Genomic DNA, 144179 nt, shown 5'->3' on the forward strand with positions numbered 1-144179 from the left:
GTGTCACGCAGGATGTCCCTTCCAAAAAACCCTCCCCAAACAGCACATGACGCAAAGAAAAAAAGAGGCGCAATGAGGTAGCTGTGTGAGTAAGATAAGCGACCCTAGTGGCCGACACAAACACCTGGCCCATCTAGGAGTGGCACTGCAGTGTCACGCAGGATGGCCCTTCCAAAAAACCCTCCCCAAACAGCACATGACGCAAAGAAAAAAAGAGGCGCAATGAGGTAGCTGTGTGAGTAAGATAAGCGACCCTAGTGGCCGACACAAACACCGGGCCCATCTAGGAGTGGCACTGCAGTGTCACGCAGGATGTCCCTTCCAAAAAACCCTCCCCAAACAGCACATGACGCAAAGAAAAAAAGAGGCGCAATGAGGTAGCTGTGTGAGTAAGATAAGCGACCCTAGTGGCCGACACAAACACCGGGCCCATCTAGGAGTGGCACTGCAGTGTCACGCAGGATGTCCCTTCCAAAAAACCCTCCCCAAACAGCACATGACGCAAAGAAAAAAAGGCGCAATGAGGTAGCTGTGTGAGTAAGATAAGCAACCCTAGTGGCCGACACAAACACCGGGCCCATCTAGGAGTGGCACTGCAGTGTCACGCAGGATGTCCCTTCCAAAAAACCCTCCCCAAACAGCACATGACGCAAAGAAAAAAAGAGGCGCAATGAGGTAGCTGTGTGAGTAAGATAAGCGACCCTAGTGGCCGACACAAACACCTGGCCCATCTAGGAGTGGCACTGCAGTGTCACGCAGGATGGCCCTTCCAAAAAACCCTCCCCAAACAGCACATGACGCAAAGAAAAAAAGAGGCGCAATGAGGTAGCTGTGTGAGTAAGATAAGCGACCCTAGTGGCCGACACAAACACCGGGCCCATCTAGGAGTGGCACTGCAGTGTCACGCAGGATGTCCCTTCCAAAAAACCCTCCCCAAACAGCACATGACGCAAAGAAAAAAAGAGGCGCAATGAGGTAGCTGTGTGAGTAAGATAAGCGACCCTAGTGGCCGACACAAACACCGGGCCCATCTAGGAGTGGCACTGCAGTGTCACGCAGGATGTCCCTTCCAAAAAACCCTCCCCAAACAGCACATGACGCAAAGAAAAAAAGAGGCGCAATGAGGTAGCTGTGTGAGTAAGATAAGCGACCCTAGTGGCCGACACAAACACCGGGCCCATCTAGGAGTGGCACTGCAGTGTCACGCAGGATGTCCCTTCCAAAAATCCCTCCCCAAACAGCACATGACGCAAAGAAAAAAAGAGGCGCAATGAGGTAGCTGTGTGAGTAAGATAAGCGACCCTAGTGGCCGACACAAACACCGGGCCCATCTAGGAGTGGCACTGCAGTGTCACGCAGGATGTCCCTTCCAAAAAACCCTCCCCAAACAGCACATGACGCAAAGAAAAAAAGAGGCGCAATGAGGTAGCTGTGTGAGTAAGATAAGCGACCCTAGTGGCCGACACAAACACCGGGCCCATCTAGGAGTGGCACTGCAGTGTCACGCAGGATGTCCCTTCCAAAAAACCCTCCCCAAACAGCACATGACGCAAAGAAAAAAAGAGGCGCAATGAGGTAGCTGTGTGAGTAAGATAAGCGACCCTAGTGGCCGACACAAACACCTGGCCCATCTAGGAGTGGCACTGCAGTGTCACGCAGGATGGCCCTTCCAAAAAACCCTCCCCAAACAGCACATGACGCAAAGAAAAAAAGAGGCGCAATGAGGTAGCTGTGTGAGTAAGATAAGCGACCCTAGTGGCCGACACAAACACCGGGCCCATCTAGGAGTGGCACTGCAGTGTCACGCAGGATGGCCCTTCCAAAAAACCCTCCCCAAACAGCACATGACGCAAAGAAAAAAAGAGGCGCAATGAGGTAGCTGTGTGAGTAAGATAAGCGACCCTAGTGGCCGACACAAACACCGGGCCCATCTAGGAGTGGCACTGCAGTGTCACGCAGGATGTCCCTTCCAAAAAACCCTCCCCAAACAGCACATGACGCAAAGAAAAAAAGAGGCGCAATGAGGTAGCTGTGTGAGTAAGATAAGCGACCCTAGTGGCCGACACAAACACCTGGCCCATCTAGGAGTGGCACTGCAGTGTCACGCAGGATGGCCCTTCCAAAAAACCCTCCCCAAACAGCACATGACGCAAAGAAAAAAAGAGGCGCAATGAGGTAGCTGTGTGAGTAAGATAAGCGACCCTAGTGGCCGACACAAACACCTGGCCCATCTAGGAGTGGCACTGCAGTGTCACGCAGGATGGCCCTTCCAAAAAACCCTCCCCAAACAGCACATGACGCAAAGAAAAAAAGAGGCGCAATGAGGTAGCTGTGTGAGTAAGATAAGCGACCCTAGTGGCCGACACAAACACCGGGCCCATCTAGGAGTGGCACTGCAGTGTCACGCAGGATGTCCCTTCCAAAAAACCCTCCCCAAACAGCACATGACGCAAAGAAAAAAAGAGGCGCAATGAGGTAGCTGTGTGAGTAAGATAAGCGACCCTAGTGGCCGACACAAACACCGGGCCTATCTAGGAGTGGCACTGCAGTGTCACGCAGGATGTCCCTTCCAAAAAACCCTCCCCAAACAGCACATGACGCAAAGAAAAAAAGAGGCGCAATGAGGTAGCTGTGTGAGTAAGATAAGCGACCCTAGTGGCCGACACAAACACCTGGCCCATCTAGGAGTGGCACTGCAGTGTCACGCAGGATGTCCCTTCCAAAAAACCCTCCCCAAACAGCACATGACGCAAAGAAAAAAAGAGGCGCAATGAGGTAGCTGTGTGAGTAAGATAAGCGACCCTAGTGGCCGACACAAACACCTGGCCCATCTAGGAGTGGCACTGCAGTGTCACGCAGGATGGCCCTTCCAAAAAACCCTCCCCAAACAGCACATGACGCAAAGAAAAAAAGAGGCGCAATGAGGTAGCTGTGTGAGTAAGATAAGCGACCCTAGTGGCCGACACAAACACCGGGCCCATCTAGGAGTGGCACTGCAGTGTCACGCAGGATGTCCCTTCCAAAAAACCCTCCCCAAACAGCACATGACGCAAAGAAAAAAAGAGGCGCAATGAGGTAGCTGTGTGAGTAAGATAAGCGACCCTAGTGGCCGACACAAACACCGGGCCCATCTAGGAGTGGCACTGCAGTGTCACGCAGGATGTCCCTTCCAAAAAACCCTCCCCAAACAGCACATGACGCAAAGAAAAAAAGGCGCAATGAGGTAGCTGTGTGAGTAAGATAAGCGACCCTAGTGGCCGACACAAACACCGGGCCCATCTAGGAGTGGCACTGCAGTGTCACGCAGGATGTCCCTTCCAAAAAACCCTCCCCAAACAGCACATGACGCAAAGAAAAAAAGAGGCGCAATGAGGTAGCTGTGTGAGTAAGATAAGCGACCCTAGTGGCCGACACAAACACCTGGCCCATCTAGGAGTGGCACTGCAGTGTCACGCAGGATGGCCCTTCCAAAAAACCCTCCCCAAACAGCACATGACGCAAAGAAAAAAAGAGGCGCAATGAGGTAGCTGTGTGAGTAAGATAAGCGACCCTAGTGGCCGACACAAACACCGGGCCCATCTAGGAGTGGCACTGCAGTGTCACGCAGGATGTCCCTTCCAAAAAACCCTCCCCAAACAGCACATGACGCAAAGAAAAAAAGAGGCGCAATGAGGTAGCTGTGTGAGTAAGATAAGCGACCCTAGTGGCCGACACAAACACCGGGCCCATCTAGGAGTGGCACTGCAGTGTCACGCAGGATGTCCCTTCCAAAAAACCCTCCCCAAACAGCACATGACGCAAAGAAAAAAAGAGGCGCAATGAGGTAGCTGTGTGAGTAAGATAAGCGACCCTAGTGGCCGACACAAACACCGGGCCCATCTAGGAGTGGCACTGCAGTGTCACGCAGGATGTCCCTTCCAAAAATCCCTCCCCAAACAGCACATGACGCAAAGAAAAAAAGAGGCGCAATGAGGTAGCTGTGTGAGTAAGATAAGCGACCCTAGTGGCCGACACAAACACCGGGCCCATCTAGGAGTGGCACTGCAGTGTCACGCAGGATGTCCCTTCCAAAAAACCCTCCCCAAACAGCACATGACGCAAAGAAAAAAAGAGGCGCAATGAGGTAGCTGTGTGAGTAAGATAAGCGACCCTAGTGGCCGACACAAACACCGGGCCCATCTAGGAGTGGCACTGCAGTGTCACGCAGGATGTCCCTTCCAAAAAACCCTCCCCAAACAGCACATGACGCAAAGAAAAAAAGAGGCGCAATGAGGTAGCTGTGTGAGTAAGATAAGCGACCCTAGTGGCCGACACAAACACCTGGCCCATCTAGGAGTGGCACTGCAGTGTCACGCAGGATGGCCCTTCCAAAAAACCCTCCCCAAACAGCACATGACGCAAAGAAAAAAAGAGGCGCAATGAGGTAGCTGTGTGAGTAAGATAAGCGACCCTAGTGGCCGACACAAACACCGGGCCCATCTAGGAGTGGCACTGCAGTGTCACGCAGGATGGCCCTTCCAAAAAACCCTCCCCAAACAGCACATGACGCAAAGAAAAAAAGAGGCGCAATGAGGTAGCTGTGTGAGTAAGATAAGCGACCCTAGTGGCCGACACAAACACCGGGCCCATCTAGGAGTGGCACTGCAGTGTCACGCAGGATGTCCCTTCCAAAAAACCCTCCCCAAACAGCACATGACGCAAAGAAAAAAAGAGGCGCAATGAGGTAGCTGTGTGAGTAAGATAAGCGACCCTAGTGGCCGACACAAACACCTGGCCCATCTAGGAGTGGCACTGCAGTGTCACGCAGGATGGCCCTTCCAAAAAACCCTCCCCAAACAGCACATGACGCAAAGAAAAAAAGAGGCGCAATGAGGTAGCTGTGTGAGTAAGATAAGCGACCCTAGTGGCCGACACAAACACCGGGCCCATCTAGGAGTGGCACTGCAGTGTCACGCAGGATGGCCCTTCCAAAAAATACTCCCCAAACAGCACATGACGCAAAGAAAAATTAAAGAAAAAAGAGGTGCAAGATGGAATTGTCCTTGGGCCCTCCCACCCACCCTTATGTTGTATAAACAGGACATGCACACTTTAACCAACCCATCATTTCAGTGACAGGGTCTGCCACACGACTGTGACTGAAATGACGGGTTGGTTTGGACCCCCACCTAAAAAGAAGCAATTAATCTCTCCTTGCACAAACTGGCTCTACAGAGGCAAGATGTCCACCTCATCATCATCCTCCGATATATCACCGTGTACATCCCCCTCCTCACAGATTATCAATTCGTCCCCACTGGAATCCACCATCTCAGCTCCCTGTGTACTTTGTGGAGGCAATTGCTGCTGGTCAATGTCTCCACGGAGGAATTGATTATAATTCATTTTAATGAACATCATCTTCTCCACATTTTCTGGATGTAACCTCGTACGCCGATTGCTGACAAGGTGAGCGGCGGCACTAAACACTCTTTCGGAGTACACACTTGTGGGAGGGCAACTTAGGTAGAATAAAGCCAGTTTGTGCAAGGGCCTCCAAATTGCCTCTTTTTCCTGCCAGTATAAGTACGGACTGTGTGACGTGCCTACTTGGATGCGGTCACTCATATAATCCTCCACCATTCTTTCAATGGTGAGAGAATCATATGCAGTGACAGTAGACGACATGTCCGTAATCGTTGTCAGGTCCTTCAGTCCGGACCAGATGTCAGCATCAGCAGTCGCTCCAGACTGCCCTGCATCACCGCCAGCGGGTGGGCTCGGAATTCTGAGCCTTTTCCTCGCACCCCCAGTTGCGGGAGAATGTGAAGGAGGAGATGTTGACAGGTCGCGTTCCGCTTGACTTGACAATTTTCTCACCAGCAGGTCTTTGAACCCCAGCAGACTTGTGTCTGCCGGAAAGAGAGATCCAAGGTAGGCTTTAAATCTAGGATCGAGCATGGTGGCCAAAATGTAGTGCTCTGATTTCAACAGATTGACCACCCATGAATCCTTGTTAAGCGAATTAAGGGCTCCATCCACAAGTCCCACATGCCTAGCGGAATCGCTCTGTGTTAGCTCCTCCTTCAATGTCTCCAGCTTCTTCTGCAAAAGCCTGATGAGGGGAATGACCTGACTCAGGCTGGCAGTGTCTGAACTGACTTCACGTGTGGCAAGTTCAAAGGGCATCAGAACCTTGCACAATGTTGAAATCATTCTCCACTGCGCTTGAGACAGGTGCATTCCACCTCCTATATCGTGCTGAATTGTATAGGCTTGAATGGCCTTTTGCTGCTCCTCCAACCTCTGAAGCATATAGAGGGTTGAATTCCACCTCGTTACCACTTCTTGCTTCAGATGATGGCAGGGCAGGTTCAGTTGTTTTTGGTGGTGCTCCAGTCTTCTGTACGTGGTGCCTGTACGCCGAAAGTGTCCCGCAATTCTTCTGGCCACCGACAGCATCTCTTGCACACCCCTGTCGTTTTTTAAAAAATTCTGCACCACCAAATTCAAGGTATGTGCAAAACATGGGACGTGCTGGAATTTGCCCATATTTAATGCACACACAATATTGCTGGCGTTGTCCGATGCCACAAATCCACAAGAGAGTCCAATTGGGGTAAGCCATTCCGCGATGATCTTCCTCAGTTGCCGTAAGAGGTTTTCAGCTGTGTGCGTATTCTGGAAAGCGGTGATACAAAGCGTAGCCTGCCTAGGAAAGAGTTGGCGTTTGCGAGATGCTGCTACTGGTGCCGCCGCTGCTGTTCTTGCGGCGGGAGTCCATACATCTACCCAGTGGGCTGTCACAGTCATATAGTCCTGACCCTGCCCTGCTCCACTTGTCCACATGTCCGTGGTTAAGTGGACATTGGGTACAACTGCATTTTTTAGGACACTGGTGAGTCTTTTTCTGACGTCCGTGTACATTCTCGTTATCGCCTGCCTAGAGAAGTGGAACCTAGATGGTATTTGGTAACGGGGGCACACTGCCTCAATAAATTGTCTAGTTCCCTGTGAACTAACGGCGGATACCGGACGCACGTCTAACACCAACATAGTTGTCAAGGCCTCAGTTATCCGCTTTGCAGCAGGATGACTGCTGTGATATTTCATCTTCCTCGCAAAGGACTGTTGGACAGTCAATTGCTTACTGGAAGTAGTACAAGTGGGCTTACGACTTCCCCTCTGGGATGACGATCGACTCCCAGCAGCAACAACAGCAGCGCCAGCAGCAGTAGGCATTACACTCAAGGATGCATCGGAGGAATCCCAGGCAGGAGAGGACTCGTCAGAATTGCCAGTGACATGGCCTGCAGGACTATTGGCATTCCTGGGTAAGGAGGAAATTGACACTGAGGGAGTTGGTGGGGTGGTTTGCGTGAGCTTGGTTACAAGAGGAAGGGATTTACTGGTCAGTGGACTGCTTCCGCTGTCACCCAAAGTTTTTGAACTTGTCACTGACTTATTATGAAAGCGCTGCAGGTGACGTATAAGGGAGGATGTTCCGAGGTGGTTAACGTCCTTACCCCTACTTATTACAGCTTGACAAAGGCAACACACGGCTTGACACCTGTTGTCCGCATTTCTGTTGAAATACTTCCACACCGAAGAGCTGATTTTTTTGGTATTTTCACCAGGCATGTCAATGGCCATATTCCTCCCACGGACAACAGGTGTCTCCCCGGGTGCCTGACTTAAACAAACCACCTCACCATCATAATCCTCCTGGTCAATTTCCTCCCCAGCGCCAGCAACACCCATATCCTCCTCATCCTGGTGTACTTCAACACTGACATCTTCAATCTGACTATCAGGAACTGGACTGCGGGTGCTCCTTCCAGCACTTGCAGGGGGCGTGCAAATGGTGGAAGGCGCATGCTCTTCACGTCCAGTGTTGGGAAGGTCAGGCATCGCAACCGACACAATTGGACTCTCCTTGTGGATTTGGGATTTCGAAGAACGCACAGTTCTTTGCTGTGCTTTTGCCAGCTTGAGTCTTTTCAGTTTTCTAGCGAGAGGCTGAGTGCTTCCATCCTCATGTGAAGCTGAACCACTAGCCATGAACATAGGCCAGGGCCTCAGCCGTTCCTTGCCACTCCGTGTGGTAAATGGCATATTGGCAAGTTTACGCTTCTCCTCCGACAATTTTATTTTAGGTTTTGGAGTCCTTTTTTTACTGATATTTGGTGTTTTGGATTTGACATGCTCTGTACTATGACATTGGGCATCGGCCTTGGCAGACGACGTTGCTGGCATTTCATCGTCTCGGCCATGACTAGTGGCAGCAGCTTCAGCACGAGGTGGAAGTGGATCTTGATCTTTCCCTAATTTTGGAACCTCAACATTTTTGTTCTCCATATTTTAATAGGCACAACTAAAAGGCACCTCAGGTAAACAATGGAGATGGATGGATACTAGTATACTTATGGATGGACTGCCGAGTGCCGACACAGAGGTAGCTACAGCCGTGGACTACCGTACTGTGTCTGCTGCTAATATAGACTGGATGATAATGAGATGAAATCAATTTATATGTATATATAATATCACTAGTACTGCAGCCGGACAGGTATATATTATATATTTATTATGTAATGACTGATGACGGACCTGCTGGACACTGTCAGCTCAGCAGCACCGCAGACTGCTACAGTAAGCTACTATAGTAGTATGTATAAAGAAGAAAGAAAAAAAAAACAACCACGGGTAGGTGGTATACAATTATGGATGGACTGCCGAGTGCCGACACAGAGGTAGCTACAGCCGTGGACTACCGTACTGTGTCTGCTGCTAATATAGACTGGATGATAATGAGATGAAATCAATATATATATATATATAATATCACTAGTACTGCAGCCGGACAGGTATATATTATATATTTATTATGTAATGACTGATGACGGACCTGCTGGACACTGTCAGCTCAGCAGCACCGCAGACTGCTACAGTAAGCTACTATAGTAGTATGTATAAAGAAGAAAGAAAAAAAAAACAACCACGGGTAGGTGGTATACAATTATGGATGGACTGCCGAGTGCCGACACAGAGGTAGCTACAGCCGTGGACTAACGTACTGTGTCTGCTGATAATATAGACTGGATGATAATGAGATGAAATCAATATATATGTATATATAATATCACTAGTACTGCAGCCGGACAGGTATATATTATATATTTATTATGTAATGACTGATGACGGACCTGCTGGACACTGTCAGCTCAGCAGCACCGCAGACTGCTACAGTATGCTACTATAGTAGTATGTATAAAGAAGAAAGAAAAAAAAAACAACCACGGGTAGGTGGTATACAATTATGGATGGACTGCCGAGTGCCGACACAGAATTTGCTACAGCCGTGGACTAACGTACTGTGTCTGCTGATAATATAGACTGGATGATAATGAGATGAAATCAATATATATGTATATATAATATCACTAGTACTGCAGCCGGACAGGTATATATTATATATTTATTATGTAATGACTGATGACGGACCTGCTGGACACTGTCAGCTTAGCAGCACCGCAGACTGCTACAGTAAGCTACTATAGTAGTATGTATAAAGAAGAAAGAAAAAAAAACAACCACGGGTAGGTGGTATACAATTATGGATGGACTGCCGAGTGCCGACACAGAGGTAGCTACAGCCGTGGACTAACGTACTGTGTCTGCTGATAATATAGACTGGATGATAATGAGATGAAATCAATATATATGTATATATAATATCACTAGTACTGCAGCCGGACAGGTATATATTATATATTTATTATGTAATGACTGATGACGGACCTGCTGGACACTGTCAGCTCAGCAGCACCGCAGACTGCTACAGTAAGCTACTATAGTAGTATGTATAAAGAAGAAAGAAAAAAAAAACAACCACGGGTAGGTGGTATACAATTATGGATGGACTGCCGAGTGCCGACACAGAGGTAGCTACAGCCGTGGACTAACGTACTGTGTCTGCTGATAATATAGACTGGATGATAATGAGATGAAATCAATATATATGTATATATAATATCACTAGTACTGCAGCCGGACAGGTATATATTATATATTTATTATGTAATGACTGATGACGGACTTGCTGGACACTGTCAGCTCAGCAGCACCGCAGACTGCTACAGTAAGCTACTATAGTAGTATGTATAAAGAAGAAAGAAAAAAAAAAAAACACGGGTAGGTGCTAGGTGGTATACAATATTATATATATATTATATACAATTATATATATATATATAATATATATTAAACTCATAAACTGGTGGTGATTATTAAACTGGTGGTCAGGTCACTGGTCACACTATCAGCAACTTGCAAGTAGAGATGAGCGCCTGAAATTTTTCGGGTTTTGGTTTTGGGTTCGGTTCCGCGGCCGTGTTTTGGGTTCGACCGCGTTTTGGCAAAACCTCACCGAATTTTTTTTGTCGGATTCGGGTGTGTTTTGGATTCGGGTGTTTTTTTCAAAAAACCCTAAAAAACAGCTTAAATCATAGAATTTGGGGGTCATTTTGATCCCATATTATTATTAACCTCAAAAACCATAATTTCCACTCATTTTCAGTCTATTCTGAATACCTCACACCTCACAATATTATTTTTAGTCCTAAAATTTGCACCGAGGTCGCTGGATGACTAAGCTAAGCGACCCTAGTGGCCGACACAAACACCTGGCCCATCTAGGAGTGGCACTGCAGTGTCACGCAGGATGTCCCTTCCAAAAAACCCTCCCCAAACAGCACATGACGCAAAGAAAAAAAGAGGCGCAATGAGGTAGCTGTGTGAGTAAGATTAGCGACCCTAGTGGCCGACACAAACACCGGGCCCATTTAGGAGTGGCACTGCAGTGTCACGCAGGATGTCCCTTCCAAAAAACCCTCCCCAAACAGCACATGACGCAAAGAAAAAAAGAGGCGCAATGAGGTAGCTGTGTGAGTAAGATTAGCGACCCTAGTGGCCGACACAAACACCGGGCCCATCTAGGAGTGGCACTGCAGTGTCACGCAGGATGGCCCTTCCAAAAAACACTCCCCAAACAGCACATGACGCAAAGAAAAAAAGAGGCGCAATGAGGTAGCTGACTGTGTGAGTAAGATAAGCGACCCTAGTGGCCGACACAAACACCGGGCCCATTTAGGAGTGGCACTGCAGTGTCACGCAGGATGTCCCTTCCAAAAAACCCTCCCCAAACAGCACATGACGCAAAGAAAAAAAGAGGCGCAATGAGGTAGCTGTGTGAGTAAGATTAGCGACCCTAGTGGCCGACACAAACACCGGGCCCATTTAGGAGTGGCACTGCAGTGTCACGCAGGATGTCCCTTCCAAAAAACCCTCCCCAAACAGCACATGACGCAAAGAAAAATAAAAAAAAAAAGAGGTGCAAGATGGAATTGTCCTTGGGCCCTCCCACCCACCCTTATGTTGTATAAACAAAACAGGACATGCACACTTTAACCAACCCATCATTTCAGTGACAGGGTCTGCCACACGACTGTGACTGATATGACGGGTTGGTTTGGACCCCCCCCAAAAAAAGAAGCAATTAATCTCTCCTTGCACAAACTGGCTCTACAGAGGCAAGATGTCCACCTCATCATCATCCTCCGATATATCACCGTGTACATCCCCCTCCTCACAGATTATCAATTCGTCCCCACTGGAATCCACCATCTCAGCTCCCTGTGTACTTTGTGGAGGCAATTGCTGCTGGTCAATGTCTCCGCGGAGGAATTGATTATAATTCATTTTAATGAACATCATCTTCTCCACATTTTCTGGATGTAACCTCGTACGCCGATTGCTGACAAGGTGAGCGGCGGCACTAAACACTCTTTCGGAGTACACACTTGTGGGAGGGCAACTTAGGTTGAATAAAGCCAGTTTGTGCAATGGCCTCCAAATTGCCTCTTTTTCCTGCCAGTATAAGTATGGACTGTGTGACGTGCCTACTTGGATGCGGTCACTCATATAATCCTCCACCATTCTTTCAATGGTGAGAGAATCATATGCAGTGACAGTAGACGACATGTCCGTAATCGTTGTCAGGTCCTTCAGTCCGGACCAGATGTCAGCATCAGCAGTCGCTCCAGACTGCCCTGCATCACCGCCAGCGGGTGGGCTCGGAATTCTGAGCCTTTTCCTCGCACCCCCAGTTGCGGGAGAATGTGAAGGAGGAGATGTTGACAGGTCGCGTTCCGCTTGACTTGACAATTTTCTCACCAGCAGGTCTTTCAACCCCAGCAGACTTGTGTCTGCCGGAAAGAGAGATCCAAGGTAGGCTTTAAATCTAGGATCGAGCATGGTGGCCAAAATGTAGTGCTCTGATTTCAACAGATTGACCACCCGTGAATCCTTGTTAAGCGAATTAAGGGCTCCATCCACAAGTCCCACATGCCTAGCGGAATCGCTCCGTGTTAGCTCCTCCTTCAATGTCTCCAGCTTCTTCTGCAAAAGCCTGATGAGGGGAATGACCTGACTCAGGCTGGCAGTGTCTGAACTGACTTCACGTGTGGCAAGTTCAAAGGGCAGCAGAACCTTGCACAACGTTGAAATCATTCTCCACTGCGCTTGAGACAGGTGCATTCCACCTCCTATATCGTGCTCAGTTGTATAGGCTTGAATGGCCTTTTGCTGCTCCTCCAACCTCTGAAGCATATAGAGGGTTGAATTCCACCTCGTTACCACTTCTTGCTTCAGATGATGGCAGGGCAGGTTCAGTAGTTTTTGGTGGTGCTCCAGTCTTCTGTACGTGGTGCCTGTACGCCGAAAGTGTCCCGCAATTCTTCTGGCCACCGACAGCATCTCTTGCACGCCCCTGTCGTTTTTTAAATAATTCTGCACCACCAAATTCAAGGTATGTGCAAAACATGGGACGTGCTGGAATTTGCCCATATTTAATGCACACACAATATTGCTGGCGTTGTCCGATGCCACAAATCCACAGGAGAGTCCAATTGGGGTAAGCCATTCCGCGATGATCTTCCTCAGTTGCCGTAAGAGGTTTTCAGCTGTGTGCGTATTCTGGAAGGCGGTGATACAAAGCGTAGCCTGCCTAGGAAAGAGTTGGCGTTTGCGAGATGCTGCTACTGGTGCCGCCGCTGCTGTTCTTGCGGCGGGAGTCCATACATCTACCCAGTGGGCTGTCACAGTCATATAGTCCTGACCCTGCCCTGCTCCACTTGTCCACATGTCCGTGGTTAAGTGGACATTGGGTACAGCTGCATTTTGTAGGACACTGGTGACTCTTTTTCTGAGGTCTGTGTAAATTTTCGGTATCGCCTGCCTAGAGAAATGGAACCTAGATGGTATTTGGTACCGGGGACACAGTACCTCCAACAAGTCTCTAGTTGGCTCTGCAGTAATGATGGATACCGGAACCACGTTTCTCACCACCCAGGATGCCAAGGCCTCAGTTATCCGCTTTGCAGTAGGATGACTGCTGTGATATTTCATCTTCCTCGCAAAGGACTGTTGGACAGTCAATTGCTTGGTGGAAGTAGTAAAAGTGGTCTTACGACTTCCCCTCTGGGATGACCATCGACTCCCAGCAGCAACAACAGCAGCGCCAGCAGCAGCAGGCGTTACACGCAAGGATGCATCGGAGGAATCCCAGGCAGGAGAGGACTCGTCAGAATTGCCAGTGACATGGCCTGCAGGACTATTGGCATTCCTGGGGAAGGAGGAAATTGACACTGAGGGAGTTGGTGGGGTGGTTTGCGTGAGCTTGGTTACAAGAGGAAGGGATTTACTGGTCAGTGGACTGCTTCCGCTGTCACCCAAAGTTTTTGAACTTGTCACTGACTTATTATGAATGCGCTGCAGGTGACGTATAAGGGAGGATGTTCCGAGGTGGTTAACGTCCTTACCCCTACTTATTACAGCTTGACAAAGGGAACACACGGCTTGACACCTGTTGTCCGCATTTCTGTTGAAATACTTCCACACCGAAGAGCTGATTTTTTGGGTATTTTCACCAGGCATGTCAACGGCCATATTCCTCCCATGGACAACAGGTGTCTCCCCGGGTGCCTGACTTAAACAAACCACCTCACCATCAGAATCCTCCTGGTCAATTTCCTCCCCAGCGCCAGCAACACCCATATCCTCCTCATCCTGGTGTACTTCAACACTGACATCTTCAATCTGACTATCAGGAACTGGACTGCGGGTGCTCCTTCCAGCACTTGCAGGGGGCGTGCAAATGGTGGAAGGCGCATGCTCTTCACGTCCAGTGTTGGGAAGGTCAGGCATCGCAACCGACACAATTGGACTCTCCTTGTGGATTTGGGATTTCGAAGAACGCACAGTTCTTTGCGGTGCTACTGCTTTTGCCAGCTTGAGTCTTTTCATTTTTCTAGCGAGAGGCTGAGTGCCTCCATCCTCATGTGAAGCTGAACCACTAGCCATGAACATAGGCCAGGGCCTCAGCCGTTCCTTGCCACTCCGTGTGGTAAATGGCATATTGGCAAGTTTACGCTTCTCCTCCGACAATTTTATTTTAGGTTTTGGAGTCCTTTTTTTACTGATATTTGGTGTTTTGGATTTGACATGCTCTGTACTATGACATTGGGCATCGGCCTTGGCAGACGACGTTGCTGGCATTTCATCGTCTCGGCCATGACTAGTGGCAGCAGCTTCAGCACGAGGTGGAAGTGGATCTTGATCTTTCCCTAATTTTGGAACCTCAACATTTTTGTTCTCCATATTTTAATAGGCACAACTAAAAGGCACCTCAGGTAAACAATGGAGATGGATGGATACTAGTATACAATTATGGACGGACTGCCGAGTGCCGACACAGAGGTAGCTACAGCCGTGGACTACCGTACTGTACTGTGTCTGCTGCTAATATAGACTGGTTGATAAAGAGATGTAGTAGTATGTATAAGTATAAAGAAGAAAGAAAAAAAAACCACGGGTAGGTGGTATACAATTATGGACGGACTGCCGAGTGCCGACACAGAGGTAGCTACAGCCGTGGACTACCGTACTGTACTGTGTCTGCTGCTAATATAGACTGGTTGATAAAGAGATGTAGTAGTATGTATAAGTATAAAGAAGAAAGAAAAAAAAACCACGGGTAGGTGGTATACAATTATGGACGGACTGCCGAGTGCCGACACAGAGGTAGCTACAGCCGTCGACTACCGTACTGTACTGTGTCTGCTGCTAATATAGACTGGTTGATAAAGAGATGTAGTAGTATGTATGTATAAAGAAGAAAGAAAAAAAAACCTCGGGTAGGTGGTATACAATTATGGACGGACTGCCGAGTGCCGACACAGAGGTAGCTACAGCCGTGAACTACCGTACTGTACTGTGTCTGCTGCTAATATAGACTGGTTGATAAAGAGATGTAGTAGTATGTATGTATAAAGAAGAAAGAAAAAAAAACCTCGGGTAGGTGGTATACAATTATGGACGGACTGCCGAGTGCCGACACAGAGGTAGCTACAGCCGTGAACTACCGTACTGTACTGTGTCTGCTGCTAATATAGACTGGTTGATAAAGAGATGTAGTAGTATGTATGTATAAAGAAGAAAGAAAAAAAAACCTCGGGTAGGTGGTATACAATTATGGACGGACTGCCGAGTGCCGACACAGAGGTAGCTACAGCCGTGAACTACCGTACTGTACTGTGTCTGCTGCTAATATAGACTGGTTGATAAAGAGATGTAGTAGTATGTATGTATAAAGAAGAAAGAAAAAAAAACCTCGGGTAGGTGGTATACAATTATGGACGGACTGCCGAGTGCCGACACAGAGGTAGCTACAGCCGTGAACTACCGTACTGTACTGTGTCTGCTGCTAATATAGACTGGTTGATAAAGAGATGTAGTAGTATGTATGTATAAAGAAGAAAGAAAAAAAAACCACGGGTAGGTGGTATACAATTATGGACGGACTGCCGAGTGCCGACACAGAGGTAGCTACAGCCGTGGACTACCGTACTGTACTGTGTCTGCTGCTAATATAGACTGGTTGATAAAGAGATGTAGTAGTATGTATGTATGTATAAAGAAGAAAGAAAAAAAAACCACGGGTAGGTGGTATACAATTATGGATGGACTGCCGAGTGCCGACACAGAGGTAGCTACAGCCGTGAACTACCGTACTGTGTCTGCTGCGACTGGATGATAAATAATGATATAAAAAATATATATATATCACTACTGCAGCCGGACAGGTATATATTATATAATGACGGACCTGCTGGACACTGTCTGTCAGCAGAATGAGTTTTTTATAGAATAAAAAAAAAAACACCACACAAGTGAAGTCACACGACGAGTGTTTAACTTTTTCAGGCAATCACAATATAGTATACTACTAACTATACTGGTGGTCAGTGTGGTCAGGTCACTGGTCAGTCACACTGGCAGTGGCACTCCTGCAGCAAAAGTGTGCACTGTTTAATTTTAATATAATATGTACTCCTGGCTCCTGCTATAACCTATAACTGGCACTGCAGTGCTCCCCAGTCTCCCCCACAATTATAAGCTGTGTGAGCTGAGCACAGTCAGATATATATACATAGATGATGCAGCACACTGGGCTGAGCAGTGCACACAGATATGGTATGTGACTGAGTCACTGTGTGTATCGTTTTTTTCAGGCAGAGAACGGATATATTAAATAAAACTGCACTGTCTGGTGGTCACTGTGGTCAGTCACTAGTAAACTCTGCACTCTCTACACTTCTACAGTACTCCTAAGCTCCAGTAAATCAGGTCAATCTCTCTCTCTCTCTCTCTTCTAATCTAAATGGAGAGGACGCCAGCCACGTCCTCTCCCTATCAATCTCAATGCACGTGTGAAAATGGCGGCGACGCGCGGCTCCTTATATAGAATCCGAGTCTCGCGAGAATCCGACAGCGTCATGATGACGTTCGGGCGCGCTCGGGTTAACCGAGCAAGGCGGGAGGATCCGAGTCTGCTCGGACCCGTGAAAAAAACCATGAAGTTCGGGCGGGTTCGGATTCAGAGAAACCGAACCCGCTCATCTCTACTTGCAAGTAGTACTCCTGAGTCCTAAGCAGACAATCACAATATATATTATACTGGTGGTCAGTGTGGTCACAAACAATGGCAGTGTGGCTGGCACTCTGGCAGCAAAAGTGTGCACTGTACGTTATATGTACTCCTGAGTCCTGAGTCCTGCTCTCAGACTCTAACTGCTCCCCACTGTCAGTGTCTCCCCCACAAGTCAGATAATACAGTCACACTATCTCTCTCTATCCCTTCAGCAAGTACTAGTAGTAGTAGTACTCCTCCTAATGCTCCCCAAATTACTACTGTGTCTCTCTCTGTCTCACTCTCTTCTCGAATCTCTATAAACGGAGAGGACGCCAGCCACGTCCTCTCCCTATGATTCTCAATGCACGTGTGAAAAATGGCGGCGACGCGCGGCTCCTTATATAGAATCCGAGTCTCGCGATAGAATCCGAGCCTCGCGAGAATCCGACAGCGTGATGATGACGTCCGGGCGCGCTCGGGTTAACCGAGCAAGGCGGGAAGATCCGAGTCGCTCGGACCCGTGTAAAAAAAACTGAAGTTCGGGCGGGTTCGGATTCCGAGGAACCGAACCCGCTCATCTCTAGTATATATAGGGAAGGATAGGCCATTTTGTTTCTCTCTGTTGGTGAAATTGCCTTGTGCTGGGTGAGTGCTGCAGTGCAGAGCTCCCCATATTGTTTGTGCAGTTAAGATTAGGATTTTACCAGCCCTCCCTTAATTGTATTATTTTGGCTTCCCGCCCTCGCCGTTCCGCCGGGACCCCAGCTCGATACCGCACTTCTGGCGGTGGAGCTGGGCCGGGGGAAGGGATGGCAGGCCTGGGGGACGGGGCTCCGTCCCCTGTGGCCTCCACGGGCGCGGGCAGGAGCGCTGCTCGACGGGTCAGATCGGCCTCGCCGCTGGGGGCAGGGCCGGCTTTGCCGGGCGGGCGCGGGCGCGGGCGGCGGGGTAGGCCAGAGAGTCAGCCAGGCTCGGAGGTAGGCCTCCTGGAGCGCTTGGCGAAGTGGCGGTGTCCGGGGCCTGCGGTCGCTCGGCGGCTGCTGCACAGGCGGCCCCTGTCTCTCCCTCCTTGCCGCGGCCGGAGCTGAGTGCCGGGCGGGGGGTAGAGGCCGGACGGGGGTCGGTGGCTCGCCGCGCGGGGCTTGTGTCAGGGCCTCGCACGGCGGGTAGGAGCAGTGCGGCGGGCGGAGGAGCTGTGTCGGAGACCAGTGGGACGCGCGCACGAGGTGCGCATGCGCCCACTACTGCCTCCGGCGGCGCCGGCCGCGCGGGTGTGCGCGCAGCGGCGCTGCCAGCCCTGTTGTCCCCCTGCTCATTGCTAGTAACTCCCCGGCAGCCGGAGTCCGTCGGGGTCCGGGGAGAAAGGCGAGGGGGGACATTCTTGGTGGGCAGGCAGGAGGCACAAGTGGGGGTGCGCTATGAGCACCGGAGTGCAATTGCACGAGGTTACCGGGCACGCGCGCGGGAGGCGCGCGAGCCCGTGCCCAATGTCAGCGGCGCAGTGCGCGCGCTGCTGCGCCGCGTGTTTCTCGGTCTCCCCTAAATACTCCCCAGGCGCCGGAAGACAGCGCCCCGCGGGGGAGGAGGGGGGACAGGGAATGCATCAGCGGCCGCAGGGCGGCGGCGCGGGCGGATTATGCTCGGGGCGTCTCCCCCCTAGCGGCGGGAGATAGTTCCGGATCGCAGGGGGAGGTGGCGTTCTCGGAGGTGGAGAGCGAGGGCGCCGACAGGGGCGCCCCCGTCTTCCCGCCGGGGCAGCGGGCGTTGGGTGCCCGGTTGCCGCCGGTCGGGCGGCGGGCGCGTGGTCGCGCGCGGGACCCGGTGGGAGGTTCCTCGGGGCCCGAGGTCTCGTTTTGGGGGGTCGCGACCCCTCCGGAGCGCTGGCGTCGGCCCTGGCCACTGTGGTGGAGGCTTTAGGGCCGTTTGCGGTGGCTGGCTCCCCAAGGACTACTGCTAGTTCCGGCGATCCTGCGGCGGCAGGCGGGGCCGGTGGTCGGAGGGCTGCTGCAGCGCAGCGAGTGGCACGCGCCTGCCGGGAGCTCGGGGCGGCCGCTGCAGAATTGGAGCGGGGTTCGGGGCAAGAAGCGCAGGGGTGATCGGCGGCAACCCCCCCCTCACGGAGGGCGCGGCATGCGCCGCAAGTGCGGGCTGGGCCCCCCGTTTCTTTCTCTGTTACAGGGGACCTCGGGGAAGTGGAGATGGCCGAATACGAAGAGGAAGACGGAGGTTTGGCCACGCCGGAGGATACCATGTCGGGGTCGGCGGCATCAGGTGAGGTGGTGCAGTCGGTATCAGGTACCTCCACGAGCGCTAGTTCTCGCAGCTCTTCCTCTTCCTCCTCTTCGTCTTCTCTATCGTCGCAAGTGTCCGCAGTCAGTAGCACGAATAGGGCAAGGAAGCGGGCGACGAAATTCGCCAAGAGGGCAGCGGGCCAGCAGAAGAGGCGGAAGAGGCACAAGCGGCTTAGCAAGGAAGCTCGTAGGGCCAAGAAGCGCCGCGATTTGCCCGGGGTCGTGCGCTGCGAATATACTGCCATTATGCGGGGGCTTCGAGATAGCTGCCGCAAGAAGATTTGCAGAGGGGACTTCGTTGATGTGTTCGTCCTGACGAAGGACGCGAAAAGGGAATATAAGGCGGCGGCCGCGAAGAAGGGTATCGGGACGGAGGCATTCCGTACCTTCGATAATTGGCTGGCTGGGTTTTGGGTCTTCGCGGCGTGTTACCTGGAGGACAGGCCAAGCGAGCACATGAACATAATCCGGTACCTGCATCTCGTGCACGACATGCAGCGCATGTCGGCGGGATCGGAGTGGCGTAGATACGACCAGGAATTCCGGGAGAAGCAGGACGGATTGCAGGTCATGGACTTTGGGTTCAAGGACGTTGAGGTCTGGCTCAAGGTCACTCGGGCTTCGCAACAGACGGAGGAGCCCCGGAAGCCGGGGGCGGACGGGCACCGCGCAGGGTTGTCCACCCAAGGGTCCAGCGCGGAAGGCGGATTGGCCAAGCCAGGTAGGTCGGCCGTCCGCACAGGGGGGGCGTGCCGCCACAAAAGGAAAATGTTTCGCATTTAATAACGCGGCGTGTTCCTTCGGCAAGCAGTGTCGTTTTCGACACTCGTGCCTGCAATGCAGCGGGTCCCACCCAGCGTCCTCCTGTTTCAAAGGCAGTCGGCAGGGTGCCCGGGGTAAACAAACTTACCCCAGACAAGCCGCGGGTGGGAGCGCTTTGCAGAGCGCCAACACCAATTAAATTGGAGACGATGGGCTGGTGGTTGGACTTGTATCCGAATAGGGAGGATGCACAATTTTTGTTTTCCAGTTTTCAGTTTGGGTTTCGCTTGCCTGTTGCGAGCGAGGTGTCCGTGCGTGCCCAGCGGAACCTCCAGTCTGCCCGAGCCTTGCCGTTAGTCCTGAGGGAGAAAGTGGATAAGGAGGTCAGGTTGGGCAGGATGGAGGGGCCGTTTCCATCGCCCCCGGTGGATGACTTGGTCATCTCTCCAGTGGGGGTGGTTCCCAAGAAGACTCCAGGCGCCTTCCGGCTCATTCAGCATCTTTCTTACCCGTTGGGGGCGTCGGTCAACGACGCAATACCGCCGGCTCATTGCTCGGTGGTGTATCAGTCGTTTGATGAAGCGTTGGAGATGGTCCGCGGTTACGGGACCGGGGCCCTTATGGCTAAGATTGATGTTGAGTCCGCTTTTCGGTTGCTGCCATTACACCCGGACTCATTCCGTTTTATGGGTTTCCGGATTGGAGCGGAGTATTTCATCGACAAATGTTTGCCGATGGGATGCTCCGTTTTATGCTAATTTTTCGAGCGTTTCAGCACTTTTTTACATTGGTGCGTGGAGTCTTCATCAGGGGGTCACGGGGTCGCACATTACCTCGATGACTTCCTGTGCGCGGGCCAGGCGAATTCACCACGGTGCGGCGACTTGCTTTTCAGCATCCGAGCGCTGTTTTTCCACTTCGGCGTTCCTGTGGCCGAGGATAAAACAGAGGGCCCGTTCTCCTGCTTGTCTTTTTTGGGGATTGAGATTGACACGGTAGCAGGAGCGTATCGGCTTCCTCGGTACAAAGTGGTGAAGCTCCGCGACGCCATTTGCCGGTTTATAGGGTCGCGTAAGGTCACACTACGGCAGGCACAGTCCTTGCTGGGCATGTTGAACTTTGCTTGTCGGCTAATCCCGATGGGCAGGGTTTTCTGCCGGAAGCTGGAAAGGGCGACTGCGGGGTGTGCCAGACCACACCATTTCGTGCGTTTGTCCTCAGAGATTAAGAGGGATTTGGCAATATGGGCCTCGTTCCTCGGGGACTTCAACGGGGTGTGTATATGGCAGGCCCCAATGGTGGACAGCGCTAGGTTGCAGTTGTTTCACCGACGCAGAGGGTGCCCCTGGATTCGGTTGCTATCTGGAGGGATCTTGGTGCGCGGCCTCGTGGCCGGCAGAATGGCATCGCAAAGGTTTGACAAAGGACCTTTTGCTTCTGGAGCTTTTCCCCATTATGGTGGCGATGAAGGTATGGGGCGATCGGCTGGCTCATTGCAGCATCTTGTTTAGATGTGATAATCTGGGTGTGGTGCATGCGATTAACAACCAGAGGGCGAAGTCGCTGGTCGTTCTGCGGGTGCTAGGGCAGTTGCTGTTGACGTGCCTACGTCGGAACGTCTGGTTCCGCGCGCAGCACGTGCCTGGGCTAGAGAACGGAATTGCTGATGCGTTATCGCGAGGGCAGTGGGAAAGATTTTGTTTGTTGGCACCCGAGGCCGACGAGCATGGTTTTCATTGTCCCGGTTATGTTTGGCAGGTGATCGGGCCAGACTGGAGGGTCTAGCGTTGCGGTCAGTCGCGCCAACTACACTTACGGCTTACAGGCGAGCCTGGAGCGAGTGGGAGGAGTTTGTTCAAGGACGGAATTCACAAGGTAAGAGCGGGCATCGGATGATGCTTTCTTTTATTTGGCAGCTGTATGTTACGGGTAGGTCCAGAGCGGTGGTTGCCCGGTACTTGGCAGGGATTTCGTTTTTCAGCAAAATAAAGGGCGTCCCCGATGTGACGAAAAGTGGGATTCTGCTGAAGGCAATGAAGGGATGGGCGCGAGTCGCGCCGACGCCGCCTGACAGGAGGCGGCCCATTGATGCGGCCTTGTTGCCGGCTGTCATCAGGGCGGTAGGAGGTGTCGCATCGTCCATGTTTGAGTCGCTGTTGTTCAGATTGGCGTTCTCAATGGCTTACCACGGGGCCTTTAGGGTTTCGGAATTGGTGGCGCCTTCTAAGCGAGCAGATTCGCGCATGCTGGTCGGGGACGTGGTGGTGGGTGAGAGGTCCTTGCTTTGCAGATTGCGTCGCTCTAAGACGGACCAAGTGGGGAGAGGTCGCTGGGTCACGTTGGTTCCGGCACTGGATGAGAGCATTTGCCCAGTAAGTTTGGCAGTACAGTATGCGGCAGTACGGCCCGGCGGTCGGGGGTCATGGCTGCTGCATTATGACGGGCTGCCGGTGACGAAGTATCAATTTCATTGGATGCTGGGTCGCTGTCTTGCGAGCTTGGGCCTTTCACCCGCTGCGTTCGGGACGCATTCCTTCCGCATAGGGGCTGCGACGTCGGCTGCGGCGGCGGGATTTTCCATGGCTGAGATCCAGGCGGTGGGGCGATGGAAGTCGTCAAGTTACAGACGGTATATTCACCCCGTTGCGTGAGATGTTGGCTCGCGCGTAGTTTGTTGGGTTTTAATTACAGTTGTTCAGTCATGTTGTACAGTTCAGTACGTTATGGTGTTGTGCGTTTGTTTGTCTTCCCCCTTTTTATCCTACTCAGGGATTAGCTACTCGCTGTTGCTGGCATGAGCCAGCAGCGGGGGTCTGGAGTTATTTTGCGATTTTTTGCCTGACTTGACGGACTGAATTCTAATCCTCAATTCGGCTGATCTGTTCTAATCAGAGTCCCTCAGCAGGTCTTTACGCTTTCACCTCCAGCTGAGTTCTTACATGTTTTACCCCTTTTTTACCCTCCCCCCCACACTTTTTATTTTCTTAAATTTTGTTTCAATTTCCCCATTTGTGTGTTCATGTTATGCTTCAAATTGGCTCGAAGCTCGTGCAGATCGGCTAGGCCGAGATTTCTGCAATATTCGGAAACAAAATTTTTCTTTTTGGCAGATCCTTCAGGTTAATGCACTTACTGAATTATGGTTTAGATATTTAGTAACCAATTTTACCCCCTTTTCCTCCTCTTCAGGTTGGTTTGCTGATAACTTGACCGTTTGGGTGGTGGACCACTCATATGTTTTTTGGGCCGCAAAGTTTTTAGCCTCGGCTGGGGCTCAGCGGTTTCCTAGGGCTCAGGGAGTTAGATGGCTTGGTTGGCGAGGAATGATGTGGAAAGATCTGAGGAGTAGACTAGTCAGTCAGGCCAGCAAGCATGGAGTTCCTAGAGTATTGGTTGTCCATCTGGGTGGCAACGACCTGGGGAAGAGGACGTCTTTGGAGTTGCGGTGGGCCATGATACAGGATCTGGCAAGTGTGGCCGCGGCATGGACCAATTGCATATTGGTGTTCTCATTGATGGTGCCAAGATTGAGTTGGTGAGGTGTGGCGGACGGACGCGTAATTGATGAGGCCAGAAAGAAGGTGAATGGGGCGGTGGCGAAGTGGGTGCTGTCCCACGGAGGCAAGGTAGTTCGCCACCCTAGGATTCGGTTCCGAGACAGTCACCTTTTTCGGCCTGATGGTGCGCACCTATCCAATGAGGGGATGATGTTTTTCCTGGAGGATCTGGTCCTAGTGTTGCAGGAGTTAGGGTAAGGTTATGGTGGCGGTGCGAAGACTCTGGGGAGGAGTCTTTCGCTGTTGGTGGAAAAGAACGGTAGTTTGTAGTTGTATGGTAAGCTGTAGTGATTTACAGTTGTATTTGGTTTAGGTGCACTCACCTCCATCGACTTATTTGCCGCTCGACCACCCGACCGGGATGGCAGCGGAATGGGGCACCCCTCCGGGTGGGAAGTCATTGTGGGGGTGGAGCTAGCACCTATTACCGTTTTTGATAGTTTGTAGTTAAATTAAGATAGTTTTGATTTTAGCAGTTTTTTAAGGTTAGCGTCAGTTTAATAGAGCCGTTCTTTTTTCTGCCACCATATGCCGGCTGATTCGGCATCTTAACCAAAGATTTTCATTACAGGTGTGCTATGGTTAGGGTCAAATAAATAGCTAGCAATTTTCTGCCAAATTCAAGTCTCCGTGTCTTTATTTATGGGTATAAGAGGTAACGAATGCTTACTTAGAACGAAGGGGTCCTCCAAATGTCACTAGGATGTTTAACGAATACACCAAATCATATTTTAATAAGTGCGCTCCACAGAGACATTTCTTTTGGTTTCTATTTAATTTTAGTCTCCTTCGACAGGGGATTGTCTCTGTGTGGAAGCTTGCCTATTGATAAAGGTGTAAAGAAATTGTTTCAAAATATACTAACTGATTTTGAATAAAATAAATTTGAAGTTCTAATTTTTGAGCGCATCAGGGGTTCAGTGTGTTTCTTATATATATATATATATATATATATATATATGGGATATGCCAGAATCCCAACACACAATGGAATGCCGAACCGGAATCACAAAAGGGGCCAGGACATGACGCTGTATCCCGACTGTCGACACAGTGGGGTGGGTAGGTATTACACCGGGGATGGAGGGGGGGGGGGTTAGGTTTAGTTGACCCCCAGAGGACTTAGAGTTAGGGTGAGGGGGGCTGGGGGGGTTTGGTTTAGGGTTTGGGGAGGGGGGGTTAGGGTTAGGCACCACCGTGGGTGTTAGGCTCCGGGGGGAGACTGTTTAGGGTGTGCGGGGAGGGTGAGTTAGGTTTATGTGCCACCCTGGGGAAGGCGGGGTTAGGGTTAGGCTGTGGTGAGGGGGAGGGTTAGGCACTTAAAAGTGAGGGTTAGGTAGGGTAAGGGGAGGGTTAGACCAGGACTTTTCAAATAATTGATACTGTAAACCGCAGGTTTATACATGTACATATCAGGTACGTAGTATAGCTGTATTCACAAACTGTAAAAAAATAAAAGATACATGCTCACATCTGCCTTCCTGCCACCATTGCCGAGGTGCTGCAGCTCCTCCACTGATGGTGACTGCCTCCGTTCGCTGCTTCCAGGGAGCTTTGATGTGCTGACTCCTGCATCTCTGCCGCAGACAGTGACTGCCTCCGCCCGCCGCTGACTGTGACTCTGACAGGCCGCACTGTGTGCACCTCGGAGGGAGCTGCTATGGCTGACCATGCGCAGCCAGCAGCTCCCCCCCACCCCTCCCGTGACACTCTCTATGCTGTCTCCATCTCAAAAATAAAAATGGTGGCTCATCAGGGGGGTTTCCAGGTACTCGGAAACCCCCCCTGCGTGCACCACTGCTGCACCAGGCAAGATCAGCCACAATTTTTGCTACACAAGAGGCTGGAAGTGGTCATCACTGACGTCAGAGGCCCTCCTTAAAAACGCCTGGGTACGCCTGTATTTTTTCAGACACATCCAGAAAATGGTGGGTTTCTACCCAGAAACGCCTGCTTCCTGTCAGTTAGACGGAGGCTGTATTGTGATCACAGTGTGTATGCATTTTCTGTTGATGTTTTGCTGGCGCTTGACAGTGTCGGACGGGGGCATGTAGGGCCCACCGGGTGAATGCAGTGATAGGGGCCCACATTTAGGGGTGTGGCCAGTCTCTAGGGGGGAGTGGGGGGGGGGTGCCCAGCAGCCACATTGGTTTGCATAACCATTTTGCAAGTGTTGGTCCCCTAGAAAAATATATACAGTAAATTCTGTAATGCATGCATGATAATGTACTAGATTAGTAATAGCACAGTCTGGAACCTGATCCCTAGAGGAGGGGGTGGGCCCACAGGCAGTAGAGCCCACACGTGGTTTCCTCTGTACCCCTGTGGGCCAGTCCAAGCCTGGCGCTTGCGCAAAGTGAACGCTGCGCATGCGCAGTTGTTCGATAATCGGGCAGATTGCGATTCACATATTTAGCAATCCTTACTGAATGAGGTCCATAGTGCAGCATCATTATCGCCTGCCTATTACAGATATACAGCATCTATGTGTATGTACACACACACCTCAGCATGACAAAGCCCCAGCTCCCAGCAGCAGCAGGAGTTCCAGAAACCCGGCAGCTCCTGTGTGAGTAGTGACCGCCGCCCCTATAATCCATCCCTGGTGTCCATCATTTTGACAGGCCTTTTACTAGTCATACATAATTAGAAGATACATTAATAATGACATGCAGAAATACATATGTGCATTTCTCCATAAACACATGACTCCTGCGTACAGAACACCAGGAGGGGAAATGAGCAGCTTTCTAAATATACAGTAAAGAGAAAAATACTTACACGCTAATAAAATGCTATTAGGAGAGAGGAATGGAGCCCTGGCCTGCACGCCAGAGGAACTGCTTGCTGTAAATGTATGGGTCAGTACTTTCACTGTGACTAAGCCAAAGGTTCCCAAACGCGGTCCTCAAGACACCCCAACGATCCTGGTTTTAAATGTATCCATGCTTGGCCACAGGTGACTTAATTAGCACTTTAATCAATTTGATTTAACCATCTATGCTGAGCCATGGATATACCTAAAACCTGGACTGTCGCGGTTGCCTTGAGGACCGCGTTTGAGAACCTCTGGACTAAGCATTCCAACTTTCTCTATGTCATACTTTCCTACCTGACCCTCTCCATGAGGTAGAAAATGCTCTGTTCCTGGACTTTCCTGGTAATGTATGATTGCCATCACCTGTGGTGAAACACCTTTCTTATCAATTAACTAGCTCACCACAGGTGATGGCAATCATACATTACCAGGAAAGTCCAGGAACAGAGCATTTTCTCCCTCATGGAGAGGGTCAGGTAGGAAAGTATGCTCTATGTACAGATGGAGCCTTGCTTATCTAGCCCTCTCTGCTGCACCATGGTGCACCAAGGTTTATTTCATGAGCCTTTCATCTATTGTTCTCATCTGCAATACAATACAGAGAGAACAATACAGCAGGGGATTAAGGGGGTCACTCCGAGTTGATCGCTCGCTAGCTACTTTTAGCAGCCGTGCAAACGCATAGTCACCGCCCACGGGAGGAGTGTATTTTCGCTCTGCAAGTGGGCGAACGCCTGTGCAGCCGAGCGGTGCAAAAACATTTTGTGCAGTTTCTGAGTAGGTCTGGACTAACTCAGCCGCTGCCATCACTTCAGCCTGTTCGTGTCCGTAATTGGCGTCAGACACCCGCCCTGCAAATGCTTGGACACGCCTGTGTTTTTCCAAACACTCCCAGACACCCACAAACGCCTTCTTCCTGTCAATGTCCTTGCGATCGGCTGTGTGAATGGATTCTTCGTTAAATCCATCGCTCAGCAACGATCGCTTTGTACCCGTACGACGCGCTTATGCATCGCGGTGCATACGCATGCGCAGTAGTGACCTGATCGCTGCGCTACAAAAAACGGCAGCGTGCGGTCAGGTCGGAAAGACCCCCTGAATCATTGCAGCAGGGGATTAAGTCCGACAGCACTGGCTCATTAATCCTATTAAAGGGATAGATGAGGAGGGCTCCATCTGTATATAAATCCTTTATGGAAAAGCTGTACTGTATTGTGGCACAAACACTCTCTGGACACATTTGCCACGTTATACGGCAGTTGTTACAGAAACCAGCAGCTGCCATATCACACTGTATGTAGTCATATATTTACTCACTCTACCAGAGTTTCCTAAAGGCTCCCACATTAAGGGGAATGTCTCCAGGTTAGCGGACATCTCTCACCCGTGAAGTGGGTGGGTGTTATAACTGTGTCATTGCCACCCAACTCCGTGACATTTTGTGGCGATTCGCGGCATTATGGCATGACAGCTTGTGGTCATATTCCACACCCCTCCGACCTGGAGCTCTAGGCAGCTGGCATCGTCACGCTGCCATGATAATAAGCCTATTTTTATGGGAAAGCCAAGATCTGTTGCTCCATCGGCCCCATTGTTAATCTGGCCCTGCTGCCCCCTCCCCCCTTGTATTGACCTCACACCTCTGCCAGCTGTCGCAGTGGCTGCAGGCTTCACCGCTATTACCCCTTTTCCATTACAATGCGGGTCGCAGCTGGGAGCCTGACATGGGTGCTACCCGGCTGTGACCCACATCGATGGCCCCTTTCCCATCAGCAGTCACCATCCCGGCATATTGCCGGGTTGGTGATGCTGCTAGTGATGCGGCAGGGGCGGCGCTGGGAGATCACATGCACCGCCCTTCCATACAGTGTAAACGGGAGCCGTGTCCAGGGCCGTCTTTTCATACGGGCTCAATGGACTCTTGCCCAAGGGCCCCAGGAGTATAAAGGCCCTAGGCCAGGCCTGGCCAACCTGTGGCTCTCCAGATGTAGTGAAACTACACATCCCAGCATGCCCTGCCACAGTTTTAGCATTCCCTAATAGCAAAACTGTGGCAAGGCATGATGGGACTTGTAGTTTCACAACAGCTGGAGAGCCACAGGTTGGCCAGGCCAGCCCTAGGCTGATAGCTGAGGGTCCCCTCTTTCCAGGGATACAAAATTGTTGAAAATCGGCCCAGGGGAACCAGAGATATCTGACTTGAAGCAGTGGTCCCATCCGAGCCTGTTAATTGCTCTTCCCAGCCAGATATCTCGGGTTCTGTCTAATTTAGAGTTTTTCTGAGGGTATATTCCAAAAGCTGGGACTCTTCCCTTTTGGTGGACACTGGCACCTTGTCTCTACTATGCCCAGAACCAGAGATATCAGCCTCCAGCAGCTGGTCCCTGCTCCAGCTCCACACACCTGGTATGCAGTTTTATATTTTCGTCGTTGAATTGCTATGACTCCTGAACTCTGATCCCCAAGTCCCCAGAACCTCCTGACAGGTGGGACTCTCTAGTTTTTTATCACATCAAATCTAAGAAATATATTTCTCTGACGTCCTAAGTGGATGCTGGGGACTCCATCAGGACCATGGGGGGATTAGCGGCTCCGCAGGAGACAGGGCACAAAAATAAAAGCTTTAGGACTAGGTGGTGTGCACTGGCTCCTCCCCCTATGACCCTCCTCCAAGCCTCAGTTAGGTTTTTGTGCCCGGCCGAGAAGGGTGCAATCTAGGTAGCTCTCCTGAGCTGCTTAGAATAAAAGTTAGACTTAGGTTTTTTTTTTTATTTTCAGTGAGTCCTGCTGGCAACAGGCTCACTGCATCGAGGGACTAAGGGGAGAAGAAGCGAACTCACCTGCGTGCAGAGTGGATTGGGCTTCTTGGCTACTGGACATTAGCTCCAGAGGGACGATCACAGGCCCAGCCATGGATGGGTCCCGGAGCCGCGCCGCCGGCCCCCTTACAGAGCCAGAAGAGTGAAGAGGTCCAGAAATCGGCGGCAGAAGACGTCCTGTCTTCAAGAAAGGTAGCACACAGCACTGCAGCTGTGCGCCATTGCTCTCAGCACACTTCACACTCCGGTCACTGAGGGTGCAGGGCGCTGGGGGGGGGCACCCTGAGACGCAATGAAAACACCATATATGGCTAAAAATACATCAAATATAGCTCCTAGGCTATATGGATGTATTTAACCCCTGCCATTTTACCTCATAAAAAGCGGGAGAAAGGCCGCCGTGAAGGGGGCGGAGCCTATCTCCTCAGCACACAAGCGCCATTTTCCCTCACAGCTCCGCTGGAAGGACGTCTCCCTGACTCTCCCCTGCAGTCCTGCACTACAGAAACAGGGTAAAAAAGAGAGGGGGGGGGCACTAATTTGGCATATAAACATATATAGCAGCTATAAGGGAGAAACACTTATTTATAAGGTTGTCCCTATACATATATAGCGCTCTGGTGTGTGCTGGCAAACTCTCCCTCTGTCTCCCCAAAGGGCTAGTGGGGTCCTGTCCTCTATCAGAGCATTCCCTGTGTGTGTGCTGTGTGTCGGTACGCGTGTGTCGACATGTATGAGGAGGAAAATGGTGTGGAGGCGGAGCAATTGCCTGTATTAGTGATGTCACCCCCTAGGGAGTCGACACCTGACTGGATGGTCTTATTTAAGGAATTACGTGATAGTGTCAGCACTTTACAAAAAACTGTTGATGACATGAGACAGCCGGCAAATCAGTTAGTACCTGTCCAGGCGTCTCAAACACCGTCAGGGGCTCTAAAGCGCCCATTACCTCAGTCGGTCGACACAGACACAGACACGGACACTGACTCCAGTGTCGACGGTGAAGAAACAAACGTATTTTCCAGTAGGGCCACACGTTACATGATCACGGCAATGAAGGAGGCTTTGCATATTTCTGATACTACAAGTACCACAAAAAAGGGTATTATGTGGGGTGTGAAGAAACTACCCGTAGTTTTTCCTGAATCAGATGAATTAAATGAAGTGTGTGATGATGCGTGGGTTTCCCCCGATAAAAAATTGCTGATATCAAAGAAATTATTGGCATTATACCCTTTCCCGCCAGAAGTTAGGGCGCGCTGGGAAACACCCCCTAGGGTGGATAAGGCGCTCACACGCTTATCAAAACAAGTGGCGTTACCATCTCTGGATACGGCCGCCCTCAAGGAGCAAGCTGATAGGAAGCTGGAAAATGTCCTAAAAAGTATATACACACATACTGGTGTTATACTGCGACCAGCAATTGCCTCAGCCTGGATGTGCAGTGCTGGGGTGGCTTGGTCGGATTCCCTGACTGAAAATATTGATACCCTTGACAGGGACAGTATTTTATTGACTATAGAGCGTTTAAAGGATGCGTTTCTATATATGCGTGATGCACAGAGGGATATTTGCACTCTGGCATCAAGAGTAAGTGCGATGTCCATTTCTGCCAGAAGATGTTTATGGACACGACAGTGGTCAGGTGATGCGGATTCCAAACGGCACATGGAAGTATTGCCGTATAAAGGGGAGGAGTTATTTGGGGTCGGTCTTTCGGACCTGGTGGCCACGGCAACAGCTGGAAAATCCACCTTTTTACCCCAACTCACCTCTCAGCAGAAAAAGACACCGTCTTTTCAGCCTCAGTCCTTTCGTCCCCATAAGGGCAAGCGGGCAAAAGGCCAGTCATATCTGCCCCGGGGTAGAGGAAAGGGAAAAAGACTGCAGCAGGCAGCCCCTTCCCAGGAACAGAAGCCCTCCACCGCTTCTGCCAAGTCCTCAGCATGACGCTGGGGCCTTACGAGCGGACTCAGGTGCGGTGGGGGGTCGTCTCAAGAGTTTCAGCGCGCAGTGGGCTCACTCGCAAGTGGACCCCTGGATCCTACAGGTAGTATCCCTGGGGTACAGATTGGAATTCGAGACGTCTCCCCCTCGCAGGTTCCTGAAGTCTGCTTTACCAATGTCTCCCTCCGACAGGGAGGCAGTATTGGAAGCAATTCACAAGCTGTATTCCCAGCAGGTGATAATAAGAGTACCCCTCCTACAACAAGGGAAGGGGTATTATTCCACACTATTTGTGGTACCGAAGCCAGACGGCTCGGTGAGACCTATTTTAAATCTGAAATCTTTGAACCCTTACATACAAAGGTTCAAATTCAAGATGGAGTCACTCAGAGCAGTGATAGCGAACCTGGAAGAAGGGGACTATATGGTGTCCCTGGACATCAAGGATGCTTACCTCCATGTCCCAATTTGCCCTTCTCACCAAGGGTACCTCAGGTTCTTAGTACAGAACTGTCACTATCAGTTTCAGACGCTGCCGTTTGGATTGTCCACGGCACCCCGGGTCTTTACCAAGGTAATGGCCGAAATGATGATTCTTCTTCGAAGAAAAGGCGTCTTAATTATCCCTTACTTGGACGATCTCCTGATAAGGGCAAAGTCCAGGGAACAGTTGGAGGTCAGAGTAGCACTATCTCGGATACTGCTACAACAGCACGGGTGGATTCTAAATATTCCAAAATCGCAGCTGATCCCGACGACACGTCTGCTGTTCCTAGGGATGGTTCTGGACACAGTCCAGAAAAAGGTGTTTCTCCCGGAGGAGAAAGCCAGGGAGTTATCCGAGCTAGTCAGGAACCTCCTAAAACCAGGAAAAGTGTCAGTGCATTATTGCACAAGGGTCCTGGGAAAAATGGTGGCTTCCTACGAAGCGATTCCATTCGGCAGATTTCACGCAAGAATTTTTCAGTGGGATCTGCTGGACAAATGGTCCGGATCGCATCTTCAGATGCATCAGCGGATAACCCTGTCTCCAAAGACAAGGGTGTCTCTTCTGTGGTGGCTGCAGAGTGCTCATCTACTAGAGGGCCGCAGATTCGGCATTCAGGACTGGGTCCTGGTGACCACAGATGCCAGCCTGAGGGGCTGGGGAGCAGTCACACAGGGAAGAAATTTTCAGGGAGTGTGGTCAAGTCTGGAAACTTCACTTCACATAAACATACTGGAGTTAAGGGCAATTTACAATGCTCTAAGCCTAGCAAGACCTCTGCTTCAAGGTCAACCGGTGCTGATCCAGTCGGACAACATCACGGCAGTCGCCCACGTAAACAGACAGGGCGGCACAAGAAGCAGGAGGGCAATGGCAGAAGCTGCAAGGATTCTCCGCTGGGCGGAAAATCATGTGATAGCACTGTCAGCAGTGTTCATTCCGAGAGTGGACAACTGGGAAGCAGACTTCCTCAGCAGGCACGATCTCCACCCGGGAGAGTGGGGACTTCATCCGGAAGTCTTCCACATGATTGTGAACCGTTGGGAAAGACCAAAGGTGGACATGATGGCGTCCCGCCTCAACAAAAAACTGGACAGGCATTGCGCCAGGTCAAGGGACCCTCAGGCAATAGCTGTGGATGCTCTGGTAACACCGTGGGTGTACCAGTCAGTGTATGTGTTCCCTCCTCTTCCTCTCATAACCAAGGTACTGAGAATTATAAGACGGAGAGGAGTAAGAACTATACTCGTGGCTCCGGATTGGCCAAGGAGGACTTGGTACCCGGAACTTCAAGAGATGCTCACAGAGGACCCATGGCCTCTGCCGCTAAGAAGGGACTTGCTTCAGCAAGGACCCTGTCTGTTCCAAGACTTACCGCGGCTGCGTTTGACGGCATGGCGGTTGAACGCCGGATCCTAAGGGAAAAAGGCATTCCGGAAGAGGTCATACCTACCCTGGTCAAAGCCAGGAAGGAGGTGACCGCACAACATTATCACCGCATTTGGCGAAAATATGTTGCGTGGTGTGAGGCCAGGAAGGCCCCCACGGAGGAATTTCAACTCGGTCGATTCCTGCATTTCCTGCAAACAGGAGTGTCTATGGGCCTCAAATTGGGGTCCATTAAGGTTCAAATTTCGGCCCTGTCGATTTTCTTCCAGAAAGAATTGGCTTCAGTTCCTGAAGTCCAGACATTCGTCAAGGGAGTACTGCATATACAACCCCCTTTTGTGCCTCCAGTGGCACCGTGGGATCTCAACGTAGTTCTGGGATTCCTCAAATCACATTGGTTTGAACCGCTCAAATCTGTGGATTTGAAATATCTCACATGGAAAGTGACCATGCTGTTGGCCCTGGCCTCGGCCAGGCGAGTGTCAGAATTGGCGGCTTTGTCTCACAAAAGCCCATATCTGATTTTCCATTCGGACAGGGCAGAACTGCGGACTCGTCCCCAGTTTCTCCCTAAGGTGGTGTCAGCGTTTCACCTGAACCAACCTATTGTGGTGCCTGCGGCTACTAGGGACTTGGAGGACTCCAAGTTGCTAGACGTTGTCAGGGCCCTGAAAATATATGTTTCCAGGACGGCTGGAGTCAGGAAAACTGAGTCGCTGTTTATCCTGTATGCGCCCAACAAGCTGGGTGCTCCTGCTTCTAAGCAAACGATTGCTCGTTGGATTTGTAGTACAATTCAGCTTGCACATTCTGTGGCAGGCCTGCCACAGCCAAAATCTGTAAATGCCCATTCCACAAGGAAGGTGGGCTCATCTTGGGCGGCATTCCACAAGGAGGGGTCTCGGCTTTACAACTTTGCCGAGCTGCTACTTGGTCAGGGGCAAACACGTTTGCAAAATTCTACAAATTTTATACCCTGGCTGAGGAGGACCTGGAGTTCTCTCATTCGGTGCTGCAGAGTCATCCGCACTCTCCCGCCCGTTTGGGAGCTTTGGTATAATCCCCATGGTCCTGACGGAGTCCCCAGCATCCACTTAGGACGTCAGAGAAAATAAGAATTTACTTACCGATAATTATATTTCTCGTAGTCCGTCGTGGATGCTGGGCGCCCATCCCAAGTGCGGATTGTCTGCAATACTTCTACATAGTTATTGTTACAAAAATCGGGTTATAATTGTTGTGAGCCATCTTTTCAGAGGCTCCTTCTGTTATCATGCTGTTAACTGGGTTCAGATCACAAGTTGTACAGTGTGATTGGTGTGGCTGGTATGAGTCTTACCCGGGATTCAAAATCTTTCCTTATTGTGTACGCTCGTCCGGGCACAGTATCCTAACTGAGGCTTGGAGGAGGGTCATAGGGGGAGGAGCCAGTGCACACCACCTAGTCCTAAAGCTTTTATTTTTGTGCCCTGTCTCCTGCGGAGCCGCTAATCCCCCCATGGTCCTGACGGAGTCCCCAGCATCCACTACGGACTACGAGAAATAGAATTATCGGTAAGTAAATTCTTATTTTTCAGGATATTGAGATATCTGCAGTCAAGCAAGCTGCCCTCCAACCGGAAAATGATAAATATTAATCCCACTCCACTATCCACCCCTCACGTGCATATTAAACACCCCCTACCACCCTGGAAGTCATGTACCAGGTCTTCTTCATTCAGCACAATGCCCCCTTCTACAGTTTAGCCCCATCTGTGTAGTAAAGAAGTAATTAGCAGAAATTACTGTTCCAGGTCCTACATGCTGAGCGGAAGATAGAACACCTCCTACCGCCTGCGGGACATCAAAGCTGCCACTGGTAGCACCCCTACCGCTGGAGCAGGGCCGGTGCTAGGGTGTTCGGCGCACTCCTGCAAACTATACATTTGCGCCCTCCCATATTTCACAAAGGGTCAGCGCACGCCTTTGGCACTCTGGTAAAAGGGGTGTGGTCTCACAATAGTACCCCCATTTAAAATTACGACACACAGTAGCACAATCTCTTTCACCTTATATGTAATGCCCCACGTAATGACTCCCCCAGTAGTAGTCGCGTCCTTATACGTAATTCCCCCCAGTAGTAGTAGCGTCCTTATACGTAATGCCGCCCCAGTAGTAGTAGCATCCTTATATGTAATGTCCCCCCCAGTAGTAGTAGCGTCCTTATACGTAATGCCCCCCAGTAGTAGTAGCATCCTTATATGTAATTACCCCCCAGTAGTAGTAGCGACATTATACTAATGCCCCCTTCAGTAGTAGTAGCGTCCTTATATGTAATGTCCCTCCCAGTAGTAATAGCGTCCTTATACGTAATGCCCCCCAGTAGTAGTAGTAGGGTCCTTATATGTAATGCCCCCCCAGTAGTAGTAGGGTCCTTATATGTAATGTCCCCCCAGTAGTAGTAGCTTCCTTATACGTAATGCCCCCCCCCCCAGTAGTAGTAGTGTCCTTATATGTAATGCCGCCCCAGTAGTAGTAGTAGTAGGGTCCTTATATGTAATGCCCCCCCAGTAGTAGTAGCTACCTTATATGTAATGCCCCCCCAGTGGTAGTAGCGTCCTTATACGTAATGCCGCCCCAGTAGTAGTAGCGTCCTTATATGTAATTACCCCCCAGTAGTAGTAGCGACCTTATACTAATGCCCCCTTCAGTAGTAGTAGCGGTCTATATGTAATGTCCCTCCCAGTAGTAATAGCGTCCTTATACGTAATGCTCCCCAGTAGTACCGGTAGTAGTAGGGTCCTTATATGTAATGCCCCCCCTAGTAGTAGTAGTAGGGTCCTTATATGTAATGCCCCCCCCCCAGTAGTAGTAGTAGGGTCCTTATATGTAATGCCCCCCCAGTAGTAGTAGTAGGGTCCTTATATGTAATGCCCCCCCCCAGTAGTAGTAGTGTCCTTATAAGTAATTCCCCCCAGTAGTAGTAGCATCCTTATACGTAATGCCCCCCCAGTAGTAGTAGCGTCCTTATACATAATGCCCCCCCCCAGTAGTAGTAGCTTCCTTATACATAATGCCCCCCCAGCAGTAGTAGCGTCCTTATACATAATGCCCCCCCCAGTAGTAGTAGCATCCTTATACATAATGCCGCCCCAGTAGTAGTAGCGTCCTTATACATAATGCCCCCCCAGTAGTAGTAGCATCCTTATATGTAATGCTCCCCCCAGTAGTAGTAGCATCCTTATACATAATGCCGCCCCAGTAGTAGTAGCGTCCTTATACATAATGCCCCCCAGTAGTAGTAGCGTCCTTATACGTAATGCACCCCCAGTAGTAGTAGCATCCTTATATGTAATGCTCCCCCCAGTAGTAGTAGTAGTGTCCTTATACATAATGCCGCCCAGTAGTAGTAGCATCCTTATATGTAATGATCCCCCCAGTAGTAGTAGCGTCCTTATACATAATGCCCCCCCCAGTAGTAGTAGCATCCTTATATGTAATGCTCCCCCCAGTAGTAGTAGCGTCCTTATACATAATGCCGCCCAGTAGTAGTAGCATCCTTATATGTAATGCTCCCCCCAGTAGTAGTAGTGTCCTTATACATAATGCCGCCCAGTAGTAGTAGCATCCTTATATGTAATGCTCCCCCCAGTAGTAGTAGCGTCCTTATACATAATGCCCCCCCCCAGTAGTAGTAGCATCCTTATACATAATGCCGCCCCAGTAGTAGTAGCATCCTTATACATAATGCCCCCCAGTAGTAGTAGCGTCCTTATACATAATGCCGCCCAGTAGTAGTAGCATCCTTATATGTAATGCTCCCCCCAGTAGTAGTAGTGTCCTTATACATAATGCCGCCCAGTAGTAGTAGCATCCTTATACGTAATGCCGCCCCAGTAGTAGTAGCATCCTTATATGTAATGTCCCCCCCCAGTAGTAGTAGCGTCCTTATATGTAATGCCCCACCCAGTAGTAGTAGTGTCCTTATACATAATGCCGCCCAAGTAGTAGTAGTATCCTTATACATAATGCCGCCCCAGTAGTAGTAGTATCCTTATACATAATGCCGCCCCCAGTAGTAGTAGTGTCCTTATACATAATGCCGCCCCAGTAGTAGTAGCATCCTTATATGTAATACACCACAGTAGTAGCGTCCTTATACATAATGCCGCCCCAGTAGTAGTAGCGTCCTTATACATAATGCCCCCCCAGTAGTAGTAGCATCCTTATATGTAATGCTCCCCCAGTAGTAGTAGCATCCTTATACATAATGCCCCCCAGTAGTAGTAGCGTCCTTATACGTAATGCCCCCCCAGTAGTAGTAGCATCCTTATATGTAATGCTCCCCCCAGTAGTAGTAGTGTCCTTATACATAATGCCGCCCAGTAGTAGTAGCATCCTTATATGTAATGCTCCCCCCAGTAGTAGTAGCGTCCTTATACATAATGCCCCCCCCCCCAGTAGTAGTAGCATCCTTATATGTAATGCTCCCCCCAGTAGTAGTAGCGTCCTTATACATAATGCCGCCCAGTAGTAGTAGCATCCTTATATGTAATGCCCCCCAGTAGTAGTAGCGTCCTTATACATAATGCCGCCCAGTAGTAGTAGCATCCTTATATGTAATGCTCCCCCCAGTAGTAGTAGTGTCCTTATACATAATGCCGCCCAGTAGTAGTAGCATCCTTATATGTAATGCTCCCCCCAGTAGTAGTAGTGTCCTTATACATAATGCCCCCCCCAGTAGTAGTAGCATCCTTATATGTAATGCTCCCCCCAGTAGTAGTAGCGTCCTTATACATAATGCCCCCCAGTAGTAGTAGCATCCTTATATGTAATGTCCCCCCCCAGTAGTAGTAGCGTCCTTATATGTAATGCCGCCCCAGTAGTAGTAGCATCCTTATATGTAATGCCGCCCCAGTAGTAGTAGCATCCTTATATGTAATGCTCCCCCCAGTAGTAGTAGCGTCCTTATACATAATGCCCCCCAGTAGTAGTAGCATCCTTATATGTAATGTCCCCACCCAGTAGTAGTAGTGTCCTTATACATAATGCCGCCCAAGTAGTAGTAGTATCCTTATACATAATGCCGCCCCAGTAGTAGTAGTATCCTAATACATAATGCCGCCCCCAGTAGTAGTAGTATCCTTATACATAATGCCGCCCCCAGTAGTAGTAGTGTCCTTATACATAATGCCGCCCAAGTAGTAGTAGTATCCTTATACATAATGCCGCCCCAGTAGTAGTAGTATCCTTATACATAATGCCGCCCCCAGTTGTAGTAGTATCCTTATACATAATGCCGCCCCCAGTAGTAGTAGTATCCTTATACATAATGCCGCCCCCAGTAGTAGTAGTATCCTTATACATAATGCCGCCCAAGTAGTAGTAGTATCCTTATACATAATGCCGCCCCAGTAGTAGTAGTATCCTTATACATAATGCCGCCCCCAGTAGTAGTAGTGTCCTTATACATAATGCCGCCCCAGTAGTATTAGCTTCCTTATATGTAATACACCACAGTAGTAGCGTCCTTATACATAATGCCGCCGCCCCAGTAGTAGTAGTGTCATATGTAATGACCCCCCAGTAGTAGCGCCCATAATGCGTGTGCACACAGACACACCTCACACACACATACACACACACCCACTATACACACACACACATACACACATTTCTCTCTCACCCTCCACTTAGCTAAGTCTGGCTGGCTGCCATTGTAATTACTCTTCCTCTGTACAGCTACAGGATCCTGGTCCGTGTAGCCCCGCCTCCTATTCAGATCTGCAGTGCACACAGCTGCTGTCAATCAGGTGAGGGGGGGAGGGGAGGAGACTTTTCATGCTGTCGGCGCCGCTGCCTGTCATACAGTGACAGGAACAGCAGCTGACAGCAGGGGGGACAGAGTGGTGCAGCAGCGGTAAAGGGATGCAGAGCAGGGAGAGCGCCTCTCCTTCCAGCCGCCTCCCTGCACTGCATCCCTTGCTGAGCGGGTAGCGCCGGGCCTGCGCTGGAGGATGGGTTGGGGGCCCAGTGCATTGCTGTGCCCAGGGGCCCACACTGCTGTTAAGACGGTCCTGTCCGTGTCACATCGACACAGCTTCCGTTTACAGTTACACTACAACTTTACCCGGATCATTCCCGTGTCCTACCCAGGTAGCTACCCGGGTAGGATTCCCAGGTCACTTGATCCGGGGTTTTTGCACAGGAACTCTTTTCCACTAGCAAAAAACACGGGTAAATGCGCGTCCCCATGCATTTACCTGTGTTTTTTGAGCTAGTGGAAAAGGGGTATAAGTCAGAGTACTGTACAGCACAGCTGAGGCTGCTACATTGTCACTATGCAGTGATGCTTACCATAAGATTAATAGGTAACTCATCATCAAACAGGCGTGGGGCAACTCTCAGGTTAATACGGTCACCATGTGCTCACCTGCTGCAACCACTGACCTGTGAAGGGAGATTAATAGGGAGAGCAACTGGAAAACACAGTAATGTGCTGCCAGATGTAAAAATGTCTCTATGCTGCCATCTGCTGGATCCCATCCTGCCGTGCAACTACAGTGCAAAGCATCGTGTATTGTACATCTGCCTGAACATTTGCACAAGAATTAGGAACTTGTTAATAAAGCGCCATTACAAAATAAAAATAAAAGTTATTGTGGCAGCATATTAATATCTTCTTGTTCTGCAGGTGGGATTTATTTCTCAGGAGCAGTTCCTGTTCCATATGGACTACTGCATGCCTGTACAGTATATGTGGACAAATGCACCGTGAGCCTGACCCAGAGACGTACACAGTGCTGTTTACAGAGCTGAGCCGTTATCAGCCAACCGGCAGCTGATGTGTCACGGTCACCTAATGCTGGGCATACACGCTACCATTATCTGGCTGCATCGGCCCAATTTCAGCGGATCTGTCAGATAATTGCGGCGTGTATGTGGCCGACTGACCCAAAAATATTGACGCAGGGCATACACTGGAATATATATGACAGTGTATGTCCCGGACAACATCAGGGTCAGATAAAATTCCTATCTGTCTGACAGGCATTTTATCTGACATTGTATGCCCAGTATTAGTGGTGTCACACACAGTTAGGACATAGGGCATAATTCAGACCTGATCGCAACAGCAATAGAAATGTTTAATGGGCAAAACCAGGGCCCTCATTCCGAGTCGTTCGCTCGGTATATTTCATCGCATCGCAGTGAAATTCCGCTTAGTACGCATGCGCAATATTCGCACTGCGACTGCGCCAAGTAATTTAACAATGAAGATAGTATTTTTACTCACGGCTTTTTCTTCGCTCCGGCGATCGTAATGTGATTGACAGGAAATGGGTGTTACTGGGCGGAAACACGGCGTTTCATGGGCGTGTGGTTAAAAACGCTACCGTTTCCGGAAAAAACGCAGGAGTGGCCGGAGAAACGGAGGAGTGTCTGGGCGAACGCTGGGTGTGTTTATGACGTCAAACCAGGAACGACAAGCACTGAACTGATCGCAGATGCCGAGTAAGTCTGGAGCTACTCTGAAACTGCTAAGTAGTTTGTAATCGCAATATTGCGAATACATCGGTCGCAATTTTAAGAAGCTAAGATTCACTCCCAGTAGGCGGCGGCTTAGCGTGTGTAACTCTGCTAAAATCGCCTTGCGAGCGATCAACTCGGAATGAGGGCCCATGTGCAGTGCAGGTGGGGCAGATGTAACATGTGCAGAGAGAGTTAGATTTGGGTGGGGTGTGTTCAAACTGAAATTTAAATTGCAGTGTAAAAATAAAGCAGCCAGTATTTACCCTGCTCAGAAACAATATAACCCACTCAAATCTAACTCTCTCTGCACATGTTACATCTGCCCCACCTGCACTGCACATGGGGGGTAATTCGAATTGATCGCAGCAGCAATTTTGTTGGCAGTTGGGCAAAACCATGTGCACTGCAGGTGTGGCAGATATAACATGTGCAGAGAGAGTCAGATTTGGGTGGGTTATATTCAGCAGTGGAAGTGGGCGGGTACGGGTGGGTATGGCGTACCCTTAAGAATTTAGCCGTGGGTGCCCCGTACCCACCGCCGACGGGCCGACGCTCCCTCCCTCCGTTGCTGCTCACCACCGCTGCTTGAGGGGAGAAGAGCACAACGTGCGCCTTTCCTCCCCTCAGTGTTTACCTTCAATTCAGCGCCGGCCCGTGAGCCAATCAGAGCTCACGGTCCGGCAGCCAAGGCTCCTGATAGGCTGCCAGACCGCAAGCTTTGATTGACTCACGGATTGGCGCTGAATTGAAGGTAGACCCCCGCACCCCCGCCGGAGACTGAGGGGCAGGAGAGGCGCACGCTGCGTTCTCCTCCCCTCACACACAGGATCAAGACAGAAGCAGCGGTGAGCAGCAGGGGAAGGGGGGGGGGGGAGTGTACCTGGCACTGGGGTCATATCCGGCACTGTGGGGGGGGGGGGGGGGGGGCATGTGTATCTGGCACTAGTGCATATCTGGCACTGGGAGCATATCTGGCACTGTGGGACATTTCTGTAACTGGCACTGGGGGGACATGTGTATCTGGCACTGTGGGCATTTCTGGCACTGGGGGCATATATGGCACTGGGAGCATATTTGGCACTGTGGGGGTATTTCTGTATCTGGCACGGGGGGGGGGGGGGGCATGTGTATCTGGCACTGGGGGCATATCTGGCACTAGGAGCATATCTGGCACTGAGGGGGCATTTCTGTATCTGGCACTGGGGGCATATCTGGCACTGGGGGCATATCTGGCACTGTGGGGGCATTTCCGTATCTGGCACTGGGGGCATATCTGGCACTGGGAGCATATCTGGCACTGTGGGGGCATTTCTGTATCTGGCAGCGGGGGCATATCTGGCACTGTAGGGGCATTTCTGTATCTGGCACTGGGGCATATCTGGCACTGGGGGCATATCTGGCACTGGGGGCATATCTGGCACTGGGGGGACATGTGTATCTGGCACTGGGGGCATATCTGGCACTGCGGGGACATGTGTATCTGGCACTGTGGGGGCATTTTATCTGGCACTGGGAGCATATCTGGCACTGTGGGGGCATTCCTGTATCTGTCACTGGGGGCATATCTGGCACTGGGGGCACATGTGTATCTGGCACTGGGGGGGTAATGTATATGTGACACAGTGGGGGGCATTTGTGTATCTGGCACTGTGAGGCAATGTATATCTGGCACTCTGGGGGCATTTGTGTATCTGGCACTGTGGGGCAATGTATATCTGGCACTGTGAGGCAATGTATATCTGGCACTCTGGGGGCATTTGTGCATCTGGCACTGTGGGGCAATGTGTATCTGGCACTGTGGGGCAATGTGTATCTGGCACTATGAGGCAATGTATATCTGGCACTCTGGGGGCATTTGTGTATCTGGCACTGTGGGGCAATGTGTATCTGGCACTGTGGGGCAATGAGTATCTGGCACTGTGGGGCAATGTGTATCTGGCACTGTGAGGCAATGTATATCTGGCACTCTGGGGGCATTTGTGTATCTGGCACTGTGGGGCAATGTATATCTGGCACTGTGAGGCAATGTATATCTGGCACTCTGGGGGCATTTGTGCATCTGGCACTGTGGGGCAATGTGTATCTGGCACTATGGGGCAATGAGTATCTGGCACTGTGGGGCAATGTGTATCTGGCACTATGAGGCAATGTATATATGGCACTATGAGGCAATGTATATATGGCACTCTGGGGGCATTTGTGTATCTGGCACTGTGGGGCAATGTGTATCTGGCACTGTGGGGCAATGAGTATCTGGCACTGTGAGGCAATGTATATCTGGCACTCTGGGGGCATTTGTGTATCTGGCACTGTGGGGCAATGTGTATCTGGCACTGTGAGGCAATGTATATCTGGCACTGTGAGGCAATGTATATCTGGCACTCTGGGGGCATTTGTGTATCTGGCACTGTGGGGCAATGTGTATCTGGCACTGTGGGGCAATGAGTATCTGGTACCGTGGGGTAATGTGTATCTGGCACTGTGGGGCAATGTGTATCTGGCACTGTGAGGCAATGTATATCTGGCACTCTGGGGGCATTTGTGTATCTGACACAGTGAGGCAATGTATATCTGGCACTGTGGGGCAACGTTTATCTGGCACTATTGGGGTCATATCTGTATCTGCCCCTCCCTCATGTGTATCAAGCCCCCATTTTCATTGGCCACGCCCCATGTGACATTTGGCCACACCCATTTTTGGCACGCACGCACACAGTACCTATAAGACATTTTTTCTACTTGCACCACTGGTTATATTGTTTCTGTGCAGGGTAAATACTTGCTGCTTTATTTTTACACTGCAATTTAGATTTCAGTTTGAACACACCCCACTCAAATCTAACTCTCTCTGCACATGTTATATCTGCCCCACCTGCAGTGCACATGGTTTTGCCCAACTGCTAACAAATTTGCTGTTGCGATCAACTCTGAATTAGACCCCTGGTTTTGCCCATTAGAGAAAGATTTTGCTTTTGCTATCAGGTCTGAATTAGGCCCATATTGACCTACTTTACAATTCGAGACGCTGCAGGGAACTTCAAGGGACGGGGCGGGGCTGAGCTCTGACATCATCAAGCCCCACAGCCACCTCAGCAAAATGCAGCGTTTTGTGGATCCGTGGGAAGGGTGCGGGGCAAAAAAAATTATGCTATTTGCAACATTTTAGTCCCTTCCCACGGACATGGGAATGCCACTGATTATCTCTGCAGTATGCCCACTTTACTAGGGTGTAGGCGGGATGTGGGAGATCTGCCTGCTCTTCTGGGGGTACGGGGGGCTTCCCTAAAAATCCTGCAACTTCCAGAAGAGTAGGCAAGTATGAGTTACAGTAGGATTCATTCGCAAAGTGATTGACAGTAAGAGACCACCAATCAGGGAGGTAAGGGAAGTGGTGGCAGAAACGCAGGCATTTCATGTTTTCAGTCTCAGCCTACAACTGCGATCCCACCCACACAAATCATGGCGCCAGCGTATCAATTCCCGCAGCCTGTGGCTACTTAGGGTGTTGACTATGAAAAGATCTGCGAACACGTAATTGTACACACTTGGATCTGCAAAGCCACCAATGGGAGACTTAGTAATAATAATAATAATAATTTTATTTCTATAGCGCTCTTTCTCCAATAGGACTTATGGCGCTTAACAGATACATAGCATAATATAGTACAGAAAATAATGACGTACAGAACAGATTTTCATAAAATACAGAAGCCTGGAGATACTAAAGGGACAATTATGGGAATGCTTGAGTAAAAAGGAAAGTCTTGAGTCTACTTTTGAAGGATTCTATAGTTGGGGCCTCTCGCACTGTGCGGGGAAGTGAGTTCCATAGAGTCGGAGCCGCATGGCTAAAAGCACGACCCCCAGATGAATTACAGGAGATTCTAGGTACTGCTAAAAGTCCTTCATCAACAGATCACAGTAATCGAGTGGGGCAGTATGGGGTCAGAAGCTGTTTTAGGTACCTTGGGCCCTGGTCATGTAATGCTTTGAAACTCAGTAAGCCAATCTCAAAGATGATTCGCCATTTTACAGGCAGCCAATAAATGGAGTAGAGGATGGGTGTTATGTGGCTAGAACCGGGCTGGTTGGTTAACAGCCTGGCAGCTGTGTTTTGCACCAGCTGTAAGCGCTGCAATTCTTTTGCTGGGAGACCATGGTAGAGGGCATTGCAGTAGTCTAATCGAGATGATACAAATGCATGGATGACTTTTGGCTGATCATCTGAGGGAATTAAGTGCTTGATTCTGGCTATGTTCCTCAGGTAAAAGAATGAGGATTTGATTGTGGCTGATATCTGATGTTTAAGTGTCAAGCCACCATCCAGGACAACGCCAAGATTCCGCACACGATCAGTGGTTTGTAATTCTGAATCCCCGAGTGTAAGTCCAGTTGGTTGGCTATGCTGCAGTCTTGTCCTTTGATGTTGCGGTCCTATCATAAGGACCTCTGTTTTATCCGGGTTCATTCGCAGCCAACTAGCACTCATCCACTCCTGGAGTTCAGCTAGACAGCCATTTAGGGTTGCTATTGGGTTATCAGTGCCCGGAGCAAAGGACAAGTACAGTTGTGTATCATAGTAGAAATTCAGGCATCTGAATCATTTGCAGACGTGCTCCATGCGGGATCGCAGTTGTGAATGCATTAGAGTACATCTATTTATTTTTATTATTTATTAACAGTTTCTTATATAGCGCAGCATATTGCGCTTTACAATTAGAACAACAGTAATAGAACAAAACTAGGTAAAAACAGACAGACATAGAGGTAGGAAGGTTCTGCTCGCAAGCTTACAATCTGAGGAGAAAGAGGTAGGAAGGTCCTGCTCGCAAGCTTACAATCTGAGGAGAAAGAAGTAGGAAGGTCCTGCTCGCAAGCTTACAATCTGAGGAGAAAGAGGTAGGAAGGTCCTGCTCGCAAGCTTACGATCTGAGGAGAAAGAGGTAGGAAGGTCCTGCTCGCAAGCTTACAATCTGAGGAGAAAGAGGTAGGAAGGTCCTGCTCGCAAGCTTACAATCTGAGGAGAAAGAGGTAGGAAGGTCCTGCTCGCAAGCTTACAATCTGAGGAGGAGATGATGTTAACAGGCAAGTACTTATGGGCAGGAGGAAGCCCCACACCCCATAGTGTGGGACCCGGATGGCGGAGTAAGCCCATCTGGTTATGCTGGGCCCACCATAGACGATATTGTGGATTTGTTGTTTTGAGCCAAATTGGAATGACAAATCATCTATCAACATGTTTAAGGAAAATATAGTCTTGTATCGAAGATACATAGACGATATCACTATCATTTGGAAAGGAGGATAAACCCTATTCTTGGATTTTATGAGCTACATTGCAGCAATTGAATATAATCTCTCATTCACCTACAAAATCCATGAAAAGGAAATTGAGTGTCTGGATTTGGTATTGTCAGTGGAAGACGGTAAAATTACCACAAGAAACTTTATCAAAGAAGTAGACAAGAACAGCTACCTTCATTTCAAGAGTGGCCATCAAAACAAGTGGAAAACTAACATACCATATTCGCAATTCTGCAGATTAAAAAGAAATTGTAAAAAAGAAGATTTTCAACAACAAATGGAAGTGTATGCCAACAGATTTATAGACAGAGGCTACCCGACATCTGTCATAGAGGTAGCAAAAGTAAAAACGTGTGAGTTTAAGAGGGAAAATCTTCTTACTTCTCACTTACAAGAAGAAAGGAGATATGAGAAATCAGAACTTTAATTTTAGAACTACTTTTAATGCTGGGGAAGGAGCTCTTAAGAAAGCCCTATATGTACTGAGAATACAGATAATTGGATGAAAATAAAGGGCTTTTATAAGTGTAACCACTGCTGCATATGCAAATATACGCATAAGGACAGTAAACAATTTCATAATACAGATCTGTCAAAATCCTACAAAATTGGAGAAATGATGAACTGTTCAACAACATATGTAATATACAGTATATTCTTGAATGCACGTGGTTATAAGTATATAGGAAAAATGAAGAGACCAATCCGTTTAAGGATACAGGAGCACATCAGAGCCATCAAGAATAAGATGGAGACTCATTCAGTACCCCGCCATTTCAATAAATATCACAATGCCAATCTAGATGACATAACCTTTAAAGCAATAGAACATGTAACTTTGGGCGATAGAGGAGGAGATCGCGATAATAAATTAGGAAGAAGAGAGATGTACTGGATTCACCAGCTGAATACTCTAACCCCTATAGGTCTCAATGAATATTACGAGTTAGCACCTTTTTTGCAAATTAAAATAAGAATTTACCTACCGATAATTCTATTTCTCATAGTCCGTAGTGGATGCTGGGGACTCCGAAAGGACCATGGGGAATAGCGGCTCCGCAGGAGACTGGGCACAAAAGTAAAAAGCTTTAGGACTACCTGGTGTGCACTAGAGATGAGCGGGTTCGGTTTCTTTGAATCCGAACCCGCACGAACTTCACTTTTTTTTTCACGGGTCCGAGCGACTCGGATCTTCCCGCCTTGCTCGGTTAACCCGAGCGCGCCCGAACGTCATCATGACGCTGTCGGATTCTCGCGAGACTCGGATTCTATATAAGGAGCCGCGCGTCGCCGCCATTTTCACACGTGCATTGAGATTGATAGGGAGAGGACGTGGCTGGCGTCCTCTCTATTAGAATAGATTAGAAGAGAGAGAGAGAGAGAGAGATTGTGCAGACAGAGTTTACCACAGTGACCAGTGCAGTTGTTGTTAAGTTAACTTTTATTTAATATATCCGTTCTCTGCTATATCCGTTCTCTGCCTGAAAAAAACGATACACAGCAGTCACACAGTGTGACTCAGTCTGTGTGCACTCAGCTCAGCCCAGTGTGCTGCACATCAATGTATAAAAGCTTATAATAATTGTGGGGGAGACTGGGGAGCACTGCAGGTTGTTATAGCAGGAGCCAGGAGTACATAATATTATATTAATTTAAAATTAAACAGTGCACACTTTTGCTGCAGGAGTGCCACTGCCAGTGTGACTAGTGGTGACCAGTGCCTGACCACCAGTATAGTAGTATATTGTTGTATACTATCTCTTTATCAACCAGTCTATATTAGCAGCAGACACAGTACAGTGCGGTAGTTCACGGCTGTGGCTACCTCTGTGTCGGCAGTCGGCACTCGGCAGGCAGTCCGTCCATCCATAATTGTATAATTATATACCACCTAACCGTGGTATTTTTTTTTCTTTCTTTATACCGTCGTCATAGTCATACTAGTTGTTACGAGTATACTACTATCTCTTTATCAACCAGTGTACAGTGCGGTAGTTCACGGCTGTGGCTACCTCTGTGTCGGCAGTCGGCAGGCAGTCCGTCCATCCATAATTGTATTATTATAATATATACCACCTAACCGTGGTTTTTTTTTCATTCTTTATACCGTCATAGTGTCATACTAGTTGTTACGAGTATACTACTATCTCTTTATCAACCAGTGTACAGTGCGGTAGTTCACGGCTGTGGCTACCTCTGTGTCGGCAGTCGGCAGGCAGTCCGTCCATCCATAATTGTATTATAATATATACCACCTAACCGTGGTTTTTTTTTCATTCTTTATACCGTCATAGTGTCATACTAGTTGTTACGAGTATACTACTATCTCTTTATCAACCAGTGTACAGTGCGGTAGTTCACGGCTGTGGCTACCTCTGTGTCGGCAGTCGGCAGGCAGTCCGTCCATCCATAATTGTATTATAATATATACCACCTAACCGTGGTTTTTTTTTCATTCTTTATACCGTCATAGTCAGTCATACTAGTTGTTACGAGTATACTACTATCTCTTTATCAACCAGTGTACAGTGCGGTAGTTCACGGCTGTGGCTACCTCTGTGTCGGCACTCGGCAGGCAGTCCGTCCATCCATAATTGTATTATAATATATACCACCTAACCGTGGTTTTTTTTTCATTCTTTATACCGTCATAGTGTCATACTAGTTGTTACGAGTATACTACTATCTCTTTATCAACCAGTGTACAGTGCGGTAGTTCACGGCTGTGGCTACCTCTGTGTCGGCAGTCGGCAGGCAGTCCGTCCATCCATAATTGTATTATAATATATACCACCTAACCGTGGTTTTTTTTTCATTCTTTATACCGTCATAGTGTCATACTAGTTGTTACGAGTATACTACTATCTCTTTATCAACCAGTGTACAGTGCGGTAGTTCACGGCTGTGGCTACCTCTGTGTCGGCAGTCGGCAGGCAGTCCGTCCATCCATAATTGTATTATAATATATACCACCTAACCGTGGTTTTTTTTTCATTCTTTATACCGTCATAGTCAGTCATACTAGTTGTTACGAGTATACTACTATCTCTTTATCAACCAGTGTACAGTGCGGTAGTTCACGGCTGTGGCTACCTCTGTGTCGGAACTCGGCAGGCAGTCCGTCCATCCATAATTGTATTACAATATATACCACCTAACCGTGGTTTTTTTTTCATTCTTTATACCGTCATAGTCAGTCATACTAGTTGTTACGAGTATACTACTATCTCTTTATCAACCAGTGTACAGTGCGGTAGTTCACGGCTGTGGCTACCTCTGTGTCGGCACTCGGCAGGCAGTCCGTCCATCCATAATTGTATTACAATATATACCACCTAACCGTGGTTTTTTTATACCACCTAACCGTGGCAGTCCGTCCATAATTGTATACTAGTATCCAATCCATCCATCTCCATTGTTTACCTGAGGTGCCTTTTAGTTCTGCCTATAAAATATGGAGAACAAAAAAGTTGAGGTTCCAAAATTAGGGAAAGATCAAGATCCACTTCCACCTCGTGCTGAAGCTGCTGCCACTAGTCATGGCCGAGACGATGAAATGCCAGCAACGTCGTCTGCCAAGGCCGATGCCCAATGTCATAGTACAGAGCATGTCAAATCCAAAACACCAAATATCAGTAAAAAGCCTCTTTTTTTCTTTGCGTCATGTGCTGTTTGGGGAGGGTTTTTTGGAAGGGACATCCTGCGTGACACTGCAGTGCCTCTCCTAGATGGGCCCGGTGTTTGTGTCGGCCACTAGGGTCGCTAATCTTACTCACACAGCTACCTCATTGCGCCTCTTTTTTTCTTTGCGTCATGTGCTGTTTGGGGAGGGTTTTTTGGAAGGGACATCCTGCGTGACACTGCAGTGCCACTCCTAGATGGGCCCGGTGTTTGTGTCGGCCACTAGGGTCGCTTATCTTACTCACACAGCGACCTCGGTGCAAATTTTAGGACTAAAAATAATATTGTGAGGTGTGAGGTATTCAGAATAGACTGAAAATGAGTGTAAATTATGGTTTTTGAGGTTAATAATACTTTGGGATCAAAATGACCCCCAAATTCTATGATTTAAGCTGTTTTTTAGTGTTTTTGGAAAAAAACACCCGAATCCAAAACACACCCGAATCCGACAAAAATAATTCGGTGAGGTTTTGCCAAAACGCGTTCGAACCCAAAACACGGCCGCGGAACCGAACCCAAAACCAAAACACAAAACCCGAAAAATTTCAGGCGCTCATCTCTAGTGTGCACTGGCTCCTCCCCCTATGACCCTCCTCCAAGCCTCAGTTAGGATACTGTGCCCGGACGAGCGTACACAATAAGGAAGGATTTTGAATCCCGGGTAAGACTCATACCAGCCACACCAATCACACCGTATAACTTGTGATCTGAACCCAGTTAACAGCATGATAACAGAAGGAGCCTCTGAAAAGATGGCTCACAACAACAATAACCCGATTTTGTAACAATAACTATGTACAAGTATTGCAGACAATCCGCACTTGGGATGGGCGCCCAGCATCCACTACGGACTACGAGAAATAGATTTATCGGTAAGTAAATTCTTATTTTCTCTAACGTCCTAGTGGATGCTGGGGACTCCGAAAGGACCATGGGGATTATACCAAAGCTCCCAAACGGGCGGGAGAGTGCGGATGACTCTGCAGCACCGAATGAGAGAACTCCAGGTCCTCCTCAGCCAGGGTATCAAATTTGTAGAATTTAGCAAACGTGTTTGCCCCTGACCAAGTAGCTGCTTGGCAAAGTTGTAAAGCCGAGACCCCTCGGGCAGCCGCCCAAGATGAGCCCACTTTCCGTGTGGAATGGGCTTTAACAGATTTTGGCTGTGGCAGGCCTGCCACAGAATGTGCAAGCTGAATTGTACTACAAATCCAACGAGCAATAGTCTGCTTAGAAGCAGGAGCACCCAGCTTGTTGGGTGCATACAGGATAAACAGCGAATCAGATTTTCTGACTCCAGCCGTCCTGGAAACATACATTTTCAGGGCCCTAACTACGTCCAGCAACTTGGAATCCTCCAAGTCCCTAGTAGCCGCAGGCACCACAATAGGCTGGTTCAAGTGAAAAGCTGAAACCACCTTAGGGAGAAATTGAGGACGAGTCCTCAATTCTGCCCTGTCCGTATGAAAAATTAGGTAAGGGCTTTTATAGGATAAAGCCGCCAATTCTGAGACACGCCTGGCTGAAGCCAGGGCTAACAGCATTACCACTTTCCATGTGAGATATTTTAAGTCCACAGTGGTGAGTGGTTCAAACCAATGTGATTTTAGGAATCCCAAAACTACATTGAGATCCTAAGGTGCCACTGGAGGCACAAAAGGAGGCTGTATATGCAGTACTCCCTTGACAAACGTCTGAACTTCAGGAACAGAAGCCAGTTCTTTTTGTAAGAATATTGACAGGGCCGAAATTTGAACCTTAATGGACCCTAATTTGAGGCCCATAGACAGTCCTGTTTGCAGGAAATGCAGGAAACGACCCAGTTGAAATTCCTCTGTAGGGGCCTTCCTGGCCTCGCACCACGCAACATATTTACGCCAAATACGGTGATAATGTTGTACGGTTACATCCTTCCTGACTTTGATCAGGGTAGGGATGACTTCATCCGGAATGCCTTTTTCCTTCAGGATCCGGCGTTCAACCGCCATGCCGTCAAACGCAGCCGCGGTAAGTCTTGGAACAGACATGGTCCCTGCTGGAGCAGGTCCTTTCTTAGAGGTAGAGGCCACGGGTCTTCCGTGAGCATCTCTTGAATTTCCGGGTACCAAGTCCTTCTTGGCCAATCCGGAGCCACGAGTATAGTCTTTACTCCTCTCCTTCTTATGATTCTCAGTACTTTTGGTATGAGAGGAAGAGGAGGGAACACATACACTGACTGGTACACCCACGGTGTTACCAGAGCGTCCACAGCTATTGCCTGAGGGTCCCTTGACCTGGCGCAATATCTGTCCAGTTTTTTGTTGAGGCGGGACGCCATCATGTCCACCTTTGGTTTTTCCCAACGGTTCACAATCATGTGGAAGACTTCTGGGTGAAGTCCCCACTCCCCCGGGTGAAGATCGTGTCTGCTGAGGAAGTCTGCTTCCCAGTTGTCCACTCCCGGAATGAACACTGCTGACAGTGCTATCACATGATTCTCCGCCCAGCGAAGAATCCTTGCCACTTCCATCATTGCCCTCCTGCTTCTTGTGCCGCCCTGTCTGTTTACGTGGGCGACTGCCGTGATGTTGTCCGACTGGATCAACACCGGCTGACCCTGAAGCAGAGGTCTTGCCTGACTTAGGGCATTGTAAATGGCCCTTAGTTCCAGGATATTTATGTGAAGTGACGTTTCCATGCTTGACCACAAGCCCTGGAAATTTCTTCCCTGTGTGACTGCTCCCCAGCCTCTCAGGCTGGCATCCGTGGTCACCAGGACCCAATCCTGAATGCCGAATCTGCGGCCCTCTAGGAGATGAGCACTCTGTAACCACCACAGGAGAGACACCCTTGTCCTTGGAGACAGGGTTATCCGCTGATGCATTTGAAGATGCGATCCGGACCATTTGTCCAGCAGATCCCACTGAAAAGTTTTTGCGTGGAATTTGCCGAATGGAATCGCTTCGTAGGAAGCCACCATCTTTCCCAGGACCCTTGTGCATTGGTGTACTGACACTTGGCCTGGTCTTAGGAGGTTCCTGACTAGGTCGGATAACTCCTTGGCTTTCTCCTCCGGGAGAAACACCTTTTTCTGTACTGTGTCCAGAATCATCCCTAGGAACAGCAGACGTGTCGTCGGAATCAGCTGCGATTTTGGAATATTTAGAATCCATCCGTGCAGTCGTAGTACTACTTGAGATAGTGCTACTCCGACCTCTAACTGTTCTCTGGACCTTGCCCTTATCAGGAGATCGTCCAAGTAAGGGATAATTAAGACGCCTTTTCTTCGAAGAAGAATCATCATTTCGGCCATTACCTTGGTAAAGACCCGGGGTGCCGTGGACAATCCAAACGGCAGCATCTGAAACTGATAGTGACAGTTCTGTACCACAAACCTGAGGTACCCTTGGTGAGAAGGGCAAATTGGGACATGGAGGTAAGCATCCTTGATGTCCAGAGACACCATATAGTCCCCTTCTTCCAGGTTCGCTATCACTGCTCTGAGTGACTCCATCTTGAACTTGAAACTTTTTATGTAAGTGTTCAAGGATTTCAGATTTAAAATGGGTCTCACCGAGCCGTCCGGCTTCGGTACCACAAACAGCGTGGAATAATACCCCTTTCCCTGTTGTAGGAGGGGTACCTTGATTATCACCTGCTGGGAATACAGCTTGTGAATGGCTTCCAATACCGCCTCCCTGTCGGGGTGAGACGTTGGTAAAGCAGACTTCAGGAACCGGCGAGGGGGAGACGTCTCGAATTCCAATTTGTACCCCTGAGATACTACCTGCAGGATCCAGGGGTCCACTTGCGAGTGAGCCCACTGCGCGCTGAAATTCTTGAGACGGGCCCCCACCGTGCCTGAGTCCGCTTGTAAGGCCCCAGCGTCATGCTGAGGACTTGGCAGAAGCGGGGGAGGGCTTCTGTTCGTGGGAAGAGGCTGTCTGCTGCAGTCTTTTTCCCCTTCCTCTGCCCCGGGGCAGATATGAGTGGCCTTTTGCCCGCTTGCCCTTATGGGGACGAAAGGACTGAGCCTGAAAAGACGGTATCTTTTTCTGCTGCGAGGTGACTTGGGGTAAAAAGGTGGATTTTCCAGCCGTTGCCGTGGCCACCAGGTCCGATAGACCGACCCCAAATAACTCCTCCCCTTTATACGGCAATACTTCCATATGCCATTTGGAATCCGCATCACCTGACCACTGTCGTGTCCATAATCCTCTTCTGGCAGAAATGGACATCGCACTTACTCTTGATGCCAGAGTGCAAATATCCCTCTGTGCATCTCGCATATATAGAAATGCATCCTTTAAATGCTCTATAGTCAATAATATATTGTCCCTGTCTAGGGTATCAATATTTTCAGTCAGGGAATCCGACCAAGCCACCCCAGCACTGCACATCCAGGCTGAGGCGATTGCTGGTCGCAGTATAATACCAGTATGTGTGTATATACTTTTAAGGATATTTTCCAGCTTTCTATCAGCTGGTTCCTTGAGGGCGGCCGTATCTGGGGACGGTAACGCCACTTGTTTTGATAAGCGTGTGAGCGCCTTATCTACGCTAGGGGGTGTTTCCCAACGCGCCCTAACCTCTGGCGGGAAAGGGTATAATGCCAATAACTTTTTAGAAATTAGCAGTTTTTTATCGGGGGAAACCCACGCTTCATCACACACCTCATTTAATTCATCTGATTCGGGAAAAACTACGGGTAGTTTTTTCACACCCCACATAATACCCTTTTTTGTGGTACTTGTAGTATCAGAAATGTTCAAAACCTCCTTCATTGCCGTGATCATGTAACGTGTGGCCCTACTGGAAAATACGTTTGTTTCCTCACCGTCGACACTGGAGTCAGTGTCCGTGTCTGGTTCTGTGTCGACCACCTGAGGTAACGGGCGCTTTAGAGCCCCTGACGGTGTTTGAGACGCCTGTACAGGTATTAACTGATTTGCCGGCTGTCTCATGTCGTCAACAGTCTTTTGTAAAGTGCTGACACTATCACGTAATTCCTTCCATAAGACCATCCAGTCAGGTGTCGACTCCCTAGGGGGTGACATCACTAACACAGGCAATTGCTCCGCCTCCACATCATTTTCCTCCTCATACATGTCGACACAACGTACCGACACACAGCACACACACAGGGAATGCTCTGATAGAGGACAGGACCCCACTAGCCCTTTGGGGAGACAGAGGGAGAGTTTGCCAGCACACACCAGAGCGCTATATATATACAGGGATAACCTTATATAAGTGTTTTTCCCTAATATAGCTGCTGTATATATTTATATGCCAATTTAGTGCCCCCCCTCTCTTGTTTTACCCTGTTTCTGTAGTGCAGGACTGCAGGGGAGAGTCAGGGAGCCTTCCTCCAACGGAGCTGTGAGGAAAAAATGGCGCCAGTGTGCTGAGGAGATAGGCTCCGCCCCTTTTTCGGCGGCCTTTCTCCCGCTTTTTTATGTAAAAATTGGCAGGGGTTAAATACATCCATATAGCCCAGGAGCTATATGTGATGTATTTTTTGCCAAAAAAGGTGTTTTTATTGCGTCTCAGGGCGCCCCCCCCCAGCGCCCTGCACCCTCAGTGACCGGAGTGTGAAGTGTGCTGAGAGCAATGGCGCACAGCTGCAGTGCTGTGCGCTACCTTATAGAAGACAGGACGTCTTCTGCCGCCGATTTTCCGGACCTCTTCCGTCTTCTGGCTCTGTAAGGGGGACGGCGGCGCGGCTCTGGGACCCATCCATGGCTGGGCCTGTGATCGTCCCTCTGGAGCTAATGTCCAGTAGCCTAAGAAGCCCAATCCACTCTGCACGCAGGTGAGTTCGCTTCTTCTCCCCTTAGTCCCTCGGTGCAGTGAGCCTGTTGCCAGCAGGTCTCACTGAAAATAAAAAACCTACTTTAAACTTTTACACTAAGCAGCTCAGGAGAGCCCCTTAGCCTGCACCCGTCTCGTTCGGGCACAAAAATCTAACTGAGGCTTGGAGGAGGGTCATAGGGGGAGGAGCCAGTGCACACCAGGTAGTCCTAAAGCTTTTTACTTTTGTGCCCAGTCTCCTGCGGAGCCGCTATTCCCCATGGTCCTTTCGGAGTCCCCAGCATCCACTAGGACGTTAGAGAAAGTAACAGTATTGGTTTTTGCTAACACTTCAGAATCTGGGAATTACTATGTATCGTGCACTGTTACACAAATGTATATATGGTTTATTCTTAGTATGAAGAGTTTGGCATATACATGTGTATACATATATGTATTATATATATTTCATATATATATATATATATATTTATTTTATCTTTTATATGGTCTATTGTTTATTTTTATTTTTTCACTCTTTATTTTAAAATTAATTATTCATATGTATATGATCATTATAGTCATAAATTACATTTAAAATTGTTTGAATCCATTACCCGTTACTTTACTATAACCTGTTTTGAATCGTATTGTATGTTACCTTGTATCATCTAAGTATGAATAGACTAACGTAAAATGGCCACCGAGTCTAATCCACTAGTATTGGTCACCTAGGTTACAACAAAGGGTTTAGGATGCAAGGTGACCTACACTTACCCCTGAGGAAGTCCCACATAAGACAGAAAATGGACGAAACGCGTTGGACTACCTACCGCTACCTCTCAAATGACAGGCTCTGTCAGATAAGCCTATTTCTATTTTTACATTGTACGAATCCATCTTTATGTGTGTTATTGTTAATAAAACTGTTAAAAATGATATCACACTATCAGTTCTCTCTTTTTCCCGATGGGGAAAAACTTTGGTTTTAAGGTATTACTTTTTACTGAGTACCATACAGCAAAGGCAGTGTTCTCAAAGGAGTGAGTTGCCATTTCTTTTTAAAACCTGCCTGTATCACAAGGGTGATTTTTTGATTATTTACATTTAAAGTCACATGGTTTTTTATATGTGGCTGTCACCAAAATTTGCACAAAGCACTTTTTTATTGCAAATTTGACACAATATCACTTAGCACTTTGTGATAAGCAGAGCACTTTATTTCCACAACTTTTTATCTGCCCATGTGAATGCCCTACTTGATGAGGGTATACACATAAGAAACAATGGACAGAGAAAAGAAGTTCCCATAAAGATATCGCTACAGGCACTCTCTCATCCAACGTCTGGTACGCACATCATTTGTAAAGATCTATACTGAAAGACTAGTAATTGATACAGCACTGAAGGTGCAGAGGTTTTATCCCTAATGAACATTATACTTGTGACTCACCAAAATAGGAGTCAATAGAAAATCTCTTTGGCTGCCGCTACACTTTTTCGAGTGCTGCTGTTGCTACCGCTACACTTTTTCGAGTGCTGCTGTTGCTACATGAGTGTATTTTATGGTTTATATTGTAGGCATTATTTGTTGTAAACACGTAAGGTATAAGCGCTTTTTTGCATCCCTATTCAGCAGATCTGAAGAGATCTTCAACGATTTTGAGCAAGTCATCTAGGGTGTACACTAGGGATGGGGAACCTTCGGCCCTCCAGCTGTTGTTGAACTACACATACCAGCATGCCTTGCTACAGTTTTGCTATTTGGCCATGCTAAAACTGTTGCAGGGCATGCTGGGATGTGTAGTTCAACAACAGCTGGAGGGCCGAAGGTTCCCCATCCCTGGTGTACGCACTACCTACATGTGTACCTGATATATTGTTAACGCAGAATATATTATTCAGCCGTTTGAAAGATTGCACAGTGTGTATGCACTGTATTGTTTGTTCTCAACAGAATTCAGGACAATCATTGCATCATTTGCACAATGTCTAGCAACCATTGCATCATTTGCACAATGTCTAGCAATTATTGCATCATTTGCACAATGTCTAGCAACCAATGCATCATTTGCACAGTAGTGTTAGGCTGGGTACACACTTGGAGATATGCACCCTATATATTGTCCGATGTAGTGGATTGAACGATATATCGTTCAGTGTGTTTTCATTATATTGTTAACGCTGCACACTCCCGCGGGTCGTTAACGATGTACAATATCTTTAGTTGTTACCTTGAAATCTAAAGATATCGTACAAGACTGCACGCTCCTGGAATTGGCTGGGTGCCATCACTGGCGATATAGTAGGAAATCTCGCACAATGTCACAATAGAGGTGCATCGGCAAGGGTGTACCCAGCCTTAAATTACTTGGTGTGCCAATGCACAATCTTCTCCCTTCACTGTCACAAGATGCAAAGCCATTGACTTTTATATCTGAGATAAGGTAACATACAAGGGGAAGAATTACTTTATAACAGCATCTTTGGGTGGTATGTAGTTAAAATGCCTCCTGAAGGGATCCAGCCGGTTGAAATACCGACGCCGGAATTCCAAACAGCGGCATAATGTCGGAATCAAAATCCCGATGGAGCTTGGGATCCCGGCGTCAAAATACCGACGCCTGGGGTCCCGAACGTTCTGTTAGCGGAACACGCTTGCATCCAGCCGCAGGGGGGTGGGAGGTTAGGTTTAGGCATTATAAAGAGGGTGAGGGTGCAGGGACGGGTTAGGTTTAGGCATTATAAAGAGGGTGAGGGTGCAGGGACGGGTTAGGTTTAGGCATTATAAAGAGGGTGAGGGTGCAGGGACGGGTTAGGTTTAGGCAGCGGGGAAGGTTAGGGTTAAGCACCCACAAGGGAGGGTAAGAGTACTTTCTGGGGTGCTGTTGGGATTTCGATGGTCGGGCCTCTGTCTGTATTATTGTTCCCAGTGGGACTATTATATCGGAAGTATAGTGAGAGTCAGGAACACTAATACAGTTTAACAAATCATTTATTTACAATATCATTGACAATAATTAAAATATACTTATCCACGTTCCTTAAGGCAGTTATACAGGATAATCAGAGTCCTAGCATAAGGTGTAGTCCCAGGGAGCCTCCTGTCGCTGCGTAGCGCCTAGGTCTTGTCAGTAAAAGGAACCCTATTGCCAATCTCAGGTCTCAATGGAGGCTGCCATCAGTCTGACGTGACCCTCTATTTAACCCAGAATCCTGAGAGGTGGTCAAGGGATCATATCTCCATCCACATGTCATTGGAGTCCCTGGTCACTTGTACAATATTGTGAAATCTATTGTTATATTGAATTCTAATGTAGGACAAATAACCTTTTACCTTTTGCGTGTTTTAGATGTCTAGGCCACTTTATCAAAGGTAAACATCTATTTGTTGACCACGAATAGACCTATTGTCTGGCCTGTTATGTAAACTGAAAAGGAGAACAATTTCTTATTAATATACTATAAAGAACAAACAGCTTGTTCCTACAAAGATGGAAAATTAAAGTCTTAAGGCCCATATAGATGGCCCGATGCGGGAGAGATGTGTGCTGAGCGAACCGTTCAGCACACATCTCTCCCACCGCTCAGCACAGCGCAATCTGTGCTGAGCGTGCGGGGGGAGACGGGGGGGCCGCTCACTTCACCCAGCGGGTGAAGTGAGCAACCCGCTAGATTGTCCTGCATGCAGGCCAATCTAGCAGCAGCGATAGCGATGCGCGGGGCTTCGCATCGCTATCGCTGTAGGGGGTACACACGGAGCGATAATGCTGAAATTCTAAGCAATCTAGTCAGATTGCTTAGAATATCGCTCCATGAGTACCCCCCTTTACAACACAAATACAGTATATGGCTATGTACACATTTTATACATAGAAGACAAATAGTTAGCTGTAGGTCAGAAATCAATACTGTTACAATTAGAAATGTGCACCGGACATTTTTCGGGTTTTGTGTTTTGGTTTTGGATTCGGTTCCGCGGCCATGTTTTGGATTCGGACGCGTTTTGGCAAATCCTCCCTTAAAATTTTTGTCGGATTCGGCTGTGTTTTGGATTCGGGTGTTTTTTTTCAAAAACCCCTCAAAAACAGCTTAAATCATAGAATTTGGGGGTAATTTTGATCCTATAGTATTATTAACTTCAATAACCATAATTTCCACTCATTTCCAGTCTATTCTGAACACCTCACACCTCACAATGGGGGTCACTCCGAGTTGATCGCTCGTTGCCGATTTTCGCTATGTTGCGATTTGTTGCAAAATGCGCATGCGTAAGGCACGCAGGGCGCATGTGCTTAGTTATTTAACTAAAAACTTAGTAGATTTGCTGTGGATACTGCGGGGCTTTCCAGTCGCACTGCTGATCGGTGAGTGATTGACAGGAAAGGGGCGTTTCTGGGTGGTAACTGAGCATTTTCCGGGAGTGTGCTAAAAAACGCAGGCGTGTCAGGGAAAAACGTGGGAGTGTCTGGAGAAACGGGAGAGTGGCTGGCTGAACGCAGGGCGTGTTTGTGACGTCAAACCAGGAACTAAACGGACTAAGGTGATCGCAATCTGTGAGTAGGTCTGGAGCTACTCAGAAACTGCAAAGAATTATTTAGTAGCAGTTCTGCTAATCTTTCATTAGCTATTCTGCTAAGCTAAGATACACTCCCAGAGGGCGGCGGCCTAGCGTGTGCAATGCTGCTAAAAGCAGCTAGCGAGTGAACAACTCGGAATGACCCCCAATATTATTTTTAGTCCTAAAATTTGCACCGAGGTCGCTGGATGACTAAGCTAAGCGACCCAAGTGGCCGGCACAAACACATGGCCCATCTAGGAGTGGCACTGCAGTGTCAGACAGGATGGCACTTAAAAAAAATGTCCGCAAACATCACATGATGCAAAGATAAATTAAAAAAAGAGGTGCAAGATGGAATTGTCCTTGGGCCCTTCCACCCACCCTTATGTTGTATAAACAGGACATGCACACTTTAAGAAACCCATCATTTCAGCTACAGGGTCTGCCACACGACTGTGGCTGCAATGACTTGTTGGTTTGGGCCCCCACCAAAAAAGAAGCAATCAATCTCTCCTTGCACAAACTGGCCCTACAGAGGCAAGATGTCCACCTCCTCCTCATCGTCCGATTCCTCACCCCTTTCACTGTGTACATCATCCTCCTCACAGAGTATTAATTCATCCCCACTGGAATCCACCATCACAGGTCCCTGTGTACTTTCTGGAGGCAATTGCTGGTAAACGTCTCCACGGAGGAATTGATTATAATTCATTTTGATGAACATCATCTTCTCCACATTTTGTGGAAGTAACCTCGTACACCGATCGCTGACAAGGTGACCGGCTGCACTAAATACTCTTTCGGAGTACACACTGGAGGGGGGGCACCTTAGGTAAAATAAAGCCAGTTTGTGCAAGGGCCTCCAAATTGCCTCTTTTTCCTGCCAGTATACGTACAGACTGTCTGACATGCCTACTTGGATGCTGTCACTCATATAATCCTCCACCATTCTTTCAGTGGTGACAGAATCATATGCAGTGACAGTAGACGACATGTCAGTAATCGTTGGCAGGTCCTTCAGTCCAGACCAGATGTCAGCTATCACTCCTGAGTGCCCTGCATCACCGCCAGCGGGTGGTTTTGGAAATTTGATCCTTTTCCTGGCAGCTCCAGTGGTGGTAGAAAATGAAGGAGGAGCTGTTGGCGGGTCACGTTCCGCTTGACTTGACAAGTGTCTTACCAGCAGGTCTTTGAACATTTGCAGACTTGTGTCTGCCGGAAAGAGAGATACAACGTAGGCTTTAAACCTAGGATCGAGCACAGTGGCCAAAATGTAGTGCTCTGATTTCAACAGATTGACCACCCGTGAATCCTGGTTAAGCGAATGAAGGTCTCCATCCACAAGTCCCACATGCCTAGCGGAATCGCTCCGTTTTAGTTCCTCCTTCAATCTCTCCAGCTGCTTCTGCAAAAGCCTGATGAGGGGAATGACCTGACTCAGGCTGGCAGTGTCTGAACTGACTTCACGTGTGGCAAGTTCAAAGGGTTGCAGAACCTTGCACAACGTTGAAATCATTCTCCACTGCGCTTGAGTCAGGTGCATTCCCCCTCCTTTGCCTATATCGTAGGCAGATGTATAGGCTTGAATGGCCTTTTGCTGCTCCTCCATCCTCTGAAGCATATAGAGGATTGAATTCCACCTCGTTACCACCTCTTGATTCAGCTGATGGCGGGGCATGTTCAGGAGTGTTTGCTGGTGCTCCAGTCTTCGGCAAGCGGTGGCTGAATGCCGAAAGTGGCCCGGAATTCTTCGGGCCACCGACAGCATCTCTTGCACGCCCCTGTCGTTTTAAAAAAAATTCTGCACCAACAAATTCATTGTATGTGCAAAACATGGGACGTGCTGGAATTTGCCCACATGTAATGTACGCACAATATTGGTGGCGTTGTCCGATGTCACAAATCCCCAGGAGAGTTCAATTGGGGTAAGCCAATCTGCGATGATGTTCCTCAGTTTCCGTAAGAGATTGTCAGCTGTGTGCCTCTTATGGAAAGCGGTGATACAAAGCGTAGCCTGCCTAGGAACGAGTTGGCATTTGCGAGATGCTGCTACTGGTGCCGCCGCTGTTGTTGCTGCGTGAGGCAATACATCTACCCAGTGGGCTGTCACAGTCATATAGTCCTTAGTCTGCCCTGCTCCACTTGTCCACATGTCCGTGGTTAAGTGGACATTGGGTGCAACTGCATTTTTAGGACACTGGTGACTCTTTTTCTGACGTCTGTGTACATTCTTGGTATCGCCTGCCTAGAGAAGTGGAACCTAGATGGTATTTGGTACCGGGGACACACTACCTCAAGAAATTCTCTAAGTCCCTGTGGACCAACGGCGGATACCGGACGCACGTCTAACACCAACACAGTTGTCAAGGCCTGAGTTATCCGCTTTGCAACAGGATGACTGCTGTGATATTTCATCTTCCTCGCAAAGGACTGTTGGACAGTCAATTGCTTACTGGAAGTAGTACAAGTGGTCTTACGACTTCCCCTCTGGGATGACGATCGACTCCCAGCAGCAACAACAGCAGCGCCATCAGCAATAGGCGTTACACTCAAGGATCCATCGGAGGAATCCCAGTTAGGAGAGGACTCGTCAGACTTGCCAGTGACATAGCCTGCAGGGCTATTGGCGTTCCTGTCTAAGGAGGAAATTGACACTGAGGGAGTTGGTGGTGTGGTTTGCAGGAGCTTGGGTACAAGAGGAAGAAGGGATTTAGTTGTCACTGTCAGTGGACTGCTTGCACTGTCACCCAAAGTTTTTGAACTTGTCAATGACTTCTGATGAATGCGCTCCAGGTGACGTATAAGGGAGGATGTTCCTAGGTGGTTAACGTCCTTACCCCTACTTATTACAGCTTGACAAAGGCAACACACGGCTTGACACCAGTTGTCCGCATTTCTGTTGAAATAATTCCACACCGAAGAGGTGATTTTTTGGGGTATTTTGACCAGGCATGTCAATGGCCTTATTCATCTCACGGACAACAGGTGTCTCCCCGGGTGCCTGACTTAAACAAACCACCTCTCCATTAGAATCATCCTGGTCAATTTCCTTCTCAGCGCCAGCAACACCCATATCCTCATCCTGGTATACTTCAACAGTAACATCTTCAATTTGAATATCAGGAACTGTACTGTGGGTGCTCCTTCCAGCACTTGCAGGGGGCGTGCAAATGGTGGAAGGAGCCACCTCTTCCCGTCCAGTGTTGGGAAGGTCAGGCATCGCAACCGACACAATTGGACTCTCCTTGGGGATTTGTGATTTAGAAGAACGCACAGTTCTTTGCTGTGCTTTTGCCAGCTTAACTCTTTTCATTTTTCTAGCGGGAGGATGAGTGCTTCCATCCTCATGTGAAACTTACCCACTAGTCATGAGGAACATAGGAGAGGGCCTTAGCCGTCCCTTGCCACTCCGTGTCGTAAATGGCATATTGGCAAGTTTATGCTTCTCCTCAGACACTTTTAATTTAGATTTTTGGGTCATTTTACTGAACTTTTGTTTTTTGGATTTTACATGCTCTCTACTATGACATTGGGCATCGGCCTTGGCAGTCAACGTTGATGGCGTTTCATCGTCTCTGCCATGACTAGTGGCAGCAGCTTCAGCACTAGGTGGAAGTGGATCTTGATCTTTCCCTATTTTACCCTCCACATTTTTGTTCTCCATTTGTTAATGTGTGGAATTATATGCCAGTAATATATCTGGAATTAGACGGCAGTAATGTCTGGAATTAGATACCACTAGATAGATAACAGATACCACTGTGACTGGAATGATGATGACCTATGCACAGTGACAGGACACTACCACAGCACCCTACAGCAGCAAGATGCAGCACAAGACACTGGACTTTTAGTCACCACAATGCAGCACTGGTAATAATGAGCACAGATACACTGTGCACTGTTCTGGATAATAGAACTGAGTGACACTGGGCAGCGAGAACAGCACTGGACTACTGTACTGTAATACCATATACTGGTCAGTGGTCACCACAATGCAGCACTGATAATAATGAGCATAGATACATTGTGCACTGTTCTGGATAATAGAACTGAGTGACACTGGGCAGCGAGAACAGCACTGGACTACTGTACTGTACTACCATCTACCGGTCAGTGGTCACCACAATGCAGCAATGATAATATAATGAGCACAGATACATTGTGCACTGTTCAGGATAATAGAACTGAGTGACACTGGGCAGCGAGAACAGCACTGGACTACTGTACTGTACTACCATCTACCGGTCAGTGGTCACCACAATGCAGCAATGATAATATAATGAGCACAGATACACTGTGCACTGTTCAGGATAATAGAACTGAGTGACACTGAGCAGCAAGAACAGCACTGGACTACTGTACTGTACTACCATATACTGGTCAGTGGTCAACAGAATGCAGCAATGATAATAATGAGCACAGATACACTGTGCACTGTTCAAGATAATAGAACTGAGTGACACTGGGCAGCGAGAACAGCACTGGACTACTGTACTGTACTACCATATACTGGTCAGTGGTCAACAGAATGCAGCAATGATAATAATGAGCACAGATACACTGTGCACTGTTCAAGATAATAGAACTGAGTGACACTGGGCAGCGAGAACAGCACTGGACTACTGTACTGTACTACCATATACTGGTCAGTGGTCAACAGAATGCAGCAATGATAACATAATAATAATAATAATGATAATGAATACAGCGGGATGATGACGTTTTCCCCCGTTCGGGTTTTGCGTGTAAGGTGGGAAGAACCGAGGCTGCCTCGGACCCCTGTAAACCACGTGAAGTTCGGGGGGGTTCGGATCTCAACGAACCGAACCCGCTCATCTCTAGTTACAATTATTATCGCCGACATCCCGGCCATCGGTATATCATTCTGAATCCCTTTGGGTTGCATGGATACACCTTTTGTAGCATGAACACTCATGATGAAAACAATAGGTCCCCGCTTACTCTGACATTCATTATAGGAATGAGGGGGAGATTTGTCAAGCTTTTGAGAAAAAGCCGAGCAGTTTCCCAAAGCATCCAATCCGCTTCCATCATTTATCTAGCATAGGGGTCTATACATGAAGCAGTGAAGAAAGTACAGAAGTAAGCCTGTGGAGAAGTTGCCCATAGCAACCAATCAGCTGCTCCGTACATTTGTATAGTATGCAAATTATAAATGTTACTTCAATGCTGATTGCTCCACCCTTTTCACTGCTTCGTAAATAGACCCCATAGGGCGGGATGTACTAAGATGCTACGCAACGCTGAGCTGCATTGCGCCGCGCTAATAGCTATCTTACCACTCCAAAGCCCCCCCCCCCCCTCTCGAAGCAAGGACACCCGGGAGCAAACATCCCCCCCCCCACCACCACCACCATCTCTTTCTCCCTCAACCTTTCCTGACCGCCCAGCGCTGGCTGCAGTGAGGTGATCGGATAACACCGCCGCCGCCTGTGTGCTGTACCCTCTTACCGCTTCGAAGCATGTTATAATCCTCCTCAGCCTCCCGGCACTGTCATTCTTTCCAAGCAGTTTCCGCATCACGTGATCCTTTTGTCTCCTGATTTCCTTGGCTAGTGCACAGTTCACGTGATGCGGAAACTGCTTGGAAAGAATGACAGTGGCGGGAGGCTGAGGATTCTAACATGCTTCATAGCGGTAAGCTATTAGCGCAACACAATGCAGCTCAGCGCCATGTAGCATCTTAGTACATCCCGCCCATAGTCTTTGAAACGACAGTTAAGGTGCATACACACGGTGAGATCCTGGATATGTCCTGTTTAGACTATGCGATTTCCCTTGAACTCCCAGAGCCCAGATAGTACAGATTTTGTCTATCTGTGCTTGAGATTTTGTCTATGTACGATTTTGACTAAGTGCCAATTTTGACTATACTTTGTACTAGATTGTACACTATATAGTCAATACTGACTTGTCTGCACAGTCTATCTAGCCTTGCGACACCGACCCCACGGGAGTGCTCATAGGGATCGCAAGGTGGCTAACACCTTACCTTCCCAGGTGCGACCCGGCTTAAGAACCCTTTCAGACATGTGGCCAACCCGGCATATTGCCGAGTTGGTGAATTCACTGCCGACGCTACAGGAGGCGGCACTTGGAGATGATCATCTCCTCCTATGCAGAGAACAGGTGCCAGGTTGCCTTGACCCGGCTTACCCGTTCACACATCCTGGGTCGATTCCAGCTTCAACCCAGGTCATGACCTAGGATGAAATGTCGGGACGCTCGACCTGGGATCTTCCTTTAGGACCCATACAGACTAGGGAAAATCCTGGGTTGATGTGCGTTCATGTGCAATTTTTTGTTAGTCTGAAAGGGGTATAAATTAATGCATATCTTTTGGCAATTGCTGCAAACCATTGTTAGCTTGTACATCAGTATGCAGAGCCGGATTATCCTAGGGGCGACAAGGGCAGCCGTCCCGGGGCCCCCACAGACTGCTTTATAAATCGGAGCAGTCTCCCTCAGCAGCCGCCGAGGAACTCCGTGTACAGAGAGTACACGGAGCTCCTCAGTGGCTGCTGACAGAGACAGCTCCAATTTAAAATGCAGTCTCTGGGGGCCTCTCAGTCAGTGTCTGACTGAGCCGCTGGCGTGCGCTGCTGTTCCGTATGTGGGTAAGAGTGTGTGTATATATGTGAGTGCCCCCCGACCCGCCCATGCACAGGATGGGGGGGTTCCTTTGGCCGCAATTTTTAGTGGTGGGGGCCCCCACAGGTTCGTTGCCAGGGGCCCCACTAGACTTAATCCGGCCCTGTCAGTATGTGTCATGGGGTGTAAAGAGCCGTCACTGTATAAAGATTTGTTTTAGTCCTCTCACTTCCTTACACAGGGTAGTTATTCAGCAGATCAATCTACAAGGCCCCTCTGCTCCTGCCCCATACGCTATTTACTGATCAGTCCTCCGTCGACTCCGCCCCATAGACCTATTGTGATACCCAGGCAGCGGCAGGTCCAACAATCATTTTAAAAAGCATTGCACGCCAGGCCGTCTCATCACATAAGCAAGCAGTTTATTCACAGTTCAGTCAGAGTTATCACGACAATAACATTTAACTCTTTGTTCTCCTCTCAAGCGCAATATTCATATGGGTTACATCAGGTTACATCTCCTTTTATTTGCTTCACTGGCAATAACAGCATTTACAGTGATGTGGCAGCATTACAGTACAGTACATACCAGCGCAGTCTCTGGGAATCAGTAGTGCGGCTTCCGCAAACTGAGATTCATTTCAGTGTGCTCTCCCCCATTCTCTAGGGGCTCCATCTAAACGGGATCTCTCATGGACACGTTACTGGGGGCCTTCCGCCACACGTGATTTCCTATCACTCACCCAGCTCGTCCTCTCCCGCAGACTCGCACCTCCCGTCCTGCTTCTTGGGTACCCCTGAAGATGCCTTTGTTCCTGGTTACTTCCACTGTACTCTGCATACTGGTGCTCTGACACTGCAAATCTGGATATCTATTGCTCTTCCTAGCAGCACCTACATGCTGTTCCATAATGCCAGGGACTGTGGAGTTATAGATGCTTGTTCCACAATCCCCAGACTGCGTTTCTTCTGGACACTAGCCTGTGCCCTCCATCCTCAGCTCACACTCAACTGTCCTGTGCTTTGTTCCTTTTGCTAAAATCCCCCTGCACTTCCTGTCCTAACCCCCTAGATGTGGCAGGGTCAGCCAGAACTGGTTTGGGGCCATAAAACTCACTGATAAGAATTAAATGGCTTTTGGAACTTTCCAATATCTGTTAACATTCCAGTAAGCCACACTATCTGTACATCATGGGGAGGGGGGGGGAGGGATGAGGGAGACCAAACATTAGCTCAGATGCAGACATGGCATGGTAGGGATTGCACCACAGGAGCCAGATACTTATTATTGCTGGAGAACCAGAAGTGCATAAAGAAACCAACCCAGACAGGAGCTCCTTTAGGACTGTGCTCGTTAATGGGCCAAGTTTTCCTCTGGATCAATACTGATGGAATGCAGCATAACATGTTGCCAATCCTATTTCAGCCTAACCCTGATGTCCTGTGTCAACATCCTCCTCAATGTTGACATTATGAGGACACCACATATTTATTAAACAAATCCCATGTCTATAAGCTCTGTTGCCTACATCATTGTGGTAGCACACGCCCCTCTTCCCTTATGGTGCAACAGGCCTTTAATTAGGGAAGGGGGTGGGGGGGGGGGGGGGGGAAGGTGACATTAGTAAGACAAGTATTGGTGAGCTAGTATAATGTGGGGCAGGGCAGATGGGGTTCATAGCTCCTTCCACTGTTTACACCCAGACATGCAAGAAAGAATATGTACAATTTGTTGCTATTACCTAGGATTACAAAATAACCACAAAACATTAAGATGTGGTAAAAAAATAAAAATAAAATATATATATTATATATATATATATTAGCCCGGATCTGTGACTTTGTTCCTCATTTGCTAACGCTGGGTGGAGTCACAACACTGGGCGGAGTTAGTCAAATGAGTCACAGATCTAGGCAAATCTATAGGAGACTAGGAGCAGAAGCAGATGGTATGGGCATGGCACAGGCAGTGGTGCATACCTCCCAGCTTTCTTCAGGCAGACGGGTGCATACCTCCCAGCTTTCTTCAGGCAGAAGGAGGGACACACGCGCTGCAAAAAGGGGGCGTGGCTTCATGGGAGGATCGCGAGCCATGCCCCGTTTTCATCAGTGAGGGGGCTTGCCCAGCGCTCTGTGAGCTGCTGGCATGCCCCCAGGGGCGGATTATGAGTCCGGGGGGCCCAGGGCACATGAGACAGGGGGACCCTATCTCACTGCTGTGCCTGCTGCGGGTTCGGGGATGAGGCCTAATCGCGGGGCCACTCCCCCTTATGCAAATTCCGGGAATTTTTTTTTTTTTTTTTAAATGGGATTTTGGCCCCTCAGCTAGGGGTAAATCCAGACGGGGGTGGTCACTCCCCCCTACACACCCGCACAGGCAGAAGAAAGCAGGGAGGCACACCACAGACCTGCCAGCGCGCAGCAGCGTGTGCTGACTGTAGCACAATGCTGTTGCTGGCAGGACGGGGGAGCTTCAGAGCTGGGACAGAGCTACTCCAGCCGGGAGGCCCCCTAAAATTGTGGGGCCAACGGTACATAACCCCTGAGCCCCCCCCCCCCCCCCCCCCCTTAATCCAGCTCTGCTGCCGGACCCCCCCTTAATCCGTACCCCCTGATGCCCCCTCTCCCTCCACTAAATAGACGCTGTGCGCATGCGCACAGCGTCTATTCACCGCTGCTCTAAGCAGAACAGCGAGTACACTGCGGCCCACGGGTGGGACAGCGGGACAGACCCCCAAAAATGGGACTGTCAGCGAAAATCGGGACAGTTGGGAGGTATGGGGGTGTGTGAGGGGGTATGCCTTACAGACAGACGGGCACCGGCTCACTGTGTGCTTGACCCCCCCACATCAGCATACTCAGCAGGGGCTCTCTGGCGCGGAGGAGCGTCACTTTCTAGCACACTCCGCGCTTCTTAGCTGCAGGTTCCGTACTGCCTCTGTTATCTCCAGCCCCGGCAACCCCACCGCTAGCTGCAGCGCTGCCACCCGCAGTGAGGTGCGCCCAGCTCCTTCACACACACTTTAGCCGGTGGGCAGCGCTGCAGAAGTCCGCGCTGCTTGCAGGCTCCGACCCCCTCCAGCCGCAGCTTCTCCTGGGGGCTAACCAGTCACTCCCAGTCTCCCCTTACCACAGTGCCCGGCAGCCGCGCGAGTTCCACCGTGTGTGATTGAGGAGGGGGGGAGGGATGCGGATGGGCAGAGGAAAGAGGACTCCAGCCTGAGAGAGTCAGCCATGCCAAGTCTCCACCAGCAGCAGATCCCAACAGGTTGGAGTGGAACAGCAGCAGCCAGCAGCAGTGACTCCGGTAACACACATCTGTCTGTCACCACTGTTTTGTCCCTAATACCAATCTCTCCCGTGCCCTGTGTTCTGTCATGTCCCTGTCACCCCTGTGCTTGCCCTGTCGCCCCTACCCTGGCCCCGTCACCTCTACCCTGGCCCTGTTACTGCATACCCTCCAACTACCTTTTTGGCAGGTACAGTACCCGCAGCGCCTCCAGACCCCTCCCCAATGCACCACCCTTCCCCCATACGCTGTACCTCCAGACCCCCTACACCACCTGCGGCTCCCACTCCCCCGCCCCTCCACCACCTCTAGACCCCCTCCACCATCCATATATGTCTCCACATGCCGCCCCCTCCACCCACAGCATCTGCAGACACCCTCCTCCATCCGCGGGCCCCCCCCCTCACCCACGGCACCCCCACCACCTGCAGCGCCTCCAGACCCCCTTCCCCATCCGCTGCACCACCCCCTCCCCTACCCGCGGCGCCTCCGGACCCCCTCCCCTACCCGCGGCGCCTCCGGACCCCCTACACCACCCCCGGCACCCCCGCCCCTTCCCATCCCACAGCACCTCTGGAACCCTTCACCCATCCGCAACATCCCCGCACCTGCCTCTCGTCCACCCATGGCACCCCTGCACCGCCCCCACCCCTCTGCCCCACCACCTCCCGACCCTTCCCCCTCCACCCGCAGCATCTGCAGACACCCTACCCCATCCGCAGTCCCCCACGCACCCGCTGCATTCTGTACATCGTGCCCTGCAGCTGCTGTTCACGCCGTCGCAAGGGGCTGCGCCTCCTTCACCATTGCACGCCCTTTCATTGTGCAATATTTAACCACTAACAAAGGAATGCAGGTAATACTCCAAATAATACAAATATTGAACCCCAGAAAGGCATGCAAGGGTTAAGGGGGCATAGCCCCTTGCGACAGTGTGAAGAGCGCCCGCAGGGCGCGATGAAGCACCGTATGTATGTATGTATATATATATGTATGCACACACACACACACACACACACACACACACACACACTGAATACCCATGCTATGATATGGACTTTAAATAATGCCAATCTTTGTCAGGTCACACCTGTGTGCTTCCCTGGATTGAAGCAGTCAAAATGTTGGCGTCGAGGAGTATAATCCGCCTCCTCTGGCCCATCCCACCTCTGATGCTGCCCTGCTCAGTGATATAAATGCTAGGATGACAGGCCAAGCTCCGCCCACTGTATGTTAAATATGTTAGGTGTGCAGGCCGACTCTATAGGGCCCTACACACTGGCAGATCTCACTGCACGATATGAACACTCTTGTTCATTAGTGAACAAGAACTCGTTCATATCGTGCAGTGTGTAGGCACTAACAATTAATCGTTGGTGCCCCATCGCTTATGCATGCAGGCAATATCGACGAGGTTGTCCATATTTGCATGCATTGCTATGGAGCTGGGTGATGGGGGAAGTGAAGAAACTCCACTCTCCTCCTCTCCCCTCGCCGCCGGGTCACCCATCTGCCGTATTGGCAGCTCAGCGGCAAGTCACCCAGTCTGTAGGGCCCTTATATCATAGGGCCCTGGGTCTCCTTGCTTAGCTTCAAAACTACAGGGTGCCTCTGCCCCCACCTGTGTGTGCCTCTGCATAAATTGGTCCAGGAATTTCAGAGTCATGCCAAAAAAACTATGGATTTTTACTTGTCACCCCCTTCCCACCCCTAGGGGTGTCTTACACCCCCCCCCCCCCCCCCCCCCCCCAGTATTTTTTTCCAGATTGTAAGTCATATGTCTACCAAGTTTGGTGTCAATTGCTCCAGGCATTCCAGAGTTAAGCTGGAACATACGTGTGCATGTATATATATATATATATATATATATACAAACACATACTAGAAATTACATACACATACATACTAGGTGCTTCCTCACACCGTCGCAAGGGGCTACACCCTCTTAACCCTTGCATGCCTATCTGGGGTTCAATATTTGTATTATATGGAGTATTACCTGCATTCCTTTGTTAGTGGTTAAATATTGCACAATGAAAGGACGTGCGATGGTGAAGGAGGCGCAGCCCCTTTCGACGGCGTGAACAGCACGATGTACAGAATGTAGCGGGTGCGGGGGGGGGGGGGACTGCGGATGGGGGAGGGTGTCTGTAGATGCTGCGGGTGGAGGGGGGGGTGAATGCGGGAGGGGGGCCCGGATGGGGAAGGGTTGGGAGGTGCTGCGGGTGGGGGGAGGGGCAGAGGAGTGGGGTGCTGCAGATGGGGGAGGGGTCCAGAGGCAATGCAGGTGGGGGAGGGGCAGGGGTGCCACAGGTCGGGGAGGGGATGTTGCGGATGGGTGAAGGGTTCCAGAGGTGCTGTGGGATGGGAAGAAGCGGGGGTGCTGAGGGTGGGGTAGGGGGTCCGGAAATGCTGCAGGTGGTGGAGGGGCAGGTGCAGGGGTGCCGTGGGTGGGTGAGGGGGGGACCGCGGATGGAGGAGGGTGTCTGCAGATGCTGCGGGTGGAGGGGGGGGGGGGGGGGGAGGGACCTATGGGGGTGGATGGTGAAGGGGGCCTGGAGGTGTTGTGGGTGGTGGGGGAGTGGGAGCCACGGGTGGTGTAGGGGGTCTGGAGGCACAGCATGTGGGGGGAGGGGTGGAGTGCCGCATGTGGTGGAGGGCAAGGTGTGGTGCATTGGGGAGGGGTCTGGAGACGCTGCGGGTACTGTACCTGCCAAAAATGTAGTTGGATGGTATGCAGTGACAGGGACATGACAGAACACAGGGCACGGGAGAGATTGGTATTAGGGACAAAACAGTGGTGACAGACAGATGTGTCTTACCGGAGTCACTGCTGCTGGCTGCTGCTGTTCCACTCCAACCTGTTGGGATCTGCTGCTGGTGGAGACTTGGCATGGCTGACTCTCTCAGGCTCGAGTCCTGCTTCCTCTGCCCGTCCGCATCCCTCCCCCCACTCCTCAGTCACACAGCGTGGACCTCGCGTGGCTGCCGGGCACTGTGGTACTGGGAGTGACTGGTTAGCCCCCAGGAGACGCTGCAGCTGGAGGAAGGAGGGGGTCATAGCATGCACGTGGTGCGGACCTCGCGGCTGCCGGGCACTGTGGTAATGGGAGACTGGGAGTGACTGGTTAGCCCCCAGGAGACGCTGCGGCTGGAGGGAGTCGGAGCATGCAAGCAGCGCGGATTTCTGCAGCGCTGCCCGCCGGCTAAAGTGTGTGAAGGAGCTGGGCGCACCTCACTGCGGGCGGCAGCTAGCGGTGGGGTTGCCGGGGCTGGAGATAACAGAGACAGTACAGAATCTGCACAGCGGCAGGTGCCCCACAAAACTGGAGCTAAGAAGTGTGGAGTGTGCCAGAAAATGACGCTCCTTCGCGCCAGAGAGCCCCTGCTGAGTATGCTGATGTGGGGGGTCATCTGTCTGTACGGCATACCCCCATACCTCAACTGTCCCGATTTTCACGGGACAGTCCCATTTTTTTGGTCTGTCCCGCTGTCCCACCCGCGGGCCGCAGTGTTCCTTGGTAGTGGTGGTGTAAGGCAGGCAGTTGGGAAGCTCCTGTACTCGCTGTTCTGCTTAGCAGAGCAGCGGTGAATAGACGCTGTGCACATGCGCACAGCATCTATTTAGTGGAGACAGAGGGAGAGGGGGCATCAGGGGGTACGGATTAAGGGGGGGGGGTCCAGCAGCAGAGCCGGATTAAGGGGGGGGGGGGCCCGGAGATATGTACCACAGGCCCCACAGTTTTATGGGGCCCCCCGGCTGGGGTAGCTCTGTCTCCGCTCTGAAGCCCCCCTGTCCTGCCAGCAACAGCATTGTACTACAGTCAGCACGCGCTGCTGCGTGTTGGCAGGTCTGTGGTGTTGCAGGGGAGCAGCAGCCTCCCTGCTTTCTTCTGCCTGTGCTGGTGTGTAGGGGGGGGGGGGGGGGGGGGAGCGACCATCCCCTCTGGATTTACCCCTAGCTGAGGGGCCAAAATCCCATTAAAAAAAAAAAAAAATCCCGGAATTTGAATAAAGGGGCGTGGCCCCGCGATTAGGCCATGCCCCCAAGCCCACAGCAGGCACAGCAATGAGATAGAACCCCCCTGTCTCAAGTGCCCTGGGACTCCCAGACTCATAATCCGCCCCTGGGGGCATGCCAGCAGCTCACAGAGCGCTGGGCATGCCCGCTCACTGATGAAAACAGGGCGTGGCTCACGATCGCAGGTCCTCCCGTGAAGCCATGTCCTTTTTTTGGCCACACACCTGTCCCTCCTTCTGCCAGCTGGGAGGTATGCACCCCTCCCTGTGACATGCCCATACCATGTGCTCCTAGATTTGCCCAGATCTGTGACTCATTTGACTAACTCCGTCCAGCGTTATCAAATGAGGCACAACGTCACAGATCTGGGCTATTATATAGGAGATACACACACACACACACAGTTAGAACTGCAATATTAACCAAGAAACAAAAAAAGGTATATTCGAGAAAAGATTCAGTTCATTTACAACAGTAGAGAAGTAGGAAAATAAATTGCACTCTGAAAAGTTGAAAAAGAAATGTTTTATTGAAAAGTGGAAGACATTTAAGCAGTTTGGAAGGGGGGGAATATTTTGTCGTACAGGAATTGCTTTCAGTTGCAAGAATATACAGGTATACAATGATTGCTACCCAAAACAATTGTGGAGTTAGATACTAAATTCTCATCTAGCCGGAGCAGGCTCAGGACAGTTTAGGGAGTAACACAGCCAGCATAGCAGCTATCCCCGTGATAAAAGACACTTTAGGGGTGACTGCTGAGTTACAGAGGTTGGTGACGCAACAGGAACGGGTAGTCGTCACAGTCACACCCATATAGGTCACAGAAGATTCAGTGAGACACTCCGTGGGTCCCAAACATCCCTTCTTCCTCAAATTAAGATTCCCTGCAAGAAGTACAAGAACAGGATTAGAGGCAGTCTTTGGTGCACTACAAAAGATACGTACCCTATACAGTACATGCAGACTAAGAGCCTGGCACTTTAAACTGGTTGAGACAACACAGCCGGCACGTCCTGTGGCACAGTGGTAAAAAGACACGCAGTTACTTTCCTAGCCCTGGTCCTACCTATGGACTCCACCACTTGCCGATATGCATACCTCCCAACTGTCCCGATTTCAGCGGGACAGTCCCGCTATTCGGACACTGTCCCGCTGTCCCTCCCGCGGGTTGCAGTGTCCCGTGGGCAGGGGGCAGTTGGGGGAACCAGTGACCACCGCTGCTCTGCTTTGCAAAGCAGCCAGTGATCGTTGACTAGATGCCGTGCACATCTAAACAGTGCGGGGAGGAGAGGAAGGGGCTGCCCAAGGAGCGTTGGGCACCCCCCCCCCCCCAAAAAAAAAAAAAAAAAAAAGATTGTAGCGTGATGCCCCGCCCCCATCACCCGAGGCCCCGAACCCCTTCCAGGCCGCGGCATGTCCCTCTTCACAATGTTGGGAGGTACGAGATATATTAGTTATAGAGAACAGAGGACATTTTATATGGCTGTAGTGACATAAAATTCTGAATAGCAGGCTGAGTGAAGCAGCTGTGATAAGTGGAGGTATCCATGGTAACAGTGGGCCTATGAGTTGGCTGAGGAATTGGGTGATGGGAGGGGCTTAGCCCTTATAATGAGAGGACTGAATAGGTTCTCCCTCTTTTCCTCAGAGAAAATTGAACAGTGAAGTGCTCTGTGTTTGTGTTGTACTGAACTGTGTATTATTTGCGATTGTGGTATTTTTCTTCTTATTTCTTTTCAATCTTTACTAATCTTTAATCTTTTCACCCATTTTTGTTCTTTGACTCTCTTTATCTATCTTTTCTACTTTCTAACATGCCGAGGCCCAGTTGTGCTGTGCGTCCCCCTATTCGTTTGATTGAAAGCGGCGACAGGGACGCTGCTGTGTTAGTGTCAGGTAGGGGACAGCATTTGTCAGTATAAGGATTAGGTCAAGCCGAGAGTAATGTGGGTAATGCCACCGCCAGGGGTCGGGGTCGACCGCCTGAGAGGCTTTTGGCGGGCAAAGCTGCATCACGCAGAGGCCGGGTCAGCAGCTTGTCTGTGTCACGAGCTGTTTCAACTCGTGCTGTGGGAATTGATTCTACAGAACTAATTACCGATCGTGCAATGTCTCGAAGTGTTGGTGCTATGGTGGAGTCGTGGAGCAGGGTGTTGAGGAGAGCGGTAACATCTCGGGGAGTTACCTCAGGAGTGCATGTGCCGGAAGTACGTCGCGGCCGCCCCGTGGGCCCGCGTGGGACCGTGGCTGCCAGAGGTGGTCGTCGTAGCACTGTTCTTTCTAGAGGTGAGCAAAATGAAAGAGAAACAAGGGAAAAAAAAAAAAAAAAAAAAAAAAAAGGTTGGTGCAAGGAGTGGGAGCACCTAACAGAGGAATTATCAGGGGTCCGGTTAGATCAAGGGATACCGGGGCAGACAGACGTAGCGGGACAGCGCGCGGGTAGCTCGGGCATGAGAAATGCTGAAAGGCAGCAAGGAAGGCTCGCCAGTGTGAATATTAGGGGTAAAAAAGGGGTGCCTGAGGTACATAGTATGAGGGGCACAGTGATGGGGAGGTCATATGCTGAGCGTTTTGGGAGTAATGGCGCTGGTTGGAACTCGTCTGAGGTAGCCTCTATATGCACTACAGTCATATCAGCACTGATCCCGGTGCTTACTGCTAATCATACTGAAGGGAAATTTTTGGGTGAGCAGAATTCCTCCATTTTGAACAGGGATGGCGCAAGTGATTTAGCGGCCGCTGTTTCACGGGCCAGAACGGGTGGAAGGAATAGGGGCAATATGAATCCTAATGAGGATTCCCGGTGGGCCGACGCACCCATGGGGCCTGTTTTGTTTGAGGACATGTGGTCCTTTTTATAGACATAATGAATAATATGCAAAATAATTTGCATATATGAAAATGACTGCCACTTAGCCTGTGATTGCAGATGATCTAGTGTATGTTCTGTCTGCCTGCTTGGCTGACATAAGTTTGAGTGAATAGCGATTGGGATACGGTTGGTGTAATAAGCAAGAAAATATATCTTTCTACAGAATGATATAGTTCCCTAAATTCTGAAGGTGTATCATATAATGTGCTCATAATATTTAATTTTATTTATTTTTAACTCCCCCCTTGATGCCGGACATGCACACTACCTGGAAAGTCTTGGGGGGAGGGTGCTGCTGCCATGGCCCATGGCTAGACCTTACACCCCTGGTGCTGCCCATGCGAGGCCACTAGTACAAATTTTTCCAGGGCCGCTTTTTGTTCCCAATCCGCCCCTGGGTATAGGTAAGGAGGCTTATAAGTCTTACTCTAATTGGCAGAAGGGCATGCTTATCTTTGTGGCTTGTTATTTGGAGTCCAGACCTCAGGAGCACATGAATATAATTAAATATATGTATTTGCTTCACGAACTGGCCAGAGCTGGGCGCGGAACACCATGATGTGGAGTTTCGCAGAAAACAGAATGGCAAGGAAATCATAGATTTTGAAAAAAAAAGATGTAGAGATTTTTGTAGATGTTACTCAACCTCTAAAAAATGGTTCAGAGGGTTTGGCTGAGAAACTAGGTAATATCAGTAACAGATGGTTAGCGGGTAAGAATAGATTAGGCAGTACTATGCCTTTAATAATGGTCAATGTACCCTGGGGTTCAGGTGTCGTTTTCGGCATGTTTGTATTCGCTGTGAGGGATCCCACCCCATCAAAACGGCCAACCGACTGCTGGTGGTTGAGGGGGTTTGCACAAACAGCGAGTCCCGGCAGCTGCTGGCACTAAGTAGGGCCCCTACTCCAGTGCAATTGTACAAATTATTGTATTGGTTGGATTATCATCCAAATAGAGATCCCTGTAGCTGAGGAGAAGACGGCAGGTCCTATATCGGTGTTTACTTTTTTGGGGAATCAAAATTGATACGATTGAGGGTTTTTGTCGTTTACTCAGGGGGGGGGGGGGAAATAGATAAATAAAAAGTAGATATAATCGTGGCATTGGCAAATGGCAAGTTGATGTTGAGACAAACTCAATCACTATTGGGGTCTCTCAATTTTGCTTGCAGAGTTATACCTATGGGTAAGGTCTTCAGCAAGAAGTTGGAGAGAGCCACAGTAGGTGTTAAAAAAAGAAAAGGAAAAGGAAAAAAAAAAAAAACTTAGTCAACTTTATGAGATTATCTAAAGAATTTCGTGGGGATCTGCATATTTGGGATGTATTTTGTTCGCATTTGGCAGGCTATACCCAGATCCAATGTAGATTTGCAATTATTCACTGATGCGGCAGGTTCTACGGGTTTTTGGAGCATACCTTGAGGGTAGGTGGTGTGTCTCCCCATGGCCAAAAACCTAGTTTGATGAGGGACTCACTAGTAATAGGTTATTATTCGAATCATTCCCCATCATGGTAGCTCTGGAGTTATGGCACTAGGTTTTGGCCAATCGGTTAGTTTTTTGGTGTGACAATTTGGGTGTGGTTCATGAGTTTAACAGTCAGAAAGCTGCTGGCCTTCCCGTGCGGCGATTGTTGGGTCAGATGGTTTTGCGTTGCCTTCAATCGAATATAAGTTTTCGCGCCAGGCATGTTCCAGGCATTAAAAACTGTGTGGCAGATGCGCTTTCGCGTTTCGAGTGGCACAGGCTTAGGGTGCTAGCTCCTGATGCGAATGTATCTGGTGACCCTTGCCCGTCTTATGCCTGGTAGGTGATACGCCCGGATTGGAGGGCTTAGCTCTACAATCCTTGGCACCTTCTACGGTACAGAAACGCTATGGGAGAGTGGGAGAGATATGTCCGTTTACATCAGGACCAAGGTAAGACTGATTATGCAATGTTATTGAATTATGTTTGGGAATGTTTTAGCACAGGCAGGTCAAGAGGGTTTGTAACACGTTTACCGTCTGCTCTGTCTTTCTTATTTCTTGAGACTTGAAGGCCGGCATGATTTTACTAAATCTTTCCTTCTAGCAAGGATTCTTAAAGGGTGGGCTCGAGTGATGCCCCCTGTACAAGATGCACGAAGGCCAATAACCATTCAATATTGCGGCGCATGGCGGTCGTGCTGCATGAGGTCTGTGCATCTGATTATGAAGCACTCTTATTTAAATTGTGTTTCGCCATGGCCTTTTTCGGGGCCTTTAGAGTCAGTGAACTGGTGTCAGCTTCGAAAACAGCAATGTCACCGATGCTTCGTGAGCATGTGTCACTGGAAGATGGAGGCTTATGGTGCAAAGTACAACGTTCCAAAACGGACCATCTAGGCAAAGGTTGTTGGGTTGTTTTGAGATGTGTGGACGACAAAGATTTGTCCAGTGTCCTTGGCGAGGGTTTATTTGAGAACAAGGACTGATATGCCAGGTCCATGGTTGCAGCATATGGATGGTATGCCGGTGACTCAATTTCAATTTAGATGGGTGCTGGAGCGTTGTATTTGCACGATGGGTTTGCTGGTATCGAGATACGGTACCCATTCGTTTCGGATAGGTGCGGCGACAACAGCAGCCGCTGAAGGCTGTTCGAGCGGGCAAATTAGAGCACTGGGGAGGTGGAAGTCTGATGTATTTCGGAAATATATCAGGTTTTGACCGGTTGGATTAAAAATCAGACTTGAGGTTTCAGCCACTTGCCATATTTGGGGGTCTTGAGGAATTTTTTATCCTGTCAAGTGCCTTAAGCCTTGGGGTTCATACCCGCTTGGCAGGTGTGTTTTTCGCCTCTCGTCAAGTCTGATCCCTCATACCCACTCCCTTTTCATCCCCGCTTCAAAAAATTCTCACCTTAGAGGCCAAATTAAACTGTTTAAAAAAAAAAAAAACATTTTAGTAAGTTTATAATGGGATGTTTTTGGGTAATCTTGTTTCAAGAATTTTGTGTTAGGGGTTTTTGTATGATAAGGTTCTGTGAATGGTTTTTGTATTTTCAGATTTGCGCTTGGACGAGTGTCCGATATGGATTATTGGGCACTCATACGTTTACTATGGTGAAAGATCTGGTGTGGAGTGCCTTCAGTCCCCTGAAGCTAATCTTGTCAGATGGATCGGTGTGAGGGGACTTCGCTGGGAGCAAGTCATGCCCCTATTTTGGCAACAGTCGGAGAGGTCGGGATACCCGCTGAGGGTGATGTTCCATGCTGCTGGAAATGATTTGACCAGAAGGACTGGTCTGGATCTTCACAAAACTATAGTTAGGGACTTAGTTTGCAGAACAGGTTGTGTTTTCTGAGTGTGGGATGGTCGGACATTATCCCTAGTTTGGTTTGGAGAGATGCGGACAGACCGGCTGCCATAGAGTTGGTCCGGCGCCGGATCAATTCTGTGGTGGGCAGGGCTGTTAGTGAAAATTGGGGTTTGTGGTCCCACATCCCTCAATTTTAGTTTCTGCCCCTCATCTTTACATGGCCGATGGTGTCCATCCGAATTTGAGGGTTATGGAAATTTTTATGGAGGATCTGTTGTTCGCTGTTTTTAGTCAGGAATGTTATTGATAGGTAGGAGGAGTTTAGGAGTAGTAAGAAGAGTTTTAAAGGTAGAGGTATGGTGGCGGGGGTTTCGTTGAAACTGTGGCGGGTTGGGACGGCCTGAAATTGTGGCTGTAATTTAAAGAGTTTTATAGGTGCTCAGGAGATGTGAAGGTGGTGGAGTTTGATACATTACGGGGCCGGAGTTCCATCGGACCAGGTGGGCTTCGGTGGAGTTGGTACACACCTGAGCACCTTTTGGTTGGGAGTTGGGGAATACCTTGAGTGGAGAGTTGGCCACGGTATTCCCAATAAAGAGCAAGTAACACAAGGGGTGGCAAATGGCCCATTATGGCCCCTTGTGATGTGTGGGGGGGCTGGGCTGAAATTGGGCCCTTTAAAGCCTCCCCTTGTGATGTGAAGGGGGCTGGGCTGAAATTGGGCCCTTGCCTCCTCTTGTGTTTTGGTCAGCCACAGTTAAAAGGTTTAAAAGGTTAGAATAAATAGGGACTTTATTTAAATAGGCCGTCCCTCCTTGCCACCATACCATTTGTTTAATAAAAGCTGACAATTTTATTGGCAAACATTATTCTGGTGCCAGTGTCAGTAATTTCTTTTATGGATGTTGTTGTATGCGCATGAATGAAGAACAGTCTATGATAGACATTTTAATGCTAGGCAATATTGTGTAGTGTTATTATATTGTACAGTTATATTTTATCTGTTGTATTTGGAATATGTAGTTTATTTGTTATACTATGTTCAGTGTGTGCGGTTTTGGCTTATGAAGGCTACTGGTCTTGGAGTCTCTACTCCTACCACTGTGCTGAGGATTGTACCTGGGAGCTTTGTGGCTACTGGATTACAAACTTGTTGGCTCTGCCTGGTTTATGCTACAATTGGGGACTCAGACTTGCTGGCTCTGCTATACAGAAAATTCAAACTCCGGTGATCCTGCAAATGATAGTGCATCTGGACACGACAGTGTGGGAGAGAGCTGGGGAGTGTGACGGTAAACTGGTGTTTATTGGGACCTGTTCTAGTTTAGTTTATTATAGGTTTACCTTATAAGTTCTCGAAATCAGCTATAAGTAAGTAAATCTCAAATATATTGTTTTATCTTTATCAGTCCCCTGTGTGCTTGACCTGACCCAGAGGTCCTGGGGTATACTCTGAGTTTAGACTAAGACTCCAGGTCTCCTGCACCAACTAGATAGTCGAGACATCCTTCAAGAGTTTCTGCACTTCATTTTAACCCTGTCCCTCCAGATATACAGCTGATTAGAGATTACTAGGACTGCACCAGGTATAAATGTTGTGGGGACTAGCCCCAAAGAAAATAGCTTTTTTGGAGCACTCTTTAATCCAAGGGACAATCCTATCAAGTCATAAACAGGCTGGAGGTGCTCCTGGAATTTTGAGAAACTCGCATGCATAAATGTTGTGGGGACTAGCCCCAAAGAAAATTCCTTTTTTGGAGCACTCTTTTGAAATAAATAATGGTATGTTGTAAAAAAAAGTGATGAGTAGTATTAAAACTTAAACTTTTATTTCTTACCTATCTGCTATACATAAATTAGAAAAGGAGAATAATCAAAGTATGTACAACAAAACACTGAATAGATTGTCACTTGTATTTAGTGAATGTCGCTATCTCCCATTATATCAACAATAAATAAACTTTTTTTGTTAGTATTATTTCTTTTTTTCAAAAATCAAAACACTGGTTTCTGATGCTAACAATACACGCTTAACATATGTCTTTACGGCTTTTAGAGCAAGTAATGGGTGGTTTGATATGATAAGGGCTATCTAACTAGACCCTATCTGAGGACTATCACCTCCTCCTATTCACCCAAGGTCTTAAGTGGCCCATATTTCTCTCCACAGAGAGTTGCGTTACTGAGAGTGTCGTGTCTGTGGTTACTCTACCACTGCCACAGTGCTATGAGCTGAAATAGTCTTAATCACATATAAGTAAGGCAATGTTAATCTGTGGTATACAAGTACCGGCAAAGTTGGCTTTTTGCCATTAGCCTGTAGCAGTACGTTAAATCACTGATGGCCCCTTAATTAGGCCACACAAGAGTAATACCCACATGTTGATCCGTATCATCCGCGGAAAATTTAAATATTATTTATTAACGCCAACCATATATGTTGCAGTTTAAATAAAAGTAGACATTGCTGAAATGATCACAAATTTACCCTCATTAATGGGATGTTAATAATCATGCGTTTAGACACAACAAGTAATGCCTACCAACCATAGACATATCTGCAAAGCAAATTTTATAGCATTAGCACTCATTGTCTAGGAGAGCATTCAGTATAAGCATGCACATGTCATTTGGCTATATTGCATAAGAAAAAAGGTCTTATATTTATGCACATGTCATATAATTACATTTGATTTGAGCCACTTCCTTAACTAACTAGACCCTATCATATCAAACCACCAATTACTTGCTCTAAAAGCCGTAAAGACATATGTTAAGCATGTATTGTTAGCATCAGAAACCAGCGTTTTGATTTTTGTAAAAAAGAAAAAAAGAAATACGAACAAAAAAAGTTTATTTATTGTTGATATAATGGGAGATAGCGACATTCACTGAATACAAGTGACAATCACTTCAGTGTTTTGTTGTACATACTTTGATTATTCTCCTTTCTATCTTAGGTATAGCAGATAGGCAAGAAATAAAAGTTAAGTTTTAATACTACTCATCACTTCTTTTTACAACATACCATTATTTATTTCAAAAGAGTGCTCCAAAAATGGAAATTTTCTTTGGGGCTAGTCCCCACAACATTTATGCATGAGAGTTTCTCATAATTCCAGGAGCACCTCCAGCCTGTTTATGACTTGATAGGATTGTCCCTTGGATTAATAGTAGCTGGTTCTCATTAATCGATTCATATTAGATATTAAATATCAAGTATCTGGTGCAGGATAACAATTTCAGCTTTGTAGACTGCACCAGGTAGCCAGGAGGCTGAAACTGCTTTAACAAGTACTGACTCCAGCCAAGAGAACATGTGCTATTCCTATATAATATGTACCTCCACTGTTAGCACAACCTGCCAGTGTGACCTACGTAGAACACCCTAGATGGTGACCTCGGATGGTTCCTTGCTGGCAGGATGTTCTTCATGTGGATCTTTCCCTACAGGGTACTGGTACTACCACTAGTTTTCCCACGATGTATGCATTGGGCCCTTCTATGGCTCATCTCTCACAGTGTAACCTTTGTAGTGTGCCCAAAATGGCTGTCTCATCTGGTACGCTTGTGGATGGGATGAAAAATACATGGACCTCATGGTTTTGTTAAGACCCTACTCTGAGCGTCAAGTTATCACCACCCCACTTTATGGGTCATCTCTTCTAGGGGTAGACTATTGCACCCAGGGTAATCCTGTGCAGTGCTCCCAAGATGGCTGCCTTACCTGGTACCTTGTAAGGGTGGAATACACAACCCTTGAAGTGCCTACACCAATCCTGCATTATGCTTAGGTGTGCTCAAGGTTTTCTTTTATGTTTGTGTGGCTTGTCTATTGATGTATTACTTACATCTTATGTATTATGTGCATGGTTTTTTATTTCTGTAGAGCGCCTTGAGTCCTGTTTGAGAAAGATCACTAATATACGTTTTTATTATATGAAATCCCTCACTCTCTCACTGACTGATCACCATCTCTTACTTCCGTATATGTTAGGAATCTGAAATGTAACCGGTATTCTACAGGTGGGAAATAGGAAAACTACGTAATTAGAATTTTAATAACCCTTCCCTAAGGGGGTTGACATAATGACGTCATTACCGATGCGTGACTTGCATTGTGTGAACGATAACGCCCAAACGGACAATCAGATCAAAACTTTGGATTGCATCTCCAGTGTGTAGACTATAATAATCTACAAAAATGGTCCTGTCACTTTTTACCATATCTGCTATGGAGGCTCATCGGGTAATGCCAAGAAACATGGATTAATATTTACTTACATTAAGACATCTCAAATTTACATCTCTATAGATTAACCCAATTTTTAACACTCCATTCTATATACAACCGTGAAAATCCGAAACTCCTGTGCAAAGAACGGGTAGATCAGCCAGTTGAATTACAGTATATGTCTCAAGCATCATTACACTAATTCACCGATTGTGTATTTGAATTGCTTTCTGTTGCTGCAATATTAAAACCAGCTCGGTATATACTGCTGCTACAACACAGACATTAAGACTTTTCTGCTGCAACATTAAAACCAGTAGATATACATGGCTGCAATTACCTAAAAAAAAAAAAAAACAACACCCCCCCCCCCCCAACTGCTTGGTATTCAATGCAGCTATAAAATCAGCCTGCCAGCTGTATCTGTAGCAAAGAAGAGCTCACATTCATTATTATAAATTCATGAATAGGAAATTGATGTTTTGATATATATTTTGATACTGGTCGGTGTGGTATTTAATGTTTTTATATTATGTGGATATTTTAGATTAAGCATTTCCATCAGCGCTTTTCATTTGTATTTTACCAAGTCCTTTGTAATGTGGGGAGTGTAATCCCTGTAATTGGAAAGCAGCAGACAATTAGGTGATTGCACGGAGTAATTGATTGGCCCCAGGTTTATGCGTTTCTAAACAATCTACTTACTAGCCGACATACAGTAGTATACAGTTGCTACTGTTAGAAGTGCAGCGTGCTACTGCACCGTATCCAACATGGCTTCACAGGGGATGCTTCACTTCACTTACCAAGTTGGCCACCCATACTATTACTGCGCATGTGTGGCGCCATCTTGTCACTGGATGAGTGCTACAGTAAAGGACATCCTCCCCTTAGTGGTCATATGCAGACACTATTACCTGCATATGACCACTGTGCCTGCACCATTACCGCAACACCCAAGACACTCACCAGCTGGCGAGCAGCCAGACCCCACTAAAAGTTTTTAACCACTGTAAGGGTGACTATGGCTGTACAGTCTCCTATTCAATAAACCACAATATCTGGTTAAGTACATTGGACTTATGCCCTGGAGTAATCACATCTCCGCTGGGGTGTATTTAATACTGCTTTCACATCACAATCAGGGGGTCGCACCTGGGAATTGGGGCTCAGTACTAAATCCCACTGGACGGGATCCCAGCTGTCGAAATACCGACGCCGGAATCCTGACCACACAATCCTGACAGGGGTGGCAAGCGGAACGCGGCCCCTTGCGGGCTCGCTTCGCTCGCCACACTATTATATTCTCCCACTATGGGTGTCGGGTCGGGTTGCAATCGGGGGTGGGAACGGAGATATAATCTCCACGCCACCTCCTGCATAGGGTGAACGTGTCCCGGATAGCATTGATCCATGTACCCCGTTCACACTGCACCTGACCCGGTAATAACCCTGCTTTGATTCCGGGGTTGTAATACCAGGTCAGGCGACCTGAAAATTCGGAACTTACCCCTTTCACACCGCACATCGACCTGGCTACATACCGGGTTATTTGTGCGGTGTGAAAGGGGTATCACTCTGCTAAACCACCAAACTGTACACACACCTATCCTGCAGATACAGCCATGATAACAGAGTCCTTATAACCAACTAACTGAAGGGGCGCTTGAAGTAACATTCTACACAGGCCACTTTGTTTGCCCATGTTTGGCAGATTGCAGTTCATATATACTCATTTGCCACTGAAGTTCCAGGTTCAAACCGGGTCTGACTTTGGTTACACTGTGTCGGTCCCTTTCACACTGCACCCATGTGCAGAACTGTTCTGCCAGCTGCCATCTCCAAGTGCCAGCTCTCCCTATGCTTTTAGCTTGGCTCTGATCAAATGATTCAGGTCACATGTTTACACTGCCCCGTAACCCGGGTCCAACCCTGTTCACTATTTTTTGGGGAACCTTTTTCACGGATCCGTGACACGGGTTAAATTGCCAATGACCAGCAGCGCAAAAAGCAGTATTTGAGGACATAGCCAATGGGTGAGGTTAGGCACAGGTTTAAAAACCTTAATGGGTGCAGGCCATCATGTAGCAAAGAGTGCAAGCTGCGGGTATCCCTAGAACAAAGTGATGTCCAACAGTGCCACTTGCTTGCCAATTTTATGAAGATATGTAGCCCTCTCTTTCACGTTACCCATTTCAATGACCAGCATTGCAGATTACTCACCAGTTTTTGCCGTCTCAGTGCCGCAGATCTGCAGAAGACCGCACGTCTCCTTAGTGGGGAACAGGCAGATTCCATAGTCGCAAGAATAGCATTCCATAGCATGACCTAGGAGAGAGTGCAGAAAGGGTTATAGATAACAGAAAAGTCTATCACCTAAACCCACAACCATTTTATGGAGTAAACTAACATTCATGGGAACATCGCTAATGAATTCAGTAGAAGCCAGTGATAGCAATGAGGCACAAGGTACGAAACACCTCATGACAGAGGCCATGAGTTTCCAGTGTTTTCACATGAGCTGATATTTATAAGAATGTAGCCTAACATACAAACTAGCTGCCCTCTGTGTTCTTGTAATGGTCATGTTGAAATGGCGGCTTAAATAAGCGACAGGCAAGCGACAGTCACGGTTGCAGTTAAAAAAACAGCTGTTGGGATCCCGACGCAAAACCCTCGACAGCCAACAGACAGAATCCTGGCACAGCAGGGCATTTCCCGCTCGTGGGTGTCCATGACACTCATATACCGCATTCAGATCGCAAATGCCGGATCCCACCCGGTAAAAGAAACGTGTACTTACCGGGTGGGATCCGGCATTTGCTCCCCTCTGCTGGCTTTCCGACCCGGCAATATACCGGGTCGGTTGCCATAGCAGCGGGGGGGGGCGCAGCAGCTGCAGGGGCGGGGGTGGAGGCGGCGCTGGGAGATGAGCTCATCTCCTGCGCCGCCTCTCCCTATGTCGCATCGACGCGGCTCCCATTCACACTGCGCCTGACCCGGTATTCAACCCGGGTATAATCCTTCTTTTATACCGGGTTGAATTACCGGGTCAGGCGACCCGATAATTCCGGCAGAGTGCTTTCACATCGCACACTGACCCGTGTCGACACGGCAATATGCTGTGTCGATACCAGGTTATTTGTGCGATGTGAAAGGGGTATCAGAGTGGGAATAGATCCTGTTGGGAGCGCAGCGAGCCCACAAGGGGACTATTAGCGCCTGCCCTGCTGCCTGCATTCTGGCAGGCGGGATGCCGCAATATTGACAGCCGGCATCCCGTTCACTGGTATAACAGATGTAATCCCTCAGTTTTATTTGATTTGAGAAGATTGGTTATCTGTCAGAAAAATAAAAATCAGTACAAGAATAGAACAGGGCAAATGTACAAGCTTCCCACTGTTTTTGAAAAGAAAATCACAGAACACGTGGGCCAACATTAGGGCCTGATTCAGAAACTGACAGAATTGCAGAACCGCACACAAGCAGCTTAGCATATCTGTCCACCAAAACGCAATAGGAGGCATCTATATGAAATAGACCCCTCCTGCATAGCATTTGTGACCAGAGTGCAGCTTCCGTAGATACTGCCTCAAATCACCATTGTGGCCATCGGTTGCAAGTTTGGACAGACTGCATAAGCCGAGGCTTACCCAGCCTGGTTGGTTCCTGGCAGCTTGCAAGGCCAGGAAATATAGTACGAGTGCAGCCACAGAGACCCTGGTCTCGTCTCTTTTGGAAAATGCCCCATTTCTGGGAATGCTCACCAGGAACACCTTCCCCCCCCCCCCCCCCCCCTCCCAAACGCTGCAGCTAGTCACTCAATCTGTGGCTGGTAGACAAAGTGGACTTGCAGATGGGGGCTGCAAATACTCGGAAGGACTGTGCAGGATGTGTCCCAACATCAGACATGTGCGCTAACCATTGGGTTGAATCAGGCCCATAATCTTGTTCACCACTATCCAAGATGCAGCTGGGTGAGCAACTTATGTCGGGCATTAGGATTCCCTTGGGTATGCGGCAAGACTGGGAGGGGAGGGGGATGGATATGAAGCAGCAGTGTGTAACTTCCAGCCATTGTAATCATATGGATGGGAATTCTCGGAATCGGTCAGTAGATGAAGGCAATTTCATCCATTAGCATAAAGAATTATATGCGCCTCAGTTGAAAAGAAGCCAAGAACCAGGGTCACTCGTTCTCTAGCCTCAAACCTTCAAGAGTTCCCTGAAAATTCACCTCTTCTTCAGACAGCTTATCAAATTCTAGAGCCACCCACATAACCTCCTACCCAATTACATTCCTTCTATATAGTCCATACTGTACATGGCTTGACATGTTTTCACTTTCACCTCCTGCTGACCCTAGGCCAACATTCCTGTGTGACTGGATCATACAGGCTGCCAACATCTGCAGCCAAGCAAGACCAATATGCAGTACATAGCACTCTGTATCCCTCTCGATAAGGGTTGGGGAACCTGCGGCCCTCCAGCTGTTGAACTACACATCCCAGCATGCCTTGCAACAGTTTTAGCACGGCCAAATATCAAAACTGTAGCAGGGCATGCTGGTATGTGTAGTTCAACAGCTGGAGGGCCAAAGGTTCCCCATCCCTGCTATAGATCAAGGGTCTTCAACATGCGGCCCTCCAGCTGCTGTGGTGCTACACATCCCAGAATGCCCTGCCTCAGTTTTAACATACCTTAATAGCAAAACTATGGCAGGGCATGCTGGTATGCGTAGTTCCACAGCAGCTGGAGGGCCACAGGTTGAAGACCCATGTGGTATATAGATTGTAAGGCTGCCAGCTGGACCCTCTTACATTGTCTGGTTTTAGTCCCAATTGTAAAGAGCAATGGAAAATGCTAGCGCTATACATGGAACTTAATACACAGTACATTATTATGACCGCCTACTACATATGTCGGCATCGCGTAGCCCATGAAGTAAATCACGCGTCGTGCGCTGGCTTGGTGGGTATATAAGGTGTGTGATAGGCCGTCTGCACACATATTACGCGTTGCTGTCATGGGTAAAGGTGCTATTTACCAGAGTTGCAAAAAGGGATAATTATTGGCTTTCGGGCCAGGGATGGCAGTATTTCTGAAACAGCGCAGTATGAACTGTTCACATGCTGCCGTGGCGACGGTGTATCGTGACTGGACAAATGGCACCACTGAATAACAGACATGGAAACTGCGGAGCACCACATGCCATTGATGTGAGGGGTGAATGTCAGCTACAAAGGTGCGCGAGGGCCGACCGACACTACAGCGGAGCAGCTCACCGTCAGAATGAACATTGGGGCTACTAGACGCGTGTTTAAAACGACAGTTCAGGCTGCCATCTGTGCTGCACACGGCAGTTACGCTGGCTATTAGCTGGTGGTCATAAAAATGTGACCGTGTAATATAGCATCTGCTACGTAATGTGTGGAAGAAAGCAGACGTGCTCTATTATTTGACAGGAACTGAAACAGAGGTTAGTCCACCAAAATCCAAATATAGAGACAGCATGTAGGAAGTGTGAAGGATAGCAGAAGTGGATTAGAATATTGGACGTGTGTGTGTGGTATTGTCCACTAATCAGCCTTTTTCTTGTATCACGTAGAAGAGTCAAACTTTCGAAACATCCCACAGATGCCTGTATGCCAGACTGCTGGGCTGCTAGCGGTGTCAGGCTGGGTCATGAAGGGCCACTGTGATGGAAGAGGGGAAGGGGGGAGCAGGTGATCCCTGAAAGTGCTGAATTTTGCCTGCTGGCGAGTCTCACTGCATATGTGCAAGGTCTCAAGTATAGACGGACCCATAGTTGCCTACCCTCCCTCATTCTGCAGGAGACTCCCTGAAATAGCAGTAATCTCCCCACCTCCCTGAATAGTCCAGTAATCTCCCTGATTGCACCTTACCCCTATTATGCAGCTGTTACATTCTTGGGGGGTGAGAGATCAGAGCTACATACTGTACATTCAAATGGGATCATTAGTGCCATTTCCCTGCATTGGTTATAAGGCACAATGATCCCTGTGGCCACTTACAGTATATGGAACCTCTTGTAAAACACAATACATGAACAAATCCTGCAAAATATCAGTGTCTACTCTTTTTTTCTTCAACAAGTAGACCTTACAAACTTTGGGGCTCATTTACATTTGGATGTCAGTCGTTTTCATGACACCTCTCAGATGTAGCGGTACACGTCCGCGCTGATAGGTGTTACGGTCACATCTCCCTGAAATGCTTTTTCAAAAGTAGGCAAGTATGGACGGACCACCACAAACATTACCAAGATCAGCAGCTGAGCCTGCCAATATGGGATGATTGCTAGTAGTGATGAGCGGGTTTGGATCCTCAGGATCCGAACTTCACCCATTTTACACGGGTCCGAGGCAGACTCGGATCCTCCCGCCTTACTCGGTTAACCTGAGCGCGCCCGAACGTCATCATCCCGCGGTCGGATTCTCGCGAGATTCGTATTCTATATAAGGAGCCGCGCGTCGCCACCATTTTTCACTCGTGCATGGGAGATGATAGTGAGAGGACATGGCTGGCGTTCGCTCAGTTTCTGTGTTCAGTGTGCTGCAAATATCTGTGCTCAGTGTGCTGCAAATATCTGTGCTCAGTGTGCTGCAAGTGCAAATATCTACGTTCTCTGCCTGAAAACGCTCCATATCTGACTGTGCTCAGTGTGCTGCAAATATCTGTGCTCAGTGTGCTAATTGCTTTATTGTGGGGACTGGAGACCAGCAGTATTATATAGGAGGAGTACAGTGCAGAGTTTTGCCGACCAGTGACCACCAGTATACGTTGCTGCCTGAAAAACGCTCCATATCTGTGCTGCATTGTAGTATATAGTAGGAGGTCAGTGCATAATTTTGCTGACTACATACATACATACATACATATATACATATATATAGCAGTACGGTACAGTAGTCCACTGCTCTACCTACCTCTGTGTCGTCAAGTATACTATCCATCCATACCTGTGGTGCATTTCAGTTTTGCACAATTTGCTGACCACCAGTATATAGAGCCAGTTTGTGCAAGGAGAGATTGATTGCTTCTTTTTTGGTGGGGGCCCAAACCAACCAGTCATTTCAGTCACAGTCGTGTGGCAGACCCTGTCGCTGAAATAATGGGTTCGTTAAAGTGTACATGTCCTGTTTATACAACATAAGGGTGGGTGGGTGGGAGGGCCCAAGGACAATTCCATCTTGCACCTCTTTTTTCTTTAATTTTTCTTTGCATCATGTGCTGTTTGGGGACTATTTTTTTTGAAGTGCCATCCTGTCCGACACTGCAGTGCCACTCCTAGATGGGCCAGGTGTTTGTGTCGGCCACTTGGGTCGCTTAGCTTAGTCATCCAGCGACCTCGGTGCAAATTTTAGGACTAAAAATAATATTGTGAGGTGTACAGAATAGACTGAATATGAGTGGAAATTATGGTTATTGAGGTTAATGCTATGGGATCAAAATGACCCCCAAATTCTATGATTTAAGCTGTTTTTGAGGGTTTTTTGTAAAAAAACACCCGAATCCAAAACACACCCGAATCAGACAAAAAATTCTCAGGTAGGTTTTGCCAAAACGCGTCCGAATCCAAAACACGGCCTCGGAACCGAATCCAAAACCCGAAAAAATTTCCGGTGCACATCACTAATTGCTAGAGTGTTATTTTTACTTCCAGTAACATCTGCACGGTTTATTTCTAGTAACATCTGCACAATGAGCAAAAAATAGTTTGACGTTTTAGATACCAGACAGCAGGCACTCCAGATGCTACGGAACTACATATAGCAGCATGCCCTACCAGATTTGCCATTATGACATACTAACTGTGGATGGAAGGGCATGCTGGGATGTATAGTTCTACAGCAGCTGGGAGTGCCACAGGTTGCCTTTCCCGGCAGTGCTCTCAGTTACCTGCTTTCACACTTGTGTCTGCTGGATGTAAGAGTCTAATAACACTGGTTATAGTGCATTTGATACTTCTCTTTGTACATCTCATTCATAAAGAGGCAACTGCTAAAAGGGTTCATGGCCTCCTCCCACTTAGACCACGCCCCATGCAGTGTGACATTTTGGGATGTGACCGCATGTCACATCACTGAGGGCGAGCCAAGCACTCCAGCAGCTGCTTCACTGGCTCTATGGAGCACAGGTGACAGTGTCCCCCAACCTCTCAGCTACGGGATTCTACTGCCTACAGTTAGGACAACAGGACATGCTCAAAAAGAGGGACTGTCCCCCTGAAATTGGGAGGCATGTCAAAGGTCCTTTTGGTGAACACTTAATGGACAGGTGCTAGACAATGCAATTACCATACACATTGCCCCATCCCTCTCGCAGACATTAAAAAAAAACAAACAAACACCCATGTCTGCTTGAGGTACGTTTCATGGGTAGCATAGATGGCGTAGTGGCTAGCATTACAGTTTCACATTTCAATTCCTGACCTCTGCAATGTGTAGAGTATGTATGTTCTTACCATTTGCATAGGCTTCCTCCGATACCCCAAAAACTTAAGCAAGACAAAATAAGATAACCGAAGTGTGTATGTGTGCCTGTGCGATAGGGCAGTGGTTCTCAATCCTGGTCCTCAGGACCCAAAAACAGGTCACCTAGCAGGTGTACTCATTACTCACCGACATACTTTCCAACAGGTGGAGGTAATTATTTCACTTGTGAGTTTGGGAACCTATGTTATAGGGAATATTGGGCCTAATTCTGAGTTGATCGCAGCTTCAATTTTGTTAGCAGTTGTGCAAAACCATGTGCACTGCAGGAAGGGCAGATATAACATGTGCAGAGAGTTAGATTTGGGTGGGGTGTATTCAAACTGAAATCTAAATTGCAGTGTAATAAAGCAACCAGTATTTACCCTGCACAGAAACAAAATAACCCACCCAAATCTAACTCTCTCTGCAAGTGTTATATCTGCCCCCCCTGCAGTGCACATGGTTTTGCCCAATTGCTAACAAACTTGCTGCTGCGATCAACTCAGAATTGCCCCCATAGCTGGTAATTCAGAGTTGATTGCAGCAGCAAATTTGTTAGCAGTTGGGCAAAACCATGTGCACTGCAGGGGGGGTGGGGGCAGATATAACGTGCAGAGAGTTAGATTTGGGTGGGTTTTGTTTCAATGCAGGGTTAATACTTGCTGCTTTATTTTTACACTGCCATTTAGATTTCAGTTTGAACACACCCCACCCAGATCCAATGGGACCTACACACAAAGATTTCACTGAACGATATGAACAGTCTCATTCATTAATGTTCATTTCTCTATCGTCCTTGTGGATGCTGGGGTTCCTGAAAGGACCATGGGGAATAGCGCAGGAGACAGGGCACAAAAAGTAAAGCTTTCCGATCAGGTGGTGTGCACTGGCTCCTCCCCCTATGACCCTCCTCCAGACTCCAGTTAGATTTTTGTGCCCGGCCGAGAAGGGTGCAATCTAGGTGGCTCTCCTAAAGAGCTGCTTAGAGAAAGTTTAGCTTAGGTTTTTTATTTTACAGTGAGTCCTGCTGGCAACAGGATCACTGCAACGAGGGACTTAGGGGAGAAGGAGTGAACTCACCTGCGTGCAGGATGGATTGGCTTCTTGGCTACTGGACATCAGCTCCAGAGGGACGATCACAGGTACAGCCTGGATGGTCACCGGAGCCGCGCCGCCGGCCCCCTTGCAGATGCTGAAGTAAGAAGAGGTCCAGAATCGGCGGCTGAAGACTCCTGCAGTCTTCTAAAGGTAGCGCACAGCACTGCAGCTGTGCGCCATTTTCCTCTCAGCACACTTCACACGGCAGTCACTGAGGGTGCAGGGCGCTGGGAGGGGGGCGCCCTGGGAGGCAAATGAAAACCTTTTTTGGCGAAAAATACCTCACATATAGCCCCCAGAGGCTATATGGAGATATTTAACCCCTGCCAAGATTCACTAAATAGCGGGAGACGAGCCCGCCGAAAAAGGGGCGGGGCCTATCTCCTCAGCACACAGCGCCATTTTCTCTCACAGAAAGCCTGGAGAGAAGGCTCCCAGGCTCTCCCCTGCACTGCACTACAGAAACAGGGTTAAAACAGAGAGGGGGGGCACTGATTTTGGCGATATTGAGATATATATAAAGATGCTATAAGGGAAAACACTTATATAAGGTTGTCCCTATATAATTATAGCGTTTTGGTGTGTGCTGGCAAACTCTCCCTCTGTCTCCCCAAAGGGCTAGTGTGGGTCCTGTCCTCTGTCAGAGCATTCCCGGTGTGTGTGCTGTGTGTCGGTACGTGTGTGTCGACATGTATGAGGACGATGTTGGTGAGGAGGCGGAGAAATTGCCTGTAATGGTGATGTCACTCTCTAGGGAGTCGACACCGGAATGGATGGCTTATTTAGGGAATTACGTGAGAATGTCAACACGCTGCAAGGTCGGTTGACGACGTGAGACGGCCGACAAACTATTAGTACCGGTCCAGGCGTCTCAGAAACACCGTCAGGGGCGTTAAAAACGCCCATTTACCTCAGTCGGTCGACACAGACACGGACACTGAATCCAGTGTCGACGGTGAATAAACAAACGTATTTCTCATTAGGGCCACACGTTAAGGGCAATGAAGGAGGTGTTGCATATTTCTGATACTACAAGTACCACAAAAAAGGGTATTATGTGGGAGTGAAAAAACTACCTGTAGTTTTTCCTGAATCAGATAAAATAAAATGAAGTGTGTGATGATGCGTGGGGTTACCCCGATAGCAAATATTGGCGTTATACCCTTTCCCGCCAGAAATTAGGGCGCGTTGGGAAACACCCCTTAGGGTGATAAGGCGCTCACACGCTTATCAAGTGGCGTTACCGTCTCCAGATACGGCCGCCCTCAAGGAGCCAGCTGATAGGAAGCTGGAAAGATATCCTAAAAAGTATATACACACATACGGTGGTTATACTGCGACCAGCGATCGCCATCAGCCTGGAGATGCAGTGCTGGGTTGGCTTGGTCGGATTCCCTGACTGAAAATATTTTATTCATATAGAGCATTTAATAGGATGCATTCTATATATATATGTACGTGAGATGCACAGAGGGATATTTGCTCTCTGGCATCAAGATAAGTACGTTGTCCATATCACCCAGAAGATGTCATGGACACGACAGTGGTCAGGTGATACAGATCCCATACGGCACATGGAAGTATTGCCGTATAAAGGGAAGGAGTTAGTTGGGGTCGGTCCATCGGACCTGGGGACCACGGCAACAGCTGGGAAATCCAACCTTTTTACCCCAAGTTACATCTCAGCTGAAAAAGACACCGTCTTTTCAGCCTCAATCCTTCCTTTCCCATGAGGGCATCCAGGCAAAAGGCCAGTCATATCTGCCCAGACATAGAGGTAAGGGAAGTAGACTGCAGCAGGCAGCCCCTTCCCAGGAAAAGAAGCCCTCCACCGCATCTGCCAAGTCCTCAGCATGACGCTGGGGCCGTGCAAGCGGACTCAAGGTGGGGGGGTAGTCTCAAGAGTCTCAGCGCGCAGTGGGATCACTCGCAGGTTGACCCCTAGATAGTACAAGTATTATCCCAGGGGTACAGATTGGAGAGTCGAGACATCTTCTCCTCGCAGGTTTCTGAAGTCTGCTTTACCAACGGCTCCCTCCGACAGGGAGGCAGCATTGGAAACAATTCACAAGCTGTATATCCAGCAGGTGATAATCAAAGTACCCCTCCTACAACAAGGAAAAGGGTATTATTTTTCCACAATATATTGTGGTACTGAAGCCAGACGGCTTGGTGAGACATAGTCTAAACTGAAATCTTTGAACACTTACATAAAAGGTTCAAATCGAGATGGAGTCACTCAGAGCAGTGATAGCGAACCGGAAAAAAGGGGACTATATGGTGTCCCTGGACATCAAGGATTACCTCCATGTCCAAATTTGCCCTTCTCAACAAGGGTACCTCTGGTTCGTGGTACAGAACTGTCAATATCAGTTTCAGACGATGCCGTTTGAATTATCCACGGCACCCCGGGCCTTTTACCAAGGTAATGGCCGAAAAGATGTTTCTTCAAAGAAAAAAGGCATCTAAATTATTCCTTACTTGGACGATATCCTGAAAAGGGCAAGTTCCAGAGAACAGTTGGAGGTCGGAAGAGCACTATCTAAAGTAGTTCTACGACAGCACGACTGGATTCTAAATATTCCAAGAATCGCAGCTGTTTTCCGACGATACGTCTGCTGTTCCTAGGAATGATTCTGGGCATAGTCCAGAAAAAGGTGTTCCTCCGGGAGGAAAAAGCCAAGGAGTTATTCGACCTAGTCAGAAACCTCCTAAAACCAGGCCAAGTATCAGTGCATCAATGCACAGGAGTCCTGGGAAAAATGGTGGCTTCTTACGAAGCGATTCCATTCGGCAGATCTCAGGGGATTTGCTGGACGAATGGTCCGGATCGCATTTTCAGATGCATCAGCGGATAATCCTGTCTCCAAGGACAAGGGTGTCTCTTCTGTGGGGGCTGCAGAGTGCTCATCTTTTAGAGGGCAGCACACTCAGCATTCAGGACTGTGTTCTGGGGACCACGGATACCAGCCTGAGAGGCTGGGGAGTAGTCACACAGGGAAAAAATTTCCAAGGAAGTGTGGTCAAGTCTGGAGACTTCTCTCCACATGAATATACTGGAGCTAAGGGCAATTTACAATGCTCTGAGCCTAGGAAGACTCCTGCTTCAAAGTCAACCGGTGCTGATCCAGTAGGACATCATCATGGCGGTCGCCCACGTTATCAGACGGGGCGACACAAGAAGCAGGAGGGCAATGACAGCAAGGATTCTTCGCTGGGCGGAAAATCATGTGATAACACTGTCAGCAGTGTTCATTCCGGGAGTGGGCAACTGGGAAGATTTCCTCAGCATAAATGAATTCCACCCGGAAAAGTGGAAACTTAATCTGGAAGTTTCCACATGATTGTAAACCGTTGGGAAAGACCAAAGGTGGTTATGATGGCGTCCCACCTGAAGCGCCAGGTCAAGAGACACTCAGGCAATAGCTGGGACGCTCTGGTAACACCGTCGGTGTACCAGTCGGTGTATGTGTTCCATCCTCTGCTTTTCATACCCAATGTATTGAAAATGATAGGAAGGAGAGGAGTAAGAACTATACTCGTGGCTCCGGTTTGGCCAAGAAGGACTTGGTTCCCGGAACTTCAAGAGATACTAAGAAGGGTCTTGATTCGGCAAGAACCGTGTCTGTTCCGGGACTTACCGCAGCTGCGTTGACGCCAAGGCGGGTGAACGCCGGATCCTAAGGGAAAGAGGCATTCTGGAAGAGGTCATCCCTACCCTGGTCAGAGCCAGGAAGGAGGTGACCGCACAACATTATCACCACTTAGGTGAAAATGTGTGCCAGGGTGTGAGTCCAGGAAGGCTCCACGGAAGAATTTCAACTAGGTTAATTTCTACATTTCCTGCAAACAGGAGTGTCTATGGGTCTCAAATTGGGTCCATTAAGGTTCAAATTTCGGCCTGTTGATTTTCTTCCAGAAAGAAATTGGCTTCAGTTCCTGAAGTCCAGAAGTTGTTAAGGGAGTACTGCATATACAGCCCCTTTGAGGTCTCCAGTGGCACTGGGCGATCTCAACGTAGTTTTGGGATTCCTAAAAAATCACATTGGTTTAAACAACTCAAATCTGTGGATTTGATATATCTCACATGGAAAATGACCATGCTGTTGGTCCTGGCCTCGGCCAGGCGAGTGTCAGAATTGGCGGCTTTATCTCACAAAGCCATATCTGATTGTCCATTCGGACAGAGCAAAGCTGCGGACTCGTCCCCAGTTTCTCCTTAAGGTGGTGTCAGCGTTTCACCTGAACCAGCTTATTGTGGTACCTGCGGCTACTAGGGACTTGGAGGACTCCAAGTTGCTGGATGTTATCAGGGCCCTGAAAATATAGTTTCCAGGTTGGCTGGAGTCAGGAAATCTGACTTGCTGTTTATCCTGTATGCACCCAACAATGCTGGGTGCTTCTGCTTCTAAGCAGTCGATTGCTCGTGGGATTGGTAACACAATTCAACTTGCACATTCTGTGGCAGGCCTGCCACAGTCTAAATCTGTTAAGGCCCATTCCACAAGGAAGGTGGGCTCATCTTGGGCGGCTGCCCGAGGGGTCTCGGCATTACAACTTTGCCGAGCAGCTACGTGGTCGGGGGAGAACACGTTTGTAAAATTCTACAAATTTGATACCCTGGCAAAAGAGGACCTGGAGTTCTCTCATTCGGTGCTGCAGAGTCATCCGCACTCTCCCGCCCGTTTGGGAGCTTTGGTATAATCCCCATGGTCCTTTCAGGAACCCCAGCATCCACAAGGACGATAGAGAAAATAAGAATTTACTTACCGATAATTCTATTTCTCGGAGTCCGTAGTGGATGCTGGGCGCCCATCCCAAGTGCGGATTATCTGCAATACTTGTACATAGTTATTGCTAACTAAATCGGGTTATTGTTGTTGTGAGCCATCTTTTCAGAGGCTCCGCTGTTATCATACTGTTAACTGGGTTCAGATCACAGGTTGTACAGTGTGATTGGTGTGGCTGGTATGAGTCTTACCCGGGATTCAAAATTCCTCCCTTATTGTGTACGCTCGTCCGGGCACAGTACCTAACTGGAGTCTGGAGGAGGGTCATAGGGGGAGGAGCCAGTGCACACCACCTGATCGGAAAGCTTTACTTTTTGTGCCCTGTCTCCTGCGCTATTCCCCATGGTCCTTTCAGGAACCCCAGCATCCACTACGGACTCCGAGAAATAGAATTATCGGTAAGTAAATTCTTATTATCGTTCAGTGTGTAGGCACCAACAATGAACGATACGTGGCCCCGCGCTCATTTATCGTTGGTGCCGGGTCGCTTATACATGCAGGCCAATCTCGTCCATATTAGCATGCACTGCTATGGAGCCGGGGGGAGTAAAGAAACTTCACTCTCCCCCCCCCCCGGTCACCTTTCCCCCGTCGCTGGGTCGCCCGTATCCGCCGTTGGGCAGCTCGGCGACAGATCACCGAGTGTATACGGGGAATAACTCTCTCTGCACATGTTATATCTGCCTTCCCTGCAGTGCACATGGTTTTGCCCAACTGCTAACAAATTTGCTCTGCGATCAACTCTGAATTAGGCCCCTAGAGTGCAAGCTCCACTGGGGCCGGGACTAATGCAGAGATTCACAAACGTGGTCCTCAAGGCACCCCAACAGTCCAGGTTTTAAGGATATCCATGCTTACAGGGGACTTACTACCTCAGTCAGTTTATACCATCTATGCACAAGCTAGTATTAGCCCTAAAATCTGGACTGTTGGGGACCTTGAGGACCACGTTTCGGAACAACTGGACTATGTGACTGGCTGAATAATGGTGACCGCTGTGCACTATATAAAGATCTACTTGTTCCCCATAGAACCCCAGCTGTTCATGTTTTCAATGTATCCTCTGGAGCAATTAGTGCCATTGTGTTAATCAATTAACGCACCTGTGCTCCAGCTAGATGATCAGGAAAACATGCAATGTTAGGATTCCATGAGGGACAGGTTTGAGAAACACTGGTATATGTAGTTCACCTATACTCCTTTCAGACCGCCACCTCTGAACACAGGCTATTGCACATGACGCAAATAACCTGCGTTCACATGCGGTCTGAAAAGGTGCAAGGGATGAAATACCGGATGGAGTGACCCGGTATTTCAACCCTGGTCGTGAGCAAGGTTGAACACGCCTTCAACTCGGCTCACTGTGCGGCGTGAACGGGAGCCGGGTCGTTTGCGACACGTTTCCCATTCACTCTCTGTGAAAGGGTGGCACTTGGAGATCATGTGATCAACAAGCGCCACCCTCGCCGCATCACTAACCCGGCAATATGCCTGGTTGCAATCGGCAGGGAACCGGAGGCGGGTCGCACGCTGGGAGCGACAGTGTGCGACCCGCCTCAGGCAGTCCTATACCATGTTCACACTGTCTTTTGGCGGGATGCACCCGGGACTCGTGCACGAGACCTTCCCAGGTGCAACCTGCTTGAGACCCCGTTCAGACTGGCGGCCTGACACAACATATTGCCGTGTCGATGACGTCACTGGGTCACATGCGGGGGCGGCGCTTGGAGATCAGATGATCTACAAGCGCCGCCCGCTCCTATAGTGTTAATGGGTCCCGGATCGCATCGATCCAGGAACACCGTTCACACTTGCGCCTGACCCGGTATTGACCCGGGAATAACCCTTCTTTATACCCAGGTTGAAATACCGGGTCAGACGACCCGGGAACTTGCCAGGACCCCCGTTCACACTGCAAATAAATCCAGATTACTGCGCATTCACGTGCAATAACCCGGATTTTTAAAGGCAGTGTGAACGTGGTATGAGAGGGGTATATATAAAAAAAAAAATGCTGACATTTACAGCACAGTATATAACATATACCACGTTCACACTGCCTTTAAAAATCCGGGTTATTGCACGTGAACGTGCCGTAATCCGGATTTATTTGCAGTGTGAACGGGGGTCCTGGCAAGTTCCCGGGTCGTCTGACCCGGTATTTCAACCCGGGTATAAAGAAGGGTTATTCCCGGGTCAGGCGCAAGTGTGAACGGTGTTCCCGGATCGATGCGATCCGGGACCCATTCACACTATAGGTGCCGGCGGCGCTTCTGGATCATCTGATCTCCAAACGCCGCCCCCTCATGTGATCCGGTGACGTCATAGACGCGGCAATATGCCGTGTTGAGCCGCCAGTCTGAACGGGGTCTCAAGCGTGTTGTACCTGGGAAGGTCTCGTGCACGAGTCCCCGGTGCAACCCGCCAAAAGACAGTGTGAACATGGTAATACTCTGATTTGTACAGATAGAAGTATTTGTAATATGTGATAGAGGAATTCACCCATAATTGGGTTTTATGTGCTAATCACACCTCATTAGCTTTGCCGCTCACCAGTCAGCGATGAAGCCCAGTGTCTTTGATTAGGGATACACAGAGAACACAAATTTAAAAAATAGATCATTTCACTACTGACGTTCTGGATATACAGAAACAGAAGTACAGTCATTTTGTGGTAAGAGCTGCACTTTTACTGACATACATCATGCAGTTACTGACTGGAAACAGCCCCAAGAGACGTACAGATTAGATAGCACCCACATAGGCAGGCTCTTTATGCATCTGCTTGCAGAATGCATCAGTAATGCAGCCTAGTCCTGGATCAGCCTAGTACAGTATGTCGCAGTATCAATTTAGTAAACAGCTGCTAAATGCCTGCACCAACTGCGGGGTCCTATAATCCCATACCAGTCCTTATAGGATAACAACATAAACATCCAGTCCCTGTATACAGTTACCCTGGGGAGCTAAGCTTTTGTTATTACACCCACATTGCAGACACTGTAATAAGAAGATCAGTGCTAGTCATAAAAACCTGACACTATATACACAAGGTCATGAGTTTCTCACCCTTATAATAAGACTTTCGGGAGACAAGCCAAGTAATTTAGGAATTACACAGTTTACAATCAGAGGAAGAAATAAAATAAAGTCCTTTTTATTTAGGAAAAATAAAAAAAAAATCCACCAAAGCAGAAAGTCATTATTTTCCCACCCACAGTTCCTCTTCTCTTTATAGCATGGTACTCCCCCAGTATACATATACACACACACACATTAATGCTAAGTTCTCTTACCTATGTGAGAGCTAAGCAGCAGGAGAACGCATGTTATCACACAGCCCTTCATCATCTCTTCCTCTCTCTTCTGCCTTCCAGGCTGTGGCTTTGTCTCTATTAAATAGAGACCCCACCCAAGTAGCCTTGATGGAACAAAGTGAGGAGAGGGGGGTGGAGGAAAACCCTGCAAGAGGCAATGAAATCAGCCTATTGATTAAGCAGCAGCTGACCAGAGGGCAGAGAAGAAGACCGCCCTCTAAAGCAGAGACAGATGGAGAAAGAGAAAGTGTGAGATGCTGCCACTATTACAGTCCAGCATCCTAAATTCTCTCCTGGCCTCATGGGGTTACACAGTGGAGCACCTGAATGTCTGCGTCCATTGGCCCTCATTCCGAGTTGTTCGCTCGGTAAATTTTTTCGCATAGCAGCGATTTTCCGCTTAGTGCGCATGTGCAATGTCCGCACTGCGACTGCGCCAAGTAAATTTGCTATGCAGTTAGGAATTTTACTCACGGTTTTTTCTTCGTTCTAGTGATCGTAATGTGATTGACAGGAAGTGGGTGTTTCTGGGCGGAAACAGGCCGTTTTATGGGTGTGTGTGAAAAAACGCTACAGTTTCTGGGAAAAACGTGGAAGTGGCTGGAGAAACGGAGGAGTGTCTGGGCGAACGCTGGGTGTGTTTGTGACGTCAAACCAGGAACGACAAGCACTGAACTGATCGCAGATGCCGAGTAAGTCTCGAGCTACTCAGAAACTGCACAGAGATGTATTTTCGCAATAATGCGAATCTTTCGTTCGCAATTTTAAGAAGCTAAGATTCACTCCCAGTAGACGGCGGCTTAGCGTGTGCAAAGCTGCTAAAAGCAGCTTGCGAGCGAACAACTCGGAATGACCCCCATTGTGCAGAAAACTTAGGTCTGGTCCAATACGGATCTTTCAGTACTACATGATAGCACATTTTCAATATAAAAGCATTTAGGGGTCATTCGGATGTAATACTACTCTGCTATATATTATTATGGCATACCTCCCAACTGTCCCGCTTTTCGGACACTGGGCCTGATTCATGTTTGTAAGTACAGTAAAGCAAGCACCTGGGCAAAGCTATGCTGCTCTGCAGGTGGGGCAGATGTAACATGTGCAGAGAAGGAGTTAGATTTGGGTGGGGCGTGTTCAAACTGAAATCTCAATTGCAGTGTAAATAAAACTGTCCAGTATGTGTGGGCTACAGGCAAAAGCAGCCAGTATTTATCCTGCACAGAACAAATAGAACCCACCCAGATCTAAATCTCTCTGCACGTGTTACATCTGCCCCACATGCAGTGCAGCATGGTTTTGCCCAGTTGCTTGCTTTGTTGCTTTACTTACAAACAAGAATTAGGCCCACTGTTCTACTGCCCCATCCACAAGCTGCAGTGTTCCGTGGGCAGGGGGAAACACTGGGGAGCATCACTGAATATATTCCGCGCGCCAGCTCTGTAATAGGGCTCCATTGCATCCGCCCCCTAAATAGTGCTCAAGCCATCATAACTAAACACCCCAGGGGCGAGTGGGTGGGTCACATTGATCCGGCTCACTAGCCTGCTGCTCTGAGCGTTTTTACAGGCACTCCAAGTGGCAAGGCAGCTCCCCTGGCACAGTATCCGTTTGGCAGGTCGACCCTACTTAGGCTGGCAGTCACTAGGTCGACCACATGAAAATGGTCGACACAGGACAGGTCGACAAACTAAAAGGTCGACATGACAAATTAGATTTTTAACTTTATCATACTTTACCATCCACGTGGACTACGATTAGGAATAGTTATCACTTGTTAAGACACACGTTTCTATTTCATGCAAGGCGTTACGCAGACAGATTTTATTTCTCTAACGTCCTAGTGGATGCTGGGGACTCCGTAAGGACCATGGGGAATAGACGGGCTCCGCAGGAGACTGGGCACTCTAAGAAAGATTTAGTACTACTGGTGTGCACTGGCTCCTCCCTCTATGCCCCTCCTCCAGACCTTAGTTAGAATCTGTGCCCGGACAGAGCTGGGTGCATTTTAGTGAGCTCTCCTGAGCTTGCTAATAAGAAAGTATTTTAGTTAGGTTTTTTATTTTCAGAGAGCTTCTGCTGGCAACAGACTCTCTGCTACGTGGGACTGAGGGGAGAGAAGCAAACCTACTAACTGCGGCTAGGTTGCGCTTCTTAGGCTACTGGACACCATTAGCTCCAGAGGGATCGAACACAGGACCTGACCTTGTCGTCCGTTCCCGGAGCCGCGCCGCCGTCCCCCTCGCAGAGCCAGAAGTCAGAAGCCGGCGGGTTGAAGCAAGAAGACGTCAAAATCGGCGGCAGAAGACTCCTGTCTTCATATGAGGTAGCGCACAGCACTGCAGCTGTGCGCCATTGCGCCCACACTAACCCACACACTCCGGTCACTGTAGGGTGCAGGGCGCAGGAGGGGGGGGGGGGGCGCCCTGGGCAGCAATTGATTACCTCCTGGCAAAAAGCAGCATATATACAGTTGGACACTGTTATTTGCATGAGCCCCCGCCATTAATTTTACACAAAATCACGGGAGAAGCCCGCCGCTGAGGGGGCGGGGCCTTCTGCCTCAGCACTCACCAGCGCCATATTCTCTCCACAGCTCCGCTGAGAAGAAGCTCCCCAGGCTCTCCCCTGCAGAAGCACGATAGAGAGGGTGAAAAAGAGAGGGGGGGGCACATAAATTTTGCGTAAAAACAATATATACAGCAGCTACTGGGTTAACACTAAGTTACTGTGTGATTCCTGGGTCATATAGCGTTGGGGTGTGTGCTGGCATACTCTCTCTCTTTCTCTCCAAAGGGCCTTGTGAGGGAACTGTCTTCAAATAGAGCATCCCCTGTGTGTGTGGTGTGTCGGTACGTGTGTGTCGACATGTCTGAGGTAAAAGGCTCCCCTAAGGAGGAGATAGAGCAAATATGTGTGCGAGAGGGTGTCTCCGTCGACAACGCCGACACCTGTTTGGATATGTGTAAGTGCTGAGGTGAATTTATTGCACAAAAGATTAGAGAACAGACAGGAAATCTACCCATGTCTGTCTCTATGTCACAGAGACCTTCAGAGTCTCACAATGCTCACTATTCAAAATAATAAACACTGATATCGACACGGAGTTTGACTCCAGTGTCGACTACGATAATGCAAAGTTACAACCAAAATGGCTGAAAGGTATTCAATATATGATTATTGTAATAAAAGATGATTTGCATATCATTGATGACTCATTTGTCCCTGACACAAGGGTACACATGTTAAGGGGAAGAAAGCTGAGGTAAATTTCCCTCCTCTCATGAGGAAAAAGAGCGGGAATCTCCAGACAAGAGACTGCAGCTTCCCACAAAAAAATTCTCAGGCAGTATCCTTTCCCCACTAGGGCCAGGTTGTGATGGGAATCTTCCCCTAGGGTGTCACGTTTGCCCAGAAGGTAGTACTAGCTATTCTCAGGGATCCTGCAGATAGCGTGCACATTCTAGTACACTACTCAGACCGGCGATTGTGTCGGCATGGGTTTATAGCGCTGTGGCAGCGTGGACAGGTACCTTATCAGCAGAGATGGAGACCCTAGTATGCATATAGATATATATATATATATATATATATATATATATGACAAGAATTACTCTCCCACTGCGCTATTTCAAATAAAACACTAAAATTAATTAATTATATGGCTGCCTGTATCCTCTAAGTTCCCTGTTAGGAGGAACTAAATGTGTGAAAATATGAAACGAAATAGAGGAGATGGCGCCAAGGGAGTTATATCAACGCCCTACCTAAAAACGGACCCTTACAGTACTCTCCGGATAAATTACGTCAGATAACAAATACTAACATAAAAATTTATTAAAACAACATATAAACCCGACACAAATGTTCATAAGTATACAGAGTTGATACATTTACATTTGTCGCACAATTTGAACAATCAGTTTGTAGTGATGAGGAAAAAGCGTAGATATATCACTACGATTTCCTCCTTCTCCTTATTGTAGATTCGGAGGTAACATCAGATAATAGATAGATAAATTATCCAACGCGTTTCGTCTTGTTCCAAGACTTCATCAGGGGTAAAATCTCTTCATTTCAGAACATACTGTCAGCACATAAAAGGTCATTCAAAGATGTATGAACAACGTTTCAATATTTCAATGGGACTTGATTGATACAGCGAGGACCATACCTCATATATCATCAGCTTGAGTCTGACATTCAGATATTCGAATATGGGGAAGATTCATATGTGTATAGACAGTGGCGGATCTTGCCACGGGCAAGCAGGACTTTTGCCTGGGACGCCGCCTTCCGGAGGGCGCTGGCGCCATCCGGAGGGCGCCGCACCGTGGCAAGATCCGTCACTGCTGCCCGCTGTGTCCCTGTCCGCCTCCGCTGCCGTCCCCGTCCCCATCCCCGTCCCCGTCCGCCTCCTGAAGGGAACTAGACGCTATGCGTCTAGTTTCCCTTCCTGGAGAGTAACTTTGCTGAGCGGTGCGCGATGACGTCATCGCGCACCGCTCAGCATTCAAGCGGCGCTTTTAATGTACAGGGGGCGTAATTGACCACGCCTCCTGTATTAGGCCACGCCCCATTTCCTGCCCGGGGCGCAGAGCGCCCTTGAACCGGCCCTGTGTATAGAATCTAACTGGTTCACAAGCATAAGGAACCTCGTCGGTCAGCAGCTTGAACCTGACACTCAGAGACTCAGGAGTGAAGGCAATTCAAATGGGTATAATGTCTAACCAATTTAGAACACGTGGTAGACCCTCCAGTAGTGCAGTGCTGACAGCCAAGTCTCTGTATATATATATATATTAAAGACGCTGTCTTAAGAGATAGGTATGTATATATATATAAAACATGCCCAAAGAGACATGAGTATACTGGGTCCTAGAGTCAAAGCTATGTCGATTTCTGCTTGACGTGTCCTGTAGAATGTGCAATGGACAGATGATGCCGACTTAGGAGGCATATGGAAGGCTGAGGATTGTGTGGAGAAGGGTTCTCGGACCTGGTCTCCACAGCTATAGCTGGTATTTCTGATATTTTGCCTTATATTCCTGCACAGCCTAGGAAAGCACGACATTATCAAATGCAGCCTTTCGAATAAAGAAACAAGAAAGTCCGAGGTGCGTCCTTTCTTGCCAGAGGCGGGGGCAGAGGAAAGAAGCTGCACAACACAGCTAGTTCCCAGGAACAGAAGTCCTCCCCGGCCTCTACAAAGATCCACTGCATGTCGCTGGGGCTCCACAGGCGGAGCTAGGCCCAGTGGGGGCACGCCTTCGTAAGTTCAGCCACAAGTGGGTTCACTCCCTGTTAGATCCCTGGGCAATAGATATTGTGTCTCAGGGATACAAGCTGGACTTTGAGAAGATGCCCCCTCACCGACGGCCCTGCCGGCTTCCCCCCACGAGAGGGAAACAGTGTTAACTGCAATTCACAAATTGTATCTTCAACAGGTGGTGGTCAAGGTTCCCCTCCTTCAACAAGGAGGGGGTTATTATTCGACCATGTTGTAGTCCCGAAACCAGACGGTTCGGTCGGACCCATATTGAATTTAAAATCCCTGAACATATACCTGAAAAGGTTCAAGTTCAAGATGGAATCGCTAAGAGCGGTTATTGCAAACCTGAAAGGGGGAGATTTTATGGTGACTCGGGACATAAAGGATGCATACCTTCATGTCCCCATTTATCCACCTCATCAGGCGTACCTTAGAATTGCGGTACGGGATTGTCATTACCAATTTCAGACGTTGCCGTTTGGTCTCTCCACGGCCTTGAGAATATTCACCAATGTAATGGCGGAAATGATGGTGCTCCTGCGGAAGCAAGGTGTCACTATTATCACGTACTTGGACGATCTCCTCATAAAAGCGAGATCAAGAGAGCAGTTGCTGAACAGCGTATCACTTTCTCTGGAAGTGTAACGGCAACACGGCTGGATTCTATATATTCCAAAGTCGCAGTTGGTTCTTACAGCTCATCTGCCTCTCCTAGGCATGATCCTAGACACAGACCAGAAAAGGGTTTATCTCCCGATAGAGAGAGCTCAGGAGCTCGTGACACTGGTCAGGAATCTATTAAAACCAAAATAGGTGTCAGTGCATCACTGCACTCGAGTCCTGGGAAGGAGGGTGGCATCATACGAGGCCATTCCCTTCGGCAGGTTCCATACGATGACCTTCCAATGGGACTTACTGGACAAGTGGTCCGGATCACATCTTCAGATGCATCGGTTAAGCACCCTATCCCACAGAGCCAGGGTGTCTCTCCTGTGGTGGCTGCAGAGTGCTCACCTTCTCGAAGGTCGCAGATTCGGCATTCAGGACTGGGTCCTGGTGACCACGGATGCAAGCCTCCGAGGGTGGGGGGCAGTCACACAGGGAAGAAATTTCCAAGGGCTGTGGTCAAGGCAGGGAACTTGGCTTCACATCAATATCCTGGAACTAAGGGCCATATACAACGCCCTAAGTCAAGCGGAGACCCTGCTTCGCGACCAACCGGTTCTGATTCAGTCAGACAATATCACCGCAGTGGCTCATGTAAACCGCCTAGGCGGCACAAGGAGCAGGGTGGCGATGGTAGAAGCCACCAGAATTCTTTGCTGGGCGGAGAATCACGTAAGCGCACTGTCAGCAGTGTTCATTCCGGGAGTGTACAACTGGGAAGCAGACTTCCTCAGCAGGCACGACCTCCACCCGGGAGAGTGGGGACTTCATCAAGAAGTCTTCGCGCAGCTTGTAGGTCGGTGGGAACTGCCACAGGTGGACATGATGGCGTCCCGCCTCAACAAAAAGCTACAGAGGTATTGCGCCAGGTCAAGAGACTCTCAGGCGGTAGCTGTAGACGCACTGGTGACACCGTGGATGTTCCAGTCAGTTTATGTGTTTCCTCCTTTTCCTCTCTTACCCAAGGTGCTGAGAATCATAAGGAAAAGAGGAGTGAGAACAATACTCATTGTTCCGGTTTGGCCAAGAAGGACTTAATATCTAGAGCTGCAAGAAATGCTCACAGAGGACCCATGGCCTCTGCCTCTAGGGCAGGATCTGTTGCAGCAGGGACCTTGTATGTTCCAAGACTTACCGCAGCTGCGTTTGAAGGCATGGCGGTTGGACGCCGGATCCTAGTAGAAAAGAGGGATTCCGGATGAGGTTATTCCTACGCTGATAAGGGCTAGGAAGGACGTGACGGCTAAACATTATCACCGTATATGGCGAAAATATGTTGCTGGGTGTGAGGCCAGGAATGCCTCTACAGAGGAAGTCCAGCTGGGCCGTTTCCTTCACTTCCTACAGTCGGGAGTGACTTTGGGCCTAGAATTGGGGTCCATTAGGGTCCAGATTTTGGCCCGATCCATTTTCTTTCATACAAAAACTAGCTTCTCTACCTGAAGTTCAGACGTTTGTAAAGGGAGTGCTGCATATTCAGCCCCTTTTTTGTGCCACCAGTGGCACCTTGGGATCTTAACGTGGTGTTGAGTTTCCTGAAATCTCACTGGTTTGAGCCGCTTAAGACCGTGGAGTTAAAATATCTCACGTGGAAAGTGGTCAAAAATTGGCGGCTTGTCAGGTAAAAGCCCCTATCTGGTTTTCCATATGGACAGGGCAGAATTACGGACTCGTCCGCAATTTCTGCCAAAGGTGGTGCCATCTTTTCATGTGAACCAACCTATTGTGGTGCCTGCGGCTACTCGTGACTTGGAGGATTCCAAGTTACTAGATGTAGTCAGGGCTTTGAAGATTTATGCAGCCAGATCGGCTGGAGTCAGGAAACCCGACTCGCTGTTTATCTTGTATGCATCCAACAAGCTGGGTGCTCCTGCTTCAAAGCAAACTATTGCTCGCTGGATCTGTAACACGATTCAGCAGGCTCATTCTGCGGCTGGCTTGCCGCCTCCAAAATCAGTAAAAGCCCATTCCACAAGGAAGGTGGGCTCTTCTTGGGCGGCTGCCCGAGGGGTCTCGGCATTACAGCTTTGCCGGGCAGCTACTTGGTCGGGTTCAAACACTTTTGCAAAGTTCTACAAGTTTGATACCCTGGCTGAGGAGGACCTTGTGTTTGCTCATTCGGTGCTGCAGAGTCATCCGCACTCTCCCGCCCATTTGGGAGCTTTGGTATAATCCCCATGGTCCTTACGGAGTCCCCAGCATCCACTAGGACGTTAGAGAAAATAAGATTTTACTCACCGGTAAATCTATTTCTCGTAGTCCGTAGTGGATGCTGGGCGCCCGTCCCAAGTGCGGACTTCTTCTGCAATAATTGTATATAGGCCCTCATTCCGAGTTGTTCGCTCGGTATTTTTCATCGCATCGCAATGAAAATCCGCTTAGTACGCATGCGCAATGTTCGCACTGCGACTGCGCCAAGTAACTTTGCTATGTAGAAAGTAATTTTACTCACGGCTTTTTCATCGCTCCGGCGAACGTAATGTGATTGACAGGAAATGGGTGTTACTGGGCGGAAACACGGCGTTTCAGGGGCGTGTGGCTGAAAACGCTACCGTTTCCGGAAAAAACGCAGGAGTGGCCGGAGAAACGGTGGGAGTGCCTGGGCGAACGCTGGGTGTGTTTGTGACGTCAACCAGGAACGACAAGCACTGAACTGATCGCACAGGCAGAGTAAGTCTGAAGCTACTCTGAAACTGCTAAGTAGTTAGTAATCGCAATATTGCGAATACATCGGTCGCAATTTTAAGAAGCTAAGATTCACTCCCAGTAGGCGGCGGCTTAGCGTGTGTAACTCTGCTAAATTCGCCTTGCGACCGATCAACTCGGAATGAGGGCCATAGTTATTGCTTAAATAAAGGTTATGTTATGGTTGCATCAGGTTTGTCTGATGCTCTGTTGTTGTTCATACTGTTGACTGGGTATGTTATCACAAGTTATACGGTGTGATTGGCGTGGCTGGTATGAGTCTTACCCTGGATTCCAAAATCCTTTCCTTGTAATGTCAGCTCTTCCGGGCACAGTTTCCTTAACTGAGGTCTGGAGGAGGGGCATAGAGGGAGGAGCCAGTGCACACCAGTAGTACTAAATCTTTCTTAGAGTGCCCAGTCTCCTGCGGAGCCCGTCTATTACCCATGGTACTTACAGAGTCCCCAGCATCCACTACGGACTACGAGAAATAGATTTACCGGTGAGTAAAATCTTTTTTTTTGTGGTCAGGCGACAGTTCCGCTGTAGCTGGCTGTGAAGGTCTGCAGGAAATTGTCTCTAAGATTTGATCTTTGCTCAGGATGACGTGCGTGCGGGTCAGTGGGAAGTTGTCGGTGGCTTTAGTAGATAATGCAGATCAGAGGCGTAACTAGGGTAGGGTGAGTGGGGCACGTGCCCTGGGCGCCTTGGCAGGCCCAGGAGAGGGGGGCGCCGCCGGCGGCCAGGGCATCATGCCCCACTCGCCCCCGTCACGCCGAAATGTGAGGGGAGAAGAGCGCAGCGTCTCTCCCTCCCCTCACCGCCGCTGCCAGCACTAGCAGCGCTGCGTGTGTCCGGTCTCCGGCGGTGTTAGCCAATCAGAGCTTGCGGACCGGCTCCTGATTGGCTGCCGGTCCGCGAGCTCTGATTGGCTAGCGAACCGGCGCCACACAGCCGCCGGAGACCTGGAGCGGTGAGGGGAAGGAGAGGCGCTGCGCTGCGCTCTCCTCCCCTCACATATCAACAAGCGGTGAGTGACCGGGGGGTGGGGGGGGAGCACAGTGGGGCATGTAACTGGCACAGTGGGGCATGTATCTGGCACAGTGGGGCATGTATCTGGCACAGTGGGGCATGTATCTGGCACTGTGGGGCAATGTATCTGGCACTGTGGGGCAATATAACTGGCACTGTGGGGCAATGTAACTGGCACTGTAGGGCAATGTATCTGGCACTGTGGGGCAATGTATCTGGCACTGTGGGGCAATGTATCTGGCACTGTGGGGCATGTATCTGGCACTGTGGGGCATGTATCCGGCACTGTGTGGCATTGTATCTGGCACTGTGGGGCAATGTAACTGGCGCTCTGGTGCGTGGCCACACCCCTTCTGGTGTGTGGCCACGCCCATTTTTTTTTCGCCGCGCGCACATGCTTCTTTTAGTGGGTTTGTTGTTGTTTTTTTTGGGGGGGAGCATTTTCCATCTTGCCATGGGCTCCGAAAACCCTATCTATGCCTCTAGTGCAGATGCGACCAGTCACTAATAACATGACTTTGCGGCTGACCAAGATGTAGTAACACAAGAATACGGGGTTCAGTACTACTGCCACCTGTACTGTTTGCTGATGAGCTAGAGACGATGCGTAGACATTTCCATGAAGGATTAGAATGCCTGACCAATGGCAGCTGAATTTCTGTTGCCATGAATTCCCTTCCACCAGTGATATTACAAACCTTTCACTTTAAGAGATTGTATCTGTTTTAGTGAATTTGGATCACCACATCATTCATAATAATGAATTACCAGGATCTGATAATCTGCAAGGACATAAAGTCCGGCACATTATTGGATTGAAAACTCAATGTAATGGCTCTTTTACTGTAATACTCTGTCTTGAAGTATGACATAAACTTTTTTGATACTTCAAAAATGTATTGTGTAGACAATCAGTTATTATTAATTGAAAAAGTCACTTTGTTACCTTCTATATGTGTTGGGAGGTATGTTATGGGGTCTTTACATCATCCTTAATTTCTATGAAAGTAGGTGAAAAAATTAACATTTGGAGAAATTAAGTTCCAGGGCATTTCATTAACTGTGCAAAGCAGGTGATATCACTGATACATTCTGGTCACAATTCTCCCCCAATAATTTCCACCATCCCCATACTTTAGTATCACAACTTAATTACCTGTATCACAAGTCACAATGTTATCATGATCAATGTTCCCTATACAAGAGCAAATGCAGGATTTCTATGGGGGTTTTCCATATGTGTGAGTGTGCATATGTTTACAGGGTTTATATATATATATATATATATATATAAATATATATATATATATAAAACACAAAAATATCCTTATCTTGCGCTCGTAGAACCAGCAGCACTACAGGCGAGACCTCCGTTGCCAGATCTCAAACATACATAGAATAGGAAAAACAGATCCTGAGTGCGCTCTGTTGGATGTATAGATAAAGCGGAAGTCCTTCCAAGTAGGTGTATCTTATACTATGGATAATTGGATTCCTTGGGTTCCTGCAGTGGATAACCCCTCACCAGAAAGTCACCCAAACAAATGGCCCAAGGCCAATTAGAATAAAAATATTTAATACAAAGAAATTCATAAAAGTCTTTAGCGTGAAATTTTTTTACAACAGGTTGTACATAAATTTTAGTAACTCTGACAACAGAGACATCCAGTAGGCAGATGTATAAACTCCCTCACCTTAGCAAGGTGTACGCTTGGCAAAGGGAGTGATTTTCCTATCTGGAATACTGACTAATGACTGATAAACCCAATGCGTTTCGTCAGTTTGACTTCATCAGGGGTAACAAAAAAGTTTTTGTGTTGAAAACACCTATAAACTCTATAATTCTGCATAAAGAGTATTATGATCAACCTTTATATAATTAAACTCATTGTATAAAAAAGGGGTAATATTCCTTTAAAAATTGACTTCATGGTCAGACTTTACTTAGTCCGCCTGAACATATGGATTAGTTCGGTACACTCGGTTAAAATGCCTATTATAAAAGTACAATAGTGTATCAACTGGTATTTCCAGAAACAGAGTCAATAATTGCTAAAAGCACTGGAACTCCCACATAGGACCCACAGTTGTATCCCAGAGAATGTCTCAAACTGCAACCATGTGTGTAGGAGTTTCAGAATGAACAATGAGTTTAATTATATAAAGGTTGATCATAATACTCTTTATGCAGAATTATAGAGTTTATAGGTGTTTTCAACACAAAAACTTTTTTGTTACCCCTGATGAAGTCAAACTGACGAAACGCATTGGGTTTATCAGTCATTAGTCAGTATTCCAGATAGGAAAATTACTCCCTTTGCCAAGCGTACACCTTGCTAAGGTGAGGGAGTTTATACATCTGCCTACTGGATGTCTCTGTTGTCAGAGTTACTAAAATTTATGTACAACCTGTTGTAAAAAATTTTCACGCTAAAGACTTTTATGAATTTCTTTGTATTAAATATTTTTATTCTAATTGGCCTTGGGCCATTTGTTTAGGTGACTTTCTGGTGAGGGGTTATCCACTGCAGGAACCCAAGAAATCCAATTATCCATAGTATAAGATACACCTACTTGGAAGGACTTCCGCTTTATCTATACATCCAACAGAGCGCACTCAGGATCTGTTTTTCCTATTCTATATATATATATATATATATATATATATATAAATAAAACAAAACAAAAAAACTCTTTCTGCGCTGAATGAAAATAGAGTAATAGGGTAGAGATCACATTCAATAATTAGGATCGGCTGCCTTATTACACCAGGTTCCCTATTATGAGAAAAAAAACAAAAAACAAATATGTAGTATTAGTGTAATTGACGCCTTGGGGTTGTTATAACACCCCTATTTTTGTGACAGAATGACCTAATGTCAAATAAAATCTTGTTTAGGAAAACAAACAATATGTTCCAATATGTAAAATTTATTAACATTTATAAAAGATCATCTGATACTGTATTGATATAACTGTCCATAAAACATTTCAACCACCACTAACATCCAGTGGTGGTCCACATAAGAGCAGATGTACAAATATTTATTTTGGAAACTCCTCCTTCAAGGATTGTAAGTTGGAGGTCAGCTCACAACAAATTTGATAACCCAACGCGTTTCGTCTCTCACAGAGACTTCATCAGGGGTACATCTTATTCGAGAAATTAGCCTCAAAAAATCAATGGATTCATTTGCTCTGGGATATTAACATCGGTAAAAAGTGGATCATCCACTATGAGTACATAGCCAATAATGCCTGGCCAATCAGGAGGGATAAAAGTGTGGAAATTATGGTATCAAAAACCCACTGGAGATTCATATAATTCACAACCTGATCAATCTTAAAAATCGGCATGTGATACCCAAAAAATCAAAATCAGTAGTAGAACTCAATGGTTTTGTACCAATAGTGTGCTGTGTTGTGTGTCCCAGTATCACATATCTATAGCTATATATATATATATATATATATATATATATATATATATAAAGGAGATTTATGGTAAGACTTACCATGGTTTAATCTCTTTCTGCAAGGTACACTGGATTCCACAGGGAATAACGTCGGGGTGTAGAGTTGGCACCAACAGGCTAAAGCTTTGAATGCTCACAGGATGCACTGCACCGCCTCCTCTATATCCCCGCCTCCAGGCACTGGAGCTCAGTTTTGTTAACCAGTCCAATGCAGTAGCAGGGAAAAGAGATGATAGTAGTTAGCCACAGAGAACCACATTCTCACGACAGGAGAAGGTACCAGCGGCTAATGCCATACAAACCCAAAGAAGCTAAGTGCGTCAGGGTGGGCGCCCCTGTGGAATCCAGTGTACCTCGCAGAAAGATATTTAACAATGGTAAGTCTTACCATAAATCTCCTTTTATGCAGCGGGGTACACTGGTATTCCACAGGGAATAACATCGGGGATGTCCTAAAGCAATTCCTCATGGGAGGGGACGCACTGTAGCGGGTACAAGAACTAGGCGTCCAAAGGAAGCATCCTGGGAGGCGGAAGTATCGAAGGCATAGAACCTGATGAACGTGTTCACTGAGGACCATGTAGCCGCCTTGCACAATTGTTCTAGGGACGCGCCACGGCAGGCCGCCCAAGAAGGTCCAACAGACCGAGTAGAATGGGCCGTGATAGCAGTAGGAGCTGGGAGTCCAGCCTGCGCATAAGCTTGTGCAATCACCATTTTAATCCATCTGGCCAAAGTTTGCTTATTTGCTGGCCAGCCACGTTTGTGAAAACCAAAAAGGACAAAGAGAGAATCAGATCTCCTAAGAGAGGTGGTTCTCTTCACATATATACGGAGAGCCCGTACCACATCCAAAGACTGCTCTTTGGAGGACATACCAGGAGAGATAAAGGCCGGAACCACAATCTCTTGGTTAAGGTGGAAATAAGACACCACCTTCGGTAGATAACCAGGGCGAGTTCTAAGAACAGCACGGTCACGGTGAAAAATCAGAAAGGGTGACCGACAGGATAAGGCACCTAAGTCCGACACCCTTCAAGCAGAGGCAATAGCCAGCAAAACAACACCTTAAGCGTAAGCCATTTAAGGTCCTCAGACTCAAGAGGTTCAAATGGAGACTCTTGTAGGGCATTCAGAGCAACAGACAAATCCTAAGGAGCCACAGGAGGGACATAGGGAGGCTGAATCCATAAAACACCCTGATTGAAAGTATGAACGTCAGGCAGAGACGCAATTTTTCTCTGAAACCATACTGACAAGCCTGAAATATGAACCTTGAGGGAGGCCAGACGAAGGCCTAAGTCCAGGCCCTGTTGCAGAAAAGCCAAAAGTTTGACAGTACTGAACTTGTATGCATCATAATTCTTAGCCGCACACCAGGTGAATTCCAGACCCTATTATAAATCCAAGCTGAAGCTGGTTTACGGGCTTTCAACATAGTTTGAATGACCACCTCAGAGAATCCCTTGGCCCTCAGGAGTGAAGCTTCAAGAGCCACGCCGTCAAAGCCAGTCGAGCCAGATCCTGGTAGACACAAGGGCCCTGAACGAGGAGGTCTGGGCGTTGCGGAAGTAGAAGAGGACACTCTATCGAGAGACCCTGCAGGTCTGAGAACCAATGCCGTCTGGGCCACGCTGGAGCGATTAGCAGTAGTATTCCTCCTTCTTGCTTGAACTTCCTTATTACCCTGGGCAGGAGTGACACCGGAGGGAACACATACGTCAGCCGAAAGTTCCATGGAATTGCCAGTGTGTCCACGAATGCTGCTTGAGGATCCCTTGTCTTTGCTCTGAAGACCGGAACCTTGTGATTGTGTCGAGACACCATCAGGTCTACATCTGGTAGGTCCCACTTGTCCACTAGGAGTTGAAAGGCTTCCTGATGAATACTCCACTCTCCGGCGTGTATGTCCTGATGACTGAGGAAGTCTGCTTCCCAGTTGAGGACCCCCGGAATGAACACTGCCGATATGGCTGGCAGATGGCGTTCAGCCCATAGATGTATCTTTGACACTTCCATCATTGCCATGCGGCTTCGAGTGCCGACTTGATGATTCATGTACGTGATGGCATTGTCTGACTGTACTTGAACAGGCCTGTTCTGTACCAGAGGTAGGGCCAGTTTCAGAGCATTGAACACTGCCCGCAGCTCCAGAATATTTATCGAGAGGAAAGATTACTCCTTGGTCCACCGACCCTGAAGAGAGTGTTACTCCAACACTGCGCCCCAACCGCAAAGACTGGCATCCGTCGTAGGAGGACCCAGTTGTAGATCCAGAAGGGAAGACCCCTGCTCAATTGTTGGTCCTGGAGCCACCAGCTCAGAGACAGACGAACTTCCAGAGTCAAGGAAATCATGTGAGACCTGATCCGGTGAGGCAGGCCATCCCACTTGGAAAGGATTAAGAAAAGAAAAGATTACCAGCGCTGGCTGATCATGTATATAATGAAACAATCTAGTAACCAAAAGGCTTAAATATAAAATATCACATTCATTTTACAAATGTAAATGAATAAATTGAACAATAAAATTAAATAATTAAAATAAAAATAAGAATAAAATTGTGTATAAGTTTTCAATAAAAATGCCACAAGGTGCCTGAATTATTGGAAAGTCCACATTAGGCAATTGATTGACACTCAAAAGGGACCTTGATCACTGGAGATGTCCATCACTAATCGGTTATTAGTGCATAAACCGAAATATTGCAGATGTGAGGTAGTTACCAGTGATCCTTGGAGCAGATAAAGTCCACCTGTAATTAACTGGATCAGTTGTCCTCTTTGGCATGGAGGGATACGTCCAGAATGGCGGGTACTGCTAGAAAAATGTCCCAATTGTTGTAATGCCGAGTGTCAGGAAAGCCAGTGGTACTGATGAATATCAGGACAAAATGGTAGCTCAACGCGTTTCACTGGTTTTAAATGATCCAGCTTCCTCAGGAGTCTACTTGCAATTGGGACATTTTTCTAGCAGTACCCGCCATTCTGGACGTATCCCTCCATGCCAAAGAGGACAACTGATCCAGTTAATTACAGGTGGACTTTATCTGCTCCAAGGATCACTGGTAACTACCTCACATCTGCAATATTTCGGTTTATGCACTAATAACCGATTAGTGATGGACATCTCCAGTGATCAAGGTCCCTTTTGAGTGTCAATCAATTGCCTAATGTGGACTTTCCAATAATTCAGGCACCTTGTGGCATTTTTATTGAAAACTTATACACAATTTTATTCTTATTTTTATTTTAATTATTTAATTTTATTGTTCAATTTATTCATTTACATTTGTAAAATAAATGTGATATTTTATATTTAAGCCTTTTGGTTACTAGATTGTTTCATTATATACATGATCAGCCAGCGCTGGTAATCTTTTCTTTTCTTGTATTCCACTTTTTGGGGACTTACCATCCCCTTCCCAGCCGCTATTGATAGCGCACCCATTTGTTCTTCTCTTTATATTGGAAAGGATTAACCTCTGCAGAGGGCAAGAATTAAATTGAGCGTACTCTACCATGTCGAAAGCCGACACCATGAGGCCTAATACTTGCATCGCGAGTGTATCCACACTCTTGGGTGAGAGAGGAAGCATCTTATCCTGTCCTGAAGTTTCAGGACCTTCTCTGGAGACAAAAACAAATGGATGTGTGTGTCTGGCAATGCCCCCAGGTGCACCATGCTCTGAGCAGGGACCAGTGAGGACTTCTTCCAATTGATGAGCCACCCGTGGGCTTGTAGGAATTGGACCGTCAGTTCCAGATGACGGATGAGAACCTCTGGGGAGTTCGCCAGGACCAGCAAGTCGTCCAGATACGGCAGGATCCTGATGCCTTGATGACGGAGAATGGCCGTCATGACTGCCATGACCTTGGTGAAGACCTGAGGAGCTGTAGGCAGTCCAAAAGGCAAGGCTTGGAATTGATAATGTAGGTTGCCAATAGCAAACCGCATATACCGCTGATGCGACATGGCAATAGGTATGTGTAGGTAAGGATCCTGTATGTCCAGGGATACCATATAATCCTTGGGCTCCAAAGCCAGAACAATAGAGTGAAGAGTTTCCATACGGAATTTGGATACCTTCACAAATTTGTTCAAAGACTTGAGGTTGAGAATGGGCCGGGAGGATCCATTCGGCTTCGGAACTAGGAACAGCGTTGAATAGTACCCCCTGCCTCTCTGAGACAGAGGCACCGGCACTATCACTCCTGTGTCCAGGAGAGATTGCACGACCAAATGTAGAGTTTTTGCTTTAACGGATCCGAAGGGATAATTGTCGAGCAAAACTGGTGAAGGGGGATGTGTCTTGAAAGAGATGGCGTATCCGTGAGTGACGACTTCCCTCACCCAGGCATCTGAAGTGGTCTGTAACCATACCTGGGTGAACAGCAGAAGTCGGCCTCCCACCCTGGGGTCTCCCAGAGGGAGGCCCGCCCCATCATGCTGCAGACTTGTCTGATTTGGAAGCAGGCTGACAGGTGGCCCAAGAACGTTTAGGTTTGGGCTTAGGGATTTTGGAAGTGCGAGCTTGTTTCGGGTACGCCTGACCCTTTGATTTACTTGGAGGTCGAAAGGAATGAAAGGTGGTACTCTTAGCCTTCGGAGCCGAAGGATTAGTACTGGGAAGACATGCAGTCTTAGCAGACGCTAAGTCAGTAACAATCTTGTTCAGATCTTCCCCAAATAGTATATCTCCCTTCAAAGGGAGCACCTCCAAGGTTTTCTTAGAGTCCAGGTCCACCGACTAGGTCCGCAACCACAGAATCCGGCAAGCCAGGATGGACATAGTAGACGTTTTGGCCGCCAGAACACCGGCATCAGAGACCGCCTCCTGAATGTAATGAGAGGCTGTGGTAATATATGATAGACACTGTCTTGCATTATCAAAAAAATTCAGAGGTAGCTCTGCCTCAACTGCTTGAACCCAGGCTTTAATACCCTTTGCAGCCCAGGAAGCTGCTATAGTGGGTCTATGTACAGCACCTGCAAGAGTGTAAATAGACTTCAAGCAGCCCTCCACGCGCTTATCCGTCGGTTCCTTCAGAGAGGTGACGGTAGTGACTGGCAGAGTAGATGACACCACAAGACGGGCTACAGTGAGTCCACTGGTGGCGGGATTTCTCATTTGTACCTTAACTCTGCAGAGATAGGATAACGAGCTAGCATCTGTTTAGACATGGAAAATTTATTTCCTGGAGACTCCCAGGATTCCTGACGTATGTCAATGAAATAGTCAGAATCTGGTAAGACTAATTTAGTAACCTTCTGACGTTTGAAGTTATCAGGTTTCTTAGACGCATCTGGAGGGTCAGTCTCGTCATCAATCTGAAGAATCAGTTTGATAGCCTCCAATAGGTCAGAAACATCAACCTGTGTTGTAGATTCCTCATCAGAAGCATCTGCATCAGTGTCTGATGGATCAGTATACACCCCATCTTCATCGGATGAAGTATCCGAAACATCCTAGGAGGGCGAGGGTTAGGCTTTTGTTTAACCAAGGACTGATTTAATTGCTGTTACTGAGTTGACAGAGTATCCGCCCATGGCGGATTAATTACAGGGACAATATGTGGCTGTAATGGCACAGGAGGTCCCACAGGGTGCGTAAGTCTCGTTACCAGCGTAGTCAGTAAATTAGAAAAAGCAGCCCAAGGTGGGTCTTGGTGTGCCACCGATGCTGCTGGCTGACTGAGGGATACAGAACCCCCAGTACCTGGACCCTCAGCTGGAATATTTTCCTCAGATAAATCCGTGGCGTCAGCACTGCATGACTCAGGATCGTCCACGGATCTCCCGCCCTGTGCAGCAAACATTATTGGGAACGTAGCCTTAGGGCATAACAGTACACTATAGCCAGACAAACAGTACTTGACAAAAAACCCCTGTGTAATGTGACTGCAAATGTAGAGCACAAACAGAGGATTTAAGCGGTATAGGGTGACTAAAACACACAGAGAAAAATACAATATAGTATATCCTGTGGAACACTATATATGGGACCCTGATGCACTTAGCCCCCTTCAGGGTACAGAATATAGGGATACCAATATGTGTGAGATACACGGAATGGAAACCACACAGCAGCTATAGGCACACACAGTCACATGTACAATGCAGAAATAATTACATACAACAATAAAACTGCACTGGACTAGTAATACTACATAAAGCTATGTATGTATACAGATATAACAATGCACAGTAAACACTGGATGTATATCACAGAATACTTGTACTAAATATTCATACAGTTATGCACTTGTTCTTTACTAACACTGTCTAAATGACATGTAGAATACTTAAGTGTCCTGTAAATGCACAGCGCTGATGAGACAGGCGGCTTTACAGAGGAGACAGTGCCCAGCAGTCACAGGATCAGCGCAGCTCTGTGTAATGGCGCTCAAACGCTGACAGGGAGTGAGGGAGAGAGAGAGATGCAGCTCTAGGGCGGGAACATCTGCTGTAGATGGTGCCTGGGGCTGGGGGAGGGGCTACAGGTCAGAGCCTTATCTCCTTTGCTGGACTTCACCACCGGGTACTATGGAGCCTATGTGAAATGGATTTTTGTAAATCCAACCTGTGCTCCTTGCCCTGGTGGATATAGTGGGGTCCCTGCATGGCCACAGTGTCCATGCCAGCGGCGCGGTCCATCTCCGGAGACCGCAGCCGGTAAGCGATTTCAGCGGTTCCCACCTGGGGGGTCCTCTTACCTCCTCCCTAACATGCGGCCATGCGATCCAGGAGAGCAGCGGTGTTATGTGTGCCTGATGAGACCGGAGTAAGTACCCTTCAACCAGGGTGCGGGAGTATACAGCGCCACTGGGGGAGGAGGACGCTGTGGCTGGAGCAGGAGGATGCTGTGTGAGACGCTGTGAGGAGGTGACCCAGAAGCGGTGAACCGGAAGTGGAAGTGCCCGCGGGTCGGACATGCGCAAGCGGGTGAGGGGGGTGAGCAGGTGTGCGGAGGTGCCGGAGAGGGGTGCCCGAATCGGCACAGAACAGGTACTGGGAACCGGAGGGGGGAGGGAGAGCAAGCGCCGGTAAGAGTTTGTGAAGGGCATAAAAACTTTTAGTGCGTGTAACAGGCTGAGTTTTTTAGTTGTGAGGGGCAGAGGTGTTTTAGTGTGTAGGGCTGCCTGTTTTTTGTGTATACTAGGTACTGCCCAGTGACGCTGCTGCGGACGTGATGCGAAATTGCTGCTGCCACAGCCTGCCTGAGTCTATTGCTGCTGCCAGTAGGAGCTGCACAAAGGGGGCCAGAGTCTGCTGCTGCAGCCATCAGAGGAGAGGACGGAGGGGGCCGGAGACTGCTACCGCTGCTGCCACTGGAGGAGCCGGGACTACTGCTTCATATAAGAGAAGGATCAGGGGGTGCACAAGGATAGATAAGTATAAGCCTAACTACTTTATTGTATAAGTGAGTGTTCTTTGTGTTTATCTCCTGTTCTCTTTGTCCTTCCTTTTCTTCCCTTGTCCCTGTTTATTTTGTGTTATCAATTACTGTCCCATTGTTGTATATTGTTTCTCGTCACAGCTAGGCTTTAGTACTGTATTGCATTACATAGATTGTTTTTCTTTTTCTTTTCTTCTGAAGGTTACAGGGAGTTAGACCTAACAAACAAGATGGGTGGGGCTGTGATTGGGGATCTCACTCAGTGTATGTTGTGCAAGATGTACGCACACCTGGAGCTACCGGCCCAGTGTGATTACATCTGCATGAGGTGTGAGCGAACGGTTGCCCTGGAAGCCCAGGTAACTGATCTAGAGCAAACCGTTACGCAGCTGAGAGAGATTCACAATCTCGGGCCCGTGCCCCCCCTGTCATTTGTGGCCTCCGCCCCCCCCCCCCAGCGCCGGCGCCGCACAGAGAGATGACGGGCGCCCGCTGAGATTGTGTTACCAGCGGGCGCCCGTCTCCCTGCACAGCGCCCCCGCTTGTGTCACTGAGACACGCTGCCGCTCAGTCCGGCGGCAGCGTGTCTCAGCTGTCAGGAGAGGAGAGCGCCCTCCAGCGCGGCTGTGTCTGGCGCGGCGGCGTATAGCGGACTTCAAACCAGCCGCCGGTTCGTGAGCCAATCAGAGCTCGCGGACCGGCAGCCAATCAGAAGCCGCCGGTCCGCGAGCTCTGATTGGCTCACGAACCGGTGGCTGGTTTGAACGAAGTCCGCTATACGCCGCCGCGCCAGACACAGCTGCGCTGGCGGGCGCTCTCCTCTCCTGACTTACCCGTCCCTCACAGCCGGAGCCCGGAGGAGGAGCAGCAGCAGCAGCAGCAGTGCAGCAGCGGTAAGCAGCTGCAGCACTGGCTGCTGTGGGGGCAATTGTATACCTGGCACTGTGGGAGCAATTGTTTACCTGGCACTGTGGGGGCATTTGTATACCTGTCAGGTATACAATTGCCCCCACAGTGTCAGATCCACAATTGCCCCCACAGAGTCAGGTATTACCTGACACTGTGGGGGCAATTGTGGATCTGACACTGTGGGGGCAATTGTGGATCTGGCACTGTGGGGGCATTTGTATACCTGGCACTGTGGGAGCAATTGTTTACCTGGCACTGTGGGGGCATTTGTATACCTGTCAGGTATACAATTGCCCCCACAGTGTCAGATCCACAATTGCCCCCACAGAGTCAGGTATTACCTGACACTGTGGGGGCAATTGTGGATCTGACACTGTGGGGGCAATTGTGGATCTGGCACTGTGGGGGCATTTGTATACCTGGCACTGTGGGAGCAATTGTTTACCTGGCACTGTGGGGGCATTTGTATACCTGTCAGGTATACAATTGCCCCCACAGTGTCAGATCCACAATTGCCCCCACAGAGTCAGGTATTACCTGACACTGTGGGGGCAATTGTGGATCTGACACTGTGGGGGCAATTGTGGATCTGGCACTGTGGGGGCATTTGTATACCTGGCACTGTGGGAGCAATTGTTTACCTGGCACTGTGGGGGCATTTGTATACCTGTCAGGTATACAATTGCCCCCACAGTGTCAGATCCACAATTGCCCCCACAGAGTCAGGTATTACCTGACACTGTGGGGGCAATTGTGGATCTGACACTGTGGGGGCAATTGTGGATCTGGCACTGTGGGGGCATTTGTATACCTGGCACTGTGGGAGCAATTGTTTACCTGGCACTGTGGGGGCATTTGTATACCTGTCAGGTATACAATTGCCCCCACAGTGTCAGATCCACAATTGCCCCCACAGAGTCAGGTATTACCTGACACTGTGGGGGCAATTGTGGATCTGACACTGTGGGGGCAATTGTGGATCTGGCACTGTGGGGGCATTTGTATACCTGGCACTGTGGGAGCAATTGTTTACCTGGCACTGTGGGGGCATTTGTATACCTGTCAGGTATACAATTGCCCCCACAGTGTCAGATCCACAATTGCCCCCACAGAGTCAGGTATTACCTGACACTGTGGGGGCAATTGTGGATCTGACACTGTGGGGGCAATTGTGGATCTGGCACTGTGGGGGCATTTGTATACCTGGCACTGTGGGAGCAATTGTTTACCTGGCACTGTGGGGGCATTTGTATACCTGTCAGGTATACAATTGCCCCCACAGTGTCAGATCCACAATTGCCCCCACAGAGTCAGGTATTACCTGACACTGTGGGGGCAATTGTGGATCTGACACTGTGGGGGCAATTGTGGATCTGGCACTGTGGGGGCATTTGTATACCTGGCACTGTGGGAGCAATTGTTTACCTGGCACTGTGGGGGCATTTGTATACCTGTCAGGTATACAATTGCCCCCACAGTGTCAGATCCACAATTGCCCCCACAGAGTCAGGTATTACCTGACACTGTGGGGGCAATTGTGGATCTGACACTGTGGGGGCAATTGTGGATCTGGCACTGTGGGGGCATTTGTATACCTGGCACTGTGGGAGCAATTGTTTACCTGGCACTGTGGGGGCATTTGTATACCTGTCAGGTATACAATTGCCCCCACAGTGTCAGATCCACAATTGCCCCCACAGAGTCAGGTATTACCTGACACTGTGGGGGCAATTGTGGATCTGACACTGTGGGGGCAATTGTGGATCTGGCACTGTGGGGGCATTTGTATACCTGGCACTGTGGGAGCAATTGTTTACCTGGCACTGTGGGGGCATTTGTATACCTGTCAGGTATACAATTGCCCCCACAGTGTCAGATCCACAATTGCCCCCACAGAGTCAGGTATTACCTGACACTGTGGGGGCAATTGTGGATCTGACACTGTGGGGGCAATTGTGGATCTGGCACTGTGGGGGCATTTGTATACCTGGCACTGTGGGGGCATTTGTGGATCTGGCACTGTGGGGGTCATTTGTATACCTGGCACTGTGGGGGCATTTGTATACCTGGCACTGTGGGGGCATTTGTGGATCTGGCACTGTGGGGGCATTTGTGGATCTGGCACTGTGGGGGCATTTGTATACCTGGCACTGTGGGGGCATTTGTGGATCTGGCACTGTGGGGGCATTTGTATACCTGGCACTGTAGGGGCATTTGTATACCTGGCACTGTGGGGGCATTTGTGGATCTGGCACTGTGGGGGCATTTGTATACCTGGCACTGTGGGGGCATTTGTGGATCTGGCACTGTGGGGGCATTTGTATACCTGGCACTGTGTGGGCATTTGTATACCTGGCACTGTGGGGTCAATTGTGGATCTGGCACTGTGGGGGCAATTGTGGATCTGGCACTGCACTATTGGGGGCATATGTCTGTGTTTCACGTCCCATTTTAATTGGCCACACCCATTTTTTTGGCGCACGCGCTGTGGGGCACAGTACCTCTATGGGGCACTCTCTGTCTGATTGGTCGCCGCTTAGCCCCGCCGGGAGTGCACACAGACCCTCTCATTCCAGTGAATGGGGTGCATGCGTGTCACGGACACGTGCGCGCCCCAGACGCGGTGAGAGGCCCAGGCACAGATGGAACTCCATCTGTAATGGTGGCTAAACTACAAGCAGACAAACTACTGGGGGCATTACCACTGGGAGGCTAAACTAAAGGGGGGGTAAACTACTGGGGTCATAACTGCAGGGGCATTACCACTGGGGGCATAACTACTAGGGCGCTAAATGACTGGGGGCATTACTACAGGCAACATTACTACTGGGGGCAATATGGGCATTGCATAAGGGGCACCACTACTATGGGGTCTATCTAAGGGGCACTACCAGTACAGTGGACATTGCATAATGAGCACTACAACTGTGGGCATTGTATAAGAAGCGCCACCTCACATGCACCGAAGCCGCATGCAAATGTACTTGCCCCTTCCATGGTGCCCCCTCTATCATTTTCTTCTGGATCCGCCCCTGCTTAGATAGAACAGTGGAGGAGTTGAGGGAGGAGTCACTGGTAGATGAGGATGAGGATGATCAGGTAGCTAGTTGGGTCACAGAAGGAAGAAAAAGAGGGGGAGGCTCGACATCTCTGAACTATCAAACCCCAACAAATTTGCCCGATTGGACGAGGAGTCGGTGGAGGATAGTGAGGAAATGATGGTGCTGGAGGAGACTGTTCCCTCTAGCAACCAGAGGAGCGGTCCCTCTGGCGCAGTTGGGATCAAAGATATTGAGGTACCTAGTGAGATTGTGGTGGTAGCGGATTCTATCATCAGGAAGGCAGATAGGGCAATCTGCTACCGGGACCGTGATTGCCGTACAGTCTGTTGTCTCCCGGGTGCGGCACATCGCGGACCGGGTAGATAAATTGTTGGGAGGGCCTGGGAAGGACCCGGCGGTCTTGGTGCATGTTGGCACCAACGACAAAGTTAGTGGAAGTTGGGATGTCCTTAAGAAAGACTATAGGGACTTAGACAAGAAACTTAAGGCAAGGACATCTAAGGTAATATTCTCCGAAATATTACCCATGCCACGCTCTAGTCCAGGGAGGCAGAGGGAGATTAGGGAGGTAAATGTGTGCCTTAGGGATTGGTGCAGGAAAGAGGGGTTTGTGTTCCTGGAAACTGGGCGGACTTATGAGGTGAATGATGTCCCTAACACAAGGGGAAATACTTATCTTAGTTGTATGTATGTAAACGCTAGAAGCATTACAGGTAAAATGGGTGAACCTCGAAATACTTGCAGCAAGCAAACAGTATGATATTATAGGCATTACTGAAACTTGGTGGGACAAATCTCATGATTGGACAGTCAATCTAGAGGGTTATACGCTGTTTAGGAGAGACAGACTAAATAAAAAGGGTGGAGGGGTGTATCTTTACGTAAAACCGTTTTTAAAACCTGATATACGGGAAGATATGCAGGAGGGGCTGTAGACACTGTTGAGACGTTATGGGTAGAAATTGAAAGCGGGGAAAAGGGAATAAAAATTTTAGTATTGGGTTTATGCTACAGGCCGCCTGGTATTAATTTATCTGATGAGGAATTGTTACTAAAGCAAATTGAAAGAGCAGCAGGAGTAGGAGACATAGTAGTGATGGGAGATTTTAACTTTCCAGAGATAAACTGGAAAAACTATTCATGTGACACTGCTAGGGGTAATATGTTTTTAAATACACTAAATTATAACTTCTTAGTTCAACTAATCGAGGAACCTACCAGGTACAATGCAATCTTAGACCCTGTATTAACAAACAATGGGGAATTGGTATCAAGTATTATGGTAGGGGAGCCCATAGGAAACAGCAACCACAATATGGTCACATTCAATATCAGTTTTGATAAACAGTCCTATACTGGCTCAACTAGGACTCTAAACTTTAGCAAAGCCAACTTTGACATGATGAGGGAAGCTTTAAGGGATATTGAATGGGATATTTTGTCTCTAGGAAAAAATACTACGGAGAAATGGGATGTATTAAAATCACTGCTAGCTAAAAATACTCTCAAATTTATTCCTACGAGCAGCAAAAAAAGGAATAAAAATCACAAACTGATGTGGCTTAACAAAGAGAGAAAGGAATTTATGGGCAAGAAAAGGCATGCATTTAAAAAATACAAATCTGACGGGAATGCGGAGTCATTTCAGCACTATAAGGACTGTAACAAAATATGAAAAAAATAAATAAGAGCGGCTAAAGTAGAAACTGAAAAACTAGTAGCAAAGGAAAGCAAAGCGAATCCCAAAAAATTCTTTAAATACATCAATAACAAGAGATTAAAAAAGGAGAGTACAGGCCCTTTAAAAGACAAGTTGGGAGTCTTAATCAAAAATGCTAATGACAGAGCGGACAAACTAAATGAGTTTTTTTCAACTGTATTTACAAGAGAAATTCAGGGACTAGCACACAATCTCAATAATGAGAATATCCCACTGATAAGTACTTATTTAAGTGAGGAGGTAGTATATGACCGATTAAAACATTTAAAGATTAATAAGTCACCGGGTCCCGAAGGGATTCAACCAAGGGTTCTAATGGAGCTTCACTCCAAACTTGCAAAAACGCTATTTATGATTTTAAAGATTCAGTTATATCAGGTATGGTTCACCAAGGACTGGCATATAGCGGAAGTAGTGCCTATATTCAAAAAGGGAAGTAAAGCTGAACCAGGTAATTATAGACCAGTTAGTCTTACATCAATAGTGGGGAAAGTATTGGTAGGTATTCTAAGGGATAGTATTCAGAAGTTCCTTGAAGCCGATAAGGTTATTATAAGGAATCAACATGGATTTGTGAAGGACAAATCATGTCAAACCAACTTACTTGGCTTTTATGAAACATTAAGTGCGAACCTTGATCAGGGTAAGGAGGTAGATGTAATATTTTTAGACTTTGCCATAGAGATGAGCGGGTTCGGTTTCTCTGAATCCGAACCCGCCCGAACTTCATGTTTTTTTACACGGGTCCGAGCGACTCGGATCTTCCCGCCTTGCTCGGTTAACCCGAGCGCGCCCGAACGTCATCATCACGCTGTCGGATTCTCGCGAGGCTCGGATTCTATCGCGAGACTCGGATTCTATATAAGGAGCCGCGCGTCGCGGCCATTTTCACACGTGCATTGAGATTGATAGGGAGAGGACGTGGCTGGCGTCCTCTCCGTTTAGAAATTAAAATAGATAGGAGAGTGAGAGTGAGACACTTCATTTACTTACTGGAGCTTAGGAGGAGTTATACTAGTGACTGATGACCAGTGACCTGACCACCAGTGCAGTTTTATAATTTATTATTATTTAATAATCCGTTCTGTTCTTGTTCTCTGCCTGAAAAAAACGATACACAGTGACTCAGTCACACTCACATACCATATCTGTGCTCAGCCCAGTGTGCTGCATCATCTATGTATAATATCTGACTGTGCTCACACAGCTTAATTGTGGGGGAGACTGGGGAGCAGTTATAGGTTATAGCAGGAGCCAGGAGTACATATTAAACAGTGCACACTTTTGCTGCCAGAGTGCCACTGCCAGTGTGACTGACCACTGACCACTGTGACCAGTGACCTGACCACACTGACCACCAGTATAGTATATTGTGATTGTCTGCCTGAAAAAGTACACTCGTCGTGTGACTTGTGTGGTGTTTTTTTATTCTATAAAAATTAAAAAACTCATTCTGCTGACAGACAGTGTCCAGCAGGTCCGTCATTATATAATATATACCTGTCCGGCTGCAGTAGTGATATATATATATTTTTTATATCATTATTTATCATCCAGTCTATACTAGCAGCAGACACAGTACGGTAGTTCACGGCTGTAGCTACCTCTGTGTCGGCACTCGGCAGTCCATCCATAATTGTATACCACCTACCCGTGGTTTTTTTTTTCTTTCTTCTTTATACATACTACATCTCATTATCATCCAGTCTATATTAGCAGCAGACACAGTACAGTACGGTAGTCCACGGCTGTAGCTACCTCTGTGTCGGCACTCGGCAGTCCATCCATAATTGTATACCACCTACCCGTGTTTTTTTTTTTCTTTCTTCTTTATACATACTACATCTCATTATCATCCAGTCTATATTAGCAGCAGACACAGTACAGTACGGTAGTCCACGGCTGTAGCTACCTCTGTGTCGGCACTCGGCAGTCCATCCATAATTGTATACCACCTACCCGTGGTTTTTTTTTTCTTTCTTCTTTATACATACTACATCTCATTATCATCCAGTCTATATTAGCAGCAGACACAGTACAGTACGGTAGTCCACGGCTGTAGCTATCTCTGTGTCGGCACTCGGCAGTCCATCCATAATTGTATACCACATACCCGTGGTTTTTTTTTTCTTTCTTCTTTATACATACTACATCTCATTATCAACCAGTCTATATTAGCAGCAGACACAGTACGGTAGTTCACGGCTGTAGCTACCTCTGTGTCGGCACTCGGCAGTCCATCCATAATTGTATACCACCTACCCGTGGTTTTTTTTTCTTTCTTCTTTATACATACTACATCTCATTATCAACCAGTCTATATTAGCAGCAGACACAGTACAGTACGGTAGTCCACGGCTGTAGCTACCTCTGTGTCGGCACTCGGCAGTCCATCCATAATTGTATACCACCTACCCGTGGTTTTTTTTTCTTTCTTCTTTATACATACTACATCTCATTATCATCCAGTCTATATTAGCAGCAGACACAGTACAGTACGGTAGTCCACGGCTGTAGCTACCTCTGTGTCGGCACTCGGCAGTCCATCCATAATTGTATACCACCTACCCGTGGTTTTTTTTTCTTTCTTCTTTATACATACTACATCTCATTATCATCCAGTCTATATTAGCAGCAGACACAGTACAGTACGGTAGTCCACGGCTGTAGCTATCTCTGTGTCGGCACTCGGCAGTCCATCCATAATTGTATACCACCTACCCGTGGTTTTTTTTTTCTTTCTTCTTTATACATACTACATCTCATTATCATCCAGTCTATATTAGCAGCAGACACAGTACAGTACGGTAGTCCACGGCTGTAGCTACCTCTGTGTCGGCACTCGGCAGTCCATCCATAATTGTATACCACCTACCCGTGGTTTTTTTCTTTCTTTCTTCTTTATACATACTACATCTCATTATCATCCAGTCTATATTAGCAGCAGACACAGTACAGTACGGTAGTCCACGGCTGTAGCTACCTCTGTGTCGGCACTCGGCAGTCCATCCATAATTGTATACCACCTACCCGTGGTTTTTTTTTTCTTTCTTCTTTATACATACTACATCTCATTATCATCCAGTCTATATTAGCAGCAGACACAGTACAGTACGGTAGTCCACGGCTGTAGCTACCTCTGTGTCGGCACTCGGCAGTCCATCCATAATTGTATACCACCTACCCGTGGTTTTTTTTTTCTTTCTTCTTTATACATACTACATCTCATTATCAACCAGTCTATATTAGCAGCAGACACAGTACGGTAGTTCACGGCTGTAGCTACCTCTGTGTCGGCACTCGGCAGTCCATCCATAATTGTATACTAGTATCCATCCATCTCCATTGTTTACCTGAGGTGCCTTTTAGTTGTGCCTATTAAAATATGGAGAACAAAAATGTTGAGGTTCCAAAATTAGGGAAAGATCAAGATCCACTTCCACCTCGTACTGAAGCTGCTGCCACTAGTCATGGCCGAGACGATGAAATGCCAGCAACGTCGTCTGCCAAGGCCGATGCCCAATGTCATAGTACAGAGCATGTCAAATCCAAAACACCAAATATCAGTAAAAAAAGGACTCCAAAACCTAAAATAAAATTGTCGGAGGAGAAGCGTAAACTTGCCAATATGCCATTTACCACACAGAGTGGCAAGGAACGGCTGAGGCCCTGGCCTATGTTCATGGCTAGTGGTTCAGCTTCACATGAGGATGGAAGCACTCAGCCTCTCGCTAGAAAACTGAAAAGACTCAAGCTGGCAAAAGCACCGCAAAGAACTGTGCGTTCTTCGAAATCCCAAATCCACAAGGAGAGTCCAATTGTGTCGGTTGCGATGCCTGACCTTCCCAACACTGGACGTGAAGAGCATGCGCCTTCCACCATTTGCACGCCCCCTGCAAGTGCTGGAAGGAGCACCCGCAGTCCAGTTCCTGATAGTCAGATTGAAGATGTCAGTGTTGAAGTACACCAGGATGAGGAGGATATGGGTGTTGCTGGCGCTGGGGAGGAAATTGACCAGGAGGATTCTGATGGTGAGTCGGTTTGTTTAAGTCAGGCACCCGGGGAGACACCTGTTGTCCGTGGGAGGAATATGGCCACTGACATGCCTGGTGAAAATACCAAAAAAATCAGCTCTTCGGTGTGGAAGTATTTCAACAGAAATGCGGACAACAGGTGTCAAGCCGTGTGTTGCCTTTGTCAAGCTGTAATAAGTAGGGGTAAGGACGTTAACCACCTCGGAACATCCTCCCTTATACGTCACCTGCAGCGCATTCATAATAAGTCAGTGACAAGTTCAAAAACTTTGGGCGACAGCGGAAGCAGTCCACTGACCAGTAAATCCCTTCCTCTTGTAACCAAGCTCACGCAAACCACCCCACCAACTCCCTCAGTGTCAATTTCCTCCTTCCCCAGGAATGCCAATAGTCCTGCAGGCCATGTCACTGGCAATTCTGACGAGTCCTCTCCTGCCTGGGATTCCTCCGATGCATCCTTGCGTGTAACGCCTACTGCTGCTGGCGCTGCTGTTGTTGCTGCTGGGAGTCGATGGTCATCCCAGAGGGGAAGTCGTAAGCCCACTTGTACTACTTCCAGTAAGCAATTGACTGTTCAACAGTCCTTTGCGAGGAAGATGAAATATCACAGCAGTCATCCTACTGCAAAGCGGATAACTGAGGCCTTGGCATCCTGGGTGGTGAGAAACGTGGTTCCTGTATCCATCATTACTGCAGAGCCAACTAGAGACTTGTTGGAGGTACTGTGTCCCCGGTACCAAATACCATCTAGGTTCCATTTCTCTAGGCAGGCGATACCGAAAATGTACACAGACCTCAGAAAAAGAGTCACCAGTGTCCTAAAAAATGCAGCTGTACCCAATGTCCACTTAACCACGGACATGTGGACAAGTGGAGCAGGGCAGGGTCAGGACTATATGACTGTGACAGCCCACTGGGTAGATGTATGGACTCCCGCCGCAAGAACAGCAGCGGCGGCACCAGTAGCAGCATCTCGCAAACGCCAACTCTTTCCTAGGCAGGCTACGCTTTGTATCACCGGTTTCCAGAATACGCACACAGCTGACAACCTCTTACGGCAACTGAGGAAGATCATCGCGGAATGGCTTACCCCAATTGGACTCTCCTGTGGATTTGTGGCATCGGACAACGCCAGCAATATTGTGTGTGCATTAAATATGGGCAAATTCCAGCACGTCCCATGTTTTGCACATACCTTGAATTTGGTGGTGCAGAATTATTTAAAAAACGAGAGGGGCGTGCAAGAGATGCTGTCGGTGGCCAGAAGAATTGCGGGACACTTTCGGCGTACAGGCACCACGTACAGAAGACTGGAGCACCACCAAAAACTACTGAACCTGCCCTGCCATCATCTGAAGCAAGAAGTGGTAACGAGGTGGAATTCAACCCTCTATATGCTTCAGAGGTTGGAGGAGCAGCAAAAGGCCATTCAAGCCTATACAATTGAGCACGATATAGGAGGTGGAATGCACCTGTCTCAAGCGCAGTGGAGAATGATTTCAACGTTGTGCAAGGTTCTGATGCCCTTTGAACTTGCCACACGTGAAGTCAGTTCAGACACTGCCAGCCTGAGTCAGGTCATTCCCCTCATCAGGCTTTTGCAGAAGAAGCTGGAGACATTGAAGGAGGAGCTAACACGGAGCGATTCCGCTAGGCATGTGGGACTTGTGGATGGAGCCCTTAATTCGCTTAACAAGGATTCACGGGTGGTCAATCTGTTGAAATCAGAGCACTACATTTTGGCCACCGTGCTCGATCCTAGATTTAAAGCCTACCTTGGATCTCTCTTTCCGGCAGACACAAGTCTGCTGGGGTTGAAAGACCTGCTGGTGAGAAAATTGTCAAGTCAAGCGGAACGCGACCTGTCAACATCTCCTCCTTCACATTCTCCCGCAACTGGGGGTGCGAGGAAAAGGCTCAGAATTCCGAGCCCACCCGCTGGCGGTGATGCAGGGCAGTCTGGAGCGACTGCTGATGCTGACATCTGGTCCGGACTGAAGGACCTGACAACGATTACGGACATGTCGTCTACTGTCACTGCATATGATTCTCTCAACATTGAAAGAATGGTGGAGGATTATATGAGTGACCGCATCCAAGTAGGCACGTCACACAGTCCGTACTTATACTGGCAGGAAAAAGAGGCAATTTGGAGGCCCTTGCACAAACTGGCTTTATTCTACCTAAGTTGCCCTCCCACAAGTGTGTACTCCGAAAGAGTGTTTAGTGCCGCCGCTCACCTTGTCAGCAATCGGCGTACGAGGTTACATCCAGAAAATGTGGAGAAGATGATGTTCATTAAAATGAATTATAATCAATTCCTCCGCGGAGACATTGACCAGCAGCAATTGCCTCCACAAAGTACACAGGGAGCTGAGATGGTGGATTCCAGTGGGGACGAATTGATAATCTGTGAGGAGGGGGATGTACACGGTGATATATCGGAGGATGATGATGAGGTGGACATCTTGCCTCTGTAGAGCCAGTTTGTGCAAGGAGAGATTAATTGCTTCTTTTTTGGTGGGGGTCCAAACCAACCCGTCATATCAGTCACAGTCGTGTGGCAGACCCTGTCACTGAAATGATGGGTTGGTTAAAGTGTGCATGTCCTGTTTATACAACATAAGGGTGGGTGGGAGGGCCCAAGGACAATTCCATCTTGCACCTCTTTTTTCTTTAATTTTTCTTTGCGTCATGTGCTGTTTGGGGAGGGTTTTTTGGAAGGGACTTCCTGCGTGACACTGCAGTGCCACTCCTAGATGGGCCCGGTGTTTGTGTCGGCCACTAGGGTCGCTTATCTTACTCACACAGCTACCTCATTGCGCCTCTTTTTTTCTTTGCGTCATGTGCTGTTTGGGGAGGGTTTTTTGGAAGGGACATCCTGCGTGACACTGCAGTGACACTCCTAGATGGGCCCGGTGTTTGTGTCGGCCACTAGGGTCGCTTATCTTACTCACACAGCTACCTCATTGCGCCTCTTTTTTTCTTTGCGTCATGTGCTGTTTGGGGAGGGTTTTTTGGAAGGGCCATCCTGCGTGACACTGCAGTGCCACTCCTAGATGGGCCCGGTGTTTGTGTCGGCCACTAGGGTCGCTTATCTTACTCACACAGCTACCTCATTGCGCCTCTTTTTTTCTTTGCGTCATGTGCTGTTTGGGGAGGGTTTTTTGGAAGGGACATCCTGCGTGACACTGCAGTGCCACTCCTAGATGGGCCCGGTGTTTGTGTCGGCCACTAGGGTCGCTTATCTTACTCACACAGCTACCTCATTGCGCCTCTTTTTTTCTTTGCGTCATGTGCTGTTTGGGGAGGGTTTTTTGGAAGGGACATCCTGCGTGACACTGCAGTGCCACTCCTAGATGGGCCCGGTGTTTGTGTCGGCCACTAGGGTCGCTTATCTTACTCACACAGCTACCTCATTGCGCCTCTTTTTTTCTTTGCGTCATGTGCTGTTTGGGGAGGGTTTTTTGGAAGGGACATCCTGCGTGACACTGCAGTGCCACTCCTAGATGGGCCAGGTGTTTGTGTCGGCCACTAGGGTCGCTTAGCTTAGTCATCCAGCGACCTCGGTGCAAATTTTAGGACTAAAAATAATATTGTGAGGTGTGAGGTATTCAGAATAGACTGAAAATGAGTGGAAATGATGGTTTTTGAGGTTAATAATACTCTGGGATCAAAATGACCCCCAAATTCTATGATTTAAGCTGTTTTTTAGGTTTTTTGGAAAAAAACACCCGAATCCAAAACACACCCGAATCCGACAAAAAAAATTCGGTTAGGTTTTGCCAAAACGCGGTCGAACCCAAAACACGGCCGCGGAACCGAACCCAAAACCAAAACACAAAACCCGAAAAATTTCCAGCGCTCATCTCTACTTTGCCAAAGCTTTCAACACAGTACCACACATGCGAGTTATCTATAAGCTACAAGAAATAGGGCTAGGGAGCACAATATGCACTTGGGTTAAAAATTGGTTAGATAATAGGGAGCAGCGCGTTGTGGTTAATGGATCATTTTCAAATTGGACTGAAGTTCTAAGTGGTGTGCCACAAGGGTCTGTACTAGGACCACTATTGTTCAACATTTTCATTAACGACCTAACAGAAGGTCTAGAGAGCATGGTGTCAATTTTTGCAGACGATACCAAATTGTGTAAGGTTATAAATACAGAGGAGGATGCCGAGTCTCTTCAGAACATCTTAGGTAAACTAGAAGCATGGACAGCCAAATGGAGAATGCGCTTCAATACAGGCAAGTGTAAGATAATGCACTGTGGTAGCAAGAACAAAAATAACACCTACATATTAAATGGGGTAAAATTAGGGGATTCTGTACTGGAAAAGGACTTAGGTGTTCACATAGATAGCAAACTAAGTAGCAGTACCCAAAGTAGGATTGCAGCAAAGAAGGCTAAAAAAAACTGGCAATTATCCCGCACCAGACTGCAATATGAGAGATTATTCAGAAAAAAACCAACTAACACAAAATAGACCCCAATGGATAGCTATCCGTTATGTTGGAGGTGCTCCAGGAATAATGTAACAACTACACAAATAACCAACGTGTGTGGTAGAGCCCACAACTCACCGATAAAAGAAAATTCCTTTGTTTGGAGCACTCTTTTCTTAAACAAATATATATGTGTGATAATGAAATGTTTATTCTAAATTAAAACATAACCTTTATTTATCAAATTTAGACTAAAATATATGAGGGGTAATATAACTCAGGTAATATGTAAACAATTCCCCCAACAAAATGATGTTGGACATAGAATTTGTCCTTGTGGCAAAAATTTAAACAAAATCATATATAATCATGAAAACTTGAGTCTATAATTCCTCTGCAACTCAAGAGACAGTAATCTGTCTGTATTCCAGCAAGTAGCATACATAATATATTAACGGTCATCAAATCCTGTGGCTAGAAGAAAATATGCATATACATTTATCATGTTCACCTGAAACCTAGTTTAATTAACACAGTTATGGAAGTTAAATTGGCACGCCTCCTCTATGGCTACCCAACCTGCTGGCTAGGCATATCATAAAAATACAATCAAAGATAAACATGGCATAATTTTCCTTTTTGCAAAACAATGTAATATTGTGCCAATCCTAAATTTATATATTTAATTGTGGTATCATGAGTATCTCATGTACGTGTAGCTATTGGCACATAATATTTGGGCAAAGCAAATGAGACAGAGAGATGGAAAAAGTGGGCACTCTAGTTCACTTAACCCTTCTGCTGTCTGACCTCATCTGAGAGTGGAGGGCAGATGAGAGTGGGAGGGTGAGCTGTGTCCAGAAAAAAACGAGATGCACGAATACCTTTAATCCTCACGTGGTGTTAGGTGAACCTTGATGCCTGAAGGCATTGCAGGGTCCAAATGCGCCACTGGAAAAAGGATAATTGTACATATAGAAAATAGAAGTGAGAGAAGAAGAAAAATATAAAAAATCCCCCAAACAGCCTCGTTAATTAGCTGATTGAGATGACAATTAGATGCACACAATTGGCCTAACAAGCTAGTAAAGTGTGTTAGCAACAGTTGGCAAGAGCATATTGTGTAAGCTCCTACCGTGTAGTTAAACCTGCAAGGCAGTATCAAATTGCATGTGTGATGCCAATTAAATTTCAATATAACCCATGGTTAAAAACTGCTATTTAAGTTGCCATGCAGAAAGGGATAATTCCCATGTATAGAAAAATATAAATGATTAAATTGTGGACAGTGAAGAAGGAAAACAGGGGGACCAAGGAAAAGAACAGTGAGCACTTTAACCCGAGGATCCCTTCTGCTATCTGACCTCATCAGAGAGCGGAGGACAGATGAGAGTGAGACCGCGGGTGGTGCCGTGAAAAACAAAGAGAAAGCTGGCGGCGGCTCGTGGTCCCGTGAGTGGTGTTAGGCGAACCCTGATGCCAAAGGCCTTGCAGGATTCGGATGCGCCGCCGGGGCCAGAGCCTCCGTCAAAACCGGAAAAGAAGAAAGGAGGAGGGGATACCGTTCGGCCGTTGTCAGCCGTTCTGAGCCACTTCTGCCGCTGTATGCTCGTGCTGCTGGTCACGGCTCCCCCTGCAGTGGGGAGCCCATGAAGCCGGTTAGGACGTACGTTTCACCACGTAGGCTTGCTCACCTTGAAGGCTATAGTGGTGTTCAGGTGATGTGCTTAAAACAGGAGCATTAGCCAATGCCCTTGCTAGTATGTAAATCCGTGTGTTGCGTATTATCCAACACACCTGTGTTGCGAATTAGAGACTAAGCCTTGTCTAATAATTACTGATTGCAGAGATCCATGGAAGGGTATCAGAGACATCAATTCAAAATTTAAAGCTCAATGGTGGTAGAACAATATATATATATATATATATGAAAGTATAAATATAAATATAAATATAAATATTAAAGAATATATAAATATAAATATAAAAAACTGTATAATCCAAATATGCAGGCAAATACGCTTTGACTGAAGTAGATACATATAAATATGTGTAGAAGGGGAATATAACTAAATGAATAAAAATGAAGTTTATAAACAATGTTAGAAAAATAAAAAAATAATAAAAATAAAAATAAAATTAAATATAAAAATAATGAAATGAAATAAAACAAATAAGAGATATTTATTGGTTAATTACACTGAGAAGCCCAGTACTACCCCACCGTAATGTCTATAAGTGTAAGTGACAGAAATAATACTGGGTGAAAATGTGTAAACATTAATGAAAATGTGAAGTGCTGTGAAGTGACGGGAAAATTGATATGAGTGTTGTATAATCGAAAAAAAAGGGGGGGGGGGAGATAAGAAAAAGGGAAAGGGAAATATTTATCCTAATGCTGTGTGATTATTATGTGATTAGGATTGAACTGAGAATGTGAATGTATAAAGGGGACAAGACAGTAAGTGATATGTAAGAAAGGTGTGTAATTTTTGAATAGATCGATCAGACTAGTCTATTGAAAAAATAATACGTGAGAAGAGGGAAGTGTGTGGGGGGGGGGTTTGGAAAGAGGGGGGGGGGAAAGGGGGGCTGTGAATAAGTAGCAGCGTGTGAAGTGACAAAAAAAAGGGGGGAGAGTGTGAAAAAATAAAATAAAATGAAGTGCAAAAAGCAAACATAACCCGGAGTGAAAAAATACCAAATTGAAAATAATAAATTGGAGAATAAGAGATATGGGGAGAGATAAAATAAAAAGCAAAATAAGATTAAGTGAATGCTTGTCCCTTTGAATGTAGTGTAAGTAGTGGTTGTGATAAAAAGGTTCTGGAATCATAGGATAAAAGGGGAGAAAGAAAAGAAAATAAGGTGAGGAGGATGAAAGAAAGAATAGGTGTTGGAATGTTTGAACTGTGAAGAAATAAAAGTTGTCGGAGTGTAAATAGAAATGAATGTAAAAATTCAAAATGAGGACAAAAAAAAGGATGAAACTAAATCATATAAGAGGTTATTACAGGAACACAGTATAGTTTATGTGTTCATTAAGTCCAAGTGGAGCAAGACTTCCCAACATGTAGGTCCACTGGCTCTCCTTTTTCAGTAGTTCCTGCATTACATCCCCTCCTCTAATTCCAAGTTTGACCTTTTCCAGGCAAAAAACTTGCATCTTGTGGGATTTATCCTGGCGGTGTAGGAAAAAATATCTCGCCACCGTCGTGATCTATCGAAAATTCTGGAGGTCTCTGTCCACATTCCTAATAGTGCCTGCATGTTCAAGTATGCGCTGTTTGAACATGCGTGTGGTTATACCAACATATCTTTTGCCACACAGGCACTGAAGACAATAAACCACATTGGTTGTTTTACAGTTGAAGAAATCATTAATCCTATGTTGCTTGCCAAATTTATCAGTGATTTCCTGTGTCGGTAGGATAAAATTACAGGCCCTGCATGATCCACACGGGAAGGTACCACTCACTGTAGGAGATACAGAGGGGTTCCGCTGGTAATGGCTTTGTACCCAATGATCCTTCAAATTAGGTGACCTCCTCCAGCTCATGGAGACCTTGTCTCCCAAGTTGGTCGCCAGATCTGGGTCGGATAGGAGCACATGCCAATGTTTTTGTATACCATTCTTGAGGTGTCTCCACTCCTGACAAAAATCTCCCACAAATCTGAGTTCCTCTTGATCACTTTCCTTTTTCTCTTGAAAAATAAGTGAATTTCTACTTGTCTTTAGAAGGGAATTACGTGCTTTTTTGATGGACCTATGACTATATCCTCGTTCCTTGAGACGGATGGTAACCTCCTCGCTTCTATGTCGATAGGTTTCCACATCGGAGCAATTCCTCTTGAGCCTAAGAAACTCCCCTTTTGGTATATTGGATATAGTGGGAGGAAAGTGTGAGCTGGAATTATGGAGAATGCTATTCGTAGCAGTCTCCTTTCGATGTAATTCCGTGGCCAGCATATTTCCTCCATCCCGATAGACACCTTTCTTACATATCACTTACTGTCTTGTCCCCTTTATACATTCACATTCTCAGTTCAATCCTAATCACATAATAATCACACAGCATTAGGATAAATATTTCCCTTTCCCTTTTTCTTATCTTCCCCCCACCCTTTTTTTCGATTATACAACACTCATATCAATTTTCCCGTCACTTCACAGCACTTCACATTTTCATTAATGTTTCCACATTTTCACCCAGTATTATTTCTGTCACTTACACTTATAGACATTACGGTGGGGTAGTACTGGGCTTCTCAGTGTAATTAACCAATAAATATCTCTTATTTGTTTTATTTCATTTTATTATTTTTATATTTAATTTTATTTTTATTTTTATTATTTTTTTATTTTTCTAACATTGTTTATAAACTTCATTTTTATTCATTTAGTTATATTCCCCTTCTACACATATTTATATGTATCTACTTCAGTCAAAGTGTATTTGCCTGCATATTTGGATTATACAGTTTTTTATATTTATATTTATATATTCTTTAATATTTATATTTATATTTATACTTTCATATATATATATATTGTTCTACCACCATTGAGCTTTACATTTTGAATTGATGTCTCTGATACCCTTCCATGGATCTCTGCAATCAGTAATTATTAGACAAGGCTTAGTCTCTAATTCGCAACACAGGTGTGTTGGGTAATACGCAACACACGGATTTACAAGGGCATTGGCTAATGCTCCTGTTTTAAGCACATCACCTGAACACCACTATAGCCTGCAAGGTGAGCAAGGCTACGTGGTGAAACGTACGTCCTAACCGGCTTCATGGGCTCCCCACTGCAGGGGGAGCCGTGACCAGCAGCACGAGCATACAGCGGCAGAAGTGGCTCAGAACGGCTGACAACGGCCGAACGGTATCCCCTCCTCCTTTCTTCTTTTCCGGTTTTGACGGAGGCTCTGGCCCCGGCGGCGCATCCGAATCCTGCAAGGCCTTTGGCATCAGGGTTCGCCTAACACCACTCACGGGACCACGAGCCGCCGCCAGCTTTCTCTTTGTTTTTCACGGCACCACCCGCGGTCTCACTCTCATCTGTCCTCCGCTCTCTGATGAGGTCAGATAGCAGAAGGGATCCTCGGGTTAAAGTGCTCACTGTTCTTTTCCTTGGTCCCCCTGTTTTCCTTCTTCACTGTCCACAATTTAATCATTTATATTTTTCTATACATGGGAATTATCCCTTTCTGCATGGCAACTTAAATAGCAGTTTTTAACAATGGGTTATATTGAAATTTAATTGGCATCACACATGCAATTTGATACTGCCTTGCAGGTTTAACTACGCGGTAGGAGCTTACACAATATGCTCTTGCCAACTGTTGCTAACACACTTTACTAGCTTGTTAGGCCAATTGTGTGCATCTAATTGTCATCTCAATCAGCTAATTAACGAGGCTGTTTGGGGGATTTTTTATATTTTTCTTCTTCTCTCACTTCTATTTTCTATATGTACAATTATCCTTTTTCCAGTGGCGCATTTGGACCCTGCAATGCCTTCAGGCATCAAGGTTCACCTAACACCACGTGAGGATTAAAGGTATTCGTGCATCTCGTTTTTTTCTGGACACAGCTCACCCTCCCACTCTCATCTGCCCTCCGCTCTCAGATGAGGTCAGACAGCAGAAGGGTTAAGTGAACTAGAGTGCCCACTTTTTCCATCTCTCTGTCTCATTTGTTTTGCCCAAATATTATGTGCCAATAGCTACACGTACATGAGATACTCATGATACCACAATTAAATATGTAAATTTAGGATTGGCACAATATTACATTGTTTTGCAAAAAGGAAAATTATGCCATGTTTATCTTTGATTGTATTTTTATGATATGCCTAGCCAGCAGGTTGGGTAGCCATAGAGGAGGCGTGCCAATTTAACTTCCATAACTGTGTTATTTAAACTAGGTTTCAGGTGAACATGATAAATGTATATGCATATTTTCTTCTAGCCACAGGATTTGATGACCGTTAATATATTATGTATGCTACTTGCTGGAATACAGACAGATTACTGTCTCTTGAGTTGCAGAGGAATTATAGACTCAAGTTTTCATGATTATATATGATTTTGTTTAAATTTTTGCCACAAGGACAAATTCTATGTCCAACATCATTTTGTTGGGGGAATTGTTTACATATTACCTGAGTTATATTACCCCTCATATATTTTAGTCTAAATTTGATAAATAAAGGTTATGTTTTAATTTAGAATAAACATTTCATTATCACACATATATATTTGTTTAAGAAAAGAGTGCTCCAAACAAAGGAATTTTCTTTTATTGGTGAGTTGTGGGCTCTACCACACACGTCGGTTATTTGTGAGCAAAGAAGGCTAATAAGATATTAGCATGCATAAAACAGGGGAATTGATGCAAGGGACGAGAGTGTTATACTCCCGTTATACAAATCACTAGGGAGGCCACAAATTGAATACTGTGTACAATTTTGGGCACCATACTACAAAAAGGATATCCTGGAGCTAGAAAAGGTTCAGAGGCGGGCGACCAAACTAATTAAGGGCATGGAGACGCTGGAATACGAGGAAAGGCTTGCAAGGCAAGGCATGTTTACACTGGAAAAGAGGAGACTTAGAGGGGACATGATCAACATCAATATATAAGGGGACAATACACAGAGCTTGCGAGGGACCTATTTTTGGTAAGATCAGCACAGAGGACTTGTGGACACTTGCTTAGGTTAGAGGAGAGGAGATTCCACACAATGCGGCGTAAAGGCTTTTTCACGGTAAGGACAATACGTGTTTGGAATTCCCTGCCTGAGGGAGTTGTAATGGCGGGCTCAGTCAACACCTTTAAGAATGGGTTAGATAAATTCCTAATGGATAAGGATATACAGGGTTATGGTGCATAGTCACGCACTATAGTTACTATAAAAAGAGGGATAAAACGCAGCAGCTGACATCAGCATCAGACAATTTTAGACCAAAATAATCCTGCATAGGAGACCACAAATAGGTTGAACTCGATGGACAAATTGTCTTTTTTCAACCTTAGATACTATGTTACTATGTTATGGAGCCACAGTGTGATATGTCAATGACATATAGCATCTAGTGCCTGTGCTGCAGCCCTTGAAGTCTTCTTTTTTTCAGAAAAGCTCTTTTTAGGGCTGCTTAGAGCAGCCCATCCTGTTAGCTGCCTGCACTGCAGGCACCAACTTAGCTCCAGTGCCAGGAGGCGGGGATATAGAGGAGGTGGTGCAGTGCATCCTGGGAACAGTCAAAGCTTTAGCCTGTTGGTGCCTCGGATCAAGATCCAACTCTACACCCCGATGTTATTCCCTGTGGAATACCAGTGCACCCCGCTGCAGAAATAAATATATATATATATATATATATACAGAGGAAGTGTCCACACTCACGTGTTGCATGTAAACTTGCTGGGGTAGCATCCAGATAAATGAGAAAAAAATCCCATTCTAACACAAATCCAAGAAAAAGCAGGAGCACTCACCAGCCTTTAAAGCAGCAAAGGATTTTTTATTCAGGTCATC

The 144179-nt window shown here is 47.9% G+C and overlaps 1 protein-coding gene across 1 annotated transcript; it reads right to left on the minus strand.

The window, feature by feature from the left end:
• Window positions 1-74346: 74346 nt before the first annotated feature.
• SPACA4 (sperm acrosome associated 4) lies at window positions 74347-102036 on the minus strand. Its single transcript, XM_063935742.1, has 3 exons — window positions 101912-102036; window positions 86453-86557; window positions 74347-74723 (listed from the first exon to the last, which is right to left on the minus strand). Exons 1-3 carry the CDS (start codon window positions 101964-101966, stop codon window positions 74521-74523), a joined length of 363 nt encoding a protein of 120 aa, XP_063791812.1. The 5' UTR covers window positions 101967-102036; the 3' UTR covers window positions 74347-74520.
• Window positions 102037-144179: the final 42143 nt, after the last annotated feature.

The sequence above is a fragment of the Pseudophryne corroboree genome, chromosome 8, assembly GCF_028390025.1.
Source record: "Pseudophryne corroboree isolate aPseCor3 chromosome 8, aPseCor3.hap2, whole genome shotgun sequence".
NCBI lineage: Eukaryota > Metazoa > Chordata > Amphibia > Anura > Myobatrachidae > Pseudophryne > Pseudophryne corroboree.

Excerpts from the sequence above, each read along its gene's own strand:
- SPACA4 (XM_063935742.1), bottom strand. The coding sequence starts at position 101,966 with ATGATGAAGGGCTGTGTGATAACATGCGTTCTCCTGCTGCTTAGCTCT. Across the intron at positions 86,558-101,911 it reads GCTGCTTAGCTCTCACATAG|GTCATGCTATGGAATGCTAT; the intron begins GTAAGAGAACTT and ends ACTCTCTCCTAG. Across the intron at positions 74,724-86,452 it reads CACTGAGACGGCAAAAACTG|GGAATCTTAATTTGAGGAAG; the intron begins GTGAGTAATCTG and ends TACTTCTTGCAG.